Source organism: Ammospiza nelsoni, chromosome 4 (genome assembly GCF_027579445.1).
Source record: "Ammospiza nelsoni isolate bAmmNel1 chromosome 4, bAmmNel1.pri, whole genome shotgun sequence".
NCBI lineage: Eukaryota > Metazoa > Chordata > Aves > Passeriformes > Passerellidae > Ammospiza > Ammospiza nelsoni.
Genome location: NC_080636.1, coordinates 35,814,082 through 35,958,260, shown reverse-complemented (window position 1 = coordinate 35,958,260; position 144,179 = coordinate 35,814,082). Strand labels below are relative to the sequence as shown.

Below are 144,179 nucleotides of genomic sequence, written 5' to 3'. Positions count from 1 at the left end.
CCTTTTGATGGCTTGGACTTTGGGAAAGATTTTTTCTCTTTTTTGTATTTTTTTTATGTATCCATGCCATGTTCCTCATATCTTCCCCCTAAGTTGTGTCTTCCTTTTTGACTTTTCCCTCTGATTTAGAATCGTCTGTGAGCTGAATTTTGGCAGAGTTTGGTCCTTTGCACTGCACCTGATATAATCCCGGGCCATTTACTTCTAGTCACCAAATTTCCCAAATTTTCCTTTTTTCTCCTCCAATTGCAATTCCTTTGATGGTATCTCCATTCCGGAGTGTTTGCAAGTCCTTCTTTTCTGTTTTGGCCTTCAGTGGGGATCCATTTTGGGCAAGCTTTGCTGCATGTGCCTGCGCTTGATGGCATATGGCCTGCCTGCATTTTGACGGCTTTGACTTTGGGAAACATTTTTCCTGGTTTTGTTTTTTTTTTAAGTATCCATGCCATGTCCCTCATCTCTTCCCCTCCAAGTTGTGTCTTCCTCCTTGACTTTTTCCCCATGCTTTTGCAAGATCTGTGAGCTTAGTTTTGGTCCTTTGCAATGCAGCTCATTTCCTCACAGCCTATTTTTTGAAGACACTCAAAGTCCCCATTTTCTGGTTTTTTTCAGGTTTTTTGCAGTTGCATTTCATTTGATCCTATCTCCTTTCCAGAGTGTTTGTAAGCCTTTCTTTTGGGCTTCGCAGGATTTCCTTTTCCTTTCCGAAAGGAAATTTCATTTCCTTTTGGGAAGGGAAAAGGAATCTTGCGATTTCAATGGGGACCAAGAGAGGAATCTTTGGTGCATGTCCCTGCACCTGATGGCATGCCATGCCTTTTGATGGCTTGGACTTTGGGAAAGATTTTTTTCTCTTTTTTGTATTTTTTTTATGTATCCATGCCATGTTCCTCATATCTTCCCCCTAAGTTGTGTCTTCCTTTTTGACTTTTCCCTCTGATTTAGAATCGTCTGTGAGCTGAATTTTGGCAGAGTTTGGTCCTTTGCACTGCACCTGATATAATCCCGGGCCATTTACTTCTAGTCACCAAATTTCCCAAATTTTCCTTTTTTCTCCTCCAATTGCAATTCCTTTGATGGTATCTCCATTCCGGAGTGTTTGCAAGTCCTTCTTTTCTGTTTTGGCCTTCAGTGGGGATCCATTTTGGGCAAGCTTTGCTGCATGTGCCTGCACTTGATGGCATATGGCCTGCCTGCATTTTGATGGCTTTGACTTTGGGAAACATTTTTCCTGGTTTGTTATTTTTTTTTTTTTAAGTATCCATGCCATGTCCCTCATCTCTTCCACTCCAAGTTGTGTCTTCCTCCTTGACTTTTTCGCCATGCTTTTGAAGGATCCGTGAGCTTAGTTTTGGTCCTTTGCAATGCAGCTCATTTCCTCACAGCCTATTTTTTGAAGACACTCAAAGTCCCCATTTTCTGTTTTTTTTCAGGTTTTTTGCAGTTGCATTTCATTTGATCCTATCTCCTTTCCAGGATGTTTGTAAGCCTTTCTTTTGGGCTTCGCAAGATTCCTTTTCCCTTCCCGAAAGGAAATTTCATTTCCTTTCGGGAATGGAAAAGGAATCTTGCGATTTCAATGGGGACCAAGAGAGGAATCTTTGGTGCATGTCCCTGCACCTGATGGCATGCCATGCCTTTTGATGGCTTGGACTTTGGGAAAGATTTTTTTCTCTTTTTTGTATTTTTTTTATGTATCCATGCCATGTTCCTCATATCTTCCCCCTAAGTTGTGTCTTTCTTTTTGACTTTTCCCTCTGATTTAGAATCGTCTGTGAGCTGAATTTTGGCAGAGTTTGGTCCTTTGCACTGCACCTGATATAATCCCGGGCCATTTACTTCTAGTCACCAAATTTCCCAAATTTTCTTTTTTTCTCCTCCAATTGCAATTCCTTTGATGGTATCTCCATTCCGGAGTGTTTGCAAGTCCTTCTTTTCTGTTTTGGCCTTCAGTGGGGATCCATTTTGGGCAAGCTTTGCTGCATGTGCCTGCACTTCATGACATATGGCCTGCCTGCATTTTGATGGCTTTGACTTTGGGAAACATTTTTCTGGGTTTTTTTTTTTTTTTTTTTAAGTATCCATGCCATGTCCCTCATCTCTTCCCCTCCAAGTTGTGTCTTCCTCCTTGACTTTTTCCCCATGCTTTTGCAAGATCTGTCAGCTTTGATTTAGTCCTTTGCAATGCAGCTCATTTCCTCACAGCCTATTTTTTGAAGACACTCAAAGTCCCCATTTTCTGGTTTTTCAGGTTTTTTGCAGTTGCATTTCATTTGATCCTATCTCCTTTCCAGAGTGTTTGTAAGCCTTTCTTTTGGGCTTCGCAAGATTCCTTTTCCCTTCCCAAAAGGAAATGAAATTTCCTTTCGCGAAGGGAAAAGGAATCTTGCGATTTCAATGGGGACCAAGAGAGGAATCTTTGGTGCATGTCCCTGCACCTGATGGCATGCCATGCCTTTTGATGGCTTGGACTTTGGGAAAGGTTTTTTTCTCTTTTTTGTATTTTTTTTATGTATCCATGCCATGTTCCTCATATCTTCCCCCTAAGTTGTGTCTTCCTTTTTGACTTTTCCCTCTGATTTAGAATCGTCTGTGAGCTGAATTTTGGCAGAGTTTGGTCCTTTGCACTGCACCTGATATAATCCCGGGCCATTTACTTCTAGTCACCAAATTTCCCAAATTTTCCTTTTTTCTCCTCCAATTGCAATTCCTTTGATGGTATCTCCATTCCGGAGTGTTTGCAAGTGCTTCTTTTCTGTTTTGGCCTTCAGTGGGGATCCATTTTGGGCAAGCTTTGCTGCATGTGCCTGCACTTGATGGCATATGGCCTGCCTGCATTTTGATGGCTTTGACTTTGGGAAACATTTTTCCTGGTTTGTTATTTTTTTTCTTTTAAGTATCCATGCCATGTCCCTCATCTCTTCCCCTCCAAGTTGTGTCTTCCTCCTTGACTTTTTCCCCATGCTTTTGAAGGATCCGTGAGCTTAGTTTTGGTCCTTTGCAATGCAGCTCATTTCCTCACAGCCTATTTGTTGAAGACACTCAAAGTCCCCATTTTCTGTTTTTTTTCAGGTTTTTTGCAGTTGCATTTCATTTGATCCTATCTCCATTCCAGGATGTTTGTAAGCCTTTCTGTTGGGCTTCTCAAGATTCCTTTCCCTTCCCAAAAGGAAATTTCATTTCCTTTCGGGAATGGAAAAGGAATCTTGCGATTTCAATGGGGACCAAGAGAGGAATCTTTGGTGCATGTCCCTGCACCTGATGGCATGCCATGCCTTTTGATGGCTTGGACTTTGGGAAAGATTTTTTTCTCTTTTTTGTATTTTTTTTATGTATCCATGCCATGTTCCTCATATCTTCCCCCTAAGTTGTGTCTTCCTTTTTGATTTTCCCTCTGATTTAGAATCGTCTGTGAGCTGAATTTTGGCAGAGTTTGGTCCTTTGCACTGCACCTGATATAATCCCGGGCCTTTTACTTCTAGTCACCAAATTTCCCAAATTTTCTTTTTTTCTCCTCCAATTGCAATTCCTTTGATGGTATCTCCATTCCGGAGTGTTTGCAAGTCCTTCTTTTCTGTTTTGGCCTTCAGTGGGGATCCATTTTGGGCAAGCTTTGCTGCATGTGCCTGCACTTGATGGCATATGGCCTGCCTGCATTTTGATGGCTTTGACTTTGGGAAACATTTTTCTGGTTTTTTTTTGTTTTTTTTTAAGTATCCATGCCATGTCCCTCATCTCTTCCCCTCCAAGTTGTGTCTTCCTCCTTGACTTTTTCCCCATGCTTTTGCAAGATTTGTGAGCTTAGTTTTGGTCCTTTGCAACGCAGCTCATTTCCTCACAGCCTATTTTTTGAAGACACTCAAAGTCCCCATTTTCTGGTTTTTTCCAGGTTTTTTGCAGTTGCATTTCATTTGATCCTATCTCCTTTCCAGGATTTTTGTAAGCCTTTCTTTTGGGCTTCGCAAGATTCCTTTCCCTTCCCAAAAGGAAATTTCATTTCCTTTCGCGAAGGGAAAAGGGATCTTGCGATTTCAATGGGGACCAAAAGAGGAATCTTTGGTGCATGTCCCTGCACCTGATGGCATGCCATGCCTTTTGATGGCTTGGACTTTGGGAAAGATTTTTTTCTCTTTTTTGTATTTTTTTTATGTATCCATGCCATGTTCCTCATATCTTCCCCCTAAGTTGTGTCTTCCTTTTTGACTTTTCCCTCTGATTTAGAAACATCTGTGAGCTGAATTTTGGCAGAGTTTGGTCCTTTGCACTGCACCTGATATAATCCCGGGCCATTTACTTCTAGTCACCAAATTTCCCAAATTTTCTTTTTTTCTCCTCCAATTGCAATTCCTTTGATGGTATCTCCATTGCGGAGTGTTTGCAAGTCCTTCTTTTCTGTTTTGGCCTTCAGTGGGGATCCATTTTGGGCAAGCTTTGCTGCATGTGCCTGCACTTGATGGCATATGGCCTGCCTGCATTTTGATGGCTTTGACTTTGGGAAACATTTTTCTGTTTTTTTTTTTTTTTTTTTTAAGTATCCATGCCATGTCCCTCATCTCTTCCCCTCCAAGTTGTGTCTTCCTCCTTGACTTTTTCCCCATGCTTTTGCAAGATCTGTGAGCTTAGTTTTGGTCCTTTGCAATGCAGCTCATTTCCTCACAGCCTATTTTTTGAAGACACTCAAAGTCCCCATTTTCTGGTGTTTTTCAGGTTTTTTGCAGTTGCATTTCATTTGATCCTATCTCCTTTCCAGAGTGTTTGTAAGCCTTTCTTTTGGGCTTCGCAAGATTCGTTTTCCCTTCCCAAAAGGAAATGAAATTTCCTTTAGCGAAGGGAAAAGGAATCTTGCAATTTCAATGGGGACCAAGAGAGGAATCTTTGGTGCATGTCCCTGCACCTGATGGCATGCCATGCCTTTTGATGGCTTGGACTTTGGGAAAGATTTTTTCTCTTTTTTGTATTTTTTTTATGTATCCATGCCATGTTCCTCATATCTTCCCCCTAAGTTGTGTCTTCCTTTTTGACTTTTCCCTCTGATTTAGAATCGTCTGTGAGCTGAATTTTGGCAGAGTTTGGTCCTTTGCACTGCACCTGATATAATCCCGGGCCATTTACTTCTAGTCACCAAATTTCCCAAATTTTCCTTTTTTCTCCTCCAATTGCAATTCCTTTGATGGTATCTCCATTCCGGAGTGTTTGCAAGTCCTTCTTTTCTGTTTTGGCCTTCAGTGGGGATCCATTTTGGGCAAGCTTTGCTGCATGTGCCTGCACTTGATGGCATATGGCCTGCCTGCATTTTGATGGCTTTGACTTTGGGAAACATTTTTCCTGGTTTGTTATTTTTTTTCTTTTAAGTATCCATGCCATGTCCCTCATCTCTTCCCCTCCAAGTTGTGTCTTCCTCCTTGACTTTTTCCCCATGCTTTTGAAGGATCCGTGAGCTTAGTTTTGGCCCTTTGCAATGCAGCTCATTTCCTCACAGCCTATTTTTTGAAGACACTCAAAGTCCCCATTTTCTGTTTTTTTTCAGGTTTTTTGCAGTTGCATTTCATTTGATCCTATCTCATTTCCAGGATGTTTGTAAGCCTTTCTGTTGGGCTTCTCAAGATTCCTTTCCCTTCCCAAAAGGAAATTTCATTTCCTTTCGGGAATGGAAAAGGAATCTTGCGATTTCAATGGGGACCAAGAGAGGAATCTTTGGTGCATGTCCCTGCACCTGATGGCATGCCATGCCTTTTGATGGCTTGGACTTTGGGAAAGATTTTTTTCTCTTTTTTGTATTTTTTTTATGTATCCATGCCATGTTCCTCATATCTTCCCCCTAAGTTGTGTCTTCCTTTTTGATTTTCCCTCTGATTTAGAATCGTCTGTGAGCTGAATTTTGGCAGAGTTTGGTCCTTTGCACTGCACCTGATATAATCCCCGGCAATTTACTTCTAGTCACCAAAATTCCCAAATTTTCTTTTTTTCTCCTCCAATTGCAATTCCTTTGATGGTATCTCCATTCCGGAGTGTTTGCAAGTCCTTCTTTTCTGTTTTGGCCTTCAGTGGGGATCCATTTTGGGCAAGCTTTGCTGCATGTGCCTGCACTTGATGGCATATGGCCTGCCTGCATTTTGATGGCTTTGACTTTGGAAACATTTTTCTGGTTTTTTTTTGTTTTTTTTTAAGTATCCATGCCATGTCCCTCATCTCTTCCCCTCCAAGTTGTGTCTTCCTCCTTGACTTTTTCCCCATGCTTTTGCAAGATTTGTGAGCTTAGTTTTGGTCCTTTGCAACGCAGCTCATTTCCTCACAGCCTATTTTTTGAAGACACTCAAAGTCCCCATTTTCTGGTTTTTTCCAGGTTTTTTGCAGTTGCATTTCATTTGATCCTATCTCCTTTCCAGGATTTTTGTAAGCCTTTCTTTTGGGCTTCGCAAGATTCCTTTCCCTTCCCAAAAGGAAATTTCATTTCCTTTCGTGAAGGGAAAAGGGATCTTGCGATTTCAATGGGGACCAAAAGAGGAATCTTTGGTGCATGTCCCTGCACCTGATGGCATGCCATGCCTTTTGATGGCTTGGACTTTGGGAAAGATTTTTTTCTCTTTTTTGTATTTTTTTTATGTATGCATGCCATGTTCCTCATATCTTCCCCCTAAGTTGTGTCTTCCTTTTTGACTTTTCCCTCTGATTTAGAATCGTCTGTGAGCTGAATTTTGGCAGAGTTTGGTCCTTTGCACTGCACCTGATATAATCCCGGGCCATTTACTTCTAGTCACCAAATTTCCCAAATTTTCTTTTTTTCTCCTCCAATTGCAATTCCTTTGATGGTATCTCCATTCCGGAGTGTTTGCAAGTCCTTCTTTTCTGTTTTGGCCTTCAGTGGGGATCCATTTTGGGCAAGCTTTGCTGCATGTGCCTGCACTTGATGGCATATGGCCTGCCTGCATTTTGATGGCTTTGACTTTGGGAAACATTTTTCTGGTTTTTTTTTTTTTTTTTTTAAGTATCCATGCCATGTCCCTCATCTCTTCCCCTCCAAGTTGTGTCTTCCTCCTTGACTTTTTCCCCATGCTTTTGCAAGATCTGTGAGCTTAGTTTTGGTCCTTTGCAATGCAGCTCATTTCCTCACAGCCTATTTTTTGAAGACACTCAAAGTCCCCATTTTCTGGTGTTTTTCAGGTTTTTTGCAGTTGCATTTCATTTGATCCTATCTCCTTTCCAGAGTGTTTGTAAGCCTTTCTTTTGGGCTTCGCAAGATTCGTTTTCCCTTCCCAAAAGGAAATGAAATTTCCTTTAGCGAAGGGAAAAGGAATCTTGCGATTTCAATGGGGACCAAAAGAGGAATCTTTGGTGCATGTCCCTGCACCTGATGGCATGCCATGCCTTTTGATGGCTTGGACTTTGGGAAAGATTTTTTCTCTTTTTTGTATTTTTTTTATGTATCCATGCCATGTTCCTCATATCTTCCCCCTAAGTTGTGTCTTCCTTTTTGACTTTTCCCTCTGATTTAGAATCGTCTGTGAGCTGAATTTTGGCAGAGTTTGGTCCTTTGCACTGCACCTGATATAATCCCGGGCCATTTACTTCTAGTCACCAAATTTCCCAAATTTTCTTTTTTTCTCCTCCAATTGCAATTCCTTTGATGGTATCTCCATTCCGGAGTGTTTGCAAGTCCTTCTTTTCTGTTTTGGCCTTCAGTGGGGATCCATTTTGGGCAAGCTTTGCTGCATGTGCCTGCACTTGATGGCATATGGCCTGCCTGCATTTTGATGGCTTTGACTTTGGGAAACATTTTTCTGTTTTTTTTTTTTTTTTTTTTTTTTGAAGTATCCATGCCATATCCCTCATCTCTTCCCCTCCAAGTTGTGTCTTCCTCCTTGACTTTTTCCCCATGCTTTTGCAAGATCTGTGAGCTTAGTTTTGGTCCTTTGCAATGCAGCTCATTTCCTCACAGCCTATTTTTTGAAGACACTCCAAGTCCCCATTTTCTGGTGTTTTTCAGGTTTTTTGCAGTTGCATTTCATTTGATCCTATCTCCTTTCCAGAGTGTTTGTAAGCCTTTCTTTTGGGCTTCGCAAGATTCCTTTCCCTTCCCAAAAGGAAATTTCATTTCCTTTCGCGAAGGGAAAAGGGATCTTGCGATTTCAATGGGGACCAAAAGAGGAATCTTTGGTGCATGTCCCTGCACCTGATGGCATGCCATGCCTTTTGATGGCTTGGACTTTGGGAAAGATTTTTTTCTCTTTTTTGTATTTTTTTTATGTATCCATGCCATGTTCCTCATATCTTCCCCCTAAGTTGTGTCTTCCTTTTTGACTTTTCCCTCTGATTTAGAATCGTCTGTGAGCTGAATTTTGGCAGAGTTTGGTCCTTTGCACTGCACCTGATATAATCCCGGGCCATTTACTTCTAGTCACCAAATTTCCCAAATTTTCTTTTTTTCTCCTCCAATTGCAATTCCTTTGATGGTATCTCCATTCCGGAGTGTTTGCAAGTGCTTCTTTTCTGTTTTGGCCTTCAGTGGGGATCCATTTTGGGCAAGCTTTGCTGCATGTGCCTGCACTTGATGGCATATGGCCTGCCTGCATTTTGATGGCTTTGACTTTGGGAAAGATTTTTCTGTTTTTTTTTTGTTTTTTTTTAAGTATCCATGCCATGTCCCTCATCTCTTCCCCTCCAAGTTGTGTCTTCCTCCTTGACTTTTTCCCCATGCTTTTGCAAGATCCGTGAGCTTAGTTTTGGTCCTTTGCAATGCAGCTCATTTCCTCACAGCCTATTTTTTGAAGACACTCAAAGTCCCCATTTTCTGTTTTTTTTCAGGTTTTTTGCAGTTGCATTTCATTTGATCCTATCTCCTTTCCAGACTGTTTGTGAGCCTTTCTTTTGGGCTTCGCAAGATTTCATTTCCTTTTGGGAAGGGAAAAGGAATCTTGCGATTTCAATGGGGACCAAAAGAGGAATCTTTGGTGCATGTCCCTGCACCTGATGGCATGCCATGCCTTTTGATGGCTTGGACTTTGGGAAAGATTTTTTTCTCTTTTTTGTATTTTTTTTATGTATCCATGCCATGTTCCTCATATCTTCCCCCTAAGTTGTGTCTTCCTTTTTGACTTTTCCCTCTGATTTAGAATCGTCTGTGAGCTGAATTTTGGCAGAGTTTGGTCCTTTGCACTGCACCTGATATAATCCCGGGCCATTTACTTCTAGTCACCAAATTTCCCAAATTTTCTTTTTTTCTCCTCCAATTGCAATTCCTTTGATGGTATCTCCATTCCGGAGTGTTTGCAAGTGCTTCTTTTCTGTTTTGGCCTTCAGTGGGGATCCATTTTGGGCAAGCTTTGCTGCATGTGCCTGCACTTGATGGCATATGGCCTGCCTGCATTTTGATGGCTTTGACTTTGGGAAACATTTTTCTGTTTTTTTTTTGTTTTTTTTTGAAGTATCCATGCCATGTCCCTCATCTCTTCCCCTCCAAGTTGTGTCTTCCTCCTTGACTTTTTCCCCATGCTTTTGCAAGATCTGTGAGCTTAGTTTTGGTCCTTTGCAATGCAGCTCATTTCCTCACAGCCTGTTTTTTGAAGACACTCAAAGTCCCCATTTTCTGTTTTTTTTCAGGTTTTTTGCAGTTGCATTTCATTTGATCCTATCTCCTTTCCAGAGTGTTTGTAAGCCTTTCTTTTGGGATTCGCAAGATTTCATTTCCTTTCGGGAAGGGAAAAGGAATCTTGCGATTTCAATGGGGACCAAGAGAGGAATCTTTGGTGCATGTCCCTGCACCTGATGGCATGCCATGCCTTTTGATGGCTTGGACTTTGGGAAAGATTTTTTTCTCTTTTTTGTATTTTTTTTATGTATCCATGCCATGTTCCTCATATCTTCCCCCTAAGTTGTGTCTTCCTTTTTGACTTTTCCCTCTGATTTAGAATCGTCTGTGAGCTGAATTTTGGCAGAGTCTGGTCCTTTGCACTGCACCTGATATAATCCCGGGCCATTTACTTCTAGTCACCAAATTTCCCAAATTTTCTTTTTTTCTCCTCCAATTGCAATTCCTTTGATGGTATCTCCATTCCGGAGTGTTTGCAAGTCCTTCTTTTCTGTTTTGGCCTTCAGTGGGGATCCATTTTGGGCAAGCTTTGCTGCATGTGCCTGCACTTGATGGCATATGGCCTGCCTGCATTTTGATGGCTTTGACTTTGGGAAACATTTTTCTGGTTTTTTTTTTTCTTTTTTTAAGTATCCATGCCATGTCCCTCATCTCTTCCCCTCCAAGTTGTGTCTTCCTCCTTGACTTTTTCCCCATGCTTTTGCAAGATCTGTGAGCTTAGTTTTGGTCCTTTGCAATGCAGCTCTTTTCCTCACAGCCTATTTTTTGAAGACACTCAAAGTCCCCATTTTCTGGTTTTTTTCAGGTTTTTTGCAGTTGCATTTCATTTGATCCTATCTCCTTTCCAGAGTGTTTGTAAGCCTTTCTTTTGGGCTTCGCAAGATTCCTTTCCCTTCCCAAAAGGAAATTTCATTTCCTTTCGCGAAGGGAAAAGGGATCTTGCGATTTCAATGGGGACCAAAAGAGGAATCTTTGGTGCATGTCCCTGCACCTGATGGCATGCCATGCCTTTTGATGGCTTGGACTTTGGGAAAGATTTTTTTCTCTTTTTTGTATTTTTTTTATGTATCCATGCCATGTTCCTCATATCTTCCCCCTAAGTTGTGTCTTCCTTTTTGACTTTTCCCTCTGATTTAGAATCGTCTGTGAGCTGAATTTTGGCAGAGTTTGGTCCTTTGCACTGCACCTGATATAATCCCGGGCCATTTACTTCTAGTCACCAAATTTCCCAAATTTTCCTTTTTTCTCCTCCAATTGCAATTCCTTTGATGGTATCTCCATTCCGGAGTGTTTGCAAGTCCTTCTTTTCTGTTTTGGCCTTCAGTGGGGATCCATTTTGGGCAAGCTTTGCTGCATGTGCCTGCACTTGATGGCATATGGCCTGCCTGCATTTTGATGGGTTTGACTTTGGGAAAGATTTTTCTGTTTTTTTTTTGTTTTTTTTTAAGTATCCATGCCATGTCCCTCATCTCTTCCCCTCCAAGTTGTGTCTTCCTCCTTGAATTTTTCCCCATGCTTTTGCAAGATCTGTGAGCTTAGTTTTGGTCCTTTGCAATGCAGCTCATTTCCTCACAGCCTATTTTTTGAAGACACTCAAAGTCCCCATTTTCTGTTTTTTTTCAGGTTTTTTGCAGTTGCATTTCATTTGATCCTATCTCCTTTCCAGACTGTTTGTGAGCCTTTCTTTTGGGCTTCGCAAGATTTCATTTCCTTTTGGGAAGGGAAAAGGAATCTTGCGATTTCAATGGGGACCAAGAGAGGAATCTTTGGTGCATGTCCCTGCACCTGATGGCATGCCATGCCTTTTGATGGCTTGGACTTTGGGAAAGATTTTTTTCTCTTTTTTGTATTTTTTTTATGTATCCATGCCATGTTCCTCATATCTTCCCCCTAAGTTGTGTCTTCCTTTTTGACTTTTCCCTCTGATTTAGAATCGTCTGTGAGCTGAATTTTGGCAGAGTTTGGTCCTTTGCACTGCACCTGATATAATCCCGGGCCATTTACTTCTAGTCACCAAATTTCCCAAATTTTCTTTTTTTCTCCTCCAATTGCAATTCCTTTGATGGTATCTCCATTGCGGAGTGTTTGCAAGTCCTTCTTTCCTGTTTTGGCCTTCAGTGGGGATCCATTTTGGGCAAGCTTTGCTGCATGTGCCTGCACTTGATGGCATATGGCCTGCCTGCATTTTGATGGCTTTGACTTTGGGAAAGATTTTTCTGTTTTTTTTTTGTTTTTTTTTGAAGTATCCATGCCATGTCCCTCATCTCTTCCCCTCCAAGTTGTGTCTTCCTCCTTGACTTTTTCCCCATGCTTTTGCAAGATCTGTGAGCTTAGTTTTGGTCCTTTGCAATGCAGCTCATTTCCTCACAGCCTGTTTTTTGAAGACACTCAAAGTCCACATTTTCTGGTTTTTTTCAGGTTTTTTGCAGTTGCATTTCATTTGATCCTATCTCCTTTCCAGAGTGTTTGTAAGCCTTTCTTTTGGGCTTCGCAAGATTTCATTTCCTTTCGGGAAGGGAAAAGGAATCTTGCGATTTCAATGGGGACCAAGAGAGGAATCTTTGGTGCATGTCCCTGCACCTGATGGCATGCCATGCCTTTTGATGGCTTGGACTTTGGGAAAGATTTTTTTCTCTTTTTTGTATTTTTTTTATGTATCCATGCCATGTTCCTCATATCTTCCATCTAAGTTGTGTCTTCCTTTTTGACTTTTCCCTCTGATTTAGAATCGTCTGTGAGCTGAATTTTGGCAAAGTTTGGTCCTTTGCACTGCACCTGATATAATCCCGGGCCATTTACTTCTAGTCACCAAATTTCCCAAATTTTCTTTTTTTCTCCTCCAATTGCAATTCCTTTGATGGTATCTCCATTCCGGAGTGTTTGCAAGTCCTTCTTTTCTGTTTTGGCCTTCAGTGGGGATCCATTCTGGGCAAGCTTTGCTGCATGTGCCTGCACTTGATGGCATATGGCCTGCCTGCATTTTGATGGCTTTGACTTTGGGAAAGATTTTTCTGGTTTTTTTTTTGTTTTTTTTTTAAGTATCCATGCCATGTCCCTCATCTCTTCCCCTCCAAGTTGTGTCTTCCTCCTTGACTTTTTCCCCATGCTTTTGCAAGATCTGTGAGCTTAGTTTTGGTCCTTTGCAATGCAGCTCATTTCCTCACAGCCTATTTTTGAAGACACTCAAAGTCCCCATTTTCTGGTTTTTTTCAGGTTTTTTGCAGTTGCATTTCATTTGATCCTATCTCCTTTCCAGAGTGTTTGTAAGCCTTTCTTTTGGGCTTCGCAAGATTCCTTTCCCTTCCCAAAAGGAAATTTCATTTCCTTTTGGGAAGGGAAAAGGAATCTTGCGATTTCAATGGGGATCAAGAGAGGAATCTTTGGTGCATGTCCCTGCACCTGATGGCATGCCATGCCTTTTGATGGCTTGGACTTTGGGAAAGATTTTTTTCTCTTTTTTGTATTTTTTTAATGTATCCATGCCATGTTCCTCATATCTTCCCCCTAAGTTGTGTCTTCCTTTTTGACTTTTCCCTCTGATTTAGAATCGTCTGTGAGCTGAATTTTGGCAGAGTTTGGTCCTTTGCACTGCACCTGATATAATCCCGGGCCATTTACTTCTAGTCACCAAATTTCCCAAATTTTCTTTTTTTCTCCTCCAATTGCAATTCCTTTGATGGTATCTCCATTCCGGAGTGTTTGCAAGTGCTTCTTTTCTGTTTTGGCCTTCAGTGGGGATCCATTTTGGGCAAGCTTTGCTGCATGTGCCTGCACTTGATGGCATATGGCCTGCCTGCATTTTGATGGCTTTGACTTTGGGAAACATTTTTCTGGTTTTTTTTTTTTTTTTTTTGAAGTATCCATGCCATGTCCCTCATCTCTTCACCTCCAAGTTGTGTCTTCCTCCTTGACTTTTTCCCCATGCTTTTGCAAGATCTGTGAGCTTAGTTTTGGTCCTTTGCAATGCAGCTCATTTCCTCACAGCCTATTTTTTGAAGACACTCAAAGTCTCCATTTTCTGGTTTTTTTCAGGTTTTTTGCAGTTGCATTTCATTTGATCCTATCTCCTTTCCAGAGTGTTTGTAAGCCTTTCTTTTGGGCTTCGCAAGATTTCATTTCCTTTCGGGAAGGGAAAAGGAATCTTGCGATTTCAATGGGGACCAAGAGAGGAATCTTTGGTGCATGTCCCTGCACCTGATGGCATGCCATGCCTTTTGATGGCTTGGACTTTGGGAAAGATTTTTTTCTCTTTTTTGTATTTTTTTTATGTATCCATGCCATGTTCCTCATATCTTCCCTCTAAGTTGTGTCTTCCTTTTTGACTTTTCCCTCTGATTTGGAATCGTCTGTGAGCTGAATTTTGGCAGAGTTTGGTCCTTTGCACTGCACCTGATATAATCCCGGGCCATTTACTTCTAGTCACCAAATTTCCCAAATTTTCTTTTTTTCTCCTCCAATTGCAATTCCTTTGATGGTATCTCCATTCCGGAGTGTTTGCAAGTCCTTCTTTTCTGTTTTGGCCTTCAGTGGGGATCCATTCTGGGCAAGCTTTGCTGCATGTGCCTGCACTTGATGGCATATGGCCTGCCTGCATTTTGATGGCTTTGACTTTGGGAAACATTTTTCTGGTTTTTTTTTTGTTTTTTTTTTAAGTATCCATGCCATGTCCCTCATCTCTTCCCCTCCAAGTTGTGTCTTCCTCCTTGACTTTTTCCCCATGCTTTTGCAAGATCTGTGAGCTTAGTTTTGGTCCTTTGCAATGCAGCTCATTTCCTCACAGCCTATTTTTGAAGACACTCAAAGTCCCCATTTTCTGGTTTTTTTCAGGTTTTTTGCAGTTGCATTTCATTTGATCCTATCTCCTTTCCAGGATGTTTGTAAGCCTTTCTTTTGGGCTTCGCCAGATTCCTTTCCCTTCCCGAAAGGAAATTTCATTTCCTTTCGGGAAGGGAAAAGTAATCTTGCGATTTCAATGGGGACCAAGAGAGGAATCTTTGGTGCATGTCCCTGCACCTGATGGCATGCCATGCCTTTTGATGGCTTGGACTTTGGGAAAGATTTTTTCTCTTTTTTGTATTTTTTTTTATGTATCCATGCCATGTTCCTCATATCTTCCCCCTAAGTTGTGTCTTCCTTTTTGACTTTTCCCTCTGATTTAGAAACATCTGTGAGCTGAATTTTGGCAGAGTTTGGTCCTTTGCACTGCACCTGATATAATCCCGGGCCATTTACTTCTAGTCACCAAATTTCCCAAATTTTCTTTTTTTCTCCTCCAATTGCAATTCCTTTGATGGTATCTCCATTGCGGAGTGTTTGCAAGTCCTTCTTTTCTGTTTTGGCCTTCAGTGGGGATCCATTTTGGGCAAGCTTTGCTGCATGTGCCTGCACTTGATGGCATATGGCCTGCCTGCATTTTGATGGCTTTGACTTTGGGAAACATTTTTCTGGTTTTTTTTTTTCTTTTTTTAAGTATCCATGCCATGTCCCTCATCTCTTCCCCTCCAAGTTGTGTCTTCCTCCTTGACTTTTTCCCCATGCTTTTGCAAGATCTGTGAGCTTAGTTTTGGTCCTTTGCAATGCAGCTCATTTCCTCACAGCCTATTTTTTGAAGACACTCAAAGTCCCCATTTTCTGGTTTTTTTCAGGTTTTTTGCAGTTGCATTTCATTTGATCCTATCTCCTTTCCAGGATGTTTGTAAGCCTTTCTTTTGGGCTTCGCAAGATTCCTTTCCCTTCCCAAAAGGAAATTTCATTTCCTTTTGGGAAGGGAAAAGGAATCTTGCGATTTCAATGGGGACCAAGAGAGGAATCTTTGGTGCATGTCCCTGCACCTGATGGCATGCCATGCCTTTTGATGGCTTGGACTTTGGGAAAGATTTTTTTCTCTTTTTTGTATTTTTTTTATGTATCCATGCCATGTTCCTCATATCTTCCCCCTAAGTTGTGTCTTCCTTTTTGACTTTTCCCTCTGATTTAGAATCGTCTGTGAGCTGAATTTTGGCAGAGTTTGGTCCTTTGCACTGCACCTGATATAATCCCGGGCCATTTACTTCTAGTCACCAAATTTCCCAAATTTTCTTTTTTTCTCCTCCAATTGCAATTCCTTTGATGGTATCTCCATTCCGGAGTGTTTGCAAGTCCTTCTTTTCTGTTTTGGCCTTCAGTGGGGATCCATTCTGGGCAAGCTTTGCTGCATGTGCCTGCACTTGATGGCATATGGCCTGCCTGCATTTTGATGGCTTTGACTTTGGGAAAGATTTTTCTGGTTTTTTTTTTTTTTTTTTTTTTTAAGTATCCATGCCATGTCCCTCATCTCTTCCCCTCCAAGTTGTGTCTTCCTCCTTGACTTTTTCCCCATGCTTTTGCAAGATCTGTGAGCTTAGTTTTGGTCCTTTGCAATGCAGCTCATTTCCTCACAGCCTATTTTTTGAAGACACTCAAAGTCCCCATTTTCTGGTTTTTTTCAGGTTTTTTGCAGTTGCATTTCATTTGATCCTATCTCCTTTCCAGAGTGTTTGTAAGCCTTTCTTTTGGGCTTCGCAGGATTTCCTTTCCCTTTCCGAATGGAAATTTCATTTCCTTTTGGGAAGGGAAAAGGAATCTTGCAATTTCAATGGGGACCAAGAGAGGAATCTTTGGTGCATGTCCCTGCACCTGATGGCATGCCATGCCTTTTGATGGCTTGGACTTTGGGAAAGATTTTTTTCTCTTTTTTGTATTTTTTTTATGTATCCATGCCATGTTCCTCATATCTTCCCTCTAAGTTGTGTCTTCCTTTTTGACTTTTCCCTCTGATTTAGAATCGTCTGTGAGCTGAATTTTGGCAGAGTTTGGTCCTTTGCACTGCACCTGATATAATCCCAGGCCATTTACTTCTAGTCACCAAATTTCCCAAATTTTCTTTTTTTCTCCTCCAATTGCAATTCCTTTGATGGTATCTCCATTCCGGAGTGTTTGCAAGTCCTTCTTTTCTGTTTTGGCCTTCAGTGGGGATCCATTCTGGGCAAGCTTTGCTGCATGTGCCTGCACTTGATGGCATATGTCCATTGATTCCTTGGTCTTTGCCTAAGGCTTTTTTTTTAATTTTACTTTTTTTAATTTATCTATGCCATGTCCCCTATATCTTTCCGTCATGTTATTACTTCTTTCTTGACTGTTTCCCCTGCTCTTGCAACATCTGTGAGGTTTTTTTTTGCGTGTTTTTGTTTTTGTTCTTCACCTGATTTAGTCTGTATTCATTTTGTTTTAATGATGTAATTTCCCAATTTTTTCTTTTTTTCTCCTCAAAATAAATTTTATTTTATATCCCTTCCAGCATCTTTGTAAGTTCTTCTTTTCTTTTTTGGCCTTCATTCGGGTAATTTTGGCCAGCCTTGCTTCATGTTCCTACTCGTGATTGCAGATGGCCTGCATTTTGATGTCTATTCCTATTGCCTTGTCTTTCACATCATTTCAAAGAAACTCTTAGTATGGATGTAGGAGTTTCATTGTCCATTCATTCTTACTTTAAACTAGAGAATCATCTTCTTCTTTGGAGGCCATTATTTTCTTCCTGGTTGTACAGCGGTGTGGGAAAATTAATTTTCCCTAAATGGTATTTTGTTCTAGAAATATGACAGGATCGTTTGTTCTGTGCATGAATGCAAAGATTTGCACTATGCTTAATTTCATTGGTTTTTTTAGGTTGATCCTTTTTAATTACTATTGTTATCCTGCTTATCAAGAAACCCAAAAATAGTTCCAAGCCGGTGGTGCCAACCTAATAATGCAATATAAATCTCTTAATTCTTTTAAGGGATACATTAAGAATATTTTGGATCTTTGAAGACTCAGTCATAATATAGCATGATATTTTCCATTTCCAAAATTTTGGAGATGGAAAGCAAACTACAGGAAACAGGGCAAACAGCAGTATAAAATATGTCAGGAAATTAACATTGTTTTTGAACAGATATTATCTTTGGGAATGTTCATTTTATTTTTTGCTATGTATATTATATACATTTTTAATACTCTACACAACTTTACAAAAACATGCCAGAGAAATCCCATCAGATATTTGAAATCCTTTTGTTACTTGCTATAGTTTTGACGTCCCAAATAAATTCAGAAATACTTTTATTTCACTCTCTTCTCTGGTCTCATGGGATCTTCTTGCTCAGTCTCAGTGACTGAGTCACTGCAAAGATATGTACTTACAGAGGAAGATCTTTCATCTTTCTTTTCACTCTGTATTTCAGCCTTATTGTAGATGTTCTCAGATGTCTGACTGTCAAGAGGTATTCTATATATATGTCTCTTACCAGTTGCATTTTTTTATTTCCTATTCTTTTTTATTATTATTTCAAAGTCGTGCTGAGTTTGTAAGTTGTGCAGAACTACTTTCTCTCTGGACACATGTCTATGACCTCCAAAGACTGCTAAATTGACTTATTTCTCTCATACCAATATGCATATGTGAGTGTTGTTTCTTTTCAAATTCTTTCTTGCTCATTCAGATCTCTGCTGTAATATCATATCAGATTGGAAATTATCTCCATGCCTCAGTGGTTTTCCCATCCTGTCCTGTGCTTAAGGTGTGACCCATCCCAGCTGTTTCTACTCTCAGAGCTCCCTGCTACATGGCATCACGTTCTGATTCACTGCCTTTTCTGCTGTTACTCTGTCACCAATTTGTCATTTCTTTTATCCCATCCTCTCAGCCCCATTAGCAATACCCATTTGTCCATTTCCCCACCAATTGCTTTGCATGTCTATCCATTCCATTGCCTGCACCAGCTCCCTGGAACAGTTTGCTCTCCTCTCTCAGCACTGGCTCTGGGGCAGGCACACACAGATACCAGGATGATACCACACCTGGTTGTGTGGCAGTTAAGGAAAAACACTGTCACCACAAGCACAAGTACTGATATGTGAATATCAGTGATATGAAAACGTAGAGCACCAAATAAAATATGTGCACTAAAATCAGATAAGTGTATTGCAAGACAACATGCTGACAGTTCTTTTTCCTGTGTTTAGTGTCAGAAGCCAAGTTCCAGGACTCTTTCCAGACTGCAGATACTGCAGAAATAATGAGATACATCCAGGAGGATATTTCACATTTGTCAGATGAGAGAGGGGAACAGCAAAGTCAGTCTTTGACGGGTTACATGCTTTCAAACACTGCCAATGTTTCTGCTTGAGTCAGAAATTTTACTACAGATATTCTGTCTTTGAATTTGCCTAGTCACTTATTCTGGTGCCTTCTTCTTGATTTAGAGATTAACTGACTGTGCAGTCAGTTAATCCTAATGTGTTACTTTTAAGAGAAAAAGAAGTGATAAATACATGTTTATATACAAGCAGGTTCTTGTTTTGGCAGAGAAAATTTTTCTTGAGGAAGTTCTCCAATGAATCTTAATAACTGGTTCAATCAAACAAGAAAACAACGTGTATTTATGCCAGCTATTGTCATCCAGATGCAGTCTATAATCAAGTAAACTTTAGCATCTCCTAAAATTAAGCAGTGGGCAAGGCACATTTCCCATTCCCAAATATATCAAGAACAAATTCAACAAGAACACTATTTAGCTTGGAATTTTCTTCCAGGGAAGGGACTATATGTGGCTAAACTGAATTAAGAAAGAACTGAGAAAGTTCCATATTTAGTAAGGCATTTAGTTCAAATATTTTATTTTAGGGTTTTCTCCTCTTACTAGAATCTTGTTTTGATAATGACTTCATTCCTGAAAGGATTCCCTACACTTGGAAAAACAAAAAACAAAAAAGCAGCACAAAACAAAACCACACCATATCTGAATTGAATTAGTATTTTTTAAAAAATATTTTCCATTTTGTCACCTTTAGGAAGGCACCAGAAAGTGAAGTGGCAAGGTTCTCCTCTGCCCTAGTCCTACCCATTTTCCTCATTAAATCATATATATATTTTAATTATATATTAAGAGGAAATGCTGTACCAAGAGAAAAGCTACACATGTGATGTATGTGCCTGTTCCTCCAGCTGGGATGGGAAAGATCCACAGGTGGATTTGACTGTGTTGTCTTCTTGCCAAGGAGCAAGACTGGGGGGTTGAGCCAGAGACAGCCGCACGAGGTTGGTTCTGACGTCTACCCCATGCTGAGAAGCCCCAGCCAAAACACTGGAGATTTAGCCACATAAGACTCACCTAATTGTAGTAACTTGGTGGCATTTTGCATTTTTCAGGGTGTTGATACCCCTGACAGGGCCAGCAGGTGTGAGATGTCACGTTTGACACTCCTTCTGGTATGGTAGGTGAAGACCAGGAGCAATATCCTAAGGCCCCTAAAATTATTGTATATATCATCTGGTCTATCCCCCTCTACGTTTTAAGCTCTAGTGATAACACAGCTTGTTTTTGGACAGCTGCTTGGCTAGCTAGACATAAGGCAGCATGAGATGCAACTTCCATGTCTGCAGAGGTAATGCCACTGACCACAGTCGTCACCAGGCTGAGTCGCCCCAAGATCCCATGGCTTTTGAACCAAGCATGGCCCTACTCCACAGGAATTTAGAACTGTGCTTGTCACTTTGATACAAAACAAGGCTTAGATATAACTGGAAGCAGTCACTACTTAATTTTACCACTCAATAGTTTAATTAAAAATTAAAGATTAATTAATCTTTAATTAAAAGCAATAGCTGTATTAAAAATACTGATTCTAGAAAGTGACAAGTATTTCTAAAAGGCTAGCATCCCTGTTTTCCCACCAGGTAAGGTAAGTCAGCATCATAAATAGCATATTCATAAATTTTACCTGAAATATGCAAAACAAATTGTTGTACTATGAGTGTCATTTGAAGTGGGGATGATGGTGTGGTGAGTCACACTACTATCTTGCAATGATAATTATGTACAAATGCCATTTCTAAAGTAGGTGGAAAACTCTGCTAAAGATTAAAAAAATTCCTTTAGAATAATGAGCAATGCTAAAAAGTCAGGTTCCCCACTGCAATTCTTTAGTTATTCACTTGCTGTTAATTCACTCCCAATTGTGACAGATATTTAAGGGCTGAATCTATTTCCATATATATATTTATATATATATGTATATATATACAGAGTGTTTGAATGCTTTTAAGCTATGCTACAGAATAATTTCTAAATATACAGAAGTAGAAAAGAACCAGATTGGTCTTATGAAAGCTGTTATTTAAAATCAGACCGTCTCAAATGGACTTATTAGCCGCATTCTTCTGTCCTACATAGCTTTACCGCCTGATGTCAGTACTCTATGCCTATCAATGTCAGATAGAACATGGCGTCATCCCCTTTAACCATTTTCCTCACCGTCATTAAAAGCTACAAAATAATACCTTATGTGAATAATCTCTTTGTGTTGTGTTTTGGGGGATGGTGATGGTATTTGTATATAAAGATACCTCATATTTAATGTAAAGATGTAAAGATTCATCATATTTAATGAGGAATAAGCAAGAAAATCAGCTTGCTTTCAATTTACCCACAATTGTGACTATGAATAGAACACTCAGCTCTGTTATACAGGCACCAAAAAAAAAAAAAAAAAAAAAAAAAAGAAGAAGCTTCCCCCTGATGTTTTACTTAAATTGTATTACAGAGGTATGATCATGCCCTCAGAGGGCCTGGTCATCAACAATAAACTTGAATGCCAGAATTTCATAAGAAGATTGCTTGCAGTTATTTGTAGCACATCTTCACATGCAATTTAGGATTAAAAAGTATGTATAATACCCAATTTCAGTGTCACCACAGCACTAGTACTTGATTCCTTCTTTTTTTTAAAATTTAATTGTTTTGATAGAAGAAGGATTTGCTGTGAGCTTGAGGAATTTTGAAACTTATAACACTTCAAAAAGAAAGGATAAGTACTTTAAGTTACTTTACTTAGATTTCTCAATCTGAACAAATTCCTGGAAAGAAATAGAGCTGAAAAGATTGTGTTTTCAAAAATTCATATTGAAAAAAAGGATTAAAAACTAATCAAAAATAATTTTTAAATGACCACATTTTAAATGACCAAATAAATTGAATGCTAATGAAAAATTCTCTCTGCATGCTACATAGAAGAAATTAAGTTAGGCCACCTGTAAGTATATGAAGTCAGGACTGCAAGTGCCAAAATGAAAACATGGAAAAAGTAAAAATAATCTCTGAAACTTTAATCAAATTGAAATGTAGCACTAGATTATGTTGCCCCTGCCTAATATCAATAGAAAACCTCACAAGCAGTAGCCAAAACAATGCTGGCTCAAACACAGATTTGTTTCCATTCTGCTTTCTATAATTTTTTCATCTTTTTTTTTTTTTTCTATTTGGATTAAAGTGAATAAACCATGGAAGTGTTAGAAGGACTGTGACCCTAGAAAGAGGAGCAGTCTTCTCAGCCTCCTGGGAAAACACAGAGTTCGACTCTAATCTTCTGGAACATAGTCAAATTGTCTGCATGTCTGTTCATAAATACCTGTTCGACAGATCTGGCCCATGTACTAGTCCAGGAACTGAGTGGATTTTGTTCTCAAGAATTTAATCCAGTTAAAGAGATTAATGCAGATAACAAACTCTTACTGCTCCCCATGGCACACAGGAAAGCCTTTGGTAAGAGGAGATGACTTTCACAGTTCAATGGCTCCTTCAATGCACGTGTCCTTCTATAATGATTTAAGAAAATTAAGTACCAATGGATATATGAATCCATGTATTAATTGGCAAATTGCAAAAATTTTGCATCATACATAAATAACCAAAACATTTCTGAGTACTGTTATTTGGTCTTGTACTTTAAAAAGGACATCCTTTTAATCTCTTCTTTTAATCAGCATTGTTCCTTAGGATTATCACCTCCTACAATTCACTTAATTATACCTCATAAATTGTGGTATGAACGCACATTATTACTTTTAAATTTTTTTTTGAGCTTTATGAATTTGATATTCTTTTTCATCATCTGCTTCTTTGTCACAGATGAACACTCCTCCCAATTTAGGAAATTATTTTGTCTAATATATATGTTATATAATATATAGTATTTTGTCTAATATTGCTATTTACAATTTTGTTTGATCTTAAAGAAGAACAACAATAAATCTTGAATATCAGTTGAAAAGTATTGCATAACAAAAATTTGCCTAGGATTTACAGGAACATGATGCATATTAATATTCCCTCACTTCCTGGTTTTATTCCTTTACATAAGGAATACTGAAGAATGACAGCAATTTCTTTCAGGAGCTCTGGTTTGTCTCCCTAGTGAACATCCTCTCCATAGTTCCTGACAGGGTACCTCCCATTTGGATAACGAGGCTGAGAACGTGCCAGGAGGAGCAGGATGAAGGGGCACTGGGGCTTGGCTGGGCTCAGCATCCCGTTTGATCTGAGCCAGGTGAGATTAACCCTAATGCCAGTCTCAGCCACTTGCAGCTGGAGCAAAGCAGGCTGGCAGAGATGAAGGAGGAAGCCAGGCCCAGCAGTGGATTGCTCAGGGGCAGTGATTTTGAAGGGAGCACAGGGAAAAGGGTTAGGGAAAAGCAAGCATGAAGGCACAGCACTTGTGCATACACTCTGGAGGCTGTGCAGTGAGTAAAATAACAGTATTGAGCTTGCTGAAGAAAGGCAGGGGAAAATATCTGCTCATGCATGTATTTCCACATGTTAAATGTTGAGAGTTAGGCTTAACATTTCTGTAGGGAAAAAAAAAAACCACTCTGAAGGCCAGAAGCCTGCCACTATCAGAAAGTAAAACAAGCTGAATGAGCTCATGAAGTAAAGTCAAAGCTGTTATTATCTCCATATATGATCTTATCATTTGCAAAGTATCTGATAACTGTAGTAGAGTAAAATTAATGCCATTTCTTGCATGAAAATTTTCACATAATCATTGAGTTTACTATTTTTTGTTAAGGCTGTCATCATTATTACTGTAGAACAGAAGTTCATTAAAAATCAGTTTATTGGACAATGTATTGTATGTATGTGTGTATATTTAAAATATATGAAAAATGCAAGCATTTAACACTAATTATTACATTGCAAAAACAATTGACATGTCTCACATGCAAAAATCAGATTTTCCAGACTGATCATCCTCAAATCCTTACTTTTCTTCCTTGTGTTAGTGAAAACAACCTTGCTGCAATGGGGCCAGGACTATGACGTCTGCAGAGATCCTCTGCTGCATCATCCCTGCACTGCTTTAAGTGATACAAGCTCTACTCCATAGCTACATGCAGTTGCACATGTGACACATCAGCTCTGCCACCATGTTACTCATGCTGGGAAGAGATCCTGAGATCCTGCTGTGACAATTAAAGGTTTACAAGTTTCTCTCGGCCATCTGCTCCTTTCAAGAGAAGCATGGCTTTAGACTGTCCAAAATCTCCATGTTTCAAGTAGCATTTGCCCTTTGTTAGAAACTCTCACTCCTCCTAAAGCCCTAGTCCTGCAAGGCATACCTGTATATAACGAGGCACAGGTCTCAAAACCAGGTATTACCTTGCAGCTGGGGCTTACAAGGAAAGGAAAATCTTATATTTTTTTTTTCTGCCTTCCTTTTTCACTGTTCTCAACCCCGTTTCCAAGCATGTGGTACATCACTGCTCAGTGGCATTGGTACGTCACCTTGTCGGTAGAAGCAAGTTTTATGTTGCTTCAGTTCCAATTCAAATCAGGGCACAAGGAACATCAATGTCATGGAGAAGCAAATAATGAAAGGAAAGCAGAAATATGAATTAAACACCTTGATGAGGTATCTGTGTTTAACATGTTTCATACTTCAGAAAAAGGCACCAATATGAGGCATCCAACACTGCCTTCTTGGGAAAGGTTTCCATCTGTTTAGTCAGTTCAAACCAGGCAACTGACGAACATGACACTTTTGCTCTGTGTTTAACCCTGTGATTTAGTTTATTATTCCATAATGTCACTGTACATGCAACTAAACTAGCTGAATTGTAAAATTCCAGAAATTGATTTGCATGCTTTAACAGGGACATTAATTTGTTGAGGATAAATTTGTTTCCCCATGAGATATGTTCTAAAATTAATATTTATCCTTACAAAGAAATACATGTGACCAAAGCTATTTAATAAAATACAAGACTTACAGTCTCAGAGACCAAAATATTCTCTATTAACCACAGGAAAGGGATTCATGCTAAGTATACTTTTTCTGGGCAACTGAGAAGAAAAAATATTCAGATGCTTGGAAAAACCTAGATCTGATAATCTCTTTTTCTGGCCTACACAGTATTTCTGTCTTGAGTAACTCAACATGTAAAACCATAGGATATTCATGCAAATCTCTTGGGATTTTAGTTTTGTTTTGTTCTTTAATAACTCCTAAAGTAGATGCACCTGCCCCCAACCAACCCTTTCAAAGGTGGGAAGCTCAGCAGTGCCAAACCAAAGACCAACTGAAATGATCTTCCCTGGGGCTCACATTTATCTGACCAAACTCCACTTTACACAGGGAAGGAAAGAGTCCACAGCAGCTTGTGAGCAGAATCTTTTTTTAGATAAATTTCTCCCTGCAGAGTAGCTGCAAATTTGGCTGATGCTTAGACTACTGCAAGCCAAAGATGATCCACTTCTCTACCAGTCACCATCTCTGTTGGTGTGCCAGCAGAAATACTTACCTGCCTCCATCACTGCTAATAATTGTTAAACACAGAAGCAACTCTGTGATGTGTTGGAATCCTCTGCAGACACCTGAAAGAACAAAAAAACTATATTTGAAAATTGCAAAATCCAGAAACTGTTGCAGTTCCTCCCTTGTAGAAAATACAAGTTAGAAAAATTCGTGTGGGCCAGAAAGAGCTGGTAAAGACTCTGTGTGCTTTGAAGTTGTTCTTTACAATTGAAATCTACCCAAAATGGAAGCAGTGTTGAAATGTGAGACATAAATTGATGTGCTGCTTAACAGTATATGTGGGGTTTCTGTGCAACCCAATGAAAATAAAATGTTGGGATTTTTTTAAGAGAGAGCTTGTATAAACACCCCCTTTCCAATTGAGATGAAATTTACTATAGTTTGATTCTTTATGTTTTATAAACTAAGATGTGCTCTTCAGAAAATCAGCTACATAAATACTTCTGGTAACCCAGAAGTGAAAATTTTAAAAATGCACTGGATGTTGATGATGGAAAAGACTCTATAAACTGTTGCCTTTGACTAATATAGGAATTACAGTACAGATATATTCTGTCTTAAAATATATACTATATCAACTGAATGTGAGTTGCAATCATGGTAATGTTCAATAAGTACTTAAAATCAATGCATATATATTACAATTTAAATAATTGTATTAATATAGGACTAAAAGTTGCATATATAATTTTAAATTCATTTATACATATATTTTCAGTTATAGTGGAAATCCTATTAGTTTAGGTCCTCTGGGAAAAAATACAATTAGCTATATTGAAGTATTAACTAGGCATAGAATTTCAGTATAACTTCCTGCTTTAACTACATCACCAAACTGTATGATGTATTGGCTTAAAAATTGCCATTCTCTCTACCAAGGTGTGAACACTGAGCCCCACATCTGCTGTGCACTGCTGTGCATTGTCTCAATCACACTGATTCAATGTTTTATCTGCTTGTACTCAAAGCAGAAACACTGCTGCTGAGGGAAACAGTCCTGCTGAGGGATAAAATAATCTTGTGCAAAAGAAAAGGGGGAGATCTGAGTGGGAGACAGGGTCTGGGAAGGATGTCTATCTCAATTTTGAATCTGTTTTGTAACATGCTATTAGTAGTTTTTATGGGGCATAGTAAGCTGTGATGAACATGCAAAATTGAGTTTCTAAGAGGATTCCAGCCTCTTAAACAGAAATTTTTTGTTTAACTGCAGCCTTTTGTCCAGCAAAAACCTGGCCCAAACAGATTAACCTCCAATGTTTTTCTTGTTTCTTAAAAGCACAATAGGCACAAGTTTAGATTGAGCACAGAAGTGTTTATAGAAGGCAAGATCCTTGCAGCCTAACTCAGGAAAAATCAGCTTAGGGTGTCAACAAACAGAGAAGTCTCTGGAATAAACCAAATATGCTCAGACTTTGAAGTGAATCACTTATGATTGATGTGCTGTGCTGTGGGAAGCTCCTCTACTCCTTTGGCTTGTGCTGCTTCTGCCATCCTGACACACGTCCTCATCAAGAGCACACAAAGAGCTCCACAACAGCTGGTTAACTGAGAAACAAGCACATTGTGGAACTGTATTTTAAATAATTTCTTTAGTGATATCAGGTTAGTTGGCACAGCTATAGATCTCTCTTAACCATTTAAATTACTTTACATGCATGTAAGTAATATAGTATTGTCACTGAGGTTTCAAAGTACTACTGATACCACGGGATGGTATCAGTATCCTCAGCAATATTCAAACTGCTGTCAGACCAGTTTCTGCTGAGCTGTTCCAAATGACACTGTAGTAATGGGAACCTTTCCCAATTTTTCTTTTGACTCATATGTTAAAAATATAGCAAGCATGGCTTCTGCTACCTGGCACTTCCTAGACTATGAAACTCTGCTCTTAGAAAACATTTTACTCTCTTAGTCTTAAGATGTATGATTTCTGACACTAAATGCTGATTAGGAGACATACTTTAAGCAGTCTGTGCAATAGCAAGGTCTGTAGAAGAAACAAGCTTCTTCCATTTCTAATTACAGTGACCTGTCCAATATAGGCAAAGAAAAACTACACAAAGAATTAACAAGAACACAAAGTACACAAGTGTGTTTATTACATTTTGCAAGCACTTTGTTCTACATTTCAAAAACGCCACCATCAAGCTGTTGGCACATTTATGTACAAAACAGATTAATTGTAATGCCTGCTACAAAGCATTCTTTGTGAAAATACAAACTCTAATACCAGAGAAGAGCCAAAAGCATTAACATCATTACATGAGTTTAAAAGACATAGTTTTAAAAATCAGCACAAACATTTTAAGACACAAAACTGAAACACTACAATATAGAGTCCAAAAAGAGGTTCCTAATACTTTTTGCAGAACTGTAATACCGGTACTGCACATTATCAGAAAACTGTTGACCCCGTAGGACAGCTTAAGTGTAAAAAAAAATCCAAACCAAAACCAAAACCCCAAATCAAAAACACAAAAAAAAAAAAAAACAAAAAAAACAAAAAAACAAACCCAAAACAAGCAAAAGAAAAGAAAAAGAAAAATAACTCAACCAACTAATACTACTTAATGCATTATCATGCCACAAGTAACTATAGTATTACCTTCTACTTACTACAAGAATTGTTAAAAATTACTGATGATGCATGACTAGTAATAGTACAAAGAAGAGTTTTACTCAAGAAGTTTTATTAGAAATGCACTTACACTGAGAGAGAATTCACAATGGTCCAATAAGTGCACAAAACTACCTAAGGTTTTTAACACTGACAAAAATGTCTTGTCAGGCTACATCACTTTAAAAGACACTTTACAGCATTCTTGTAGCATTAGAAATAGGCAAAAAAAAAAAAATCCACCAAATTTGGTCCAATAATACAGACTTTTCTTAAATAGGGTTTTTTTGTTCTGTTTTTGATACAGGTAATTCTTTCAAATTAAGATGACCTCTCATTCTGATAACACTTTCATATCAAAATAAAGGTTCAAATATATTACTACACTTTGAAATAATAAGCTCTGTAGTGGTCTTTCACCTTACTTCAACGTAATACAGGTAAACCATTATGTGTAGGAAAGCTAGAAGCCAAGCTATAACATTTATGGAAGTCTCCTTTAATATATCTTTTACAGTTCAGACAGGTGCAATCCATTTAAATTTTTAAAGCAGGTAAAAAGACATCTGACTCCTATGGTCACTGCATTTTTGATATACTACTTTCATAAATGTAGCTAAGCAGTAATTTCTTACATCATCACATGGACAGCTCCAATTTAGCATAACCATCATTGAATTAAAGAGAGATTATTCTGTAGAAAACTATGAATAACTATATCACTTAATTAACAGTTGTCTATATACCATAACTCGTTAACAGGTAGCCGTGGTATTGAATTCCTTCAAAAGGCAAGTGGCCATGCATTGTTAGCACCACGGACTGCATGCTCACAATACAAACAGGAATTATCACCCATGGAACTTGAAACAAGAGAATATTCTTTAAAAACATCAATAATACAATGTTAACAAAGATAAGAAGCACTTTTTTCTTTTTTTCTTTTTTTTTCTTTTTTCGCTTTTTTTTTATTTTTTTACCCACTATTACAAATTTAGAAATTGCACCTTTGATTGTTTAAAACGTTCTTAGGACCTTCATTCAAGTTGATCAGGGTCCCTCTGGCAGGTTTTCCGTATATAAAGGAAAGTCATCAGAATGTTTTCTTTATATATTGTACATCATGTACAATGGTCCCTTTGAAGTATACCTGTAGTTAAAGTAGTTACTGAACTCAAAACTAAAAAGTATAAAAAGCTACTTTTTTTCCAAAAACATATAAGAAACAATGCAAAAGGTGTTATGCATAACACATACAAAGTGATTAAAAAAATCAAACACATAGTTGTATTTGACAATACTTTAGTATCCTTGACCTATCAGAACTAATTCGCCTAAGGGGATTCAGGAAAGGCTATTTAGGAGCTTTGTGGTATAGAATGGTCACACAAAGTAAGAACTAATTAGGAAACCAAGTGCTAGACAACCAAGAATTGTAGGTTGGTGATATGTAAGTCACCCAAACTATCTTTTGTGAGAAGCACTTTCAATTGTTTTTAAAATGGTAGGATGGCCTTTAGTTAAACAACAAAGCATTCACATGTTAGGAAGTAAGACAAGGTTTCTTTTATGTATAAGCATTGAGCCGCTCTTTAGAGCGAGTAGAATGAATATCATGCAGCTCTTGTTCCTCCTTTGATTTAATATCCTCATATTTTTGCATTCTGCAAGCATCTTTCACATAGGCCCAGTTAGCAGACAAGACCATGAGATAATGAACCTGTAAGAGAGGTAACAGTGTGTTAAGAAACAATAGTGGTAGTCAGATTAGAGCACGTGTAAACTCACAGCTGTAGGTGCTCATCAGCAGGAGCTAGGTATTCTTGTGTCAAGAAGTACTACAGAACCATGATGGCAAATTCAGGCTTCATTAATCTTCAGATTACTCACCTCATAGCTGTTACTGTTACTATAAGTAGTAGTTGGAAGCAACAGATACAAGGAAAAAACCCCTAAAATCTGAAAAATTCAAATTCCAAATAATCCTTGCATTATTTTTCAGTTAGTTTGTAAAGATAAATGTAAAAATGCCTTCTCCACTGAAGAAGTTTTCCTTAAAGTAGTTCTTAAAATCAAAATATGCCATAGACACATCTTATGATTGCATATCTAATACAATTACAGAAAGTTCTGCTTCTTAATTTTTGTTAAAGTTAGCATTTTCTTTTCATTTAGCCATGACTTCTTTCAACTACAACTCTAGCTTTGTATTTAACTCACCAATCTGGGGGGAAATTGTCAATAAGTGTCAATAAATTCAGTTAGGCAAAATGTGACAAAATATAGTTGAAAAAAAGTGGATGCTCTGTTTACTCTGTATTCAGTCGGAAAAAAAAAGTGCTCCACAAGGATACTGAACTAGTTTATGCGGGGACTCTCTGGACATTTATTCCCTCCCTAGCAGGTTTTCAGACACTTTCTGAAAACTTACTTTAATTTATGTCAATCTTCTTCCTCAGTAGCAATGCACTATTTTGTGAGATCCAAAATATTTACCCCTCTCTAAGAAATCAAGATATTATACTGGGATTCAGTTAAATGGAATAATAATACAATAAACAATAAAAAACCACCTTGAGATTATGCAAATTCTCCTTTTCATGCTGTACTATTGTACATATGAGTATGTTAGATTCATTTAAAATTAACAGATCCATTCTAATATGTTTGGGTTTTTTTTCTTTTGGAATATTTGGACATTTTTTTCACAATTGTTTGTGGGCAATTGTTGCTGATTAGTACAGGCAAAAGTACATTTCTTAATCTGGATAAGTATGATCAAGGAAAGCATTCTGAAGCCCTTAAAAGGACCAGATATTTTTTCTACCTTTTTTATCCATATGTCAAGTTTATGTCAAGTTTCCAATTAATCCTTGTTTGAGTAAAACTGTCTGACTTGAGGAGACATAAAATAGAAAGTTGTACAGAGAATCTGTCCTCTAGGGAAAAAACTAGAGAGTAGTATTTCTACATATCTTTAGGATTTTCTTGATATCTAGAGAGCAACACTAGCAAAGCAATCCATAAATATATATGTTGGAGATAGCAGCATGTTGTGTGTCACTCTGGAAAGTTCTCCAGTCATAATTTAGTACACAGGAAAAGGAAACACCTTCTATCCTAACTCAGCTCTTCCAAAAGCTTTCACCATGGGTAGTTTCTGGATCAGGCATTTCTAGAACAAATGGGAGACCCTAACCCTGGATCCCCATATGAAATGCCTTAAATTCTCTGCAGTAAAACGATTGAGAAAAATCAAAATAAACAGGCTGGTAATACTAAAAATTTTGTCATCTCAATTGCAATTTGCACCCAATGAAAACTGGTTCATTGAGTCTGAAATTTCAGTTAAAAATACAGTCTCAACCTCAAACAGATTGCAGACATGAGGGGCTCTCTGAGCAGTGTACTCAGATCTTTGTGACCTTTTAAAACATATTTGCCTTGCAACTGAAGAATCTGTGATGAAAATGGAATGATGTAGGCACTTTTTCTTACCCTCACAAAATATTTGTTAATGACCCAGTAAAACAAAAATTTAAACTTAATGTCTTGAAATTTCACTCAGCATTTTAATTTGTTAAAAAATAGACTACTTTGAAGGTATATTGGTAACAGTCTGACCTTCATTAAACACCCATTCTTTGCCCATCCTTTCCTTATGAAGTTACTGGATCACACTACTGTAATAACTGTCAAAAACTCTTGGAGTTTATATTCAATGTAAGTGGGAAGGTTTGCCAGGAAACAGCTACTTTACCTAAAATAATCTCAAATATATATCCATGTTTACAATGACATATACATTGAACAGTATCACCACCTTTGTTGTTTATTTCAACACCAAGTTCCTAGATAACATAGCCACAGTAAGGAGGTCATTTCTAAGTGGCTGTCTAATTGCATTTCACAATTCCATGACCTGAATAGCCTGAAGCCAGTGGGGCCCTCGTCAAGGCTTACTTAAATTGAAGCCAGGCAGCTTCCATAGCCTGCCTCAGGAGGTTTCAATTACAGACATATGCAAGGCAGTGCAGGGTCTTTCCATACCTATTCCTGCCTAGATTTCTTCATAAGGTGAAAGCATGCTTCAGTGTTTAGAAATTGTGGAGTTGGCTGTTTGGTTTTTTTGTTTGTTTGTTTTATTTTTCCATGCAGGACATGTCACTTCATCCCCAAGACCCAAGTTTAAATAACTTTAATTCCTCCCTTTACATGCATCTCACAACCTGCAGAAGACCACAATCATACTGGGGAGAGGAATAGACCACTTTACACTTCCCTTGTTCCTGTTTCAGGAGAACTGATTGCATCTCCACTTTACAGGACATAATTTCTGTGGAAGTTAAGGCAAAAGAGTTACCAGCTCACATGGTAACTTTGAGAAAGGAAATTTTGCATCTCATAATTAAGATTTTCCACAGTGTTTCTGGGGAAACATAACAGCTGGAATGTATACTGACTTTACAATCAACTGTTGAATGCTAGAGCTTACATTTAAACCACTTCAAGTCTTCTGTTTCTATCCAACACAACACTGACAACAGTAAAATTTATAGGTATGCATGTATAAAATGTATAAGTAATTATCTATTCCATACGCCTTTGTTATCCATTCAGACATAAGAAAGAACGGTACTGCTTGGAATCATATATGGTACAAATTAAACATGATCCCAAAGCCTGGCTATTTTTTCCCATGATGAAGACTCTCAAAAAGCATTTACAGCATAAATAATTCTATCAGGTTTTGGTTCTTTTTTCCCCATCTTGCATTGACATAAGAATGATACATTTTCAAAATAAACTCTTTGACAGTGATTTTTGCTGCAAAATGAAACTTTCCCTGATATATACTGTAAAATAAATGAGGTTTTGATATATCAGTCCTAATATGTAGGACAATTCTCCTTTTGAACCCCAAAAACAACATTCTCCTTTGCAGACTAAAGAGGTATCTAGTGAATTGTGAAAAAAAAAATCTAACATTCATAAGCAAATCTGAGACCAAGAGATATGAGGATATTGTGATTTGTGATCAAATGGTTTTGCAAGTTTTAACAAGTTTTTATTGGTTATGCAATAAATGACTACTTTTTGAAAAATATCTTTTTCAAACCCAGTTTTATGAAAAGTATCCTGGGGACAGATGGGCTTAACATTTATGAATAAGCTGATTCTTTTGTGAATTTTGTAGAATCATATTGACAATAGAGAGGTTAAGAAATCTTCAGAAATTAAATAGTCTGGCACTTGCAATTGTTTGCAAATCCAGAAGTGAGGATATAGTGGATTATATTGATGTCATAACTTACAATGTCATTTCAGGAAGCAGATTTTACTGATTCTGTCATTCAGCACTGATGTTGCTCTACTGTTACTGATTGGCCATAAATACCATATACTTACCACTTTAGTCAGATGGACTACTCTGGTTTAAAGTAATTGTTTGCAAGAAATGTTTTGAGAGTCCATTATGTTAATAAGGTTTTTCTTTTGTAAAAGACTGGTATTTTAATCTAATTTTCCTGTTGAATTTCAGAAACATGTTCTGGATGCACACTAAGACAAATGTCATCATTTCATATTTGTGATTATTCTTGAAGCAGCACATGTAGTGAAGGGCACTCATTCTCCAATGACTGAAATGACTTCTGCACACTGTTTCTCATTGCTGATGCATTACTTTTGTCTACTGATTTGAGTGTAAGATCTGGAGAAAAAAGATTTCTTCTTCCTGGATGAGATACTTAGGACCCCAAATTATTTTTTCCTCCCTTAAATTACTTTTAACTTGGGAAAATAAGCTTTCCTTAAAGGGAAACCTTTTAATGTCTGCATGTCCAACTACAAAATTCCGAGTTTTCCTTTATTCCCCTTGTGTTTGGGGTACTATGTCAAGTGTGAAGCACTTGTCTTAGCCTAGAGATGTGGTCTGGTATGCTGGTTTTAGAAATTAAACTATCAAAGAGTGGAATGTGATAGTTTTTAGGTACCTAACAGATTAGAATGGTAGGTTAAAAACAAACAGCATAGTTTGAAACTTGAAAAAACTGCTGCAAAAATTTAATTAAGCATACATCTACCAGCACTGGAACAGTATGCCATTTAGCACTTAAAACATTAATTTATATTTTTGTTGGAACAGTGTTATCATGTCTGCTCTGCGCAATATAAAATTCAGCAGAAAGCATTCTTGGAAATGGGTAATCCTTCAAAAACATGTGAATAAATGTGCACCATCAAAGTGAATTCAAAGGTTGTTTGTGCCTAGTGTAATGCAGCTATGGTATCTTTGATATGCTGAGCTTCAAAGGGACTTTTTAAAAACTTCATTGAAAGTATTATGTATTTAAACTATGTGACACAATGTATTTACTTAATTTGCTGTCACTTAAGATGTATTATTTTTCATTGAATGTATTTGGGTGGCTATTTGAATTCAAAACTCTAGTTTGAAATGCAGAATTTTCATCTGAACAAAATAGCGTTTTATGATATCTACTGAATATACTTAAAAAGAATTACACAGTGGAAAACAAATGATCTCTTAGATTTAATTTCCTAACACTAATGATATACTAACATAATTGCTATATGGTCACCATTTTTGGAACTATAAGCAGAAAAAATTCAGTGTGAAAAAACTATTATTATTATTAATTGCATTCTACTATTAAACTTATTATTTGTGGCCTTGAAACAAAAAACTACATTGAAAATACGTATTTTTCATTTAGCTGTCTTTGCTGTTTGCAGGGTGTCATGTAATAATGAAAAAATGGCAGATAAAAACCAAAAAATATCATTGATGTAAGAGGACTACTAGCTTCATTGAATATTTTCTTTTTATAAATTTAATTATAAGGATAAAAAACCAAATCATGGCCCTATGATCCATAGAAAAATTACTAGTATAAACAGTATATAGGAATCACCACCACTAACACTTTTGAAAGCATCAGAACAAAGTAACAGTCACTTTACATTTCCCATTGCAGCATGCATAATGCAAACCTACACCAGTAGAGAATTGTGAGTCTAAAAATATCTTTATGCTTAAACAAATGCAGCAGACAAAAGACAGAAGAGCAGGGTACTAGCTCACATACTTTTTTCTCAGTGGAACCTTCTCATTGACAAAATGTCAAAATGTAAAGTGATCTTCATTATAAAGGAGCAGAAAAATTAGTCCTGACAGAAAAATCAACACATTCACATATATTCACAGAACTGACAAAAAGATTCTGCTCCTAAAATAGCAGTGTGGCAAGCTTATGAATACCCAGAAAGGCAGAGATCATAAAAGTATAATACTATGGTTACAAAATAGACATGTGAATTCAGACACTTGTCTGAAGACAGCAAGAAAAAAGTGAAAATTCTGAGCATGTACTTAAACGTTTTTTTTTTTGCAATTCAAAAAAGTAATCATGATATTCTACTTAAAAGAGAATCCATCAAGATATTAAGAAAAAAAAGAAGAGAAAAAGGGAGAGTATTGAATTACAGAACTATATTTTAATAATAGCTTTGGGTGATAGTATGGAAATTGAGCAGCTGATCCTAAGTCAGAACCAGAAGGTATCAGCAATCCAGATGAGGTATAGAGGGGTATGGTAGCTTACCATAGCAATGACTGCTGCTCCAGCTCCAGCAAGTGCCACAATGAACAAGTGGAATGTCATGTTTAGCTGCAAAGGGAGGCAAAGAAAAGGACTTCCATGGTTGTACAGCAAACAAAAAATGAACAAAAATTCACACTAACATGGAACAAATAATTACCTTCCTGGTGCCACCCTTCCACAAAAGTAATGAATAGAAATATTTTTCCAAGAGATTGATATTACTACATGTCATTGTGCTTGTGCTTGTTTTGTTACAATGCTCATGTCAGGGAAAAAGCGTAACTCTATTTAAATATACAGCATTTACATAATAAAATATTAAGAAAATTAATTATTTAAAATAAACACTCCAGCACATTTTGAGGGTTTTGTTTGGTTTTTTTTTTTATTCTACAATACAATACTAGCTTACAAGAATTATGTTTGTCGTGGCTTCTCCAGTGGCAGAGACAACCTAAGAAACCCCATTTTCCCCTCATTAACTGTAGCTTTCCATCCTCATATATTGATCCACTTTCCTCTCAAATTTGTTCATAATGATATAATATAAACCAGGTTACTTACATAATTCAAATTAACCACCATCCTCACCTCACCCCAAACCAAATTATTACATTTGCTTTTAATGTCAGTGACCTGGTTTACGCAGCAGCCACAGAGAGTCAACTGCACCACAAGAGCTGATTTTGGAAAATGGTTTTGGTGTAAGGGAGGACTGTGTACCTGCCCTCTAAGATTGATTCAACCATAGTAAGACCCAGTAAAACACTTAGCATATCTTGACCCTTCTGGCTTCAGAGGGAGCAACATTTTAGCCTCTCTTTGTTTTTAGTCAGATGTAATTTTTTTGTCCTGTCTTCATCCTTTAACATTTAAAGACAAAACCAGAACCCTCAACTGCACTGAAACAGGTGGCATTTGCCCAAGGGAAAAACTACAAGGCAAAATGTACTGAGAGTTACTATCCTAATGTTCAACAAGGTTTGGCCAAATCTATTTGCAATCTTTGCTGTCCTGTCACAAGAGTAGTCAAAAGCCCTTCAATCAGTGATTCATTATATGGACCTATTCACTGTGCAGCAGAGGCATTAGCTTTCAAAAACATCTCAGTAACAAAGAAAAAGATACTGGAACTATTAAAAAAATCCAAACAAACCACAAGCACATTTAGAAAACAAATGGTGGGAAAAATTGCACTGACTAAATTTGGTAAAAGACTAGGAAAACTACTTGCTTGACTGTGTTTTTCACTGTGATTTATTTCATCTCCATAGCTAGAATTAGACCATTAACAGTAAGAAAACATATACCAGCTATTTCCTGCTACAACATATATCATGGATTTGCCAAAAATACTATGATATTTATTTACCTCATTAGAGTCACACATCTTGATGAAACTTTCTGACGAGGTGCAAACCTTCTTTTCCTCTCCAATAGTTACAATACCTGGGGAAGAACAAATATTCACATTATTTGGAATTCCTGGTACAGATCAACTTCCTTTATATGAGAAAAGCTAAGAAGTTATTTTAACAATGATATCTGGGTTTTGTTGACAATCAGGAGTCTGGAGCAACTCTGACGAATACAAGCTGAGGCAGCTGGAATTGCAGAGCCTGGAGAAGAGAAGGCTTTGAGGAGACCTTTTAGCAGCCTTCCAGGACTAAAAGGGTCTGTCAAGAGAGCTGGAGAGGGACTTTATACAAAGGCATGTGCAGTAGAACAAGGGGTAATGGCTTGAACTGAAAGAGGATAAGTTTAGGTTAGATGTAAAGAAGAAATTCCTTATTATGAAGTTGTTGAGGCACTGGAATATGTTTCCCTAAAAAAGGTGGACATTCCATTCCTGTAATTATTGAAGGACAGGTTGGATGGGGTCCTGAGCAACCTGATCTAGTGGAATGTCTCCCTGCCCCATGGCAAGGGGTTGGAACTTGTCTTTAGGATGTCTTTCAACTAAAACCATTCTAGGATTCTATTCTATTTCAGCCAGCACAAAACACATTATCTATTTGGTAAAAGTCCCAGTAAGAAACATGTAGGTAACAACTGTTCTGCCATTTCTGAAGATATCTTTATTCTCAGTTTTGATCAGCACAAGGATTAAAGAACCAGAAATGATTTGCAACCAGTTTATACACTGCAAATGTTCGCAAACCTTCTCTACCCTCATGTGGAAAAATGTGCTCTATATTGGTTTCAAACTTATTGATCTGGTATAAAGCTTCTTCCACAAGTTATAAAAAAGCATTACACAAACTTAGACTTTATTGTTTCTCTTTTCAGCAGCAATAAGTAGAATCTGCTATCTTGCTTCCTTTAGCTAGTGTCCAGATACTAAATCAAGGACTAGCTTGAAGAAAAAACTGCAATAAACTCAGTTACCATAAAAAATGGTTCTTTCCTAACATTTGCTGAATCCACAGTAAAAAAAATCCGCAGTAAAAAGATACATTCACAGAATACACAATGTCCATATTAGTGTTCTATGAACATCCTAAATAGAATTAATGAAAAAAATAATCATGAATATTAACAAAATAAAAGGTCATAGAAAGAAAAATAACATACTTGATGGGATCTATACAGATAATTGCTTTTTAAACTCACCTGCCGTGCTGTGTAGGGAAAAAAACGAAACAATAAAAATCCCCAACTTTCCTTCCCTCTCATGAAAGAAAAATGTGAAATATTTTATTTCAGGTTAATTGAAATGTTTACTATTATTGAAACCATTTTCTTGCAAAAGGAAATGGCCAAGGAAACGAAAGGAAAGACAAGAAACTGTCTGTTGAGAGTATGATTGCTCAAAACTCTGTGGGTTGAGAAATCACGAAGACCATAACATGTAGAATCAAACCAGTCTTGTAGAAGGATTGAATTACCATCACCAACACAAGAATTCTCAGATATTTTAAGATCACAAATTCCTTTCTACCCAAATTTCACATTCTCTCAAAACATACATAGGTGCATAACCCAACATTATTCTAACCTCCAGCATTCAGGTTTTAGCCCCACTCCCTCTCTCTCTTTCAACCATTTTCTTAGAGTGTTACTATCAGTATTGTTGGTCCCCATCAAGGTTTTTGAAAGCAATTAATCTTGTGTCCCAATTCACCTCTGCAGAGACAGCTGATACCAAGATCTCACATCTCCAAATCAGTGTCCTACCACAAAATTAAAAGTCATTCTCCAGATAGATGACTAATTAAGCATTTTAGACAACTTACAGCAATTTCTGAAGAGACTAAGCCAAAGCCCCATGACAGATTTTCATTTCTCTGGGAAGATTGACAAGGTTGACTCAGTTTCTGTCAGGACGGGCAATGCAGTTCATCTTTTATGCACTATTTAGACTAGTGGGTAAAAGGGCAGGGAGAGACACCTGACAATTGCTTCAGAAACACTGAACAGTTTATTTCAAACATTTGGAAGCAAAGCAGTGGAATGTTTTCTTTTGTGAAATCTTTTCGTTTAGTGCTTTTTATTTACATACCATACTGGCGAAGATCCAAGCAGAGATTAGCTCCATCCACTACGGTGGCATTTCGGCAAATGGTCCACAGGTTGAAGTACATGTAAACAGGCAGAGAAGTGAAAGCTGTAACTCCAAGCCAGGCCAACATAAAGATGTATGTCAGCATAATAAACTGCAGTAAAAAAAGGAAAAGCAAAACCAGAGTTAAGTCAGAATGGAACTGATTCACCAGCGGAAAAAAGGAACAACAGAAAAGTAACAAATGCATCTGTGATTAGCTTTGTCTGCTTCTGAGCTCATTTAATTTACAGTTTTGGTCAGATAATCCATTAATGATCAAGTCAAAATTATGCCAGAGCACTAACATGATGTTTCTGAAGAACAAGAATTATGTTTCCCGAAGTCCAAGCTTACTCCATGTTCCTCTCACCCTGGTGCCAACGATGGATGTACAGCAGCACACCTGAAGTACAGACAGCTGCACGCTTTGTGAAACATATCTGTCCCTCTCTCTCTACTCCATAGTTAGAGCAGGAGGCCTTATGGTTGTGTCTTCTTCTATCAATCATGAAGTCAAAACTTAAAATTAAATACTGCAGGCTTTCCTTGGTTTTGTTTTAAAATTAGGTTCTTAATAAAAATGAGCCTTTATCTATGACTGCCACAAAATCTCACTGGCAAATCCATTTGGCATTGAACCAATGAGACCATATTTTTGCCATTCTTTTATTGCACTCATACATATTTGGGATCTACAAGCAAATTCATCATTCAGGAAAAAAAAGTAAGCAAATGTCCTATAAATATGTAAACATGCTACCATGCTGCTCCTTTGCTGGCCTGACACCACTGGGAAATACACTTATTAATAACAAACCATCTTTTCATTTTATGCTGTGGAAAGGATATGAAGAGGCTATGTGGTAAAATGGGGAAATTAGTTTCTAAATATTGAATCCAAATAGCCCCAGTATTTGTTGGCTTCAGAAATGCTGATAAATCTAAACACATTACTGGAAACAAAAAAGTTCATCACACAAACATCACACTAACATTTTTCTAGCTGCTTACCTTAGAAAAATATTGGCTCTGAGAATAAGAAATATTTTTGAAAGCTGAATAAACTGATCAAATATGTGCTAAAAATTAAACCTTAAAGAATAAATAAGGGGGGAATGGATGATATTTTCTTTTTTCTTTTTTGGTGGGTTTTTTTTTGTTTTTTTTTTTTGTTTTTTTTTTGCAAGATGTCTCAATTCAGGTAATACAGGAAAAAGCTTAATACATTTACAGATTTTAGTTATGGAAATCAAATAAAATCAGAATCTGAAAGGTTGTAAATGGCACTAAAAATTGTAGCAGAGTGGCTTATCCACATTGATCTGATCAGGAAAAGCAATCCAAAACAACAAAAGTCTGAATTGTAAATGAGATACATTTATTGTGTTGAAGTTATGGGATGGTTGTTCTTAAGCAATATTAAAGAGACCTTAATTGGATTTACTTTAACTCACTTCCAAATATCATTAAATAAAAGTAATTTTAATTCTGAGGAAGTGTATTTACATAGACATTTAATGTAGTTTAATTAATCCAGTTTAAAATTTATTTCAGATTAATTTTCCTGATTGTCTCTAGGCAAATGAAACTTTTAGTAGTAGTTTGAAAAGCTGTTTAATACTTTTGATATCAGCTCTCTATGTGTTTTTTATTTAGTTCTCCATGCTTCAATACGCATATTTTACATTCATGCCTACCAGTTTGAGGGTTACAAACTGTTTTAACTTTTTCCTCACCTTCCAACTAGTTTAAAAGAAAAACTGATGTGTCCAATTTGCACACAAAGATTTCTAAAAATATATTCATGCAGGTAACAGCTGTTTTCCTTACAAAATTTTCCCAATAACCCTCTTACTACAAACCCAGGTAGTAAAATAGAGAAAGTGGTAGCAAAGTCCAAAACAAATATGCATCCTTGAATACTGCTTTAGACATTTCCATGAGTCAGTTGCTTTATATATTGGAAATTCTATCCCATCTATTGCAGAGCAAATAGTTAACACAAGTAAATACTGTTCTGTACCTGCTCCTTTTCCTGTTGTTGTTGGTGTTATTGTTCTTTTACTGTTTTCTTTCCTTTCCATATTACAGTGTTAAAGTTAATGAAGAAATATCTGTCTCCACCCAAATGATTACTTGGAAAATAACATAGAAATGTAGATTCAGGGATATGAATTCCCAACTAAATTGTTATGTCTGATCTTAATTTATTATCAAGACAAAGAGTTGCACTCATTTTTTTCTAAGGCAGGAATACTAAATAAGCAAGAAGACTGTATTTGTATAGACTTTAATTCTTATTTATTTTAGGAGTGTTTTGAAAGTAAACCAGCCTTCTAGACTATATTCTTAACTTGACAAAAACAAGTAAGTCTGAAGTCATACTTGTGGTCTTTCTAGAATTTGTGAAATAAACAATACTTAATGAATTTAGTATATGTCTCAGTGTAGCACATACATACAATTTAATGAAGTACTAAATCTTTTCAATTAGTTACATCACTGAAATGTAATAACTGTTTTTATGACTGGGCTCCACATAGATTTGAGAATCTTCCTGTTTTGTGATAAACATCAAATGGAGGAAAAAAGATAGGCCTTACCATGAGCATTACAAATTATTTTTAATATCTATTTATTTTCTGATCTGTAGTAATGATAAAGAAGTCTACTCAAAAATTTCAACTGAGATATTATAAAGTACTATTATAGCAAAGAGGGGGGAAAACAGAGATTATTAGCCTCTAAAAAATCTGCATTGGGCATAAAATGGTAGTAGAAATCTGTCATATGATAGCTGCTGTGAGTCACAAGAGCTGCCTTCTCAGAGAGAACTGTCTGCTTGTTATGGAACAGATTCTCTTTAAAAACATTAATCTGATTGGTTGAGTATCTCAGAAAAATTGCTCAAATGATGATTTCATTTTCAAAACATATTATAGAAAAGGAAGAACTTCAGTTTTCCTCTGTCAGTTGCTTTCAGCTGAAGAGTCAATGGCCAATGACATACCTAATTTCATGTCATAACACCAAGAGCACCAAGAAGACAGAAAAAATATGTAAGTTTTCTTTGTTTATGTAAGAATAACTAAAATAAAAAGCTTCAAGTTAAACCATGGGGTAAGTATGGGTTATGCCTGGAAGCTGCTATCCCTGATATCAGTGAAGGAAAACACAGAAATGTGATCTGGGCAGTAATATACTTCTTGCTGTAAGAGCAGTAAAAAAAGTTTAATCTTGTACAACAAATTCACTTCTAGCAATAGCAGGTGGTAGCTTCTTTTTATAATTGAATGAAACTATTAATTATTTGATTTTTAAAAAGCAAACAGAAGAATAAAATCTTTTTTTAGATAATTTTCTCTGCTATTACAACGTTCCCTTTTTGCTCAAGAGAACTTACAAGGAATGCTTAAGGAGACTCTTCTCTCCAGGAATTAAATTCAGAGACCAATCTCCTGAGATTCAAAGGGATCTTTCTCCTTTGAAGTAGCATTCTTCTATGTGACAAGCTGAAGATTTCTGGAATAGCAGTATAGCATCTTAAAGAGGTATCACAGTTTGTCCTTTAGCATCCTTGTTATTGGGTTTACAGTGAGAATTACTTTCTCTGATCAGTTCGATTTTCACTCTAAGAAGCCAAACACAAACTCAAAACAAACTAGAAGTGGTAGTGAAATTCATTTACTAAATAATGAAGATGAAAGATCACTAATTTAAACTCAGCTCACATTTGCAAAGAACAGCAGAAATGAATAATTATTTGAACAAAGAAAATTTTAACCTTTTTAGTGTTTTGGGGTTTTTTGTATCATCACTGTGGCTGGAAAAATGCTCTTGCCTGATTTTGTAAGATTTTCATTGCCTGTAATGGCTTTTCTGAGTTATAAATTATCAAAGCAGGTGAATAATCCACCTTCTGGAATGATTTTATAAGTTAAAACAGACCAATATCAGGAAGCAGGTATTTCAGAGCATATTCTGAAATTGTTTGTATGGAGCACAACTTCATAGCTGGTTGAAATCTTTTTTCCACTGAAAACATTACTTAAATCCTATTTTAATAAGATCAAGATTTCAGTTACTGGTTGGTTTGGGGTTTTTTTTCCCTCCTTCTTTCCTAATTTATGGGTACTTGTCCCATGAAAAGCACATTCATTAAATTTCAAACACTCTTCTTGTTTTAGTTTTGTTATAAATAATTTAGTACCCTGAAGAAACATTTGTATGATGGCTCAATGACCCTAGGGATAGAGACAGTGAAATCTTATCTAAAAGGTACAGTTTCTAAAAGCAGAAATGGAAAGAAAAGGAAACAAATTAAATCTCATTTGTGTCATTTTATGAGGACACTACTGCTTACAACAAGAAAAATAATACAGAAATATAGCAACAAATTAAGTGCCCAAATAAAACCTAACTCCAGAAAGCTCATGTTGCCATGTAATTTTATCTTCGTTCCACACCACTCAGTACTTACTTTTACACTTTCTCTCAATCTCATCATATATTTATTTTATATGAACTCCCTGATGTGAGCTCTCAACGCAGAGAGTTGCAAAAAGATGTGCACCTTGCTGTGTTTGCATCACATTGAGATTTATTATCCTATGACACACACACACAGAAAATGTTTACTTTCAGCTACATGAAGTAAGAGGTTCCTTCCAAACCTCTTCACTGCTTCAGAAAGTCCCATAAACAGCTTTTGCCAGAGATCAAAACCGCACCTACAGAGATCATGTACATCCGTCCTGCTCAAAGCATATCATGCTTCATTATGAAACCCTGGCAGTGCTGGACACCACCCAGAATGAGCCCAGGGTGAGCCTGGCTGTCTCTTATGGGAATACTGGGAAGCAGCTGGCCTCTGCAGTGCAGGGCAGTCCAGGTTTGGGGTGCATTTTCCAGAGCAAGGCGCTGTGTTGGAATTTTTGGCCACACAGAAGCATGAACAGAAAGATCTTTTCAATTTCTGCCTGAATTGCCCTGTCTCTCAAGCATCTCTTTATTCACTTTAAATAGTCCATATATTTTATTTCAATACTAATAAAAGCTTATTTAGTTTTAGTTCTTTGCCCAGACTCAAATTCATAATTAACCTTTGCCTTTCAGACCTTCTCCTTCATCTTGTTCATTTTACCCAGAAAAAATTCCTCTGAGTTATTACTACTGTCTCTTTACCCTGAACACATTCTGCATAAATGCATTTCCATACTCTTTTTAAATTATTTATTGCAGCTGACACATATTTTCTCAAATGCTGAAATTTGTCTTGATGCATTTGTACTGGGAAAGTAGTGATAGAGTGTACAGTTCTCTCTTCAGGTTACAGGTCAGATTTAAAGCACTACACATTCCAACTTCAGGCCTGTTGTTTATTTGCATTCAATTTTCTATAATGCAGGGTTTTGACTACACCTTACATCAACAGTCCAGACTCAATAAGGACTCTTTATCAATAAACCCTATGACAGAGCAGTTTAATGATTATATATTTGTTCCTGTTCATCACCTGCATTATAACCCCACAGGAATTTAGTTCTTTTCAGAAGTTCAGATTTGATCCAGAAGAGTTTTGCAATTTTTTTGCATTTTTAAAAAAGACTCTCCATAAACACTTCCACCTCTTCCCAAAGGATTTCTTTTTGTGACAGCATTTTACATGTATATTTCCTCACATGCAAATATGAAAGAGAGTTAGTATAACACTTGCTGAGTTCCTCTGGAAAACATTTTAACAATGCAGAAGCTCAAAGAGCCTCAGCTGCTTATTTTAAAATGTTCTCTAGAACCAAAAATGCTATTATTTATTAAAATGTAAATAAATTACAAAATGAAAAAAATAGCAGATGTCTTTAGACATAAACTTTTAAAGAATGACTGTTGAGTGGCTCACAAGGAAATGGTTTCTAATACTTTCCTTTCTGTACTAACTAGCATCTCCAAATTCATGCCTCATTCATGGAAAGAAATAAAAAAATGAAGCAAAAAAATTTCAACTTGTCTCATTTTATATACAATGCTTTTAGAAAGGACTGTTGTTCTGATATTATCACTGTAAACCACAGAAAATACACACATGCAAAGTCTTTTCTCTAACATCACTTCCATTGCTAACACTCACTTGTTGGACACTTATAATTGCCTCCACAAAACATGCTCATCCTCTCTCTCTCTCTCTAACACATTATCCTCCCAGGCACAGCTCCAAAAGTCTTGTTGAAACATGGATAGATTTCATGGTGTGCCATTACTGTCATGTGGTTGACATTCCTTGGCTTGCATTCAAGTCAACTGCTTCGAGAGGGGGGTGGGGAAAAAAAGCCAATATTGGTCCAAATTTCTCGCCATAGAGGAACAGACTTCTCAGGTTTGCCTAACTGAAATTCATTCATTTACTGAATAACACCTAATGAGAATTTCCTTTGATTATTAAAATATGTTAGCATAAAAATATAAAATCACAGAAAATTTAAATTATATTTTGGAACTGTTTTGTTTGGCTTTTTAAGACATTTTTCTTCTACAGATAGTTTAGATGGAAGAAAAACTGATTTTGTCAAAATTAGGATCAATTCTCACTGTTGCTTTCTGCTTTCCATCTGCACATACATTTTTCCAAATGTGTATTTCAAGGATAAAATATTCCATGCATTATTTCTATTGCTTTGGAAACCATTTGGATGCATGTAAAAACTGGCTTGCTTTCTGATTTATGCTGTTGATTTGTTGGTAGCAGTGCATGAGGAGATTTCCAGAGTCATGCCAGAAATTATTCTCTAAGAAACTGATTCACTTTTTCAAATACTGTTTAGTAAACAAATTGATAAAATATCAGTTTGAAGAAGAAAACTTTTCATTGATGCAAGACAAAATTTTACCTCAAGATGATATAATTTTTCTCTATAGTACTTCCTTAGAAACCAAATATTGTAATTTATTTTTTATTTCTTAATTTTCTGTAGAATGTTGATGGGTTTGTAGCCTTGTGTTTCCTAAAGTTTTCATTAGTTGCTTTATATCCTTCAGGCAAGACTATAATTTTTGTAGTCTGACAGGTTTCCGAAGCCCTGTAGAAGGCATTGGATCTTTAGCACTCCTTGACAAAAGCAGAATTTCCTATGTATATTTTTTTGCAATCTTTCAAACAGGAATTATTTTTTTTCAAAATGCATATGCTCATATTTTCACATTCACAAAGTTAGCCTTCTCCTCTTGTTTTTCTTACTGGTGGTACATTTCTAATGCTAGGAAGTACTGCCTGGGAATATAGTTAAGATATTTGCTTTGTATTTAAATGGGATTGAAGATAAATAATTTGGTTTCAAAAATGGCTTTTTGAAATATGGATTAGTAGCTTTTAAAATATGGATATCTTCATTAAATAACCTTTTTCATGTGCTCTCCTCACTATGTTCATGCCACATAACTATTCAATTTGAAGATATTAAGTACAAAAACCAATCAGTTCAATCATTAACCTTTCCCTGACAATGTAGGCTGGTCCTAGTAGTAAATTTACACGGTTATGCTACCAAACTGCTGATAATTTTTTTATAAACCATACTTTAATGGTTTTCAGTGATGACAAATTTCCTATACAAAGATGAAGACATAACATTCACCTGGGAAAAGATTGAACAATACAGATTGTTTACATTTTTTGCATTTCCAAAATTTGCAATGCAACATTTTTTTTAGGAAATTTCCGTGGTTTGTGGTTGGACACAAAGCAGTGAAGCTTAAACTAGTAAGCAGAAATAATAGTTATAAGTCTAAACAAATGTGTCACTCAGGTTAATACTTGGCTGTCAAAAAAAAGTGCTTTCTTTCCTGATAAATTCTTAATGGGCTTTGAGAAACCCGTGTGAAAATGAAGGGGTAAGGACCTTCCTTGCTTGATTCCTGTCTTGCCAAGCATTCAGTCAATAACACAGTCTTTTAAGATTTTATTGTGACCTTAAATAAATTTAAAAGTTTCCCTCCTTCCTATGCAAGCAACGACCAAAGATATTTACAAAGCTAATTATGAATTCATAAGACATCAACAGGAAGATGCAGTTCATAAGAAGAACAAAGGTATATGGTTTCTGTGAATTTTCTGTCACCATAAAAATAATGAATTTGTGATAATTCTACTGATATTCAAAGGCTTAAATAGCTATAAAAAGAGTAAGATGTCTAGATGCAGTTAATAAGTTTCCCAAATGAGAGCAAGAATCAGGGAAAACTAATCATCTGATGGAATATTCAAGTTAAAGCTGAGATGGATTATCTGAACATAACGGAAATAAACTATCATCTTAAGCATTTGTGATGATCCATAAAATAAAGTTAAAGCCAATGGAGAAACTGCTCCCAAAGAATGCTTCTTGCAACTTGTAGTATCTGCCAACCCTTTTCAATAGCATTATCTCATTTTGGCAACTGTACAGAACAAAATTTATTACAGCACTATTTTAGCAATTGAACAATCTGGCCTTGACACACAATACTGATTTGGTTTCATGTACCTCTCCACTATTCTTTTTGTTGTTCTAAGGTCTTATTTCTTGATAACATTGCATGTGTTATGGAACTGAATAAATTCTAAACACATCTGTCTTGGATTTAAATATTTTGTAATTCCAAATATATGTGTTTTTTAAACCTAAGATGTTATTTTTTCCTTAAGAATTTTAAGTATGAGAAAATGAAAATCAACCTAGTCAAAAGGATATCAAGTTTTAATTGACATATATGCTCTAGAGTACAGACACTAAAGCCAGAATAATAATCCAAAATAACTCCAGACATTTGTATAGCAATCTTACTGACACAGCATCAAAATGAGATGAGCAATCAAACAGCAGGCTTGGGGTTTTTTCACTAGGAAAAAGAAAAAACTGACTTCAAGAACAAGGACAACAAGGTATTTAACTCAAACTAATTGATGAGTTTAGGCCCTCAGTGAATACAGATTAGAGACTTCTTTCCAGAAGATGAAGGCTGTGTTGGCATAAGCAATGACTGCTCTTAATTTAAAATGTTCTCGGTCTTTTTTTATATATTTATTTAAAGGTTTTAAAGCAATCTTAGTCAAAGTGCCAAAATCATAGAACGATGACAAGAACAAAAGAAAAGGAGACAAAACCTCAGGATTATAATGGAGCAGGTTACATTTACATAGAGATGACATACAGACTGCATTCTCCAATTTACACGAGGCAGGTCATCTGTGTCCAGTTTAACCTTAAATCTCAGGGTATCCAAAGTACTCGTTTTGATAGTTTTGTGTGCTTGGAAGTAACTATTGTTTACATTTGTTACAGACTGTATTGCACTTAATTAAATGTTGACACTTACAGTGGGAAACCCAACCCTGCCTACAATTTATAGGTTATTTATCATTAGTATAGCATAAAAATAAGTGTACTCTAACACCCAGATCTATTTGGCTGTACTTATTCATTTAGTATTCATCACAAAATATGGGGTTTTCATGCAGACTGTGTTTTCAGAAATATCCAACTCCAACAGCTACCAAGTACACAGGCCTTTTAGCTTAGACACAGAGCAGTCAAATAAAAAAAAACCCAAAAAGAATTAGTTACTTACCTGACACCGAACAGAAATTTTAAAATAATCCCATTTGAAACAGTCAGTAGTTTTAGTATGATAAAGTTCCATTTAAGTCCTAGTACAAATCAAAATTTTTTGAATCCAAATTTTCCGGGGTCATAAGTGAATGGTCCCTCCAGACCAGAGATTAACACAGGAGTAAATAATGGCCTGTTCGCCATTTAGAACCTGATGACAGGCCTCAGCTTGTTCCAAAGAGGAACAGGCAAGATTTCTAAAATAACCGAAAATATTAGTAAGGGAAATATTTCATTCCCAGTAGAGCTGGAGGCCTTACAGTTTTAGTCCTGCTCAGTACAGCTTATGTTGCTGAGGTAACAAGCTTTCTCACTCAGATGGTAAAATTCATTGCTCCTCAGTAGCAAGAATTACTTAGCATTTAACCAGTACAGAGAATATTTATAACACTCTGTTCTCCTTTTAAACACCGAACTGAGGTATCACAAAATATTGAAGAAAAACAAAACCAAAAAAATAAACATCACAAGGCAGTAAAAATATATACAGAGCATATTGAATTTGTCACAAAAGCTTTCTTAGCCACTTACCCAGGCACTCACACATCTGCCACAAGTGGTGATTTTGAAATCTCCATAGAGATCCTTGATGGCACCAGTTGTAAAGAATCCCTCCACCATCAGCAGAATGCCATATACAAAGAATGCAGCTGCTACACCATATATCACGTACTTGAAGATGTCAATCCTGTGTAGGAACAGCAAAAATTAATTATCTGCATAAATATTTAAAGCTGACTCTGAAATTTCAGGGTGAGATAATCAGACCCCCTGAGCCTCAAACTGGAATGACTGACTGGAAGTGTAAGTACTGATGTGCCATAATGACAGGTGAAGCTAAAGACAGGAATGAACTTTGAAATAAAATAGTGTTGATATAAGAAACACTGGGCCATTGAATCTAATTAAATGTAAAAAATAGATCTGTTTAGGTAAGACAGCAAAAATTGTCACATTGATTTAAAAGTCAGTTACTTTCCAGGGTTTTTTGCCTCTAAATGAAGTGGAAAAGAAAAAAAAGAAAAGGAAAAAAAAACCTGACACATCTCCTAAGTCATACATTCTATCCAGCACTTAGGTTATAGAAGATATTTAGTTACACTCTTCAATAAAACTTTCTGCACATACAAGTCTGCAATGTCAGTCTGTGCTACCTTCTCATTGTTATTCTCCCACTTATTCTCCAGTGGACAAAGTGTTTGACACAGAACAATAAAGTCATCAAGAGATCCCTTACTTCAAACCAGAAACATATTATTCCAGAAGTAATGAGGTCAGATCATCTGGAATTCTTCTATAATGAGGCTTTAAAATATAAAAGGCACACAGCTGGAGCAGTGGAGGGATGGCTTGCAGTGTGACATGCAGGGTCCCAGATGGCTCAATTTGCTACACAGAAGATTACCTGTGCTCTGTGTTCTGCCCAGCACTGCCTGTAAGTTCAACCTTGGCTCAAGGAGACTGTGCCTCCTAAATGTGCTCTCATGACCGGCATTTGGGACAAGATTTTTTTGATAGCACCACTCTGCTCTTTTGTCTAAACTTGGAAACATTCCTACTGGCCATAGTCTTAGATCAGCAGATTTCAAAGTTTTCTGCTTGAACTTCTCTAAAAAAAAAACTAACCACAGTAAATTTTCAGTTTGTTGATGTGACAGGGAAGAAGCTGTGCAACTCCTTATAAAATTGCTATATTCAGATTTAAGATGCTACTAAATTCCAATCATATTCTCCAGGTCAAGGTAGTGACACCTCCTAACAGAGAAAGACAAAAAATAAAGCTGAGAACCATTAGGATCTGCCAGATGAATTTTGACATGCAATTACCCACACTGGATGTTTTCTCAAGATAATGACTAATATTTTTTATTGTTATGAAAGGAAATATCTAATGATAACAATTCCTTAGGAGCACACTTTCCATCATCACTCAAAAAGACAACTCATAATACACATTTTACATATATAATACAATAAAAAAAGCCCAAAAACCTGTTAAATATCTTTAACCTTGAATGGTTTTCAAAAGATTCAAAGTCAGGTTCAGGTCTACATTAAAAAATGCAATCAAAATGCAGTTAAACTTCTGACATAATTGGGAATGGGAGAAGTTCTGGAAATGCTTCAGGAAATGAGACAGGTTATGTTTTTCCCTAATATTCTAATACCAAAATACTTACAGCTTTTTTTTTTTAACATTGCTTTTTGTTTCATACTCAAATGAAAACTAGAATAAGTCAATTTCTGTATGGAATAGACACTTGAACAATTCAAAAGGGTGAAAAAAATTAACACTGTTGATGGTATGAGATGATGCAGATGAAATTTATTTTGATATATATAATTCTGATTGCATTGCAAAAATCGCATTTCCCTGATTTGATAGTAATTCAGCCATTATAACATTTTTTTAACAACAAAATTGTGATTTAAGTCTATCTTGTCAATAGTGATTTTAAAAAAAAAGGTTACAAAACAAATATAAACTTTGTGGTTATTCCATAAAAACTCTTCCAATTCCTATATTATATACTTTAAACAATTGTGACCTTCACCAGTGGTTGAAGTCTGGGAGTTCTGCCAGCAGCAGCTCCCCTCAGACCTCAATGTGCTCAGTTACAAGCTCTCGTTGCCCTAAAGAGATTAGGACTTTTGAGAAGTCCAGAGACTATTTCAGTCCTTACAACAGCCCTTTAAACCATCTGTGCTGAGTCTCCCACCGAGCTGCTTGTGTCAAAAAGTGTGCTAAGAGATCTCTGCTTTTTCCTCAGCCTTATGTGTACCTACAGGAATAACTTTCACTTAAGCCTTCCTTTCACAAAAGGAAAAAGTATATACAGCCCAACAGTAGCCAAATATAGAAATCTATTTCCTTCTCATCCACTCGTTACAGAGAGGTCATAAAATCTCTATTCATCAGACTATATGGGTTGAAATAGCCAGGCTTATTCCAAGGGAAAAGGATCCCTTGTAAAGCAAAAAGTAAAAAGATAAATGAAAATGATGAGACAATCACTTCAGCTACCTCTTTAAAAGACAGATAGAATTATATTGCAGTGTAGCTGCATTTAGTGTCTGCTGTTTTTAAAGAAAATATATTAGAAAAATTTCATATATATATATATATATAGTTTTGAAGATAGCATTGCTAGTAAGTTATTCTGCAGCATTTAATACAGTTCACATAAACTTTTATTTTCTCATTAATTTATAATAGATAAAAAGATAGACCCTGTAAAATGGAGATTGCCTTTCTTTAAAATAAAATGTGATTCTTTGTGGGTGAACTCACGGAGATTAATTGCCATCTGTGCTTCAGCAGATTCTCAAATGCTGCAGACAGAGCATGAGAGCAGCCAGGGAGGTAGAAGGGAATGGCAGAAGGGGAGATGAACGTGAGCCAATGGGCAGGATGGGTAAGGACAAAGAAACAGAACAAGAAGGCTTACACTTGTGTAAGCTGAAATGGAAGGAGAGATGTGTGTAATGAGCAAAGGAAGGAGACAAAACAATAAAGATAAAATTTTGTTCTTCTGACAAGATTGGAAATATATACTATTTTACAAAAAAAATTTATATTTGAAAATATACATTATTATTAAAACTACTCTGACCTAGGCTGCTGAGTAGAATAAGCTGAATGATTACCTAAACTTAAAATAATCGTAAAAAGCATCTTGAAGTTAGTAAAAGATTAAAAAAAAATACAGAATAATCTAAGCCATATATTTGTCTTAATCTGGTAGATTCTCCATGGATTCTGGATCTGACCTTCCTCACAACATCATGTTCAGCAATGTTAAAAACATTATTGTTTTTAAATTGCAATTTAAATCAAACTGATCCTTCAATTTTTAGTTCTCTCTCTGCTGCCAGGTGATTAATTCTTCCATATTAACCAGACTAGCCTAATTCATTAGTCTGAATCTGGATTCTATCCAACAAGAAGCGTATTCAAAATATCTCTAGAGAAAACACTTTCTTTTTCTGGCAGAAGGTATTCAGGGAAGCCATCAGTGCTAACTTCTCAATGAACAGGTTGGAACTGAAAACCAAGTAGACAATCCCAGCAGAGACAAGTCAGAGATGAGTGAAAATATTCTCAGTGAATCAGACAAATGCTGCAGATTTCCTACTGTGTATTTTCATGGTGTTTTGGCAAATTTAAGTATTAAAAATTATAATAAATCAGCAAGAAATAAAATAATTTGTTAAACAAACTTGTCTATATTCAGCAGGTTTTTTGAAAAGTGGCTTAATATAGTTTTGGAACAATCTACATACTTGCTAGGGATTTTTTTTTTTTTAATTTGGTTAATATAGGAATGTAGTACAGACATTTAGTTGTAATTAAAAGCTAAAGTTCACACTAATTTGCCCTGTGACATGATTCTTATGCTGCCCAGAAAACCATTATATTGTAAAAAATTATGTGTGCACTTCAGGCTAAACAAGTGATAAAAGCCTAATATTCCAAAGGTTTTCATTGGCCTACCCATCAGAATACCAGATATTAGTGTGGGACTAGTCTTCCTGAATTTATAATTCTGTCTCATGTTTCTATTCCAGAATTTATAACATAACTTCTCTAATATATACAACAATATTAATATATTGCAAGTGTTAAGTAGAACATGATTGTCAGTGAATTGTACCTATACTCTCTGAATGTAAGAACTTTTAGTCAATTACATCTATTTCCAAACTAAAACCCCCCAAATATAATAAGAAAAATAAAATACCAGAGCAATCAAAGTACTGAAATATTAATAAGATTACCATAGTACAATATCTAATGAAAAACTGCCCCTTTGTGGTTTTTTTTGTTTTTTTTTTTTTTTTTTTTTTTAGCCTGAATAGAAGATTTAGAAGGATGAGAAATACATGCAAATGTTACCATTGGGGTAGAAAGGCTTCTCCTGTTTTGGAGGATTATTTGGATTTTTTAAAATTTGTTTTCTCTTTCAATGACGGGGGAATTTTGAATACTTGATGTTTACATCTAGAACACACAATAACCTCTGTTACTCTGTAAACCAGCAGAAATGCTGGCCTCCATGCTGATCCTCTTGTCCCCTAAGGTCTGATGCCAAGAGGGTGTTAATACACTGAGATAGCAGCCTCCCCCCTTACACTGTCTTGAGCATGTAGAAATGGTTTTGCAATTGTGTTTTTAGAAGACAGACAAGATATAAGGGGATGTTTGCAAGCAAAAAGATCTGTTTGGGCTCTGCAGAAACCAAGCCCCCTGGAACTTTTGAAAAGATGTGCTCAGGCTCTCTTGCGAACCAGCTGGGAACAATTTCTTGGTGTCAGTTCATGATACTATTCACTTAGACAGATTGAGCAAAGAAGAAGATAGTTTCTTCTTTGAAGAAAAAGAAATTGTTAGGAAAAGGAGGAGACAAGCAAAGACAAACTTCTGAAGGAAAACAAATAGGGAGAAAGAAGAATTTATTAATAGTCATGTACTACCTGCAAAATAAGACAAAAACCCCTAAGTAAAAGCCCAATGAGGTAAAAGAAACTGAAATATTCTCACTGTGAAGGGAAAAAAATACTAAAATACTAAAAAAATTTCAGCAGAAGTCCATGAGGAGTTTTTTCTAGACTAGGTTAAAAAGGAGTCTAACTTCTAAATTTCAGGTGGAAAGAAAATAAAACTGGAGTATAGAATGCTCAGCTAAAGTTCATCAGGAAATGACAAGAGAAAGGATTAACAGTAAAGAAAGGATAAGACCAAAAAAGACCAAAAATTATTTTTTATTAAAGTAGAATCAAAATATAATAGAAATATTGAATAATATTGGATATAGAATAGAAAGAAAACAGAGACTTTGACCATGAATTTCTGGAAGAAATTTTGTGTGTAATCATAGAAAACATTTGCTCAAAACTAAAGCCAGATTGTAGTATTATATAAAGACGACATCATCCTACTACAATATGCAAGCTACATTCATATTCTGCAAGGGTCAGATTTTCTTGTTCTGCTCTGAAACAAAACTGATGTGACAAAAGTACCCATTGGTTTTAATTTGTGATGTACAAATCTCTACAGCCATGCAGAATAGAGCCCTTGATTGTCATCCTCTACAAGTTTGTTGTTTCCTTTCTAGGAATGGAATGGTTGAGCAAGGATTTCTTGCAGAACATCTAAAAAGCCAACAAACTAATGGAAGAAGAGCAAAAGCAGCACAAACCACATCTCTGTTCCGTGAATCCTTCTTGAAATAGGAAAAGATCCAGCATAAGAATTTTAGTAATCATGAAAACTTTGAGTCCAAAACACTGAACTTTTACTACAACCAATGGACAAGGCTTCTCCTAAACATTGTTTGGGGTTTTTTTTGTAACCTAATTTTGTTCTGTCTAAAACTACTGTCTTAGAAACCTTTTTAGAGATGCTCATTACAGAAGAGATCAGAAGCCTCCTTTGTCTGAAGAACGCAAAAGCCCCACTGGAACTAGTTCAGAGTATTGTGCTGACTTCTGGTGGAATTACATGATGGTTGTTGCACACTGTGGATATTGAATTTCCAGGCAATCTTCTGGGGCAGGAAAGTGTAAAAGATGTTGCAAAATCATATGGCAGGATTTGTGAGTGTTTCATTAGTACAACTACAAACTTGGAGACATGCAAAGTACATACTGACAGTGTAAGACAGACAGCTTGTTACTGTATGTCCAGATTGGGATCATAATAGTGAATTTACCCTTTTCAGATATCCTGTGTAACAGAGAGCTTGCTTTACATGCTGCATAAAGCATATTTAGCAATATGGGTATTACATATAAAGATACACTTTCCATTTTATCTGTTTATAAAGTGAACTAAGACTAGAGAGAAATAAAGGTAGTTAAAAAAGAAAAAGATATTTCTATGGAGATGAACCACCTATTGAGAAAGGGAATAACCACAAGACATTAAGTTATTATAGCTAATCTGAGATTCCAGTCAACCAGGAAGGAGAGCTACTTAACACAGTACTAAATAATACAGATGTCTGCTGAAAAGTAGGAGACTCTATTTGCACAGAAGAAGACCATTAAATTCTTTATGTAAGATCACTCTGCTGGTATTCACATGCACTGCTATGAATTTTCCAGATTATTCCACTGGTATTCTCATGGGGTGAATTTCCTTATTCAATTTCATAAAATGAGGACTATGTCTTTGCAAGTAATTGCCAAATCCTAAATTTTACTTACATAAGTTCTCATTGGTATTGCCTTTAATGGAATAAAGAAGACTGGACTATATAATATAGCTGAGTAGGTGGTAAATGTGGCTTTTCAGTGCTTTATAATCTTGTAAAGGTCATGTACTCAGGTGCTGTGATATTTTTTTGTGGGATTTGATGCATCTGCCAATGACACCAGATCTAAAATTCTATGTTCTACATCTAATATTTAACATGCTGTATTTGTCCAGTTCTTCTATTTATATGTGACTCAGTTATTCCAATGAAATAAAAACTGTTCTCCTTAAATAACCTGAATCTTCAATGACATTGTGCTCTCTCTGGTGGTTCCTGCCCAAATATAATACCCAAAGAAGATACGTGGGTCAAGGTTGGATATTCCATGCAGAGAATGGAATATTCTTCTACACAATCTCTGTTGCTGTTTCCAAACATGCCATGGCACAGGCCTGTCTAAGTTAGCAATTATTTGATAAAGAACTTTATATGTTTTGCTTTCCATAATAGAAATAAAACATAACATATGTTCAAAGTTAAAGAACACTTTTGTAAGAGATCAAAAATGTAGAGGGAAAACCAGATTACTACTATTACGTATTAAGTTGATGCCTTAAACAGAATCATCACACAGTCTAATGCAAATGTTTATAAATACCACATTTAATATTAGCTGTCCTTTACTACAGGACACATTGTAATAACTTTCATGGCGTTCCACCAGTAAAAATGCAGAAAGATTGATGCTAACAGTAACATTTTAATGCTACCAGCATTTAACTTGTGATAGTAGCAAAGACAACATCAACAAAAAAAAGGACAGGAAATCATGACATCCATTTATCTACCTCTCAAAACATTTTTTTTATCCCTAAGAGGGGAGATATAAAAGATTCTACACCATTTTTTTTGTTTTACTCGAAAGAAAACAGTTGTGCATACATAGGTATATTACAAAACAACACTATCTAATAAACCCTGACTATACACTAACAGAAAAGTCATCAGCAAGCATCAAACTTGGCCACAGCAGTACCTGAAACACAGGTTTCACACCCTGAAAGGAAGGAAATTTTTAGACCTAGGAAGGTGGCACCAATATAGTGTCTATGCAACTTCCTGTAGAAAACACAGTGACAACAGAATTACAGATTGCAACTTCATTTCTTTTACTATTTAGTTTCACACCTTTAAAGGAAGTGAATTTACAACAACATGAATTAGCTTTGACAGTAGTAAGAAAATGAGTTTAATGCTACTATCAGGGAGATTGCTTCATTTTCCACTCCAGGAGCATGATTCCCTTGTTCCATGGCCTATATATCACAAACATGTGACAGATGGCACTAACTGGCTTTGTGCACTAAAGAGAAAGAACTGGAAAAGGATGCTGTTGGGAAATACACAAAACATACCTTGTGCTGTTGATTTTCTAAAATCTTCTTTTGGAATTTGTTCCAAACACCAGAAAAATATAAAACCCAGCTCATGTGATACATGCTTGATAAGCATACACCTCTTTCTGCTTACTTTGTAATGTTCTCAAAATCAGTGATTAAGTAAGAAAATCAAGTTATACCTGGTACTTTGCAGATAGTGTTCACTGCATTTTATTAAGTTATTAGGAGAATGACTGAAAACCACATTCAGCTCAAGCAGATGGCTCAGTTTTAGTGAAACCTACAGAGCTGATAAATTGACAGTCAGCAACATAAACCATTCACCTCTTGCAGTTAAATATTATAAAAGCAGTTTTCAGAATAATTTAAAGCATCATATGTATTTTCTTAGGCTTCCTTTGGATCACAAGGAAGTAAAATAACTTCTCTGCAGCCACTGAAAGAATCCACATTCCAAAAAAAGGCCTATGATTTCTGCAAATTCCTAAACAAGCATTCCTTCACTTGGTGGGGGAGTGGGTGGAGGGAAACAGCTACCATTAGAACAATGATATGGTTGATAGTGAAAAAGTCTGGAACTGTAGGCAATGAAGCATCCCAGAAGTCATTCAGAAAGCAATATAATTACAGGTTAGTCTCAATAAAAAGGGCACACATTGATAATTCCAAATGTCTTTATAGCCATCCAATTCATAGAAGTTTATGGATTTAAAAATTACTGTCTAAAGAAAGATTCAGCTGTGTGATTTTTGCAGACATGTTCTCTCCATAAGGAATACCTGTCTAGTCAGCATTTGTTCTTGTGAATTTGAACACATTTGATTTATATTAGCTTTCAAGTACTTAGAGTAACTGTTTTACCTTTCTTCCCTGAAGAAACTAAAGTCAGGGTTTAATCCACTGCTATGAGAAAAAATCCTTTAAAAAAAATTATTGGCTTTTTTTAGAAATTTTTGGGATTTGCATCTTATTACAGGCTGAATTTTGGGTTGTATTTTCCCCCTAAAAACAAGCAAGTGAAAAAGCACTCTCTCTACTCTACCCATCATCTCTCTAGGTTGCCTCCATAACTTTGGAATTATTGACCATGATCATTCTGTATTGTAACTTGGAAAGAAAATCATAAATTTTAGAAAATTTATGAAACTGACTGGCATTTATAGAATTTAAATGGCAGCTACAAAACTTGCTTATAGCTTTTAAATTACAAATATTTACCACTTGCCAATATTTCCACAGCAGATACGATATGCAGCTGTTATAGACTCCTTGAATTCAGACAGCAATCCAGGGAGCTGGAATGAGGGACCAGTCTTCAGGACCAGCACTCAGATCAGATCTTTTATTCCGCAGGGCTGTTGCTCTTGGCTGAATCCCCAAGGGCTGAACTCTCCAAGCAAACTTTGCTGCCTATTGCAAGTTCTTCATTAAGGAATCTCTCCCCAAGTGTCAAGGCATGTTGTGGAGTGTGGGCAGCCCAGAGCAGCCCCAACCCTGTGGCCAGGAGAGTCTGAGGTGAGGGTCTGAACCCCTCTGGCTTCACTGAAATGGGTCCTGGACCATGGGAAGGGTGAGGGGAGGCTCTAGGAGGGGCCAGGCAGGGACAGTCAGGGCTGTTGATGCCCTCAGGGACATTGATAAGAGCGTTTCTGAATGGCATTTTTTGCTCTAGGTATTTTGGCTCTTATTTTAGGCATTTAGACAGTGTTTCAGATTTTGTTCATGCCCTCATCATGCCCTACTTTGTCTACAGGGGTCTGCTGCTTCTTCTAAATTATAGCCAGTAGCTGCATTGACAGATATAAAAGATATAGGGTGGCTTGTGAGTTGTGTTATTTGCATACAGAATACAATGCAAAACGTTAAAACTGCCTTTATCTCTTGCCACCCAGATAAATAGCTCTCAGATTGGGATTGATTTTTATGCTGTATGACATTTAAAATGCAGCATGCTAATAAAAATATAGACAGAAGCCATAAGCATGATTAAGCAGAATCTAACCCACTTCACTCCACTGCAGCATTTGCCTGGCACATTTATCACAGAAGGACAGACTCCAGGCCAGCCTGAGACACTTCACAGCACTACAAGTATTAAGACCCCAAATGTGTTAAATAAACTTTAAAAATTACAGTTGAGTAGGGCACATTGCTAGATTTTTTTTATGTTCTTATAATTTTCAATCATAAAAACCTAAGTTTTGTTTCCATTTCAATATGTATTGTTTTAAGGATGTAGGCACTACAGCGTATATTTCTACTTACATATTCTTCTTTCTGGTTTTTGGTCTTTCAAAAGTATGATTACTATAGAGCTTTTGTACTGCCAACAGTTAATCACTACTTGTGATGAAATATCAAGGATTTATTCTCCCTGCAAAATTATTTTAAAAGCAGTGTAATATATCATTAAAAAGGTAGAAAATTAACATGTGCAAATTTTTTTGTGAGTCACACAGTTTACCCAGTTCAAAGCAATTGTTTATCTGCTTTTAATCAATATATTTGCTCCTCCTGCCTTTAAGACATAAGTTTAGATATACCTTTCACAACTGAATAAAATCAAATTTCATTTTACAATAGATCTACCAAAGAAAGGACTGGGTTTAATATCTCTTAAGGTAAACAAAGAAAACAAACAGATCCAAAAGCTACTTGCTAAGAAAACCAAATGCCAGGGGGAAAAAATTACAAGTCCTTAATTTTTATGGTGAAATATATGCATTTGGACTGTATTCCCTGACTGATACTTTCACTTTAGCATGTGACAGAGAGAAGCTGAAAAACGTACTTTGAAGAGAAAGCATTGATTTGTGGCTGTTCTGTTCTAATAGCTTCCAAGGGACTAATAAAATAAGTTAAGGCCTAATAAAATGACTGATCTTTCATTCAGGATAACAATGAACCTTAGCCAACAAGTCAAGCCAGACTCATCATTCTAAATGACAATACAAAAAGGCAAAGCAGAAGATACATCTTCCCCTTAACTCAACATATTATTATACAAGGACATAAAAATTCCTTGTTCCAAAGAAGAAATCTTTATTTGGTGTAGCAGTGACATACTTATTTGCTTCATGCTCCCTTCTGGCTACTAATCCCACAGTGAGTACACCTAAAATTTGCAGAGGAGCTTAGGAAAGGATGTTGATAACATAACCCAAGAGAAGTTAAGAAATTTCAGATTCCATTTCTAGCTCTTGTACAAACTGTGGTACCCAGTCAGATCAAATACACATATATCTTGTTCATTTTTGTATGTCAAACAATGAATATAAGGAAAGAGTAAAAGCAGGCAAGTCAACAGGATAACCTCCAACACTAGTCGAGCCTTTGTGACTTCCTGAGCTGGATAAGTCTGTGGGTATTAGAAACCGTCAATGGATTTGTTTTTCATGATTATCCAGTCTTTCCTTGAAGCCATAAAAACTTCTGGCATCTATAATATGCAAATAGCCTTAGAGTTTTGCTAAAAAAACACCTGAAGAACTTGCTCCTGCTGAATCTGGTGCCTACTACTTCCCTCTGATACCTCAAACATTTTGTATTGGAATAGAAAGACAATCCAATCTTGCATGTCTTATTGATAATACTGTGAATTTACAGACCACTCTTGCAATAGTTCTTAATTACCCCCTCTCTAGACTGAAGAATTCTCCTACACTCAATTTTTAACCATGTATCTCCTGTTCTATAATTCTATAATTTTCTTTGCTTTCTTTGAGGAACCAACGTTTTATATAGTATTTATTATATGAATTAAAGATGGACTTATATAATGGCATAAGCATGTTCTCTGTTTCACTTTGATATTTCCACTTGTTGGTACTTGGTTTGTTTTTTGATCACTGCTAAGCCCTGAGATGTTTGTTGTGGAACCATAAGAAGAAGTCAATGTTTTTGATGATCAAATCACTTCACTTTTATGGAAAATATTAATGAAAGAAAATAATTACAAATTTAAGGATAGGCTTCTTCAGCTTTAGTTACAACCATTAGCAGCTAGGTAAGAATTTTAATTTCAAATATCTAAGAAAATCATGTCCTAAAGAGAAAATTTTAAAGACACAAGAAAACATTCCATTTAATTTCAGCATGCAATAAACTATTTTTTTAATGTAATAAATTTAACAAAGAGAAGTTGGTGCTCAGCAAAACAAAGGTCTTCCAGAAATAGATTTTCAGGAATAGCAAGGCATGAAACCTTCAAAACAATTTAATTCTAGAAAAAACAGAGGCAACAGAATTTTGACATTTCAAGTCTCAGGGTTTTGAACAACTCCTTGGTTACCTCTTTATTGTGTTTATTCCCAGAACTGATACTTGTTGCACAAGTCTGCTTTATCTATTTATAGCTTGTGGCCGCAGGGTTTGTTTGTTTGCTTGCTTGCTTGTTGGCTTGTTTTTAAAATGCAAGGATGCATGGAACAGATTTATCGATATTATACTAAATAAATTTTAGTAATAAATTAGTTAAAGCTGTGGGATATTTTAATAGCATTACAAATTGCTTGTAAATACTAAAAATATTAACTTGGTCAAAACTTCAACTGCTAAGTTTATCCAAACCATTTTCTTTATGATTTTCACTAAAAAAAAAAAAAAATTTCTTGAGTCAAATTTATATCTCTTGTTATATATTTCTTGCTGAAATTTTCAGCAGTTTTAAAAGGAAACAAGTAAAAAGAACTTACAGGGTGAAGGCATCAATAACATCTCCTGCAGATCTTGTCATCTCGAAGTAGGTTTGCAGGATATTGACGGTTCCTGAAAGTGCTTCATGCCCGCAGCCACAGAACAGCGCAACTCCGGCGTAGAGCAGGATGGTGGCAATCAAAGACGCGTAGGGAATGCCCCCCAGGCATTTGATGCAACACTCGAAGCATCCTACAAGAAAGAAAGAAAAAGGTTATATGCTATTAAATTATATCAAAAAGGAAAAAAGAAAGTTTTTCTCATGAGAAACACTTCTGAAATTAAAGACTGTAGGCTAAAGAGAGTTTAGGTCAAGTATAACAACCCAGACTGTCAGAAAACATGTGAAAGGTTAGTTCAACTTCTGAATTTTCTCAGTTGCTACTCAACCTATTAAATGTAGACATGTCATCTGATTAACATGAAAGGTTAAACAGTCAGTTCCTTGCAGAGCTTTATGTTTTTATTCAGAGCAGGTTACAATGTCAGTCTTAGGTTATATCTATATTCACACTTCCTGCTGGTCATCTATCAGAATGCTGAGAAGGAGTCTCAATAACAGGAAAATCACTAAAAAAATAAAAAAATATTTTCAGTCCAATACCTTCCATCATCATAGGTTTATTTCAGTTTTTTTGGACATACACTTCTGACAACAGAATTGCTCCTGCCCACAACACCAATTCCTTGTGTACCACTCAACTCACAAGGATAAATAAAAACATCCACCAAAGAGCACAGAATTAGAAAAAAATTTAGTTGAATTTTCTCTCAATATATTTTACTCTGTGTGATGTTTCTTAAATGGAGGTAATTGCTCCTGAGTTCTAAAAGGCCAACTTCTTGTCCCGCCATCACAGTGTCTAAAACAATGCCCAGTTCAACAAAAAAACAACATTTCTTCAGTAAGTGTGCTCAAGTTTCTGGCACTACCCTGCCTAGTTTCATGACTGGAGCATCTCTGACCCTTCTAAATCTCATCAATTCCATAACATCTGTTACATTCTGTGGCATCCTTCCTATTGTCTTCTGCAGGGACAGGGAAGGTGGGAACCACTGGTTGAGAGAAGACAGGCAGTGATTCAGTAATCAGAAGCTGTGTATTCTCCTAAGCACTACCAGTTTATAGCAAAAAGGACCTGGATAGAAAACAAAGTGAGGCATACAGATTTTAAATATTTATACAGACAAAGACCAATTAAAAATTACATATAAGATGCTCAACAGATATTATAATTCAATATATTGTAACTTGTTTCAAAGCCTTTATGCTATGCTAATTATAGTACCAGAGATATATCAAAAGAAAAAAGCCATTCTTTAACGACAGTATGTCTACTTTTATTATGTCTAATTCTTAAATGTAGCTTCTCTATGTAATTTTATATTTTATATTTTAATTTGGTATATTTCTATTTACTTTAGCCTAGATAAGTAAGTAATAATTTCCTCTGTCTGCTAAAAACTTTATTTACCTACATTCACTTTTGATTTACTTCTTTTAATGAGCAAATATTAAATAGTCATATATATGTTTAGCATTTATATATGTATATAAATTTGTATACAAGATTTCCTGAAGAGAACAGTTTAAGCCATTTTCAAATATGTACACATTTTACCCAAATAGAAACCCCCTGCTATTTTGTAAATAAAAGTAATATTATGGAAGGCAGTATTCAAATGGCTGGATAGCTCCTGGGGAAAAAATATAATATATTAAACATTGAATATACTAAATACATAAAAGACAAAATAATAGCCATGTATGTATGCTAGTTATACAAAAAGAGAAAGAAAGTTATAGTTTGAGACTACTTTTGTTTAACAGCAACTTAGTGTATCAGAGCCAGCTGTGAAACACCGGAGGTAAAATGTGCAAATCCACACATTTAAACTGCTGCCAAAGTCTTGCTGAGTAACCTGCAGTGCAAGTCACCCACCTGCAGCATTCACCACGCACTACCAGGGGTGTAACACCTTCCAGGCTTTCAGGTGAGAACATTCCATCTCCCTCCCTCCCTGTCCCTGTCCCCGAGCAGCTTGTCCTTGTAATTCCTGCCATTCCACTGCACTGGCAGCAGGCAGCTCCCCTCTTCGGCAGCACAAGGCTTTGGATGTTCAGGGATGGGTGAGCCTTTCTTTAGTGACAAATTACAGGGGGTTTGTACCCAGGGACTCGGCTTTTCATCAGTGCAGGATCTTAAGAACAGGCTGCAAAAATTTATAAATTCTTTTGGAGTAGCTAAATCTGCATGCAGATAACTGCAGGAATCTCTTAAAACCTCTTTGGTCCTGTTTTCTAACATTATCCAGCTGTGATTAATTCTTCAATGTTTAAAAGACTATACAAATACTAAAAAAAAAAAAAATCATTCACTGGAAAATCTTTGTCTTAAAGGCAAAAATCCTAAGAAATATATATTTGAAATAAATTCATTGAACAAGAACTACAGGACAATACATAGTTACTTGACATCAGATTTTATCACAAAATGCCCATTGCCATTTTCAGCACAGAATAACAGCAGGAAAAGCCTCAGAAAACTAATACCACTGTACATCTTTGACATTATATGAGAAAGTAAAAAGAAGGGGAAAGATAACAATAGGGTAATAACAGGAATGATGTATGAGGGCTTGTAAAGCCAAAGATGAAAAAATAGCATAGACATAAATATTTTCAGGGACACATGGACTTTAGGGAATGTTTCTTGATATTGCAAATGGCAGGTGCAGGGAAGAGGAAGAGAGATTTTGTAAAGATTCCTTTTTCCCCTTCTGAGAAGAAGTGGAAGAGAGAAAGTTATGTGCATTTTCTGGGAACAGCAGGCTGTGCATTATTTCCTGAAGCTGCTGCACCTCACTGTCTAGGTCCAGCTCACACTCAGATGCCACAAATTTGGATGTCACCAAAACTCACAGTCATAACCCATATTACTTGAGCTTTATTATAGTGAAACAATGTAAAAGTGGAGTAGATGTAATAATGTACAATCCAAGGACAAATTTAATCCAAAAATAAATCAGTTTTTTCCTCCATCGCCTCAAAATTTGTAAAATAACTGAAACAAATTTATAGTTTGTGAAGTGTTTCTATTCATCTCTCACATTCAAACTGTTCATGTTTATATGCCTTTGAAGGAAGCTTTTATTGGTATATTTCACCAACTCGAGGTCTTTTCATTCATAAAAAAATACTGGGAAAAAATTAATTCAACCACGTGAAATTTTCAAATAAGCATATATTGTCAAAGCCTTGCTCATTTACTCCACTCTTCTATAGCCCTACTACCTTTCTCAATGCTTACTTAATGAGTAACTCCAGAGTTTTCAGTGCTGTCAAAGCAACTCCAAACTAAAGAAAACCAGTGAATCAGCATTATGATTTTAAAATGAATATTACACATCATTCATACACCACACAAGGTAATGTGCTACAGGTAATATCTGCTCCAATTCTTTTCTTTCAATTGTTCAGAACATGCAAATGGCTGTTTAATACCAGAACAATAGAAATGCTATTTTACCCTGCTCAGTGATATTGAATCACCAGCACAGTGTGACTCAGCTGTGAGATGTGTGTGGATGTCTGTGTGAGACAGGCAGTCATTCACCTCTCCCAACACCCTCCTCACAAGGCACTTAGCACATACAGCCACAGAAATAATTACTAGGAAAGATGAAAAAGATTCTATGCTCCTTTGATGTTTGTTCTCATCTTCAAATGCAGTTTTCAGTACTTTTCAAACTGTTCACTCTGCACAATACACTTGTGCTATATAATTCAACAACCACTGTTCTTATTTTGCTTATGTATACCAATATTTTTCTTTCAGGTAAAAATCCAAATCTTCTGGGGCCACATGTCTTTACCAAAACTGCAGGAAGTAATTGAAAACACTATCCTTTTTTGTGGTTTTCAACATGAAGGCCTGTACTGTGCTTTTTTTTCCTCTAGTTTTTAAAATCATTCCATAGAGAAAATTCAATCATGAAATAAATAAAACTCCAAATACTGACTATATTCACCTATCAAAACACAACATATTAATCTTGCATTACATTAATCCAATTCCAGTCAACAAACATCTCACAGACAACTACCTTTTTGCTCCTCTTAGTACGATTATTACTGTCTACACTAGACATATTCTAGATATAGATCTCTAAACTTCCTTATACAGGCAAATCTGTGAAAATCTCTTCTAGTTTCTGGGGTTTGGGTGTAAATATTCTATCTTCAATTGCCTAAGCCAAAAATAAGTTGACTTTCTGTTTATACAATCTCTACATTAAAAAGGAAAAAAATTTAGATATTGAGCAGAAGAAGAAATTTTCCCAGTGATTTAAATGTAATTATGTCCACAAATTGCACCACCACAATAATTTCTTTGTTTGTGTGTTATGATATGTGAACTCTTGCTCCTCATTGTAGATCAGGACATATACACTAACAAATAAAATGCTCAATCCATTTCTGATCAGTGTATTTAAAAGAAAAAAAAAGATTCAGGACTTACATCTCATGCCACTTCTGTCTGTGAAATGACATCAAAACCAGTTTCAGAATGCTGTTATGCTACTGCCTTTTACATAAATAGTTAAGAATACCCATTCACCCCAGATATTAGCATGAAGAAAATCAATGTTAAAAATATATTAAAACTAAACATAGAAAATACAGAAGGATATTCTGGTTTTGTTTTTTTTCATCATTTCCAACTCATTTGCAGCTGGAATTCCTAAATGATTAATCAGAGACAACTACATGTCCAAAGAATTACTGATTAATCACAGATAATTACCTCTCTAATGGGACCAAGTACCCTGAAGAACATACAACATTTTAATAACATTTTTCTTAAATTACTTTTCTTAAACAGTTTTCTATCTAATATTAGAAGACAGGACAGCAAAGTCCAAGTAAAATGCCAGAGAACTACATACATTTAAAATGGAAAACAAAATAACAAAATCCTCTGTGTCTTCCTTGACTGGCCAGGCATGCATTTTCTTCCTATCTAAATTTGCACCACTTGTCACACAGCTTTCATGGCCAATCAACTCAAATACAGTTTCACAGCCCCACCATGAAACATGAAGATTTACTTCCGAATTCTATTAAGCGAGACTTAACCTCAAGTCAAGCTACTCTTATGTAATATTTTAATTGATAAACAGAGACATCAAAACACAATGTATTGAACAAAAAGCAACACTTTTTACTTATATCTGGTTCCCTCAATTACTCAACATGCAGCATGATTTCCTGATCTGAAACTGGACCCCAGGACTTCACAGTATAGCAGCAAGGAGAAGCAATCCAGCTCCCTCAATATTATCCCAAGAACAGAGGAAGGACAAGACATTCACAATGTGGTTTTATAAAGCTGAAAATGAGGTGAAGCAACATTTGGGAATGAATCATCCAAGATTATTTCCAAACCCCTGTATTTGGCTTGGAAAACCTGCTCAAGAAGTGTTGCATGCACAATTCCGTGTGATTTGATCCCAGGCTCATTAATGGAATACATCCCCACTCTGCTCCACCCTCTCCCATCATACAAGATCTACTAGAAACTAGACCAGTAATGCTAACAACTGAAGTTGTTTCTTGGTCTTGTTCAGGAGATGATTTCTCATTTGGATTAACCTTCAATAAGAATGCTTACAATTACAGAATTACCTGTCAAACAACAAAAAGCAATTTTACCAAAAATTAATTCTGATATCCTGACTACTATGACTACAGTGGAAAAGTAAATTTGACATTGAACACTTGTAAGAAACATGATATGTAGAAAAGCAAGAATAAACAAACACTCCAACAAACACCAAAGGATTTTAGAAAATAGGGAACTAATTGCATGAAAACAAATAAAAAACAAAACAAATATGAAGGGTATCCTTTTACACATTAAATGGTGTATCATTACTTGATCTATTTTGACTTATCTGCACAGTGTGACTGGATATTAGCAAATCAGATATCAACTAATACTGAAAATGAAAATGTTAATCCTGAGGCTTTTACAGTCATTCTGCAGTTAATAGCTGCTTCAGTTACTGCACTCAGCATGGGACCAAGGCTAAGAGGAATCATAAAGACTTTTTCTTATTTAGATGCAAAATGCCTCAAACTAAATTGACATAATAAACACTGTGCATTGTCAAAATCACTATAATGTGTGTTTGTTCATGAGAGTCCCACTGGCCAAGATGACAGTTTTCAGCTGTGGGGATATAGTCTGGTTATGCTGGATTTTGGAAGCAGCTCCCACAAACCCAGCCCTTCACCACATCACTGTCCTCATATTGCCTTACATTATAAAAAACATCCCAGAAACCACCTCTGTGGACTGGTTAGGATAACATTGCTGCCCAGGGAATTATACAGAGGATAAACAACTGCAACTTGCAGCCAGAAACTGCTCTACAACATCTCACACAATACCTTCTTTAACTAAAAAGCAGCAAAATATCACCTTTGCAACATCCATCCCACCTATGCCCTGATTCTCTGACTTAGAGAAATGTTCAGACATAAAAAGAATATGACTTCAGATATTTGAATGATACTGGGATTATGTCACTATGGACATCCCAGGTCCACACACAGATATTTCCCAGTGGCCCCAGACCAACAACAAAAATAATAATTTTGCAGCATAAAACCCCACAATTTTCCATATTATTTAGTACTACATTTTGTCTATAGGTTGATACAAGGATTTTCACTAACATACAAAACGCAAAAAAATCCTTCTAAGAGGTTTCAAAACAAAAATGAAAAGAAAAATTTCATATTTGTAATAAAATGGTCTGGAAATGCAGCCTTAAGAGCTGAATGTGTATGTCAGGAATTCTTCAGTGAAAAAGAATTTGCATCTTTATTGTCAGCTTTAAGACGTGGTGTTTTCTTATGTGGCTAATGCTGAAATACTTGAAATTGAAGCAATAAATGTAAAATATTTGATTCTTCAATATGTTTTGAAATTAAGAAAATGTTCAAAATCTTTTCTGTAGTCATTAAAGAAAAAGGAGTAGGGTGGTCACAGTCTAAGGAACATGATTGAGTTCAGTTCAGTTTTAGCTACCAATTTTGAAGAAAAGTTGAAATAACAAAGTGCTTCCTTACTCTATCCTACAACAATACAAGATTGCTTAGTACTTCTACTAAGAAAATACATGGTTGTAAAAACTTTTCTAAATTGAACTTATTTCTTTGAGAAGTTTGTTAGAGATTTTAGAATTCCAAAACCAGCCTGGGTCATTAGTCCAATGTAAATTCAAGGGTTTCCTGGAATGCAAGCAGATTTTTATTTTCCAGTTTGTAAAACCTCCTTGTAGCATCACCAATATTTTTAGAAGAGAAAATTGTGCAGCAAAATATTTTTTTTTCAAAAAGGAAATTACTAAGACCTTCAAAAACCTAATTTAAAATTCATTTATTAATGACTTATTTATCCTTAGTGCATATGCAAATTTTGAAGTTATTTCTTGTATGGTAATTTTCATTTGAAATATGGGGAGCTGGAGATTGCATGGTATTTTAATAAAATACAGTACATTACACAAAATCCCTCCCTCCCTTTCTCATATGGATGCTGTCTTGATCTCAGTAACAGATAACAGTTCAATCTGAACAAGGGTAATAGAATTAGTACATTTTTGTACACTGCTTAATATTAGGTATGATTTCATCCAGAACTGTCCCTTGTTCTTGTCTCTTGTTCCTTGTTAAGCATGCAATACTCCAGTTCAATTTGTAATGTTTAACAAACTGCACTCATGACACAAAAAAAAAAGTAATTCAGCAAGCTCACTACTAATCATGGCACCTCCTACATCAGAAATGTAACTTAGATTTGCATTTTCATCGCATTGAACACATTTCTTCACTTATATTCAAGGCAACTAAATCTCAAATGGATTGCCTATATAGATACCTAACAATTCACTGTGCTAATGCAGAGTTAGAGTAAAATGAAGCATGCTACTTTGCCAATGAGAAGAAATATTGTTTCAAGAAGCCTTCATCTATAACACTTAGCTATTCAAAGAACTATGTTTGGGAAATCCACCTTGCCAAGTGACCTATAATATCTGTGTTACCATCAACAGATATAACAAATTTTCAAAGCCAAATCCAAGATGTATTTTATATTTGAGCTAAATTATATTAAAAATAGATTTTTCAACTAAGTTTAAAGACATAGCTAACTTAACAAAAATTTATTTTAATTCTCATTGAAGCCCAAAGCATGAAAACAAACAGCAAGGAAGAAGAGATCCTCTCTTTCTCCTAGTTTAGGAGTCACACGTGTACTAATCCCAAGATAACTAACAAGCTTCTCCTCTTCCATCCATCTTAATTGCTCTTAAATCTAGAGGGGAAAAAACCCCCAACAGGATACCTATAGCCTTTTTTCCTAAATAACTGAAATGCAGTTTAGGATAGCTGAATGTGGATAAATACACATATATATTTACATACACACATACAAAAATCCATTTTCCATCATAGTGGACTGTACTCTTTTCAATAATCAAACAGCTTGTAGACTTCCCCTGTTGCACCAAAGTACTCTACCAAAGTAGTATTTGTTAAACTTGGATAACTCTCTAATGAATGGCGAGAATCATACATAAATGAAGCAATACACCTGATTAGCACCTTTTGGCAAAATGCAGATCTAAGTTGTAATGACATCAGAGAAACAGTGGCTTGGCAGTAAAGTCTCATAATGAGTCATGATCAAAGGTTTAGATTCCATGCAGTGAAGGTAGATTCCAAGCTTTAGCAGAGACTGCACAATACCCTGAAAAGCTACTCTGTATTTCTTACCGACTCCATGACTCTCAACAACAAAGGGAAGCTACCTTGAATTGAATGGAGATACTTTTTTAAAGCAAAATGCCTCATTTGCTTTGCCAGTCAGACAGGAAACTAACCTTTTCATCACTCTAAGGTTCTTTTTCTTTGCTTCTTTGATGGACTGGTAAATGATCATCCTGCATGCTTCCTTTAAGGTACCAGTGATATCTTTCCCAGCCCTGTCAAATGTAATTCTAAGAACTAATTTAAGCAAAAGCTCCTGGCTGCACACTCCACAGCTTGTCAAAGAAATTGGCTCAGCTACTATTTAGGTACCTACACAAGGCTCTATTTAGTAAGGTATTGAGAATGTGCTTGGCTGAAAACCTGTGGCTTGTCCAATTGACTTAAAATCAAATTAACACTGCAACTAATAAAATATACAGAATATGATGTAGGTATCCAGAGCTAGATGACATTACACCAGTTGATATGACACCTTCATTGTTCCACACTCATATGAAAAATATTGCATATGAGATATTTATGAATGTCCATGGTTCTGTTTATCTGTGCCTAAGGAGGTATTGCTTCTGGTGAGAAAGAAACACGTTATCAAGAAAAATATTGGAAAAGAGACCTGTACATGCTTGGGAAGATGGATTTTATCAGTATCAGTATTGCTTGCAATGTAAACCAATGCAATTTTTTCAGAAAAGTATAAATTAAAATAATTTCATTATATAAATGCAAAAATGTATACATTCACACCTTGGACAGAAATGAGTACTCCTGTTTTGGACACTGATGATTACAATAATGTACAGAACACTGTGTTGTGATTATCTGCTATAGAGTCTTCAGTACATTAGGTTCATCACTGTTTAATGAGACAGATCTCAATCTAGCAGTTAATAAGTATTAAAGTTACTGACACAGAGCAGTCACTGCCTAAGATACAAATCATTCAGGCATAACACAGTCAATCTTCATAATCTTAAAAAAACTTTATGGCTGATTTAACACAGACAACATTTGTCAGCTTTAAAATTGCTCTAAAGCTAAAGGGACAGGAATAAAACAAACTAGCTTCACAAACATGATACAAATAATGAAGATGTGGGTCAGTTAATTCAAAGAGTTTGTCCATTACATGTTCTCCACAGATCATGTGTCTAAGATTTGTACATAAAATAAATTAAAATTTATTATTAATAAATGCTTTATATGCATATTACATATATCAATACTGCATAGATGATGATGGAAACAATTATAAGTTTTTATTGTTTGATTCAATTGAAAACAATAACTTGTAACACTAATTCCATGCAACACTTACTACTCTAACTATAAAGTGAATGACAATGCCGTGGATCATAAAACCAGAAAATAAGTATCCTTTTCATCTCTCTCATCTAGAGTTCATGGAATCAATCTCTCAATTAATTTCCTTCTGCCTTGAACAGAACAATTTCTCCCAAAGGAAAAACTACTATGAAGTATGTACTGAAATATAATTCTGCATTATTTTTTCCTCACTCACAAATAGGTTGAGTTACACTAGGCTTTAAGTTACATAATTTTTCTTCTTTTTTTTTTTTTTTGGTGTGTTATTCAGATCTTGAAAACCTCAAAAACATTGCTTCATGATTTTTCTGTGCACTCATCTGTTTAAATGGAATGCTCTACAAACCTCTTAATGCGTATTTGTGGGTTCTGCATACCTTCATTTTAGAGAAGGTAGCATCCTCCATTTCTTCAGGTGTTGGAACAGACAAACAAGCAAGTTAGTGGGCAAGTGATTTTCAGTTTAGTAGTCATAATAATATTAATATGATTTCTCAGAATACTTACATTTATACTATTAAAGCACACATTGCTGTTGTCATTTCCAATTCTTAGTGTTTAAAACTCAGAAATAACAAAAAATGCAAGTAGAGGCGAGATGTAAATACTTTGATCTCAGGAAATTTTCCAGCAGCTGTGCAGGGCATATTGGTCAAAAATATATGAATAAAATACTAAATATTCAGCATCCTTAAATGATCTTTTTACCTCACAAATATTTTTAGTGCTGAGGAGGATAGGGTGGGTATTTTGTACAGCTGTTAGCTGAAAGCAGTGGATTTCTAGAACTCAAAAAGCCCAGACTTTTGGAAATGGTATCAATTAAAACTTCAATTTAATTGGAATTATATAGCCCTTTCTCTTTATTCTACATCATATGCAACTTTTGATTCTAATGTCCTCATTTTTTTACATCACTTTTATCTCAAAAGTCTCTTTTGCTTCATCTGCTCCCTTTACCCTCAGGCTGTCTTCATCTTGGCTACTCCTATTCCCTTGAACACCTATTTGCCTGAGAAACAATCAGAGCTGATAATCTTGCTAGCTCTCTTCAAAGCTGGGAGACAGAAAACTCATCTGCTCTGGGGAATGAGCAGCAGGAACACAGCATTGCTTCCCTCTTCTCTCCCCATCCTTGGTCACCACGCCTCTCCAAGGCACTGAGATACTTCTCAATGAAACAGACATGCACAGGCTCTCATGTTTACTATCCAAAAGGGTAAAACATCTTCAACTAAAGTAGTAGAAAAAGGAATTATAAAAAGCTTCAGTATGAAAATTTGAATATTCTGAATATTTCTGTCTGGAAAGAAACCCATCATCTTTTAATGGAAGTATTTAACGACTGTCCCTTTTACACCTCAGAAAGGAAAAAAAAATAAGAAATAGATCATGATAGGGCAGATAACTGTTATCCTTCATGACATGACTACTTATGAAGAATGCTCCATAAAACTAATTAATGCTATTGTACATATTTTAAAAATACGTGTATCTATAACACTTTGAAATATGCTACTTGAACCCTTCTACATGGTAATTAACAGTTTAATCTGATTTAAAAACACAAACCAATGAATCTATTAATAAGCAGGTTTGCAGACATAAACAAAACACAAAAATAAGTGTTTGTTAATGAGCTTGGAATATGAAATCTACAGGTATCATTTAGTCAGTGCAAATCTACACATTCTTTTTTTTTTTTCTTGTAGATAATAAGAGAAAGATACAGGTCATAAGCAAAGTCTCTGTGGACCAGTGTGTTACATTATTTCTCAAGTTTACAACTAAAAATCTCAGTGATATAAAACTGAAGGGGTTTTTTTGGAACAGAATCATTACGTTTCCTTCTACCAAGACTTCAGATTATGTTATGTATTCCTTCTGAATGGAAACATCTGCAACTGACTTCTACTGGCTTCAAAAAGCCCATATAAATAAAACCTAAGCTATCTCCCACTGGAGTTAAACAGCTTTTAATACTGACTCCCACAGGATTAGAAAACTCAACAAGTATTACATGTAAAAACAAGTTTTAAAGTAAAGGAATGAATAACTGCATTGAGGAAAATGGCTCTCAACCAAACAAAATAGAATCTAGTACAAGATCAATCTGTGCCAAGCATGCATTTCATTTTCTCTCTCTATGTAGAGTGGAAAAGGCATTTATACTTGTACATTAAAATAATAAAAGACATTTACAAACAGTATATGAGACACAGACAGGAAAACAGAAATCATATTTCATATTACTTTAACTCACCTGCTGCTTTGCCACAAAAGACTACCTTCTTGTTTCACAAAAGTTCATTTGTGAAATACTTAGATAAAATTACTTTTTTCCTCATAGAAATCTAGAGTTAGAGAACTATTTTTAAGATGAACCCACAAAAGAAAGGAAAGATCTGTGAAAGACCAAAGGCAATACAAGTTGGGAAACATGCTAAAAAAAGGAAATAGAGTTACCATATAACATTTTCATTCTAATAATGGCAGACATCTACTAATCATTTTTTTAACCAATGGTTCCATTTATTATGAAACCAAGCCAGACCAACCTAATCCTTACACAAAATTGCATTAAGACTGTGACTTAGGGTTTTGTTTTAAAAAATTTCTTTAGAAAGAAATTAATTTCAAATAATGCAGAATCAAAACCTATTTAAGTGTGACTTGCACAAAATATCAACTACAAGACTGCATGAAATTCAACACTTAACATCTCAAATAGATCCAGTTTCACCTATAGCTCTAGATATAAATATGTGTAATATCTATATACCAGTTCATGCTCCCTATGCCTTAACTTTAAAATAGGCAATGCCTGCAGCCATTGAGTACGGTTTATGTTGGCTTTAGACTGTTTTGTTATTATAAATTTTGTTCTTCCTAAATTCCTAATATGAAGGAGAGGAAAGCTTTTACATGAAACAGAAAAAAACAGGCTAATCCTGAAATAAGGAAGCACTGTCCAGGAGCAAGGATCAATGATGACTGCCCTCATTTTTCATGCCTCTCCTTTTCTGCTAACTTGCTCTACAGCTGGAGATCCCTGTAGTTCTTCACAGCTACACCACTGTGATGGGCTTCTTGCTAACCTCACATATCACAGCCAGAAATAGCTACTTTCCAGTAAATTATTTCACTGAAGCGGTTCCAGAGAGAAAAATCAAACCAAGCAAAAATCAAGATGATGTATCATATTTGGATAGAAACAATAGATGCAAAAAACAAGTTAAAAAGACTGTTTACAGAAGTATTAGCACTTTGGCAATGAAAGCAGAGTCTTTCCAAAAGTATATAAGTATATAAGATTTATTATATGCAGTATATAAGATTTACATTGGATTTTCCTTCTTTAAAAGATTTGTAGATTTTTATTATAAAAAATAGAAAATTTTCAAGTAGTGTGTTTGTCTTTGACATGCAAATTCTTTTTCTCATAATGACAAAAGGATTGAACTTGAAAGCTTTCTAATGTAATATATGTAATATATTTAATATAACATAATATATAAAGTATCTTATGAAATTTGCTGGTCATATAAAGCAAGATCACAATAAAAATGGAGCAACAGATGTTTTAGGAACACATAGTTATTACTATGCAAATAAAAGACATTTGTTTCTTACAGAAGTGAATTTTTCCCAAAGATTACTGATTTAAGTCCTGTGTCGACTGTGGTCACATTTGGTGAAAAAAATTTATTTTCATTTTCTTATCTTCAATTTAAAGGTCTTCTTTCTTATTCAATAAACATGAACAAAATAACTTCAGAGGCCTCTTTGAAAAAGCAGTTTAACATTATATCTAACCTTTTCAAATAACCTTTTTTTTAGAGGAAATGAAAATATATAAATTTTTTGCACAAAAATTAAAAACATGATCATTGTAAACAGCTAAATTTTTAAACTTGAAACTGTCAAAATTAATCCATTGCAGCTTTTCTGTACTAATTAAATTAGATTAGCACATCTATCTCCAGAGGTAAGCCATTTAGCGTTACCAAAGGTCACAGTCTCAGGAAGTCTTACTGAGCCCCCATACAGTCTCTTCATTGTAACACTATGCTAAGAGCAATATATTTTACTCCTGGGAAATAAAAACGCACAGAAGTGAAAAGGTCAACAGGCCGAGAGGTTTAAGGCAAAAAAAAAAAAAAAAAAAAAGAAAAGGAGTAAAATAAATGCATTTGAGGAAAAATAATTTGCTAATGCAAAAGATACGCACATATGTGTATCCATACCACACTTAAGTATTTATACAATGTAAAGTCTAGGTTTTCTTTGAAAACCAATTGGAGAATATGTCTTTTTTACTGCATCAATTTTTGTGTCCATGGCAATTATGTCTAGGCCATTCTGTCTGGGATTTCTAGTAAGCTTTACAATGCCATAATTCCAGGCACACACCTTCACCTACATTTACATGGGAAACTCATCACTCCCATGTGAGAACAAAGCTCTGTTCCACTCAACAGCTGCTGCAGTGTGACAGGCCACAGCCACAGTACTCACTATGGGAATATAGAGAAATTTTTTAAAAAGGAAAAACTAGATTCTTTGTGATCTGATATCATCCATACAAACAGCAGGTAGATAATGAATTTATTTTCACTGCCACTACACTTCTTTTTGCAGTAGTGATGGGGGTGCACTGAGCTATACAGACAGGCAAAAGGGTTTTGACTATTTTAACAGGTATTCTAAACAATGCTTTCACCCACTTGCCCCAAACATTCCAGAAAAATGTTCCTTTAAACCAATCTGTTGGAAGGGACACTATGATTTTCACAGATTTTTTTAATTTTGGGGAGTCTATTTGTTTTTAAAAAGTTTAAACATTTTCAAATGGATGTGTAAATTTAAGCTTTCTTTCTTTACCTGTTTTTATATAAAATATTATAATAAACCCAAAATTAAAATACACATTTTTAATAAAGCCAAGTGACTTCTCTGAATTAACAACTAATAAAATAACTGAGATTTCACAACTTTAGCTGTTTCAGAATAGAGAAGTAGTATGCAGAGCTGATGCTCCTTGTATTTTTAGACTTTGAAGGAACTAGTCAGGAGCAGGCTCTGGTTCATTGTATAATTTTCCTTTTTTTTTTTTTTTTTTCCAATGAATTCTAAACAAAGATTAGACAGCCTTCCTTCTTTGCCTCTTGCATTACCTGCTCTACCTGGAGGTATTTGAAGAGCTCTGAACTTTTCATTTGGGATTACATACATTATCTGCACTCTAGACAAGCTTACTCTGATTCACTTGCTAAGCACCTGGACTATGCCTTCTCTTTACATGCAACACATGAAACGAAACTGAGAGCAGTAAACATCATATAGAGAGATATCCAAGGATTTGGAAGAAAGCTATTTTGCAGACCAAATCCTCAATGTATGTGGAATGAAGGAGACTAAAATACTGAATTTTAAGTGAACTCCACACATTCTGATTAGATGTCAACAACACTAAGAACCTACCAACAAGCTGAAGACTAACCAATTAACTATGCTTAGGAGAAATATGCAAGTTACTGGCATTTACATTTTGATTTTACAACTGGATGTCATACATGACAGCAAAAACCAGGGCACTGCTTTACCATTTAATTTACTGAAACAACACTGATTTGAGAATTTCCATTTTATGAACAGAATATAATCTAACATATAAAGCTGCAATATTCTCCGTTTGTTAAGACACAAAAAACAAGAGCAAACTGCAAACAACTCATGCATATAATGCTATGAAAGTATTGTAATAATTATACATACACTGCTGTTAACATTGCAACACTGTTGGTATGGATTTACAACACTGTTTTCTTAGTTTACTGAAAACAAATCCTTTAGTCTTGTTCATTGCACACAGCCAAATCTAACAGTGCCTGAGAGCAGATGAATGCATGAAAGTTCTCTCCATAATGAATGATCTTCTCCCCACGTGAAGATTTCAGAGCTCTGTATGCTGCAGGCAAACATCACTAGGGAGCACTGTGAAAAGCATTCTAACTGCTATTGTAACAACTATAATTGACTCTAATTCCACACACTGCAGATAAATATCACGGGAAATTTCCAAAATTATGCTCACATCGCTGTTAGTCAATCCACTGCATTCTTATAAAAAATAGAACCTGACTTTTTTTTCCATTTTAATGCAAGGAGCATATCAGTGTGTTACATGGGTTTTGACAATCAGCTTTCAAACATGGGATAACAGTAACCAGGCTAGGTTACAGACACCAGCACAGGGAAAAAGAATTCATCTGCCTCCAGGGATTTCATCTGCTTCCTGGCCTAGTAGAAATCTTCAAAAGAGATGATGGAAAAAAATCAATTTACAGTAAATTATTCCCTTGTGTAGCTAACAAAACTCACTGAGCACCGTGAGTACAGTAGCTTTTTGAATAGCTAAATTCCTGATGGGAAAATTTCATTGTGGATGCAGGATGCATAGTCAGGGAGGCAGATGTGTACTTACTGAGTATATTAAAGGGTAAATACTTAGAGTTCCAGCAATGATAAAAAATTACCTTATGTGTAACCCTCAAAGACTCCAAACAGACATTACTGACTAGGTTTGTATAATGGCATGTGTGGGCACTATATACAGTGCAGGCAACATCTTCCTTTTCCAGTTACATAATTTCTCATGTGCCTTTCCCTATTCTTTTTCAGCATTACACACTAATGAGGTTTTACATAGCCAAACATAAATATTGGAAAAAAGTAATTATTTGTTTATCTGTATTGGAAACACTATAAAACTTTATTTATCCAATTTGGTAGATGAAAATTCAGGCTGCTTCCAGTGGACTCAGCCTTACAGACTATTGAAGAGCCTGAGTGAAATAAAATTCTCACACTATTTACATAGACCTTTGAATAAAATTTCAAAAACCAAATCAGAAATTGAAGGAGTCCTTGAGTAAGCCAAGAGACCATTTAATAAAAGATACAAGGTAATGGAGATGAAATGGACACTACTTTTTTCTTTTTGATATTTTGCTAGTAATATTTGAGAGCACAAATGCTTCTCCTACAACACAATAAACTCACTTACCAATGGCCTTCTAGATAAACTATAGTAAACATTACCTGCAATCACATACAGTGGCCTCCAGAAACCCATCTTTATAATCAGATAGAATCAGAAAACTAGATTTTTTTTTAAGTTTGCTTGGGCTGAGCCATTATGACACATATACAGTAAAAAGCAATTTGCGTGATATGAGCAAATAAATTTCCATTAAAGGGCAGTTCTTCTTAGAGAGAAAAGCAAAGAAAAATGCTGTAATTTCCATAAATTGCCAAATATAACAACTAGAAACTTGTACTTGCTGCTGTATTTGTATAGAAGACACATGCTTTTCTCTAAACATTTGGTTACAAAGGTAGCAGACTGTTGAGTCATGTATTTGCAAATAAATCTGACTTTTATATATTTTAGATTCTGACAAGAGAGGGCCAGCAAAACAGGGCCAAACCAGCACGTTTTTTTACTATCAGACCCTCACACAAACTCATCTTTTCTGTAGGTTAGCACAGATACATGAAGGTTGAAACTACATTTTGCCAATTAATTCTAGTAAGCTCAGTAAAAAAATCCTAATGAATCTTCAAGTGTATGTCCTCTAATGACAGAAAAATGCTCATTTCCACAAAGCAAAAATGGCAATATGTTTATGTGAGCTCATCTAAATGACATTAAAAGACTTTGTTCTGTTTTCTCCAACAGTACCTTCTGAGGAAAATCACTCTAAAGAGACATGAAAAGGTCAACATAATGCTTAAGATGATGATGATAAAGAACCCAAGAATCCTTCTAAAACTTGGCCATGCATTCAGACAGAAAGTGTACATTTCAGATCCACTCAACTAATATTTAATAAAGAAGTCAAAGAATTCAGAAAGTATCTAATATGGTGGGGCAAATACAACAAAGGAAAACTGCAAAACACACAGCAGGGTGCACCTTCATCCAAACATATGCATTCTAGTAAAACTCCTTCTTTTGGAGAGCAGATGGTATTTCAGCATGGAACAATTTGCAGCTCTGCTGATGAAAGGTTTTTTGTAGGTTTTTTTTTTTTGCTTTGGCCTTTTTTATTTTAAACCTTACTACAGCTTGAAAGACTCCTACCAACAAGCTTTTGAAGAGCTGTGCTGGCTGAATGGGCTCCAAAATTGCACTAAAAAAAGAAGACAGTTCATTTTCTAGATGATTCCCACTCCCACACACCTAAAGTTAAGATGGTTAAGTATCACCAAAGTGTTTCTTCATGTTCTGCTCCATGTGCAGTTTTATATCAGAGTAAACACCCAGTACAATGCCTGGGAGTCTGTTGCAACATTTATTTCTCGTGCAGTGTTAAGGTACACTGTCACACATCCAGTTCCCCAGCCTTCTTGCGAAAGTTATTCCTGGCCATTATATTGGTGGTCCAATGCCAGATGGACTTCAAGAATCACTGAATATGTTCCAGTTAATTTTTTCAGACAAAAAATCTACTCACACACTTTCTTGAAATGAAGAGGATCATAACTACTCATTAGAAACATACCTTTTTGTAAAGACAAAAAGGATTAAAATTGCTCATTAGAAACACATATGGAAGTTTTATTTTCTTGGTCATATACACAAAATTGACCAATAGACATTTCTGATTTCAGTTCTCAAGATATCTAGGAATGTCTTCTCTGAGGGATAAAGCAAATCTCCACTTGACTACTATCCAAAAAAGCCTGGACCTTTTAAAGGTCAGCAGCAGCACATTACAGGTCCTCCTGAGACGAATATTCCTGCAGTCATCAGTGCACTAGTATTACAAAGACAAGACAAATACAAATGCAGAAGTTTGTAAAAATAGGATCAGCAAAAAATGACAACAACTGAACAAAAAGAAAGCTAACCTGCATTAAGAAACAAGTTGGACTAAAATACTGTTAATATTGCACAACAATTATTAATACCATTATTTAAAATAAGATTTCAAAGTAAATTATTTCAACATAATAATATCTTTCAGAGGTTCCAAATATTCAGAGCATCCAGGGGAAGTTAATGTGCTGTGGGTTCTTTACATAGGAAACTTATAAGAATTTTAAGAATGTTCTAGCAAAAACCATACATCTTTGTCTCAGTAAATGAGAAACAAACCTACAGTGACATTGGCAACAAAATATGAACTTACTGCTTGTCAAAATCAGTTAAAATGTTAGAACCTACTTCTATTGTGCAGTTTGCATTTCCAAATCTATAGTCTTGTCACTACATTGTGTTTTAGCTGTAGGCATTTGTGTGACAACTGTAGGTAAGATGGAGATGTACGGTATCAAAAGCCTCTATGAACTAAATAATCTAGAAGACTAGTTTTTAAATCTCCAGGAATAGGTTTAGTCTACTACTTTATACACCCATAAGAACACAGTTTCATCCTTAAAAAAGATCCTAAAAGAAAAACACAGGCTCAATAGTTCATCATGATTTTCTCCATTAAAATGCAAATATATGCATGTCATAATGATTTATGCTATGAAAAATATTTATCACCCGATCCAGGATTACATGTCAGTATTTTCCCTGCCTACAGAACAGGAAAGAGAGCACTAATGTTTTTTTGACCCATCATAGGCAGCTGTCAGAGTATGGGTACTCTGCATTTTACCTTCTCCTAATTCCAGTTTTTTTTGACCTGGGATCCCTTCTTTCCTCTCTAGAGTCCTCATAAGTAGATTTACAATGTCCATTTTCTCCAATAAGCACGGTTATCTTCCCTAGAGACAGAAGGGTTTTCCATGGATTATATATGTCCAGAACAAATGTAATACAGAATGAAAGTAAACAGGCTATGAAGGCAGCCAGGGATGGAGTGAAAAACAACTGCATTTACAAGAGAGGGTTGTTCAGTGTACAGAACCAAGACAATGTAAGCTAGATCTTATGAAAATTCTTTGGCCAATTTTTTCATTAAAACCTGTGCTTAAGACCTCATGATGTAGTTTGTGTTGCTTTAGACTCCCTTTTAGGAAAGAAAAAAATCTTAGCAAGAAAGATAGATAGATCAGAACCGATATTCTTAATACTAAGGAATCCAGATACATTTTAGATGTACAAAAATTTTTAGAACATTTCAAAACCAATTTCACATTATTTGGAAAATTTTTGTGCCAAGGCCACTGCCAAAACCCAATTAGGTGGAGAGACCAAATAGAGATCCTTTTGTTCTTTATTGTTTCAAAATATATTTTTTTATATTATGAGTACATAATATGAATGGTTTATTCCTCAATATTCCTTCCCCTTCATTGCCCCATATACACCTTCACGCAGTGATATCAAAGTGCTTTGGCAATCCTTTTTTTAATGATGCAAAATTAACCTAGAAGATTTTAAGTCAAATTAAGTCTCCCCATGACACATAATAACCTAGTATCTATTTCCACTGCTTTGCAGATCAAGAGAAGGGATTCCAGAATGTAGAAGAAAAAGTATGCCACTATGAAGTATATGTTAGTGTGGTGCTGAAACCTAGACACATTTCTGTCTCGAATCACTAAAGAAAATCTTACAATCTTCCTGATAATCTGAAAACAATGGATTTTTTTTTTAATAAAACTTGGGCTGGTCAGTGATTTTTGCTTAAAAAAAAATCATTGTAAAGAGGCAAGTTCAGTGGGAACAAAATATTTCAGAAGAACATATTGTTTAGATGAATTTTTCCCGGAATGTCTGTTTAAAAACACAGCGGAACAAAAAGGTTTGACTAGTGGTTACATTCAAAGAAGAAACGTAAATTTATTTTAGAAAGTCGATATTTATTTCTCACAGAAGTATAGCTAATTTTTCATGATTTGATGAACTTAACTTTTTTTTGAGACAGTAAATTTTTGTAATTCTAAATCATACAGACATGCACAGGAGCAGGCCCAGGTATCTCCATCAGAGCAGTTGTGCCATCACAGAACAACACAAGCTCCATAATCCACCTGAGAAACCCACTTGGCTGTTGGCCTACATCCTCTCCAGTGTACACTGGTAAGAATATCTAAGCTAGTTTTTTATGCATTATGCAAGATCAGAAATGTTCCCAAGAGCTGCAGTCAGGTTTTAGCTTCTTGTTTCTTCCTTCCTTTAAATGCACTAATATTTTAGGTCACCAATAGGTCCCGTGAAAACACATAGCCCGTTTCTATGTCATTGTGATAAGATTATGAATCATCACAGAAAGTCTTCAGTCCACAGACTGATCAGCTTGGTGGCTCTAACTGCATTTTATTTTATACTTATATTCTATAGTTTTTACAATAATCTTATTTTCTCTCAGCAGACTTAATAATCTACAATTTATTTTTCTGATATAAGTCTGTTGAACATCTTTCAAACACATTGATCATGGGATGAATAAAGACATGCATAGGACAAAGGTTTTCTGTAGCTGGCTTAATTGAGATTATCTATGCAAGGCTGAAGGAATAATTTAAAGATAAAATGCTTATACTATTTTCTAAGCAAGGCAACAGAGGTGGTGGCAATGAAAGTAAATTAAAATAGCGTTTACTACAGTGTGAAACTCATCAAATATTTACCTCTCTCAAGTGTACAATACCCATAGAATGACACAGGCTGACAATATTTTTCTTATTATTTTGGGGGATTTTAGCACACATTCAGTTCTCAAGCACAGTTTTGCTATTAGATCCTATGCATGTGTTTTGCACTAAAGATGGATTTTGATTGTTTACATTATATGTCATTAAAACAACATTGAAAAATTCAAGATAAAAGTGAAAGAAAATAAGAGAGGTAATGAGACATTTTTACTAAGAATAAATCTATTGCTATCAGATACAACTACTCATGCAAATAATTTTTTTTATAACTGTAAGATTCCTGTCCAGACAAACCATTGTCATATTCCATTGAAAAGTGCAGAATCCAGACAATTAATATGGTAGTATGTCCAAGTCACCATTTTTTTTTCTAAACCCAACCAGCTTCTTCACCACTTCACACTCTGCCTCTTTCTGGATTTTCTACTTCAAGCTCCAAGTGTTAAGATTTATTTCTATGTAGCTGGATCAATGAGCTCTTTTGCACTAGTTCTGAATTTTATCTCATCTGCCAAGGTTGCAGAATGATGTGGAATAAATGAACACCTGCTCTTGAAAAGGAAGCTATCTGAAACACCAGGCTTTGGCAAGATCAGTACAGAATATGCATGTCACCCAGAAAATCGGTTACAATGGCCAGCTGCCAAGGCATTTGTTCCCAGGGAAGCACAGGTTAAAACTGCTGTCAATAATTTGTCTTAAGAAGACTAAGAACCCAGACAAAGTGGGGGAAAAAAACACCAACGTACATTAAAAAATACATTTGAATACACCTTTCAAACAAAAATATTTGAGTTCCTTCTTTCCCACTGCTTCTAAAGAGCTAGAAATATATTGTTGATACATTGAGTAATGATTCAGTCAGAATTGAGTCATAAGTTCATTATTCTCCTCAGGGACAAAAAATTGCTGAACATACTTTGTAACAAACTGAATATGATGGTATAAATCTGGTACAAAACCTCCCTTAAGCCCCTGTTTTTTCATCAAATTCAAAAATATTGAAATAGCTATGCAAATAAGTTTTGACTATTTAATTTCTTTCTTTTGTGTGCATGTGTTCTGATAATAAGACATACAGGAAAAGAAAAAAGTGAAAGAAGAAAACTGAACTTCAATATCAGAAGGAAATAGAGATGAAGTTCAGAGATAGTAGACTATAATTATATTTGTGGTCTCAAAATGTTTAAATACAGAGAAAGCTTGATACTTGTTTAAATACCAAGTCTTCTCTGTCAGCATCTTTCAGAAGTGCACCTGTCTTGGGATTTTGAGAAAAATATAAGCTTCTGGGACCTACTTGACATCCATAAATGTGATTGAGTCTTAAATTTTGTTTTCAACACATCAAAAACATAGGCATTGTTCTTTTCTGTTTACAAGGGAAAGTATTAAGTATAAAAGAAGCTTTCTTCTCAAGACAGTATCAAATTTTGTTCTTCCTTAGTTGAACATGGAAGACTGTAAAGGGCTCTCTTCTTTCTTTGTGACAGCATTTCGCATATTCAAGACTAAAGGATGAGCTTGCTTAGCTGAGCAACACTTTGTCTTCAACCAGTAGTCAGATACTAAAGTTTTAGCAAAATTCCATCACATATTCTTTGTCTTTATATTATCTCTGTGTATTGGTTTGAGTATGACACACCTTCTTACAAGATTTCCTTTGATTTCTTCAACAATATCTGTGTTGTCAATGACTCCAAAGTCAGGTCATTGCAGAGTTCAATTCAGTGTAAGAGGCAGCATTGGCATGTAAATCTGGAACAAGGCTTTTAAAGAGAACGAAAAATCTTGTCCAAATAATTAAGAAAGTAATATGGATGCTTACTTCGATAGGGTTAGGGTGGGTGTTTTTCTCCTACAAACAAAGAGGTTAACAAGAATTTCAGTTCTTGATAAGACTTGTTTACCTTACTGATTATACAGTTATTTTATTTGCCTTATTTGAATTTTGAATGTCAAAGTCTGGAGGTGAAATTAAAAGCAGGACTGATTCCCCAGCCAAGGAGAAAGCTCTCAGGGACACTGGGATGTTTTACAGAATATCCTACTGTGATATCAAAAGATTTGATGCTTCCAAAAAACAGCAAAGGGTTTGAGAGAGATTTATCTATATTCTTGCCAAATTTGGCAAGGAAATGCCAGAGGGTTTATTGACCTTAAGTAAAGGCTTCCTCTAGTCTGGTTAAACTACTGTTTGCTTTTGGGCAATTAACTGCACATGTCCTTCCCTACAGAAGTAGAACACTAAATTTCTCTGTAACCATGCAGGGCAGATGTCGATTTTAAAGATAAAGGCCTAAAGATATTTCAGGGTTTACAACTGAGCAATTAGCTCAAATTTCAACTTGTATGGATTTGTAGTTGCAGCAACTTTGTCCCTGCCTCATAAAGCTGGTTTCATATTAGTCTTTATAGCACCATTTTATGAAACCGAATATCTGAATTTGACTTTTTTTCCTTTAATTTTCTGCTTTTCCCAAAGGATTTAACAGCTTACGGCTCAAAGCAGTTCCGTTGGTCATAACATGGCCTACACAGCTGTAGCTCCTAAAACTTCATAACCTGTTACAAGCAGATTTTATGCTAACATTTTCCTTCTTTTCATGAAATTAAAAAACCACAACACAGTGACCCACCAAGCTGGTTGCAACATACAGGTTATTTCCAGTTCGCGCTCTCTGATGACACTGAGTTGTAGTGTTTTACTAGAGGCAAGTATAGGAGTAATATATGCTAAATTCTCCCTCCTCTGCCTTTATTCTTTTGTTTGCTTGCTTTAACCCAGAATGGAACAGTAGATTTGTCTAGAACTTCTATATAAATAACAGTATATGATATTTAAGATGTGCAGATTTTAATTTCTATCATATGATATAAAATAAGAAAGAAGAGCTAGCTCCAAAAGCTATTTAGGCCATTTGCTACCATCAGAGTGAAACTAGTCATGGCCAATGCCCTTATATCAGCTTTCTGGTATCCTGACAAGGAAATCCCTTGCCAACAGATATTCTGTTCTATACCTTCACTTTAAACAGATTTATTTGGACTAGCTTTTCCATACATCTAAGCCATAATTTGCATCTATTTATGTAAGAGTTAACAAAGGTATGTCCTCTTCTTATTTCCAACTCAAGAAGATAAAACAATAGAGAAAAGAATCTTTAAAGGTTTGAAGAATTAACAAGGAATAGTTGTGGCAAAGACATCTTCAAGGTAAAAAACCTCAAGAGAACTGAAGACTCAAGCATTCCATTTGTCCCTAAGTATACTATAGGTAAATCACCGTGCTATTTATTATAATTCCTAATTTCTTTTTAAATAGGAAAATTACTGAAATATACTGATATTTATGTAATTTCATGACTTATATGAAATTTAGGACATATCTGACATACTATGTAGTGAGAAATTGAAATATAAAATTCATGTAGTGTGAAAACACAAAGGAAGATAAAAGCAAAGCTAGGGAGAAAACACATAACTTGTTCACACATTTCATATGGCATCATTTCAACACTAACCATTTAGGAAGTATAAATGAGTCACTAAATAAGTTTTCAGGTTTAAGATATTTCTTTGGGCAGGCAAATATTTTCAGACACCAGTATTTCTACACCCACTAACTGAGGACTTAACCAGGGTGTAAAAATGGGTATCCAATATCTTAAATCAACAGCAAAATACAATATTTAGGCTAACTACACTAATAAAAACCATACTCTTTGAAATGTGAAGAGACATTTTTGATTTTAAAAATTTAATATATGTGGATACTTGTAGTCACACAGCCTGAGCTGTTAAACAACTAATTCTACAACACAGTTGAACATAACAGCAATACATCCTTCTTGATTTTAAAACAATGAAGAAAGCTCTGCAAAAAACAAAATTTATTTTCAGTTAAGCAAGAAATAGGGTATCGTTTGTGGGATCATTGCTCTTCTGTTATTCTTTGCTCATAAGCCAGTTCTACAACAAAACAAAACATAGTTCACTCAAAATTTTCCCTACACTTATTGCAGAATTGTATTTGGGGTGCCAAAATGTTCCTTCACATGGCTGGTGCAAAATATATTAAAACCTTGAAATTATTTTGAAAAGAACCAAAGAGTGCCAAGATCTTTTCTTTTCCATAGGTGAAGTTTCATAAGTAAACATCTTCCTGACACCTGTTTCTTGATGCGTCAAATCTCCCTTTCTGCCTCAGCCTAAAAGAAGATGGGAAGTATTGCCTAAGAGAGACAAGAAATTACCCAACTTTGCTTCCAAATGGTGTACTGCTAGTTTCTGTAGACATTAACACCAGCATTCATCTACTGTATTAAGTAATACAGATAAAAAATGTTGGGGTTTTTTATCTTATTGGTAAATTTAGTTTATTCTAATCTCCAGATATTATTAATAGCTTGGCCTATCAGAATAATAATATCTTGGCCTGAAAGAGATCCTCATAATGACCTTCGAAGGGGGTAGATCTAGTGTAAATTTTTTTTTTGAATTACCATTATTTTAGAGTCCCATGGTAGGCATATTCTAATTGAGCATGATGAAGGTGGTATAGCTTCTACTGCCTCCTGCAAGATCTAGAAGTGACAACTGAAACTTTAGCAGTTGCTTTTTTTATTAGAAAATCACACTAAATTCAAGGTGAGATCTGGAACCAGCAATCAGTTCCAGAAGGTCACAGAGTGCAGTTTCACTTGTACAGTCTAAGGTGATGCTGTCATGGAAGAGCTGCTTTATTAAACTCTGTCTATAGCTGCAACCTAGAAAAAACAAAGGATATTTTTTTCAGTTGTATTTCCGTTGTTACTGGGAAATCTACTGGCAATGTAATGCCAAATTTTGTTGAAAAATGAATGAAGAGAAAGTCTTATGATCTATTTTTAAAAAGAAGACAAAGAACCAGAATACATCAAGAGAAAGGAAAAGCATGGGCTGGGTTTTAGGAATTGGCAATATACACGAGCAAGGAATCTACTGATATCCCTAGTATGATCAGAGCTGTAAACAACCTCAACAGAACATAAACAGTATCGATTTGTACAGTCTGATTTGTACTTCAGGGTATTAAAAAAACATTCTTTAGCAGGAAAAATACATGACAGAAGAAAGTTATCACATGTAAGTTTCTTGAGGCTGAAGACTTCAGGCTTCACTCTGTAAAATTTAGGAGACCACAATGCTACCTGCTCTACAAAAAATACACAGCAAGACTTAAGAAAACAGCTCCTGAAAAGTTAGAAAAACTTCTACATAATTCCTCAGCTGTAGCAATACTAATAATTTGGATTATTTTGGTCTGAAGATTGACATATTTTTTGCTCCAAAACCCATCCAGTTAGCATCAAACTCCTTCATTTATTGCCACATTCATTTCTTCATGAACTCACATCATGCAGAGAGGAGTTGCAACAGCCAATTTTGTTTGACTTTTTTTATACTCATTAAATATCTGATGAAGGCCAAAAAAATATCCCTTCCATTATTGAAAACCATAACTATAGGAAAGAATCCCCTATTTAACACTTATGATGCAAGGCCATCTTCTTCTAGGAATTTTCAGGCTGAAAAGAAACCTCAGGGAAACAATAGAATTAAACTGTCTCCAAATATTGAGGAAGAGAGAATAGGGTCCAATGAAAAAAATATGCTATTTGATGCCAGTTGCTTCACCTTCATTCACTCCATCAGATCTTCATATATTTGTCATCATTGCACTTCCGTAACAAGCCTTTTTTTAATATAAATGCTGTTTTAGAAAAAGCTTCAGAGAATATCAGGTAACAATCCCAGACTACCAACACTACAAGTTTCCCTGATTATGCTTCTTGCCTGCTTGAGCCTTCATAACATGTGGCCTTAAGCATTCAACTAAGTATGTAATTCAAAACAAAACCAAACCCCTCACACCAAAATAAACCTACCAGAGTTTACAGGTATTTTCTGGGGGACCAATAGAAATTGCATTTGGGGATATGGTTTAGGTGAGATCATAGTGGTGTTAGGTGGATGGACTATGAAGTCCTTTTTCAATCTTAATGATTCTCTGAACCTGAGATAATGGTGGCAATGAAGAGGAACTAAATTGTCATCAGCAAACTTGGGGATTAGTCTGGGCTTCATTTTGCATTCAGGAATTTGTCCAGTAATGGTAGCTGCTTTATTGTCCCACATAAACAGATGTGAAAGGATCATAATGTTCATAGGAATTACTCATGGGAAAATGACTAATCTCAATTCATTTAGCTTCAATAATCAAATGGGAAGTTATGATGCAAGCCACAAAAATACAAAATATATTTTATATTTAGCATTAATGAAGAGAAAGAAACATCAGAATCATATTTATCACTATACTGATTTAGCAATTAATGTATTAAATATAAATTCCATATAAAAATATTTAAGATTTTGAGTAATGTCAATAAAGGGGGAACACTATGTAAATTAAACATCAATCTGTCAGTCAGTGAACACCAGCATAGGCATAATGGACAAATTCTTGATCACTTTTAACAGAAATAAACTTTGACTCTTTTTTTAATGCTTATTTATTCAAATAGATCTTCCTCCAATTCTTGATATATAAAAACTCAGAAGTAGCAGTTAATACCATTTTTCTACCATTTCTTAATGACTAAATCTATACACAACTGCAACTAGCACAGCTTTATGCCTAAAATTATTCGACTGGGTTCATTTCAGCTGTCACTGGGGGTATGGCCAGAATGCAAATTCCCTTTAACACAAACTACTTGTATGAGCTGTTTCTATAAGACATTTTCTTTCATTTACTTTATTAAGTATTAGAATTCAGGATGTGTGGTACTACAGTGGTTTAAAGAAAAAAAAAAAGCACTTATGAATAAACAGGAGATTTCCAATGAAATACTGACTGCCAAAAATTCTGGCAAAGAAATGATAGGCTCACTTGATGTCAGTGGGCTCTTCTGTATATTTCTTTGGACATCAGAAATCTTTCAAATCCACTAAAGTATCTATAGAGACTCTTTATAAATGCACATTGTAAGCATAAAAGCATGTGCAGTTATAAAAGTTACAAAGGATGGCTGTACCATATAAAGACTGTCTGAGATAAATGATTTCTAAATCTAAGTCAATGAAAACCATTAAAGTGCAAACAGTGTTTCATTAAATTTTCTATTTACAACATAATATGAAAAGAGAAATCCTAACCTTTAATTACAAGCACTTTTTTTGTATTTATAAGAAACTAGAAAAAATAAGTTTCATGCATTTTGATTATCCTTGCAAAATATGAAAAATCCTTGTTTCATCAACTCTGGCTTCACACAGCAAAAGAGAAAAAAAAAAAGTTGACGTTATTAGCAAGCTATCATTTCAATTTATCTTCACCATACTGTCCAGATCAGAGGTATATGAGTGCTTGTATTTCTTCCCTAAAATGCTTCAAGAACTTTAAGGTAAGCCAGTAAAACAACTAATTAACACTAAGAGTATTGATGGGAGTTAATTTCTTCATAATCCAATAACGAGGTCAAAAACGTTCTTAATCATTCATATGCAGTTGTTGAAAGTCTGATATCATCATCTACCTTTAAAACACTTTTACACCTTTAAGGAGAAGCTCAAAGGTACTTAGGAAAGTCTTGTCACTTCTACTGACCCCACTCACAATCCTATTCTAAGAAGAACAGAGGTGCAGCAAACAGTGTGGGACTGGGTCATTCTACAGGACATCCAAGTGCAGATATATATAAAAAAAACTCTTCCATCTTAAATTGAGAACACTAACAGGTGGCAGATAATTGGGTGCATGTGAGTAGGAGGACTGCATGTCAAAAACTCAGAGTTTGAACTTTCAAGTAGAAGTTTGCTATTTGCCAGCTGTGTGCGCACTCCGATTGTAAATCTTTCTAATATCTGGTATGAAAGTGGCATCTCCCAAATATTCCAATTTTTAGACAGATAAGACAAAAACACAAATTGGAATGCTGATCACATACTGTGCTTAAATCAGGAACCCTAGGGCCTTGGGGTTGTGGAAAGAAAAGGACAGGAAAAAAAACGGATCTGGAGAGAAGGTGGCAAAGATCTTGGCTGGAGGAAAGATCCTGGAAGTGATCCTTCTCCATTCAGGACATCAGACAGCTGGATGGAGAGAATTGTTATGGTCACCCAGGGTCCTTGGCTAACAATGCCCAAGATGAGTACAAGCAGCAGAGGAACAGTACAGCTTTCTGCCCAACCCTCCTGGAAGAGCAGTAATCTCTGTGCAAGGGAAGTGTGAAAATATCACTGAAAATATCCCTGTTGGGGAGATCAAGATGAATGGGGCAATGTGAGTGACATAAACAAGTTGGGGAAAATCTGGTCTAGTTAGCTCTTAAACAAATCAGCTATGGGTTATTTATAGAATCTCACAGATGCAAGCACTTAAAAACTGAGGCATCATATATATTTAATTATGGTATCAGTACTATATCTGCAAATCACTTTCAAGTAAAATTCATCTGTCTTTTTAAAATGCAAGTAATTTCAACTACGTAAAGCATCTGCTCTGATATGAAATACAAATGGACACAACCAGAATTTTTAAATTATGAAGGAAAAAAACTAAGACTTTTCTGCCTTACAAGCCAGAGAATTCTACTAAAGTATATATTGAATAATATTTTAGTCTCATACTGCAGTAGCCATTTTCTACATACCAGTTTTTCCTCTATGTAGAGATTTTAACATGAAACAAGGTAGCAACAACAGAACTTTGGGGGGAAATTCAGTTCTGAAACTTAACAGGATTCTGCTCAAGTGCAATGATTGTTGGTGTGCCCTCCTGCTCGTGATTTGCAGATTTTCACAGCTGTAGGATCTTAGAAATGCATAGGAATCTGCAGTGTATTGCCAGAATATATTGAGAGCCTTCTGGAAAGAACTGGCACAGGCTTTCTGAGATCATGGTTTAAAAAGATATTTTTATTTCCAGTGTTTCTGGCTACATGGAGAGTAGGACTGTCCGCTTTCTGCTACAACAATCAAGTCACTGCTTCCAAGCCTGTCAATTATGGGAATTCAAAAAATCTCTGCCTAAATGACTCATGCTTCTGCACAGTCTTCAGGCAGTGACATCTGCATCTCAGATCTCCACTTTCTCTTGCTGCTGCATCCCCGCAGACACTCCAAAAACCTCTCCAAATAGAAGTAACAGAGAAGCTTGTACTAATTTATTTTCTTTGGGGAATACTTTAACTGGATGAGCCTGGGGACAAATAGTGCACCAGCTAAGAGCCCTGGTAGATACCATTTCACCTTTTATTCTGAGCAGTTACCATGCCTTCACTCCTCTCAAACATTAGCAAATTTATTAGGGAGGCCTGACCACAGACCCATCAGGTGTTGTGAAGGGTGTTGCTCAGCCCCATGTGTAAAAGACTATCTGCTCACCTGTAGATGCTTGCATAACCAGGCCTTGTGTTCCTTCAAAATAGAGTTCCTTGAAAAACATATGTTACATCCAAAAGCATCAAGAGAAACAAGCTTTGCTCAAATACATAAAGAACAATGACAAAATATTTAAATTCAGTTCCAAAGTTGCAACATGAATACCATATAAGCTTTCAGTCATAAGAACCTCATTTAAGTCCCAAAAGAGGTTTTCACTTTCATTGCATATCACAATTTGTGAAATCCAGGTTATATTGAATTTGTAATGTGATTTGAGTGATCCATTCACTGCAATTAAAGGAATTTTTTCATAGCTTTTAGAGATAAGATTTATTATCTTTTCAAGGTCAGATATTCCAGAAAGGCAGCTATTTTGTCCTTAAGGCTTTCCTGATGGTGTCTCTGCATGAGAGGTGTATGCCAGCTAAGGGAGAGTGTTGATGCATCCAGAAGAAATCACACTGTGCTGCAACTCCATGGGCTCGACAGATGACCACCACATAATTCAGAGAGCCAACAGTGATGTATCATGCAGTTAGGATAAACTGGAAATTAATTCATTCTGCCATCCATAAACTTATATAAATGTAAATTACCTTTCAGGTGTTCTTTTGTTTTGATTTTTTTTTCTGGACAATCACCCAAATCCATTAGCAGTCTTCAGTAGCATTTCAGCCTAACAAAATTTTAAGCTATTAGGTATAGACCACCTAGGTCCAATCCACCTCAGGATTCCTGCAGCATGCATACGGAGCTAACTTGAACCTCTTTTTGTACCTATCAAGTTACTTCATGAGAACTCCTTGGAATCAGATGGAAATTCAGTTCATCTCTAAGGCCTGCAGTATGTAACACAGAATGTTAGTGCAGTGCCAGAAATGTACAGGTGTATTTGACTCCCACATTTGGTAATCAGCCTGTCTCAAACAAACATTGTTTTCTATAAACTACCAAGAAAATTTACAACAAAGGAAAAAAATCAAAAGGACAAATATTCATAAAGTATCTCATAAGCTTTTTAGAGCTACCAGATAAGCAAGAAAGTAAGGCAGACTCATTGCTGAGTATCAATTATAAATATTTGTTTAGTCTTCATTTCCCTGATCACTGTGTAACCCAGAAAACAACAACAAAGATTTGTGGCATTTTTATTTCTACTATGTAAGTTTCTTCTGCTGACATTTAATCAATACAATTAGCAATCTATCATGCACACAAAATGAATACTTCTTTACGTATCTGGGGGGCAATAATTAGCCTTTTGAAAGGGATACAATTACTGTTGTTTTTATTAAACTGAGCACCACTGCAAAGACTCATGCCAAAAATTCTTCTAGAACCTGAAATATATACCAGAAAGGAAGTTACCAAAGATACATGTGTATTCTATACCCCTGACTAGGAAGATAAGGTTCTGTGACACAGGAAAATTTGGTCCATTAAGGGGAGGAAAGAGATAACATATACATGAGGTAGTGGTATAAAGACCATCAGCAGGATGTCTCACTGAGTACTAAAGATCTTTCCAAATTAATATTAATGTTTAGTCCACCACATGTCATCTTGTATTACATGTCCCACATTTTACAATTATTATTTTATTAATATTAGCATAAAAAATTTCTGAGCTCATATTACCCATCTCTGCCTGAAGCCAAAATCCTACCTACCACACAACGTAAGGTACAGCCACATGCTCAGGCCCCAGGACTTGCTCCTATTCAGCAAGTCCATGGACCAATGGTTTTGGGCTCCCCGCCAGCTATGCACAACATGCACACATGATTTGTGTGCCCACAGTAATCTAAAGACTGCTGGTGCTTTGTGGGGACATACCAAAACAGGGAAGGTGAACAAGACAGAAAAATGCACATGAGGGACTTTGAATGTTCCCTACTATGATGATGCTACTGGCAGTAGGATTTTCACCAAATGTGGGTGGTTTTCACCAAAGGAAGAATTTGGGGAAAGTTGCTCAAGCTTGTTGTCTTGCCAAATGATAATTTTCGCCCACTGTATGAAACAAATGAAGGAAGTTCAGGAAAAAAGATTAAACCTGAGAAGACCTGAAAGAACAGATACACAATCAAATCTAAACACGAATGAAAAGGCATGAAAGAGTGCTGAAATTATCAGTATCATTTGGTCAAGAACAAAACAAAGTCAGATGAAGAAAAAAGAGGAAGGAGGAAGAGCTTTATCATGATACTGCTACATTAATATCTAAGAGCATTTTTTATTACCATTATTTACCTAAGCTTTTTATAATATTTTGGACCCCTACTACCTGATTTAACTGTATAAATAATTGTGTATACCTGCATTTTTCATCAATTTGGTTCAATTAAAATATTATTTCAGAGAATGGATAATAGCAAGGAATTCATCATGAAATGAGCATGGAAAGTTTATAGTTTTTAAGGCTTTGGGAGCCCTTAACTATATCCCCAGCATTGTATCAAGCAGGTTACAAAGTGGGACCTTACTGGAGTTGCACAGCCAGATAAAAGCTGATACAACAGGGGTCAGGAGAAGCAAAAGTGACTTGAGGAAGGTTTGGGACACTCTGGAACCCCATAAATACTGGAGATCTTCACCACAAGCCTTATGGGAACAGAATGCAGGAGGTGAAATGAAACAGTAAGGAGCCCACAAACCACCTGCTGGAGTTAAACCACACAGGAGGACTACAGCTATTGGAGAACATGTGCTTAGTCTTCTGGAAGTCTGCACACCATATCTAGATTGAGACAGAGAATGTTATTAATTAATTGTAAAACCATCATCAATGAGAAGACTAACTTTCTGCAAATTGTATTTCCACAGCACCTTTCCATTTTCAGTCTCTACTGGTTTCCAGTGATTTAGAAATGAAAAATGAATGCTTGCATATAATGAGAAATCATGACAATTGCTCACATTAATGACAAACAAAAAACAAATCAACAAAAACTACCTTATGAAGCCAAGGTAGGGTATCACACAGGACCTAAGAAAAGCTGATCCTGAACTCTTGCATGGCATCAAACTTTTATAACCACAGACAATATCTCAGGAAATAAACAGTAGAAAATGAAATCTGTTCTCTGTCACAACAAAACTAAGAAAGCAAATATTTTGCCTCACATATGAAAGTATTTTTTCCTTTCTTTTTAAAAAAATTCTTTTGAACTAGCATTCCTGTGGGGGATAATGAAGCAAAAGGGAGAAAGATGAAAATCAAGGCTTAGTTTTGTTAAAAATTTCTAAAAGACAAATATAATTTAAAAATTAAAGTAATGTAAACCTTATGATTTAGGACTCAGTTCTTCTTCTTAAAAAACCAACCAAACAAACAAAATCCCAAACTCATTCCTTTTACCTACCTTTCCTAATATCGGTTCTATTTTCTCATCATTTCGTTATACTGTTCCCCAAGCTTTCCATAAATCCTGTAACCCTTTTATGAAAATGAATTAATTTTCCATTTATGCTTTTCTTATTTTCATCCTTTCCAGATTAACTAGTGCTGACACATTGCTTCATTGCTTTCCCTTTCTTTTGGGAGTTATGCTTTTTTCTTAGCCTTACATCTTTAACTGTATCATGAAGGCACATGGGTTTTTTCCTGTTTCTTTCTTTCTGTTCACTTGGAGATGTGATCAGTCATGCCTTAACCAGTGTGTCTTTTGAGACTGTTCAACTGTGTTCCATTTTGGCAGAATTTTCTTATTCATTTTTCACATACTAACTATGTTTCTCAGTGCATTTCAAATTTGCTTTCCAAATTTGAAAGCTCCTGTGTGGCTCTTTGCAGTCAGAGCTATTCCTTCTAGGCTGAATACAAGAAGGCTGCTAACCCTGACATTAAATGCTCTAATTTCATACAATTTCAGTTAACTATTAACAAATTGTTTTCTGAAAATTTTTAATAACATTCTGTCATTTACATTTTTTGTAACCAAATTTTCCTATGGCATTTAAACCTCCCAAAGTACTGTACCTCATGAAAACAAATGCTCAGTCCTACTACAGACACTACCATACTACATAAGTTGAAAACTTGATATAAACAAAATAATTTGTACAAATGTATTATGACAAAAATAGCCATTAGTTAAGTATGCAAAAAAAGGAGAACATTATATATACATATATATAAACACACACACATATATATATATATATAAAAATGCACAAGTGGTAATTTACTTTCTATCTCACAAATTATTTTTGCAGGGTTTTTGTGTTATTATTCAGATAGCACCATTATTATGCTTGGCACTTTACAGATGTCTCCAAAAATGAGGTCACTGCCTTGAAGAGCTTATAATTAACCCTCCTGTGAATTATATACTAAGTAATTGAGGATATCTATCTGCCTGCAAGCTATACAGACAACATTATTCAGGGTTATATACTACACATTTGTATTACTTTGGATTCCAGTTTGCAGGTTAACTAAGACAAAAATAAAAACAAGAGAGTGGTGGAAGATGTAAGAAAAAATTCAAGCCAGATAACTGTTTTCTCATTTGCTTTTTCATAGATGGAAGCAAAGTGAATGGGTTACCAAGACAACCATTTCATAAAATCAGATTGTCAAAACCTGTTAGGAAACAAGTATTTTATAATATGAGCCTTTGGCTAAATGAAATAATCTGATATGATGGAACTCTAAAATTACCTTACAATCTCAATTAAAACATGTTGCACCCATTCAGTCTTGAATGCTGACCACTATCATAGTCTGCAATTGTCATTCTTCAAATAAATAGTCAAAGTTTAGGGAGCAGATTTACCAATCCTTTTCCCTTCTCTTTTCTTCAAGAATCATTTTCTTTGTGCTGACCACTACAACTGAAAGAACAATTTTGCAAAGCTAGCAGAAAAAGGTTTACATCTTCCCAGCCAAAAAGCTGTACTGAAGAGATTGTTTAGTATTCACAATACCCCTTCTATCCTTCTTTGCCCTGTCTAGGCAACTAGGGAGTTAGATCCTGCGTGTATAAACCAAAGAGAAGAGTGTGAGAAGAACAAAGGCTTTGCAATTTCCATTTAGTTTTGTCACTCCATTTTTGCTTCTCTTTTTCAAGTTCTCTGATGTAAAAGCAGCATAGATTTTTCACTTGCCAATACTACAAACTTGCAGTTGGTATTAGCATCAAATTAATGATGTAGTGGGAACATCACAATCTCCCAGGGAATGTGTGCCATTTTTGTGACACTAGTCCTGTATATTAATCTCTCTACAAATAGAAGGTTAAAAAATATTAATAAACTGCAGTTTATTTCTCTTTGTTGATACATGGAATATATGCATTTTACATGCATGTAAAGAACATTTCTTATATTAAAGCATATAAATATGCACACAGGCCTTTAAAATTATGTGCTGCTTGTTTCACAATGCTTTTCCTATAAAAGATATATAAGTTTAACTCTAGCTTCTGAAATGTTCTGATTTTTCTCTTGGTAGGTTTCTAGAATCTCTGGAAAACACTAAGAGCTCCAGATGGAAGAATTTTTTGAAAAGCTTGATTCAAGAGACTTCTGAATTTTGGCAGATAAACGCTGCATATGTTGTGTGGAGGTGATCTCCTGTGGGGGACAGGAAGATGATCTCTTAATGCACATTCACCAACTGTCACAAGGCTGAAAAGAGTATGCACGTATTGTGCAAAGATACTGATCAAAATTTCAGGCCCCTGTTTTTCAGTGCAAAAGCTAAAATAAATCTTAAAAGTGAACTGTCATGTTCTTCATGGGATGAATTAAACATGTTGTTAAGTGTATACACCATTGGAAAAAAAATAGTCCTTTTTAACCCATATTTATATAACTCTCTTTAAAAAAACAGACTTCCAACAGCATGTTTTATTGAAGGGAAAAAAAAACCCCAACCCAACTCTGAACATGCCAGCATCATATACAAAAATCCAGCTGATATTTTCAGACTAAGTGAAGACACAATTCTAAGCTATAATAACCAGACTAAAGTAAATAATTTACTAGGACAAAAAGTTAATTCTGTTTAAACAGTGGCAAGACAGTAACCTTTCCACTTAAAATGTTTACAGATTTAGGTGCTTTAAGAAGATTTTCAGATCTGTGTCCTAAATATGTGGGGAAAAAAAACCAGAAAGAACATGAAATCATTATTTCCCACAGGACTATTCTACTGCAAAAAACCACAGAGCTTCCACTGGGATAAAAATTGGTTTAGAACCAATTCAGTTGTGCCACTTGTTGTTGACCATATAAATAAAGCTCCCTCTTTATCCAACTGGTAAAATTTTTATACCAGGGAGCAGTGGCATAGCCCACAGGACTGTTTTGGATAATATTAATAAATGTGGTTTTCCTTAGAAACTAATGAACTCAGTTTGAGGATGTGGGACAAGTAGAGTGCTTATTGCAAATGAGGATCTCAGCACTCGCAGGGAGATTTAACTCTCACTACTCTTCTGTAAACTCTTTTATTGCATATTAGATATAATCTAATCTGTTTAATTCTGGCAAAAGTTTATTTCTCAATAATGATCACATTTTAATTCAGAAAGAAATTGCTCCACATGAGTTGAAAACCCAGCCTTCATTAGGCAATTCTCTCAGCCTTAGGCCCCTGGTGTGTTATCTAGCAATGATCTTTTTTTTTTTTTTAAGTTAGAATACTAAGGTTTAGTGATATAAAACTTTCTAGAATGGCTGGGTTGGAAGATCACCTTAAATATAATTGAGTTCCAACCCTCTGCCACTAGCAGTGGCATCTTCCACTAGACCTGGCTGCTCAAAGCCCCATCCAACTTGGCATTCAACACTTCCAGGGATGGGGCACCCACAACTCCTCTGAGCACCCTGTTCCAGTGTCTCACCACTATCACAGTAAAGAATTTCTTATGAACACCTAATATAAACCTTCTCCGAGTTTTAATCCATTCCCTATTCTCCAGTCACTATGAGCACTTGTAACAAGTCTCTCTCTGGCTCTCTTGTAGGCTCCTTTCAGGAACTGAAACCACAATTAGGTCACCTCAAAGTCTTCTACAGCCCAAACAATCTTAGTTCTCTCAGCCTTTCCTCACAGGAGAGGTGCTCCATGTCTCTAATTATCTCGGTGGCCTCCTCTAGGCTCGTTCCAACAGCTCCTTGTCTTTCCTGGGTCTCCAGGGCTGGATGCAGCACTGCAGTGGGGTCTCACTAGAGCAGAGGGGCAGAACCCTCTCCCTCTCCCTGTTGGCCACATTGCTTTTGGTGCAGCCCAGGACTGGATTGGCTTTCTGGGCTGGGAGTGCACATTGTCAGCTCATGTCCAGCCTCTCATCCATCACCATCCCCAAGTCCTTCTCATCAGGGCTGCTCTCAATCTGTCCATCCCCCAGTCTGTGTTGACACCAGGGCTTGCTCCAACCCAGGTACAGCACATTCCCTGTACTCCATGTGCCTTAGCATAGCTTCTAGAGGATGTGTTCCATCATATTCCCAGGCACAGAGGTGGGGTTGACAGGTCAATAATTCCCGGGGTCCTCCTTCCTATCCTTTTTAGAGATAAGTACATTTCCCTTTTTCCAGTCACCTGGGACTTCACTTGACTGCCACGACTATTCAAATAGTGTGAAGAGTGTATCAGTCAATTCTCTCAGGACTCTGGAATGCATCTTATCAGATCCTATAGACAGATACATCCAAGTTCCTCAGGTGGTCATAAACCTGATCTTACAGTGGGAAACTCTTTGCCCCCACAGTCCTCTGAGAGAGACAGCAATGCCCTCTGATACTCCAACAAGCACTAAAATTCTGAATGACCAACTAATGTGCATTTTAGTAACAATTTACATACTTATAAAAGCAAAGGTTCTCATTCAAGAGGGCATATTTGAGTTTCAATAAAGCACTGAACAGTTTCCCTTGCAAAATTCAAACTTAAAATAATTTAAAAGCTACCTTAAAAAGCAGCAAGAAGTGCACTTAAGTCTTTATTTCAAAAGATTTTTAAAAATTTTAAGGTTATATGATAGAACAGAATTATAAATCTGGGCATCATTGCGTACAACTTGTGTATTTACCTAAAGTATGAATGTACTCTTTCTGTCTCTAAAGGCTTCTTACCGTCCATGGCGAAATATTTAGTTTTCTTAAGTAATAATACACATTTCATTTTTTTTAATTATCCACACCATATTGTGCAAGCTGACATATAAAAGAAGTGAGAAAATTGTGTCACGACTTTTTCATGCAGCTCATACAAACTAGGTATTTATCATGATATTTGGCATGCAAAACAGTGACTCAGCTGGTTAGGAATACCAAGGAGGTAAATCCAGATGGGGAAAAAATTGAATGATTTGGTAATTAGCACAGTTCAGAAAACTTAACCAATTTGAATGGGCTCCAAAAAAAAACAGATGTGAAAAATGCCTCTGCAATGTCTTAGTCTAGTTTTTATATTGCTTACTCAGGTACAGATGCTGGAAATATTACAAGAATAAGTTTTAAAAAATAATAAAGAACTGTCTTTGAAGAAATTATCTTCTCTGTTACACTACAGAAACTTTCCTTCAAGGCTGAAGAATTAAGTTACCTTGTCTTCCTAATGCATTTTACTCTGAAAAGCTTTAAAATGGACATCCTAGCAGCACCTCTAGAAGAGTGATTAGATGAGGAGTAACTACCATCCAGTTGCAATTTGTTTTTTTCACATTTAGATAAGAATTACACACACTGTAACATGTAGCATCCTAGAATGGTATAGACACCACAGCTGAATTACCTACTGCAATGTACAGCTGTTATTCGCAAAGTCAAATGTAGACTTTTATTCTCCTTACAATATATTTATACCTATGTTTTCCACATAGAGATAATTAATGTCAGGGGCAGAGACTTTATCACATGCTTCATTCTAGTCACTCAGTTACCACTGCCACACCATTCAACCAGGATACAACTGATCTTTGTTAATAAAATATTTATAAAATCATAGAACCATATAAAAGCTGATTCTAGCAAAAAACTGCTGGTGAGTATTGTAGTTTTAAGAAGTAGCACCCAGAGAAGCAAAAATGTGGCTTAAAAGTGTTTTGAATATGTCTAAAAGAGCTGTCCAAGCATATAACATAAAAATAGCCAAGATGGAGTTGTACAGCACCAGTAGTAGTTGTACAGTAGTACTTGCGCAGAAAAGTAATCTTTCTGAGTCTCAGAAGAATCAATGAAGGATTATTGACATGAAGAGAATGTGAAGAGGTAGCTCTTAAAGTATAAGCCGTAAATGCAAATTGGTTTTGTCTTGAATGGGCTGCTGCCCATATGAAGCTGAAATATATGCAAAATAGTAGCTTTACCACATGCTAATGCAGACAGAATACCAGACATCCTAATGCACAAGACCTACCTAGTACTTGACTTTACAGTTCAAACGAAATAGACAGAATTTAAGTGGATTATGTCCCAAGTACTTTGTGCAGATGGAATACCTTCAAAACCTTCCCAGTGTGAAGCCACTTTTAGGTAAAAAATACTCCATTTTACTAGTAAGCCCTGAAAAGTCAATCCGTATAAATATATTCAATAATTTATCATGCCAGACATTTCAAATACCAACAAATTTGGCATGCACATACTGAGAAGCTTTGTGTTAGTTCTGAATGTTTTAATAAGAGCAAAGTCACATACCTACAGATGCAATATAAAGCATTTGACAGTGTTAAGTAAATCACTGTGTATTATAAATAACTACTACATGTACTTAACGACAACTAATACAAAAAACAAAACACCAGTGCTCGATCAATAGATTAAATAACCAGCTGTCTCTCAGTCAGAGGATGAAAAACAGTACTCACACATTCACTGATTGTCTGATAATTGTGATTTAAAAGGCACGCTGATAGGCTCACTGCCAAATGTTTCACAAAATTGTTTTACCTAGGATATTTCTAGGGGGAAGGCAGTGAATAAGCAGAAGTTAATGGGAACAGAAAAGGGTTAGGTACTTATAACAGTAACATTTTTGTAAATATTTTTTTGCCCCTTTGAATCTCCTCTGCCTCACATCCAGCACATGTGTATTCTTCTCCTTTGTTATCAAATTATTTCCTTCAACTTATTTGTAGGACAAACTCTTATGTTTTATTGTGACCACAACACTTGATACACCTGCCAAGCAGAGGAGGGATGCCTGGCTACATACAGCAGAGCATGGTACAGTCAAGGCTATCACAGTCTGACATGACTCCATGTCTGCTTAGACACCTGACACCTCAAGGCTCAGAGATCTGTATTCCACTTCAAAATAGAAATTTTCTCAATGAAAATAAGATTGACAGATTCTTTTAAATCCTACTTACTTAGACTGTTTACTTTAGCTTTCACATTTAAAACTATGGCAAAATGTGCCTCTCCAGGTAGGAGGAATGCATAGCAAGGTGTACAAGAGTCTCAGATGACTGCACTCACTACCTGAGTACACTGGAGACTTCAGAAGTTCTCTCTAATCTACCCAGTCATGGGGAGTCACTAAACATATCATGCCATTCCAGATATGCATCCCTAGAAAACAAAGTACCTCCTTTTGTTGGCCACTTTGAATCAGCACAACTTGGTTTCCAAGATAAACAAATTCACCAATTATACTAATAGAATTAAATACACTAGTAAAACTTTAAAAAATCGTCAAAAATCCAAGTGTTAAAATGTAATGTGTTTTATATCCTATGCCATGATTATTCAAGATTTTCATGTTATCAACACTTATGTTCCCAGATAGGGTGGGTATAGCAAGCTGAGAGATATGTCAATGCAATACAGACATCAGGTAAAAAAATAATGTGATGAAAGTGAGATTAAATCCTCCACAAATATACGTTTCTGCCACAGAACAAAAGGAGCATGCTCACACTAAATGTGGCTTAAGAAACTTAAATAAAATGTAAATGGTCAGGTGTTTTACTGAAAATTAATTGATGGCTATGACTTCAAAACTACAGCAGTTTGGAACCTAGAGGGGACCACTAGCAGCTTAAATTACTGTATAGCCATAATGCAAAAGTATGGTATAGAATACTCTTAGTGGAGAACACTGTATGAAGAGACAAAGCAGCTTTAACAACTATACTTGATTCTTTTCTGTATAAGTACAAATCACCAGCATCACCATCTCATGAAGATGTTTATCAGTACAGACAATAAAGGTTATCAGTTAAAACAACCCAAAAAACAAACTCCTTAGGAAAAAATTCAAACTTAAGCTTGAATTTAGGTTAGTATGGCATCTCTCTATCAATCACCGTGCAACCATGTCCAATATATCTATCACAATTCTGTGCTGCGTGTGCATTTATAGAAATTTAAATTTGATCATACACAATGAGAAGAACAGAAAATCAAATATTAAAAGAAATATAAATCATTACAGATAAAACATAAATCAGTAAACAACCAGTTTTCAGCAAAGTATTTTTGAGCAGAAAACCAGTTTTTACTATATCCAGCTGTACAGGCCAAATAAAAAGTTAAGAGACTTGTCTTTGACCTTGCATGGCTTTTGCATGGCCAAAAATGAATGCAAACAAAATGCTCTTTTGCTCATTTTTGTTGGACAATTTAGAAAAAGTAAAAAGCAAAATACTTCATTAAGCCACAGTTTTTTGTCCAAACTCTTCCAAAAAATCAGTTACCAGTATCTTTATTAGCCTGCTGCAGAGTGATTTAAGGCTATGTCCATAGCTTTGTAATGTAGCAAAGATTAAGGTTTTTTGGCTGCTGGCTTTTTTAAGTCAATAAAGAGAGACAAACCAAGGCCCCCTCATGGCACGATTCTCATCAGACTAATAGACTGGGTTAAGGAACAGGTTTGAGGCTTCGATGCTCTGATGGAGCAGAGATTAAATCAATTAGGAAAGTGCTAGGATGGGCACGGCGGGAAGTGTTTTTCTGCATTAGTTTCTCCTATCAGTTAACACAGGCAAGCAAGCACACTGAACTGAGTACAAAAACAGAGCTATACTGCAATAACCAAAGGCAAGAAAATAAAACTGAAATTAATTTCAAATTAACAAAAGAAAGCTCCACCAGAAAACCACAAGTATTCCTAACTGTTCTAAGCACTAATTTGCCAGGAAACCTCTTTCTCTCATTTTTGCTCAATAAAAAAGGAAAGCAAGCAAAACATTACTGAAATGCTAAAGCTATAATACTAAGGCTGCAGCACAAATCTATCAGTAAAGAAGTTAAAACTGAAAATTGCTTATCAGTATCTGAAAAGCAATGATATATTACCATAACTTCTGGTTATCATTAGTAGTTTTTTGCTTGCTTAAAAGGATGACTTTTCAAGAGACTTTATTGAACCCTTTTGCATGCACATAGAGGAACTCCTAATAGCAGCATCACATACACAAAAGAAAAATAAGGAGATACATATATAATATGTTCATACCATTATTTTTGAATGGGTAAAAATAATTTAGTCTTCTTTATTAACACAAAATTTCTATCTTTTATTTTGCTACATCAAAACCATACTATAGATATTATAAAGATGACTTAATAATGCAAAGCCAAAACAGTTTGGAAATGTGTGAAGGTTAAAAAGACATAAATAAGAAATAAGAGAGGACACCAGTTTTTATTTCCTACAATTGGATGAAGTCGACAGCAGGCAAATCGTTCTTGTAGCATGTTCACATCAGAAAATTCGCATAATGTAAGAACAAAGACAGTAGCATAGCCCAATGATGAATTGCATAAAATAGCGATTTGCAATTACCAAAACCAATGAAAGTTAAAGACCATGTCCAAAAATATAGGTAAGTCTCAACTATTTTTATTATGCAGCTTCATACAAGACGCTGTCTTTGCACATCTGGCTTGGAAATTCCCAATTTTTGGCCATACATCCCAGCAGCCAAAATGGAGGCACAATCCCAATCAAGCATGTACTATATAGTTATGATCAACTTAGACAATTCAATGTTAGGTAGACAGAATTAATGACCATTTTGAGCTAGTATTGTGCTGGGTTTTGATCTAATCCTGCTGGGATTAGGATCATAGAATCCTAGAATGGCTAGAGTTGGAAGGGACCATTTAAAGATCATCTAGTTCCAAGACCTCTGTCATGAGCAGGGACATCTTTCACTAGATCAGATTGCTCAAAGTCCCATCCAATCTGGCCTTCTCTTCTCCAGGTTGAACCACCCCAGACTTGCCACATAGGAAAGTAGCTCCAGCCCTCTGATCAACTTTGTGGCCCTCATCTGGACTTGTTCCAACATGTCCACATTTTATTGTGTTGGGGGTCCCAGAGCTAGACAGTTTTTCAGATGAGCTCTCATGACTGCAGAGTGGAAAGCCAGACTCCCCTCCCTTGACTTGATGGCTGAACTCATTTTGATGCACACCAGGATGCAGTTTGCTTTCTGGGCTGTAAGTGCACATTGCTGAGACATATTGAAATTCTCACCAATGAGATATTTGTCTTCAACACATTAAATAAGTCATTCTACCCTTGGAAAAACTTCTGCACCATTTTAATAATGTATTTTTTACTAGAAAATTAAGCATCTTCAGTTCAATTAACTTAGGGTGCTTCATATTTTTTTTGACACAGAGTAAAATGAAGGTATATTTTAAATAGTAGAGCAAATAATATTCAACTTGATCCTTGCATCTGAAGTACTCTAGACAGGCAGAAAATTAATTCTGAGCACCTGGGACATGGCAAACCTACAGACTGAGGAACAAGAGACTGGGGAGCAGTACTGTGAAAAGGGTCCTGAGTGTCCCAGTTGAGAGAAAGCTGGATATGAATCCACAGTAACCTGGCAGCCAGGAGGGCCAACTATGTCCTGGGATGAGTTAAGCAAAATATTACCTACCAGTCAAGGGAGGGGATTGCCCTGTTTTGCTCTGCATTGGTGCATCTCACCTTGAATAGTGGAATTTTATGGGCAGACCTCAACACAACCTACAGCTCCCTAATGAGGGGAAATGGAGGGGCAGGTACTGATCTTTTCCCTCTGGTGACTACAGATAGGACCTGAGGGAAGAGCATGAAGCTGTGTCAGGGAAGGTTTAGGCTGCATATTAGAAAAAGGTTCTTCACCTAGAGGGTGGTAGGACACTATAACAGGCTCCTAAGGGAACAACCACAGTGCTGTCATCTTATTTCAAAAGTCCCATACCTTCTGGGTGATTCCTCATGGGCACCTCCTCACAGCACTGACACCTTCTTCACAGCCAACAAACCCCAACTCCACTCACCCAGCTAACCCACTCTTTTGTAGCACTCATCTTCTTACTGGACACAGCTGTGGCCTATTAAGGGCAGGCCTGCTCCTAATCTTTGTGATTGGTACAGCTGCAACTCCCCAGGTGTGAGATTGCCTTCTGCACTATTTTCTTACATTCTATCCCTCCACACCACAGCACCAAGCCTGCCAGAGCTCAAGAAGTGTTTGAACAATGCCCTCAGGCACATGGTGTGACTCCTGGAGCTGTCCTGTGTAGGCCAGGACTTCAATGGTCCTTGTGGGTCACTTTCACCACAGGATGTTCTCTGATGTCATACACAATGGTATGAACCTGTGTGACAAGAACTATACTAGAATAATATATGTAAGCAAATAAATATATCTGCCATCAGAAAACTATTAAATGTAGTTGCAATAATACAGATTAGGCACTTAATATATTCCTCCTTTTTTGTTTCATTTAATATATTCCTCCTATGTCTTTTGTGGGCTTAGTATGAGTTATTATGGTTGTAACCTAAGCCATTTTCTTTCAGGGTTTTTTTTCCTATGCTATTTAATACTGGTTACTGGAAATGTATTACAAAGTGATCTGGAATGTACTCATAAAGAAAAAAAAATAGCTAGACAATGGGACAACAGACAAGAAAAATTTAAAATCTATATAACTTTGTTACTTTATCACATTTCATAGGACAATTCAAGCACTTTTATGAATACTTCATTTACCAATGACATATGAATACAACAACTTCAAACATAGAAGATATCAGAACAAAGGATTTCACTGCTCCCTTTGTGATGTCTCACTGATTATATAAGCTTCATTTTCCTCCCAGCAGATTCTTCCTAAATTATTTTCCATTAACTACTATGAGCTAGTACTTTTTCTTTCAAATAGCTCAATGGAAAAATAATATATAAAATTCTAAAATACCTAATATTTGCATAGAAATACATCAGCTATGTGCTTTATCTTCATCTTTCACACTTCATTTGCAACAGCATTTAATATTTAAGCTGCCTAGGCAAAAGGCTCCTTTTATTCATAGAATCCAATAGATTCTAAATGCTTTATTTATACATACAAAATGTATACCATTAAGATCTTGAATTTGGTGTCCCATGCGTTGTAATGTTATAGAAAAGGCAGAAAACAAGTCTGTGTGCTAAACTGAAGCACTCGTTGATGATTCCAAAGGACCATCAACCCCAGAATCTCAGCAACTGGAAGTATCAGCTGAAATTTAGAAATATTTTTACATTCTTATATTGCATTTCTAGCTCTGGGACTCCAAGCATAAGAACAGAGACTTGTTGGAGCAAGTCCAGAGGAAAGCCATGAAATAGTTGTCTCCTGTGGAGTCAGGCTGAGACAGTTTTTCAGGCTGGAGAAGGCTCTGGGGAGGCTTTTAGCAGCCTTCCAGTACCTAAAAAGGGCTTACAAGACAGCTGGAGAGGGGCTTTTTACAGGGACATGTAGTGATGAACAAGGGAGAATGGCTTTAAACTGTCAGAGGGTAGGTTCATACTAGATGTTAAAAAGAAATTTTTTGCTTTGGGAGTGCTGAGTCACATACAATCTGCTCCAAAGAGGTTTCCCAGAAAAGTTGTGGATGTCCCATCCCTGGAAGAGTTGAAGGCCAGGTTGGATGAAGTTTTAAGCAGTCTGGTCTAATGGGAAGCGTCCCTGCCCATGCTGGGTGTGGCAGGGTTGAAACTACATCATTTTTAAAGGTTACTTCCAAATCAAACTATTGTATGATTTAAAAAAAATAAAAATAAGGACACCCTTATGATGATACAAAGTGGCTGCTGATCCTGTATTAAGACTGGAGGGGTTTCTCTCATTCAGGTGTCTAGAATTACACATATTAAGCTACAAGTCCAACATTAACTTGGCTTCATGTCTCTTCTGCAGAAAATGAAAGATGCACAATTTTCCTAGCTGGGGCAAGGGCAAGAATTTCAGGTGGAAGGAAAAGAGTTACAAGAAAGGGAACTGTGATAGTACCGCACAATAAGCAAACCTTCAAATTCTTATTTCAATAATTTATTTAGTGACAGCCTACTTAAAATATGCATGCAAACACTAGACTTCCTCATCATGTTCCCTCTTCCTCTCTCTTTTCTACTCAATCTATAATTATTTTCAATTATATTCAACAGTTTCAGCAGAGATAGAATGGCCCCATTTTAACCCAACATACAGATCAATTGTCAGAATATACACAGGGATGTAGTAAATGTAGATGAGAAGGGACTTGATCCCAAGCATATGCTGTAACCATTTACATAGCACTCTTCATATCTCTGATGCATTTTCAGATCACACTTCTCAAGATGAAACCTGGAAGTCAGCACAGGCAAAGCAACGCTCTACACATAGATGAACTGCACAAAGATGTGAAACTCACTAAGCCAGCTACTGGCAGCTCCACTTCCAGGATGCCTCTAATGCAACTTAAGGTGTTTTGGTACGTACACATTGTAGAAGCCACCAGGATTAGGCAAAGCATCATGAGGTTTAATGAGGATCAGATTAAAATGTACATACTAACTCCCTTTTTGGATGAGTCGTAAGTCTTCCACTCCTTTTATACAGACAACTGCAAGAGATTCAGGCTGGGAACTTGAAAATATAGTGATACTGTCCATCACAGCCTACATGAAACTACTGCCACAGGAAGCCTCCCTGCCAATCCAATCCAATCCAATCCAATCCAAAACTGAGTTGTGGGAGGTTCTCTGGGGACAAGCACCCAAGAAACTTTGGAGGAGGGGGATGGGGAAGAATGAAAACCCACAAAAAACAAACCACAAACCCAAACACCATGATGAGAAGATTTTAGATCTTCCTGTTGGTATTAGTTTTTATTCCCACAATTTCTTTTGCAAGAATTAGAGCATTTTTCTTTATTTTAATGCACAGGTACACTTTAAGACAAGCCTCTTTGGAAGTCCATGATGTAGACACTTGATACAAACCCTTGATGCAAACCCTTGATTACTGAGTTAAAGGATTGCTGAATAATTTGTGGCAGTAAATGTCAAAATGGACAGCCAATGTATCTGGGCATACATGTTGCATACACGTTGAAATAAAGGCATTCATATTTTGTTCTGCATATAAACTGTGATAAAGTTATGCTCAGGTCCCAGCATTTCGACTGCAGAAATATATCACAATAAGAATTGCGCTTCCTTCCATTCCATTCCATTCCATTCCATTCCATTCCATTCCATTCCATTCCATTCCATTCCATTCCATTCCATTCATGTTTATTGACTTCAGATTTTCTTCCATCCCACTACTGAAGAGAAAGGAAGGGGAAGGAAGAGACCTCAGAGTCCCCAAAAACACTTTAAAATAAAAGAGAGCAGTAGAATATGTTACAATAACATTGCATACTGTGCAAATAGAAAACATGGAGAGAGATGCTTTAGTGGCATTCCATTAACTCCGCAAGATCTTAAAATGCAGAAAATTGTAAATATTCTCTGTGATGTTTCAATCCATTAGGCTATGTCCTATGTCCCTAAGAATGAAGTTAAAGTCATATGTATCACTTTCAAAGCCACCAATCAAGCAAATATGATTGGAAAAGATACTAGAAGAAGCCCCACCTAGTTGGATCCCAGCAAAGGATCTTCTCCACATCTCTGTTCACTAAATTACATATATGTTTTACCTTTCACTTCTAGTAGACTACTCAAAAGACATGACAGCTGGGCCGGGAAAGAGTAGTAACTTCATCTTGAGTTACAAGTAAAATATTTAATCAAAATAATTTCAAAATGAAAATGCATTTCTTCTCTTTCTGGAAAATTATATGTCATTTTAATTATGCAGTAAATCACTTTTCAAAAAATCAAACCGATAGGATTTTTAGGCTTATTTTATTTGGGGGATCTATGCATTTTTGGTGCAGGGGGAAGTTACTTTTCCTTAACATCTTAAAGATATCCTCATCCCTGACATACTTTGCTGTCTGAAAGTTGGCAGCAGCTTCCTGTATTCTCACTGCAGTCCATCTGTTAAAAGAGATCCAGTAAGTGTTTAAGATATACTTTGCTACAGGTACTAGCTGTCTCCATATACACAGTCTAGAGGAGAAAAGGGCATCACTGATGATGAACAAAATTTAATTCTCATGTCTTTTGACTATCCAAAGTTCATTTTGGAAAATATGGAACATATTGAAAATAACAGTGCTACAAATGGGAAATAAAAGCAGAGAAAGCTGTGAGATTTAAGACTGTGCCATATGTCCTCCACTGTCTTGTGCACCCACTTGAAAACAAACTCCTTAAGCACAGCCTCTAGAAATCTGAGTCCCCAGTGCCAGCGACTGGCATTATGGCCGTTTTATTTACTGTCCCTGGCTTTTTTTGCAGCTCTGTCTCTCACATTCCTTAACACTTTCCAATGAAAGATGAAGTATTTATTCATGAACTTGAAGAGATTTAAAGCCCTGCAGAGGCAAATAATTTAAGATCTGACTATACATCAGTGGGGTTTGTGCAGTTTTATCAATTTCTGTAAAAGCAGCACAGAGAGTTATAACCACAGGACTACTTGGGCCAAACTGAACAGTAATATGTCTAGCTATTTTGCTCAGAAGATAAACATACAGCAGGAAAGTATTAAAGAAATAGACTACAAGAAACTGGAAACTTCCTAAAAGAAAGAAAAAGAGACAATTCTTTTATAAAGGTAGTCCTAAAAGGCTGAAAAATGTCTGCACAGCATTATTTCCCATTTATCAAGGAAAAACAATGTTTTCAAAAGCCGTGGAGTTTCTCCAAACTTGAACTGAAAATTAATGAAAAAGAAAATTTTCTCCACTCTTTTCAGAAAGAACAAAACTATGGAATTGCTACTAGATTGCTACCCTTTAAAAATGATTATGTACTGTTGGTTTTATTTAACTTTACTATTAAAAACATACCTTCAGTTGCCTACATAACAATTTGGCAATAAAGTTGAAAGGTTAAAGTGGTCAACTACTTCAGAAACTGTAATAACATTTTTAAAAATCTCAAAACCTACTGTTCATCTCCCTTTTTTTAAAATTAGTAGTAGTATAATTATCAATTTATTTTTTTTTATCCTTCTATTCAAAATTTGGTTTAGTTAAACTATGCAGGGAAATAATTAAGTCAGACAGGGATGGTTTGAGAGAAAAGTAGAAAAGAGAAAGATAAGCTACAAGGGACATTGGGAGAACGAAGATCTGTTAGCTCCACATCTTTTTCCCTTTTGCTTAAAATCTTCAGAGAGCATTAGAAGGCATTGCACCAGATCATGTCTCAGTGTTCATCTAGCCTCAGTTTTAAACTTGAACAACTTCTATAACTAATTTTCCCACCTTCTTATTTCCACTATGTTGAGTTGGAGCTTGCCTACTTATTTGTCCACGGTGCCATTTTTTATTAGACCATTTACTTAGAAATACTTTCAAAACCCATTCTGAGATTCCCTAATAGTTTGAATTTTTGCTTGTGTATAAGGCAGTTTCCAAAACATATTTTTTTCTGGTACTTATGAAACACCTGCAGGCCCAAAACATGAAGTATGAAATATTTACCATGCAATGTGAACTTACTTTCCAGAAGAAGTTATTTCTGTTGATCAGCCAAGGATGGAAAGCGTATGAAGGTGGCAAAAGCTATGTACTATTTCAAGTCCACATGTGCAGCATTATAACACTGCCATTCTGGATGTTTTTGACACACTGGATGTTTTTGATTACTGAAACCTCGATGAAAGGTACAGTGAAGCCTGGCTCCCTACATTAGCTTAGCATGAATGGCAAAACAGAGCTGGCTGTTGCTACTGTTCCTACTTCTATAGCAGCTTTCAGGAGAGAACTACTCGTAGGAATTCCTACCTGAATATAGTTTTTTAGAAAAAAAAGCTTTGTAACTACAGAACCTTACATGCCCTCAGCGCTGCACAACTCTTTTATTTTACAGAAATGGATGGTTTTGCCAAAGTCCATACCTCTTACAGTCATACGCTGCTTGAGTGAAGCAAATGAACATACACTCTATGGCATTGTCAGTAACAAAGCTGTTTTCTCCAGATGCAGGACTTTCATTGATGCTGTGGTGTGGTCAATGGGAAAGATTTGAACCTCTCTGCAATAACAAAATTCTTTCCTTTTTCCTTCACATCCCTTTTCTTCCAGTTTTAGTGGTAACATACTAGTGGTCAGGGTCAACTGTAGGAATCAGTTAATTAGATCAACAATTACTCTGAACTTGTGGATGTTCAGATTCAAGTTTTCTCTGTGATCAGACTACCTTTCAAAAATCTGCTATAAATTTAATTATTGCAGATGTTTTTTGAAAGTTAGCATACATGAGGATTACAGCACGTGAAATTTTGCTTCTTTATAGATTCATGGAAAAGAACACTTTGTTAGGTGTTTTTCTTGATTTTGGGAGCTGTGGAAGAGCGGAGGAGAGATGGCAAACCATAGCAAGATCTAAAGCAGTTATGAAATATTTATCTTTCTTGTGTTATACATTAGAACAACTAGGTCTGCCTGATGTATAATGTATTCAATCCCACCAAACTAAAATAATATCCCAAGACTTTAGAACAAAGCAACATAAAACACAGAACATAGAATATAGAATGAAGTGCAGCACATTGCTTCATTTAATTTGTAAGTTTGCATTTCTGTCCCTCCCACCACCAAAGACAACAGACACATTAAAAAAGGGGGGAGGAATCCACCGCCTGTTTCAGCATCCAAGGGATTTTTCCTCCCTGCCCTCCAGCAAGACCCCGTGAGAGCAGGAGGCTGGGAGCCTGCTCTGCGCATGATTCCTGGACCACTGCCGTTGCCTTGCCAACGCAAAGAGAGAACTCGGGGCTTACATCGGGCATTTCAATGCAGTGACCCACTTACTGTCTGTCAACAAATTCACTGGGACAATAGTGAGTGTAACACATTACAGAGATTAAATCCCAGGGACTGAACTACAAAGATGTCTGGAAAAAAATCTTTGTCAGTTTGAAAAGCCAGAACACTATAAACATAGTTAATGGTAATATGTTTTAATCCTCCCATGTATTTGTTTCTTTAAAGGAGAAACTTCTATCATGATAATCTGTATTCATTATTTGTGTATTTATTTTTTTAACTAGGTTCACAAAACTAAGTCAAGATTGCCATAAGAGTAATGGGAACGAAATAGCTTTTGTGTATTACATTCTTGGCTAGGGCTGAGCAGAATTAAGACCTGAAAACCTTCTTTCAAGCTATGAGAAGGCAATGGTTAATTTAGAATATATTTGTGCAGATGGCTATCGTAGGAGCAAATCGTTACAAAAACCCCCACAGTGATTTCTGCAAGACAGTTAGATCATGAATGTATATTTAAAAATTAACTATGTGCAGGCTAGTTACAGGTTTCCCGTTCAGTTCTTCACTTTTACAAATATATTATTGCAGGCATATTCAAAATCTTCCCACTTCCTTCAATTCCCAGTTTCCTTCTGTTCTTTTCATTCTCTGCAAATAGATTATTCAAACATAAATAATTTGCTTAAAAAGGCTGGCAACCACCAAGAGAACTAAATAAACATAATGGCGTACTACCAAATGCAAAAAATGTATGTTTAATACATGTTTACCTACATTCTTCAGTTTCTTAGCAATATTACCCTGTCACTTTAAATGAAAGTCAGCATTTTTTTAAATGCATGTGTCACCAGTTACCAAATGGAATTATCTGAGGAACCATGCAGTGAGCAAAAAATAGCTGCAGCCTTCTACAGTATCTGTAGAAAAGGCTATTTTTTAATCCAATGAAGGTTTATTTATATGTTTACTCTTAATATTTTGTATATTTCCATTATGCCTGGGTATATGAACCCATATTGCCGCAATTGGATATTATCAAGATTCTTGGTTTGAATTGTTTCTCCATCACCCACCCCCGGCAGAAATACCTTTCTAATTAACACCTAAGAGTGGGTATTGCTTCATATCCTGAAACTGATATTTCCAAACCTTTGAGGCTTGCAGACTCCCATAGTTTCTGTATGACATTTTTTTAAATATAATTTTCAGGAGGTGTGGGGGAAGGCAAATGTTCCTTATGCCTGCATGAGATTACTGATCCCAGACAGACTTAAAGGTGAAAACTTTATTCTAAAAAAGTCAGCATCAGTGTGCGGTAAAAATTGCAGTTCGAGATTGTATATAATATCCCTGCAGTATTATCTAATAGTTTGGCTAGTTTGGAGGTATGGGGAGCCACACACCACCCTTTTTCTTCCAGTCACTTTTCCCATGCACATTCTTTATATTCCACACTACTGATCACTCAGTCCTTCCTCTGGGCTCTTCCAGCTTTGTCTCTTTCCACAAAATTAAATCCCAAATTTCTCATCTCTTTAAAAGGCTCCCTAGGCCCATGTCACTATGCCATGCAAAAGGAACACAGGGGTTTTCCTTTCTATCTCCCAGGAGGGTTATCTTTGTTTATAATCTTGTCTTATTCCATACACAGTCTAATTAATGTCTGCATTTGCTGTTAAAAATATCAGAATATTATAAACCCACATAAGTTAAATTCTTTAAGCAATACATATTTTATCAAATCCATAAACTCATTCTTCACAGATACTACATAACAGTAATAGAGATACACAGCTGTGTTGATTTTCTTGTTCCACTCCTTTCCCCTCTTCCTTACACTTGACTTCTCTCATATGTAGTAATTTGCATTATTATGCCAATATTTTCCAATGTAAAACACTGTTTGTATTTACTAATTTTCCAAAATCAATTATTAAGGATGCATTTGGCTATGCATGGTGTCCCTCCAGGCTGCAATCTCTTAAATTACAGCCAAAATATCTCACACTATTCCAAAGAGTGAAGTTAAAGGAAAATATATTAATTTTCCCTTGTGGGTGGGAAATCCAACAAGCTTTTCTTTGAACAACTTTAAGATTTCTTTTAGGATTTACAGGAGGGACTTGAAAATGGCAATGGGACAGGCATACTCTCAGATATGTGCTCTTTGTAAAAAAGAACACATAAAAATTACTTCAGACTTTTTCCATGAAATTTGTGATACACACACATACACTCAGAGATTTGCTGTATCTGTAGAACAAATGCTGTCAGGGATACAATCCAGGTCTGATGGGCCATAGCAGAGCTTCTCCTGTATCTCTGCAAACCAGGACATAGAAAGAATCATCCTAAGCTGACTGCATCTTATGGCACCCAATGGCACCCTTGTGAACAGGGAATATCTGCTGGTTTACCAAATGCTCTCCATGATTTCCAGTTCCTTGAAATTCCTTGAAAGAATTCTTACAGCCCAGTCTGCTGATCTTGATTGCAGAACGATTTAACCTTCCAGTTCCCCTCTGCTCCCCACACCAAGTAATCTGCTTTGCATCTACCAGTGACTAAAAGTACCTAGGTTTCTCCTCAGCACACCCTTAAATGAGAGTCATTGTGAGAGAATTATTTCAACATTCTTGTCTCTCTGGAAGTGAAGCTTTCCAAATGCTGTCAATTCAAACTGAGAGAAAGTACTACTTCAGCTTTCTCTCCACTTTTCAAACCACATCTGCAAGGGAAAAATAAGACTCTACTGCATGCTGTTAGGTAGTCTTCCCTTCTACAAGTCTGGCCTTTCCTCCTAATTAGCAGCTTAGGGAAATCTCCCAGCAGATCTCAGTCCAGTGCCCCCCATCTCCATGAGAAACCACTGCAAAATGCATTTCCCAAAGCCAAAGACTGAGGGCAGCAAAAATGAGAGAATTCAATCTTTTGTGCTAGAGGAACATTCTGTGATTCATTGCACATATTGCACTGAGCTTTTGGCAAGTATCACCAAAGAGCAGCCTTAGCAGTGGACTATGCTAAAGCTGCTGATCAAAGTAAAGCAACGTTTTTATATAATTTTTAAAAATCAAAATTAATGTGCACACCCTATGCAGCACTGCAAGCTAGATGGTGAAACTAGATAGCTAGAGAACCATGACTGTGAGAATGATCAACTCCCTGCTCACCCTGAAATGGTGCAGGATCTGCTTCTCCAGCTGGATCCCTGCAAATCTAAGGAGTCTGATGGGATTCATTCCAGAATCCTGGCAGAGCTGGCTGATGTCTTCACAAAACCTCTCTGGATGATTTTGAGTAGTCTTGGGAGTCCGTAAAGGTCCCAGCTGACTGGAAACTGGCAAACATTGTCCCAGTTTTCAAGAAGGGAGAGAAAGAAAACCCCACTAGAGGCCTGAAAGTCTCACTTCAGTGCCTGGTAAAGTTATGGAGAAGGTTATTCTGTGAGATATTGAAAAACACCTGAAAGACAACACAGTCCTCAGTCACAGCCACTGTGGCTTCATGAGAGGAAAGTCCTGTTTATCAAACCTTATTTCTTTTTATGATGAGGTAACCCACCAGTTGATGAAGGGAAGCCAGCTGATGTGATCTTTTTGGATTTCCGTAAGGCTTTAGATACTGTCCCACACCATACTCTTATGGACAAAAAGTCCAGCACGCAGCTGGATAAATATATCTTGTGATTGGTGAGCAACTGGCTCACAGGCTGGGCACAAAGAGTTACAGTGGGTGAGGTGACATCAGACTGGGGACCTGTCACAAGTGGGGTTCTGCAGGGCTCCATCCTCAGGCCTGTGCTCTTCAACATCCTTATAAATTATTTGGATGCAGAAGGGATACTAAGCAAGTTCACAGATTATAGGAAACTGGGAGGAGCTGTTGGCTGCCTTGAAGGCAGGAAGGCCCTGCAGAGAGGCCTTGCTGAAGTAGAAGACTGGGCAATCTCCAGCCACAGGAAGTTCAACAAGGGAAAGTACCTGGGATGAGGCAGCCCTGTATGTACAGAACAGACTGAGGAATGAGATACTGGAAAGCAGAGATGTAGAAAGAAACCAAGAAGTCTTGGTTGACAACAAGCTGAATCTGACTTATTGAGTGCCGCGGCAGCCAGGAGTGCTAACCATGTCGTGGGGTGCATCAGGCACAGCATCACCCATTGGGCACTGGGACAGGTTCCCCAGGGAAGTGGTCACAGCACCAAACCTGACAAAGTTCAAGAAACATTTGGTCAATGCTCTCAAGCACATGGTGCGGCTCTTGCGCTGTCCTGTGCAGGGCCAGGAGTTGGACTTGATGATCCTTGAGGGTCCCTTCCAACTCAGCTTCTTCTGTGATTCTGTGATACAGGCCTAAGAGTTTATGGGAATTCTGCAGGCAGGAGCAGGCACAGCATTTTCTGTCTGCTTTCTTCTGTTGCCTGGGGAATTGCTACAGTCCTTGAAGCTTCTTCTCTGGCTAAAGTCTCGGTGCCAACGCCGCCCCCGACAGCTTTGCACAGATCCAACGTAACTGCTACAGAAACTCCTTCTAGCTGAAAAGTGATTTTGGTTTTCTTCCCTCAGCTTCTTGCTTCAAGTAGGAGGAGTAAAATATTGTGCAGGTATGATATCATATTCCTTAAACACAGAATAAAAGATGGAGACCCTCCTATCCTAACAAGCTCCTCTATACATTAAACCCTTGCAACTTCTGTAGTTAGCTACTTTGCCCGCCATTGGCAATTCCAGCAGCTATCCACCCTCTCACTCCAAGTAAAACCACACAATCCTGTCTGTGGCCCATCAGATGTACTCCACTATCCAGCTCCTGCAAGTGCAGATCTTCATCTAACACTATACACTAAGTCTCTACCCACCTACTGCGTTCTACTGCATTCTTAGACACAGAAACTCTAATTACACCTCCTTAGTAGCCCTGTTATCTGCCGTAGGAGCAAGGAAATTAATTGTTCAAATGAAAAGAACGGCTAAAGGACAGCTAGCTTTACTGTCATAAAATAGTTAAGTGCATAGGACTACATTAATTGTCATCAACCGTAAACGAGGCCTGACTTGACAGGAGGCCTCCATGTGACACTTAAAACAAGTTTGGGGCCTTTTTTTTTGCCTTGTGTTTAGGTGTTTGTGGGGTTTTTTATTTGTTTTCTTTTTTGTTTGTTTTTTTAACAGGTCTTCTGTTGTTTCACTTTTTTATTTTGGTTCCAGAGCTTTCGGAATGCATCCACTTCACATTTTCAAGATGTCTCATTTTTTTATGACATTAAGACTGATATTTTCATTTAATTATTATCACTTAGTCCCTGGAGATTTTGAAAATCTAAGCAGATGTGGCACACAACTTCAGGCAACAGACACCTTATATGCTGCATAGCTGCTCAAAATTCCTTCATGCTGAAAGTCCTCTTCATTCTCTTACTGTTCTTCCATTCTCCAGTGGTAATGAATATTGGTAATCATTCATTTCTTCCTGACCAGCTCACCCTCAGATCTACCTGGCTTTGCTGAACAGTGGGGCATGAGAAAGCAGCAATTTCTTTCCATTTTCATCTTTCCTAATTTCCCTTGGTGAGGAATACCAACATACAACTATCCTCTACCCCTGTTGCCAGCACAGGAAACTTTATGGGACTGTTTTGCTTCATGATCTGAATCATGGCCCAACGCTTGCTGCACAGCAAAAGTAAAAATTCTAAAAAATGCCTTCTTTTTTCTCACAATATATTCTTAAAGGTCTGTTCATCATCATTTACAGGAATTTGTTTCACAGAACTGAGAAAGGCAAACCGTTTCTCAAAATGTTACATACTCTGCTCGTCTAACAATCGCAGTACAACTACAGTATAGTTATATTAAAAGAATAAAATAGTTATTGTGCACTAGTACAACCTACTATGACTATAAGCCCCAGATTGCAGACCCAAATAACATTTATTTCCTAATCTTTTGGTACTACTTTACCTGTCTCTAACTGGGACTCAGAAAAGCACTGTTTCATGACTAAACTAAACTACTATAAATTCACTTCCTTTTCCACCAGTATATCTCTCCCCCACAGACAGCAGTGTTTATTGTGGGCAAAAAGCTTTCTATATATTTATTCTGGTTTTGGCCAGGTCAGAGCTAGTTTCTTCAGCTGGCATGGGCTGTGTTTTGGGTTTGTGCTGAACACAGGGCTGATAATGGGGAGATGTTTTTGTTATTGCTGAGCAGGGCTTGCACAGAGCCAAGGCCTTTTCTGCTTTTCATCCTGCCATGCTGGGGAGGGACACAGCCAGGACAGGTGACCCAAACTGAGCACAGGGATATTCCAGACCACGTGGCATCATGCTCAGTATATAAAGTAGGGAAAATAAAGTAAGGGAGGGATGTTTGGAATTAGAATATTTGTCTTTCCAAGTCACAGCTATGCATATTCTCCTGGAGATGGTTGAACACCTGCCTGCCCATGAGAAGTAGTGAATTAGTTTATTGTTTTGTTTTCCTTGTGTACATGCCTTTTGCTTTCCCTATTAAACAGTCTTCATCTCAACCCATAAGTTCTCTGGTTTTTGGTTTCCCTGATCCCACTGCTGGGGGAGTGAGTGAACAGCTGTGTGGGGCTTGGCTCCTGGATGGGTAGCACTTCACAATATAAAGAAAGCACTACACTTATTAATAGAAATTGAAAAAAAAAACAACCAAAACCAATCTTCAAACTTCTTAAGAAACTGCCATAAGATTAGATTAGATAGAATTATGAAGAGAAAAATCTTTTCTAAAATGTTTGAATTCATATGTGCATTTTCATATGTTAGTATCAAATTTGTAAAAAATTAATGCAAATCCTTCTTTTGAATACTTCATGTTTGAAAAAAAGACTGGAAGCTATTGGAAATATGCTTCCATGGACTGACCTAGTATTATCACTAATCCTCTCTAGCAAGCTAACTGTACTACTACAATTTCTGACTGGATGTAGAAGATAAAGTTCCATCCACTATTTTCTCAACCTACATACTAGACAGTCAGAAAACTTTATATTCTACACTTCATCTGTTTGAATTGCAATAAGTCCTTTCTGCCTACTTTTATATATCTAGGGAAGCCTGTAATAGTTTGACATTGCTTTCAGTCATTCTAAATACATTTGTTGTCTGAGGGCAGAACTGCTCTTCAATGTTATTCAACGCATTAGTGGCAAACACTAGGTCCATCATGTGCTTTGACATTAAAACTAAAATACCAAAGGCTGAAGAATACTTATATTTATCACAGAAAAAAATAAAAAAAGAAAGAAAATAAAGCAAATAAAACCAACCAACCTTTCAAATTCTTTGGAAGAGAGTAAATTAAAATAAAGATAGGGGCCATGCATGCCAAAAGTGTTACCAGCATTGTCAGAGCCTCCACATAATCCATATTCTATTGATGAAATATATAATAAATGTAATTTTAAGGATAATTTTTTATTGAAGCCAGTAAGGTCAGAAATTTGCTTTTGTAATGAAACTGCTGAGATTTTGTTCATATCACAGGATTTTTGGAGCTGCTTTTAAAAAGGACTTCAAACTTGCAACGAAGTGAGGTATAGAGAAGACTGGTTATTTCTACAACTATTTTAATTGTACATCTTTTTAACAGACAGAAGTCTTAAAGAATGGGTTATAAACAAAATTTAAACAAGATAGCTTGAATAGCAGACATAAATCTTGCTATAACAGCGTAGAGTTCCCCACAGTGCATTCTTCCGACTAAGACAAATTAGATGGTGGTGCTTACAGTTTTGGGAGAGACTGGATGTGACGTGGTGGGACCACATCACATGCACGTGCAGGAAGATGCTCAGAGGCTCTCTTTGCATGGGCTGTATACCAAATATATTCAAAGAAAGCAAACACATCTAAAAAGCAGTATTTTGAGTATATTTCTGTTAAGTTAGGCCTGTTAATTTTCAGCCTTAAATTTTCTTCAAATTTGGGTTTATACTTCATCATGTGCTGATAATAAAAAGTCTGTATTTTTTTGCTGCCAAAGACAGAACAAATTTTGTCATCATTTTAGTAGCTGAAAATGTTGCAATCACCTTTCTAAAGAAAAATAGCCATTCATCAGAAGAAAATGCCTTTCTTTTTTTAACAAACAAGAAAACACAGGCTAATTTGTCTCTGTTGGGTACCACTTCTGTAAAATGAGTTTAAAAAGGTACTAATGGTTAGTATGGAGGTATCCATTCTGAACTTTCCATTTCACATATTATTATCATTAAGAAATTCAGGTTTTTTGAAGGGAATGAAGTTAACAACTTTCTGAACTGTTCCTTCCTTTGGCATGCTGTACTGACATCCACCATATGTATATCACAGCACTCTGACTTACATTATGTCTCTGTTAAAAATCAAAGGTCTGTCACTCTTCGTTTTAACAACACATATGCCATATGTATAATGAATGCAACTCCTTCAGTTTTGTTCATTTAAATAAAATGTTTGATTAAGAATTAAGGTGGGACAGGAAAGAATCTTCAATTACACTGCATTTCACCCTTACTAACAAAAAACATTGAATGCCTGCAATTTATTTATTTATTTACAAATTAGTAAGTATTCCCTAGCACACTTTATCTTGCTTTGATATCTAGATGACTCAACTGAGATTGCATTGTAGAATTGTAAATACTACCACCAATTAAAGTGATAAACAAATCAAATTCACTGGAAGAAATGAAAGTTTATATATGTCCTATCCTGCTTTTCACAAATGAGAAATCAAGACACAGTGAATTACAGCAAGATTTTTCAGGGTTGCAAATAATTTTGTAGTAATTTCTGCAAATCAAACTGGAAAATGTAATGTAACAAATAATCTGTTTCAGATATTTCATAACTCAATCCAGAATCTTAGATGATGTCCCAGTAATTTCACAAAACATTATCTCTAAAGGAGTAACTTATGAATTACTGGCTGAAAAGAGAGCTTACTTTTTAATCCAATAACATAACTTTTAATACCGTCACTATTTCATAACAATTGAATTCCTCAGAATTACCAAGAATGATGAAAAATATTGCTATGACATATTTTGTTTTTGTAATTTTGTACTTTTGCTGAGAGTCATAAAATCATAGGATATCCAGAGCTGGAAGGTTCCACAGGGACCATCCAACTTCTGCCCCCAAGAGTCACACCATGTACCGGAGAGCATTGTCCAAATGCTTTTTGAACTGTATCAGGCTTTGTGCTGTGGCCACTTCCCTGGGGAGCCTGTTCCAGTGCCCAACCACCCTCTGGGTGAAAAACCTTTTCCTAATATCCCCATAAAAAGAGAACTCATGTCTGCTCATACCCATGGATGAGGCACACTGCTGAAACTACCTGGAGGTCTTTGATTTGATTTTTGAAGGTTTTTCCCATTATCCCATTTGTTGAAAGGCAATTGTTGGTATTTTGTAAAGTTAGTACACTAAAGAGATTTCTTTGGCAACCAGTTTATTCAAGTAAGTGTTCTGCCTCGTGGAGCCAGGGACATGGAGTATATTCATTAAGAAATTTGTTTCATTTTCCCTAGAGGTTTGCTTTCACTCACATTAACATTTTCATGCTTCTGTTGCAGGAGTTTCATAACCCAGTTCCACAAACAGAAAACTATCATCTCAGTACTGCTTTCTTTAAATGTTAAAATAGATTAAAATGAGTTAGGAGAGTTCACTGACATAAATCTAATCTTATTCATTTTGGCTTCATACTCCACCTCTCATTTACAAAAACTGAGACAGTCTCACAAGTATGTATTGAATACAAACGAGCCAACTTTTTGCTTTCAGTGTCCATTACCATTACAGTTGCAAGTATTCTGGCTAACTACCCATCTTATTAGCTCAAATAAAACAAAAAACTGAACAAATCCAATTTTTTTTCTGTTAGGCATACAGTTCAGTGATCTAATTTTTTCTTCCTATTTCCTTTCAAAAAAAGCTTTAAATACTTTTAATTGTGCGATTTTTGAAATTTGTTTTCTCTCAAATCCATTAAAAAGCTCAAAAATAGCATGGGTATCACTGCTTACTTTATAATCATGAGGTGGTAATTAAAGGTGTAAGATAGCAACTGGGAGATTTTTCTAGAGTGTTTTTATATTAATAGGTACTAAAAGACTGTGTATTAAGTAAAAAAAGCATTAAAATATACAGCATTCCAAATCTTGATAAAATATTATGTCTTTGTGAACTGGACTTAGAATTTAGTGTTTTGATGGCCACAAACTATATAGCTAAACTAAATCAGTTGTGGTCTTCAGCACACTAACTGTACAAAAAGGTGGCTGCAGTCAGGAATACAAATGTAAGATAAACTAAGGAGAAGGAAAATAAATAGCAAATAAGCATGCAGAATGATGTTCTGGGCTAAAGAAATTGAACTGATAAACCTTGAACCAACATCAGAAGGCCAGAGAATACTAGAGTACACCACAGGCTGTCTGGCCCACAGAATCCTTTATTCTTCTACAGAAGAGGGTGGGTTCCATTCATTTTTAAGCTGTGCAGCCCCCCAGCATGGAGACATAGGAGCAAAATGGAGATAGCAAGCTGAAAGACAGTATTTAAGCAGATGATAGCTCAGAATAAATGAAAGCATAGCTGGTAGCAACAAAATGAAAGAGGCCTGCACTACCCTGATACAGAGGAACCTAAGAAGCTTCATTTAAAGTAGTTTTCCTACATATTTGTCCTTAAATAGGAATAGTATCAAAATAGCAGAAACAATATTCTAAATCTTAAAGAAACTGTTCTCAGGCATTATGTTTTTCAGTATGAAAAACCTCCAGAATAACCAAGTGCTGAGATGTTTTCCTTAATAATATGGCTATTATTACTTTGAATATTCATACCTATTTTTGAACTTCCATGTACTGCTAATAAGCAGCATCTGCTGAATACTTCTGTAGGCTGAGTAACTGAGCTACAAAGCACTTATTAATTACACCACTGCCATTGAGGATGTAAAAAGACTTAACTGATACCAGCTCTAAATACATACTAGAGAACCATCTCCATAAGATGCCTTAAAAAATTTCCAAAATGTCAGACCTTAGGGCATGTGTTTGCCCTCTACATATATGTAAAATCCCAATTCTCCCTCTTTTGAATACCTTACATTTACAACAGCTTTGTTGGATTGTGCAAGAAATACAGGACTGGACAACAGAAATTTTAATAATTTGTTCACTAAAGTAATAAAATTGTATACTGGCAGTAGTATTTGTGAAACATTATGTCATAGAGAAACCTAGTTTCAGTTTTAATGCAAACGATTGCCTATTATGAAATGAGAGCACACTGAATTAGTCATTTCCATTAAATCTATGAAGTAGAATTGCCTAGCAACCAAGAAAATTAATTCAGAGATTAAAATAAACACTGTGACACTGACAGAGCAACTGCTATTCTACCTCAATAACCATAAAGACACCAAGAAAAGAGGTGTTTTCTTAGTTCTTCTTAACAAAGGTAAAACAAACAATTTCATAAAATGAGTCATAATGGACAAAGAACAAAAACAGAGTCAAAGCAACTGCACATAGCAAATGCAAATAATTATGCTATTTTTACATAACATCATTGAAATTTTAAAAAATTGAACGTTTTTCATATTCTGAAAAGGGTGAATGAATTGTTGTGGAAGTTTCTAACATGTTTTCCCACTTACAAAGGAGAAATTTGTTTCATGTTATTAATTCTATGCAAATGTTCTATAATTTATGACTATGCTTACCTGAAAATATTCTGCATCTATTCTACCCCCAGTCAAATTATTCCTAATCACACTTCAGTAGGAAAACTTTTAAATTATACAGTTTATCACACTGAGATGCTTAAGGAAAAAAAATGAAAACGTTAACAGGTTAAGGACAGTGAGGATGAGTGCAATATTTTACTTTAATAACTGCTACATATTGCTTGTTACATCTGGGCCATTGTGTAATTCATTGTCCCTGAAGGACCACAAAAAGCCTAGTAAAATTATCCCTTTAGAAATAAAACGACCACAATTCTGTAACAATATCGAAGTCTATCACCTTGTCAGGGTATTAGATTATTGGAATGATTGCAGATCAGGGATTCTGGAGTGTCAGTACTTTCACACCTCCAGTAGGAGACAGTCCATCTTTCCAGCTTGAAATACAGAGTTAGTATGGAGTCAAAAAAAAAAAAAAAAAAAAAAAAAAAAAAAAAAAAAAAGAGTAAAATGAATAAATCAAAACAGACAAGCAGGAATAATTGTGTATTAGAAGGTAACTCCCCAGGCAGGAACCTAGCTAGTTTGCTCTCAGGAAAGTGTATTTCAGCTCTTTGGTTGTGTATAATGTTCAAAAAACACACCCACCAACAGCTAGCTACAGGTTCTTTAAAGTCTTGAAATCCACATATTACAATCACTAAATCCATTCAGTGGTGTCCAAACTGGATTTTAAAAGTTCATACTGTGAAGAATTATGTAACAAAGTAGATGCACTCGTCTAGAAGGGGATATGACATGTAACAAAGGAAAGATATCTGCTGGAAGTGCAGACAATACAGATGGCATAGACATGTAACAGATCAAAATGAAAAAATATTAACAGTAAAAGTCCCCATTAGATAAATGCAGCCATAAAGCAGATAAAAGAGCCCAAATGTCCTTAACAGGTTCCCCTGTGTCTTAAATATTTGATGAATGTACCAGATGGGGAGGGGGGAGAAAAATATCTTGTCTGAACCACAAGCATAAACACAGCTGACCTAAAAGACCTACCCACCACTAGATTATAATTACTCCAGTCTATTCACTAGTGAACAATGTTCATATATCTAGAATAATTTGGAGAAATTGCAAGATAACATCTTTGAGAAAAGGTAGCCTCCATATGCTGCCGAACAGCTGAAACTAATTTTGATTTTCTGGCCTTTGTGCCACATGTCATGGGTGTGGTTGAAGTATACATGTTTTACTGAATTCTTAAGATCATCACAGTGATGAGCATCCTTTTTTATTAATTTTATCTATATTAATAAAGTGGTATCATAAAAATAGAAGATACACAAATTCTACATGTATCTGAATATAGTATCTTTTTTCCCTTTAAAATGTTTAACAGCACAGTTAATATGGTAAAAATCTCAGGAAAAAATGCATAGTGCTCAGACAGAGTCCAGAACCTTTTAATAAAAGAAAACCTTGTAAAAGATGTCCAGTTCAGAGGGATTTATTAAATCTTCTCCATTCTACCCAAAAATACAGGCAAATAACCAACATGCTGGTCCAGACCTACATTCAAAGATCACCTATATTTTGTTACAAGAGGACAGCAAGAGGAAAAACACCAGTGTTAGTCTTGCACTAGAAGCAAGAATTTAATGAAAATAAACTCCCAGATAATCTTAGAAAGCAGACCATGTTGCAGAAAAAAAAGGTAAAAAGAAGGTCACTAGTAGCCTGCCTTGGGAAAAATTCCATCTGCACAGCAAATTTGATGATCATCTTGGCTTAAGTATGTGAACAGGACACACAGCAAATTGTTCAATACCACTAGAAGGTCCAGTATACCCTGCCCACAAGTAAATCCAAATTCTACTAATTCAAAAGAAGACTACAAACAAAAACCTTTAAAAAAAAGGATCTAGGAAGAATATGATTTTTTCAAAAACTGCTGACAGCCACAGGAGACCGAAAGCATATTAATCGTAGTAATAACATATGATACAAACAAAAAAAAAAACCCTTCAGCTGATAAGAAAACTCCTTTCAACCTTCCTTCCAGTTTCCTCTCAAACCCTTTTAAATTGCATAATCATATCTTCTCACAGATATCCTGCCAAAAACCTGACAGCAACATGCAAATTACTCCATGGCATTGTTAGGTCTTAATCTTACATACTCATGTGCTTCCTTTTTGCTTATATTGGTATAAAACCAATGGGATTACCCACAGTGCATGGCATCAAAGATGTACATTTAGATGCACAGAATACTCTTAGTTGGAAGGGACCCACAAGGATCATCAAGTTCAGTTCTTAAGTAAATGGCCCACACAGGGATTGAACCACAACCTCAGTGATTGTCTTCGCAAAATCAGAGCTTTGGTCATTGATTGTTCAGATTTCCAGATTTACTGATGTCTGCAATTTTTGGAAGCAATGAAGGGCCATACGTGCACTTACAGCAAATCTTAGTATTTTCTACAACATTGGTAGGCAGTGTGGATAAAAGGGATCCTTAATGCTTTAGCAGAATTATGAGTTTTCCAGCAAAATTAGGAAGCATATATAAGTAGCAAATATAAGGTAGCAAACTGAAGTCAAGACTAAATAGTAGACATGTTTTGTGACTCAGAGGAGTATATGTCAAGCTGATTATGAACAAGACACTCTTTTAATCTAGTTCAACCATCTAGTTAAGTAACATGGCAATAAGACTCCTGACTACCAGGAGAACTGCAAAGACAACCTGCAGGTGTTTCCAAGGAACTGCAATCTGCTACTAAGAGGAAAGGTGGGGGAAATCATGGTTATGTTTATTTATAATGTCAAAAGTGTATGTTGGTCAGAAGCAGTGGTTAGTGAGTCAGTAAAAAATTAGAAGGCTGAGAAATTCTCTGAAGATAATTGTGCTGCTGTATTGAAATGCCACAACAAATAGGAAAAGCATTTTATATATCTAATATACTCAGACTAATTAATACTAAAGTAAATCACTGTATTTGTGTCAATCAGCTAGAAACATAAATTCCTTTTCTATATGGGACTGGTTTATCAACAAATCATGAACAAAGGAAAACCATTTTAAGCAGGAAGCATTTCACACTAAAGCTACTCAGTTTAAAAATCAATAACACAATGTTCAATAATATAATTGAATACCTTCATGACCAGCACAGTGGCTAGTAGTCAATGGTCCCTTTCTCAAGGCAATTTCAGACATTTACTTTCATCCCCAGTTATGCATATTGAGTTACTATTTACAATGACTCATCACCCCATTACTCCCATAAGCTCAAGTACATGTTCTTTATTGGTTATAATGTTTTTGAAAAACACTATCATTTAGAGTTTATAAGTTCTTTCATATACAGATTTCAAAATATTATTTTATTTTACTATCATGATCATTATCAGTAAAATTAAAAATTATTTCTGTGGTCAGTTAAGGTTTTCCACAATGGATTAATCCAGCAGATAGGCTGTATTTGGGCTCACTGCACCCAGTATCAGATACTGCATCCTCTCCTACTGCAGCTGCCTGGCCTGTTTAACACTACACTCAGATAAGGCACAGAAGAATTTTTCTGGTCCAAGTGACAGCAGCACGTTCATCTCAGCCATTCCCCACCTCCTCCTTTGGAAAGGGAGCAAATCAAACAAACATCTCAGAGAACAGATCCCAACTCCAAGCTGTGTCATGAACATGGTAAATAAATTATGCAGGAAAATGTGACTGGAAATAAATTTTCATCACAGAGGTTGCAGAACAAGCAGACCAGCAAAGAGCAAGGAGTTGCTGAATATATATCACTTAGTACATATAAACTAAGACACATTATGGTTTCTAAGTGGCAAAAGGCAAGGATTAATTTGCTGGACAGGTTAAGGTAATTTTACCTGCTCTATCACCATTCACTAACAAGGAAAGCAATCCTCAACTGAATGACTTCACTGTTACTTAGATAACTCACAAATGTTCCCAAAGCATTCATGGTACTGACAGTAACTTTCCCTGTCTCAGAGCTGAAAATCTTTTGAAGGTTGTATGATGTGAGATGAGTCATAAAAAAGACTGGGTAAAAGAGACTGGGAACAAACAATGTGGCAGATGGAAGCAGAACACAACAGGGTGTATGTAATAGCTTTCTTCAGGAGACATGAGAGTCAGAGAGCTTTGTGCCATCCAAGCATAGGAATAAGTACTCAGTTTGGATGGGTTTCCTCATCTCACCCTGCAGTACCAACCAAAACCATGGCATCAGAACCTCAGGATCTACTCCTGAATAAAAATAAGCAAAACTACATTCTTAGCTATGGTCAAAATCTCCTCACTTGAGAACTGCAAAGATATCCTCCAAGCTCTTCACATAGTTGTTTTCTAAATGCTTTTAAATAGATTCAAAGTTATGCCAGGTGCTCACAATGGCATGTATCTTAATAGAGTAAGAGATGATTTGGTAGGAGAGCAGGGGGTGGGAGGCTTTGACAAACTACATAAAGTGATTCACCAGTAGCAGAGGGTGCCACTACACTGTGGAGCCTCCTACACTGGCTGCATCGGCTTGCTAAGCAAGGGGGTGCAATACCAGCTCCCTTAACCAGATAAACTAGGCCAACAGGCCAATTGTGATAACTCTTTTCTGTGAATGTGAAGTGGTATACTTTCCTTTTCCAACTAACAGAATCTTTCCTATCTCTCATCACTTTAAGATCAAACTAGACTTACTCTCCCTTTGCCCTCACTTGTAGTCTTAAATAGCTAGAAACTGGCCCCCGTTACAATATGACCATAGTAATTTTATGGTATTATTAGTAGCCATGAACATAGTTGCTGTTTTACTTGCGGGAGAAAAATGTGCTTAAAATAATTGTTCACTATTTAAAAAAGATAATTCAAATGTATGCTTCTATTAACTTATGAAAAACATACATGTTCTTTCAACTCTAATATAATTTTCCACCATAGTTTAGTAGTGGACTTGTCAGTGCTAGGGTTATGGTTGGTTCGGATGACCTCAGAGGTCTGTTTTGCCATAAATGATCATATGATTCCCCTATTACCGTATCAATTTCAGACTTCTGAAGCCTCCAAAGGTATTTCAAATTCTGCTGCTTATTCCTTTCTTCTTCCGTTCATATTGCCTCTCTTGAACCTCTATCAGCACAATCATCAATCTCTACTTTTTTCTCATTGTGCCTTCGTGCAGAGCAATCCCTGCCTAATCACTTAGCTATGCTACTACTCTCTTCCTTTAGATTCCTCCTTAATGTCCAATTTTGCCTGTATAAAATCATTCTTCTGCAACCTGAGAAGTAGGATGTGACCAGCTATGACTTAATTAATAAACATCCAGCACTTGTCATCTTCTATTACATGTTCCCAGAAGAGATTTTAAAATGCTGCAGAATTTAATTTCCATGTCTTCCAGGCATGGAAAAGTAAAAGCAAAAGAAAGAAAAGAAAGTGCTTTCACAGAAAAATGAAAAGCAGGACAACAATCAAAAAGAGCTACTTTTTTTCTTTTTTCTTAAGATGAATTTAAAAAAAAAAAAAACAACTGCACTCAGGGTACAGATAGGAAGATACTGAAAAGTGAGGGGAAAAAATATTTTTGCCTTAAGTTTATTTTAAAATTAGTAGTACCTTAGTACTCTAGTAGTACTTAGTAGAGATTTGCAGTAGTACCTTTCTGCAAATCTCATACACCAAAAATGTAGCAAATGCATTTTTGTTGGTCTAGTTTTGTACCAGAACCTCAGTGAATGCACTGCTCAATTTAAAAATTGATACTAAATGTATTGTGATATTCCTTTGCTGAATAATTGTATTGTTATCACTACTGTGGAAAAAAAAATGGAAACTTTCACTATGTGAACCAAATAAAAAAGTCCTCAGAAACTGTCCAAGTGCAAATATAAGGTGCATTACAAATGTAAAAAGAAGAGTAATGCTTGCATTTAGTAGTTGCATTTCAGCAACTGTTATTTGAAAAAATGTTGTTCCAGATGGCTGAAGTATAAATTTTGGAAGGAGTACTGAACTCCCACACGATAACTAGTAAGAAGGACATGAAAATTTTAGAGGGGGAAAAAAGTAAAAGACAAAAATTAGCCTTCTTGGGACTAATGCATTGAAGCACAAGTGTTACCATGGACAAGCTAAGAGAATACATAAGCCATTTTTTTGTGTCAGTGGTGTTCCTCCATAAGACCCTAGAGCACATGTACACACTAGTTCCCAGTTTTGTTAATTCCTACTTGGTGTGTACCTTTGACTCTCTCAATTTTGATGCTCTGAGTTTGATCCCTCTGCAGCTGAGAAAATGACAAGACTGATTCCTCATTCCTTGCACAGTGGAACTCAAGTCTCTCTAACTCCTCACTCCCACATGAGAAAGATTTGTGCCAGCACATCAATGTGGGACTTGCTGCCTGTCTCAGAAATTGGCCATGTGATAAGATATTAGCAGGAATTTTGCATTTTAGTCACTTGAATTGGCTGAAAATTCTCCTGAAATAGAATTGACAAACAGAATATTAACTGACAAAGTATTTCATCTAAGTTCAATATTCACCTTTGCCTTTTTTACATTCTGTTTTTAATGGCTATCAGGTGCCTATATTCTTCATGGATTTTATAAAATCATTCACAGTGTTTAAAATATGAGGCAAAACAGCCCAAAAACATGGTTGGTTTTTTTATCATTTTCTACTCAGTCCTCCATATAAAACCACTAGGAGGAAACAGCATACTCTCACCTATGTATCTGGAGAGAAAAAATAGGTAAAAACGATTTTGTCAAGAAAGCAAACATTATGGTTATGTGAGGCCAGTACCATTTCCTCCATTCTTCCATGTTGAATTTTAGTGCAGTGGCAGGCTACTTAAAACAGGTTACAAAGTCACATTGCCAAATTGTTTCAGGTGCTGATCAGAAATTAATGCACAGTCACAATCTAAAATGAAAATAATTTGTATGTTAAGTATAACAATCTCTCAATCCTTCTCCATAAGGAACCTAACCACTCAGCTGAATCAAATTTAATTTTGCTGCCTCTACAGTATTGTTCTTCATATTTCCTATTTTTAGAGTAATTGGAAACCCAGAATAGCCCTTTTTCCCCAAAGGTGAGCCTTTACTTTCACAAACTGTCAAAAAAGCTCCTTATAAATTCATATTGCTATTTTGATGTGGTATTTTTTCACTAATTATTGTAAATCAATAATTTAAAATACATTCAACACTTTTTTCCTATGCATTTACATCTCCTATGAAAAATCATTTTAATATAGCTTATTTATGAAATTGACATCCAAGTGTCAAAATAACCATGAAGACTTAAATTTTCACACATTGAATTGAGGATTCACTCTGCCTTGGGGCAGTTGGAATGTTTTTTGCCCTGAAAGAGTGTATATAAAATTATAATTAAGTCCTTTAATGCTGGATTTTCATGCCTAGGACTAGTATAATGTTAAGCCTGTAAGAAATACAAAGTTTTCTGCTATTAATAGAGACATTCAATGTTAAAGATTAAATAAGCAAGCAAGACTAAATTTATTTACATCATTATCTTAGAATAAAAGCTTAATGTATTGAATAATAACACATTCAAATTACAGCTCCACGAGTCAGGGCTCCTTATGTAAGAATATTAAGTAAGGTAGCCCAGAGTTAGTACATAAAGGAGAATAACTCTTACAGTATTAGAACAATTACCTTCATATTGACTGTTATTCCATTTTTCCTTAATAAACCATATTGATTGACTACTAAGGAATACTAAGCAGGAAATACAATGAGATAGTTTGTCAAGATGCTGAAATTTATTTCCATATTTAGCATTGATTACAGAGGAAATTTATTTACTCTGGTAGTGACTTTGTAACTGTTAAGTGAGTATTTAATCTGACGTTCTTATTATAACACACATACCTTTAAGGACAGGAAACAATAAACATGATGAAAGTTAAGACCATTCCACTCTCAAGCAACTTGCAAAAATCCAATCTGAACACAAGCTTGGGAACTAAGCCTACTACGTTGAAAAGATATTCCCAAAGTAAATAGAGATTGACCTCTGCTCACCATGTTTTCTTTAAGAATCAAGCACTACAAATCCAGATTTGTATGGAGAATATCGCCCACAAATGTCCGCTCCTTGCTACTCATAAGGCCAAATTTAAACACTATTTCCAAGTTCCTTTTGAATGCTAACAACATAAAAAGGATCTAACTGAAGATACAAGCATGACTGTCATTCAGTGTGGCATTTACACCAAAGAACAAAAAATAACTCCTCTGCTTTATTTACAAGTATTGTCACCAAACAAAATCAAACTGCAAAATACTGGGATTTCCTCACTCTTATTTTAACCAACTTTGCAACAACATTCAAAACAGAAGGAAAATAATTCTCTCTTAGAGGTAAATATGAAGATTTAGAAGACTAACTTAGAAAGGATGTCAGCAGTGTTTGGACTGTTTGGTTGTTGGTATTTCTTAATATGAAATAAAACACATAATTTTCATTCATAATTTTAATTTCATTTCACTTCTCTGTACTATCCTACTAAGTCAGTCTGCCATTTTCCAAAGAGTACTGAAGTAAGAAGAAACAATTTACCCTCTCATGGCTGAAGAAGTAGAGGCTGTGTGTACATTTTACTGATAGCATCCTAGTCTCCTTATGATTTTCTTCCAACATTCTGCTTAAAGCTCTCCTTTACTGGTATGCTGTGACAACAAATGCAAAAAGTCTGATAATAGGCTGCAGATCCACTTATATTGCTAATGCAGGCCAAACATTATTTTCTGGCATTCAATCATTTGTAGTCACAATAATACTACTTTTTTTTTTTTTTTTTTTTTTTTTTTTGCTATCCTACTGGTGAAATCTTAACTGCATCAGCTATACTACAGCCAAGAAAGCTTAAGTGAAATCAGGCTCTTCCTCCTGTTTGCTGCTCTATAAACACATGATGCTCCATTCATTCCCAAGAGTTTATTTTACATAGGAATTCAAACTGCAAAATGCAGTTATGGTTGAATCATTAAAAAAGTAAAATTCATCTTCCATTTAGTGCAAATGGTATGGTTTACTGTGCTCCAGAACTTCTCTCTTTTTTTCTGAAACAGACTGTGGTGAGAATAATCTTTCACTCCCCTGTACCAAGTTCCTTACAGTGCAAAAAATTACCGTACCTGCCCTCTGAAAAGTTCTTGATTGGGATGAATAACTGGGGCTGGGGACACCATTGCAGTCTTAGTGCTATCTCAGAGAGAAGACCTGAAATGCAGGGACTGAAAATATACCTTTTTCCACATCATAAAGCTATCCATTTGACATCATTGTCTTTCAAACACTGGCAGCTGAGACCTACCACTGCCACATGCAATTTATGCATGAGGTTTTCAAAATTAGCATGCATCCCTGAAGACATCAGTGAAATTTCCGCCTTTTAGTGGACCTGATATTTTTTGAAAAATAAACCCAGTTTCGTCACCCTGGGTTTTCCAGACAGTAAATCTGCAGTTAAATGTCTTAGTATGTTTGAAGTCTAGGATGTAGCATAATGTCAGTTTTACAGAAATTGTGAACAAGTTGGTATTTCTGAGATGTTATGGCTTTTTACCTTCTAGAATATATTTTAGTGTTAATTTACTTCGTATTTGAGACGGACTTCCTACACACTTTCAGTTCTTGAACAGCTAGCGATACTCGCCGAGCAAATACCTTTGAAACCTCCTCCCCAACCTTTACTGAGTTCCCAGCAAAGGGGAAAAAAATAGGGTGGAGGGGGCACAACAAGTCTTCCAGAATTTTAAAACAGGAATTTTATGAATAGAAACTATTCTTGGTTTCAATTTTTACAGCCTTATATTTGAAAACTGCTGGGCAACAGCCTTATCTCATTTAACCATATTAAAGGTAGTGATGCCAGTATGAAAACACATTTTCTGCAGCCAATAGAAAGAAAATGGGGAGGGGAGAAGATGAACCGTATTTTGAAGTGTTTCTAATAATTCATTACTTTCAGAAAAAAAAAAAAAAGGGATGTATTTCCCTGCTTTTAATTTTCCAAGATACAGGCATAAAGAAATCATAAGTACTAAATATTAGCATGCTGAGAGACTGTGGCAAAAGGCCATTATTTGGAGCCACTGTGTTAAGAATTATGTTTGCACTTAAGAATATCTTATTTGATAAAATTCTCAGAAATAAAGGCTTCCAAATCTGCTAGAGCTATCTTGGTCGTATTTATGAAATGCATCAATATGAAGTTATTCACTTCCATCATGGCTGCTAGCAAGACGTAATGCTGTTCAGTGGGAGGTTCAAAGCATCTGCTGTGAAAAGCACAGGAGCCGATAAGCAGTGACAATTTATACTCCCATTGATTTTGTATAAATCACAAAAGAGAAAGAAACATTTTCATTCGAGATGGCAGAAGGATGAAAAATAGAATATATGAATTACCATATATCTGAAACACTACAATTAGCAAAATTGGTCTGGATGACCTGGAACTATCCTGTGGATATCAATTAAACACACAGCAGATAGATAGATCACACTAAATGAAAGCAAAAAGACCCTAGACACTATGAAAGAGAACTATCATGTCGTACTAGTACCAGTCAATATTTTTCAAGCGCAAAATGCAAAACTTAAGGAGATCCAGGACTTCATAATCATCCCTATACTTCCCTATCATACAGTCAAGCACCTTCGAAAATTCAAAACTGAAAATATTTTTTTAATTTTCCTCCTGAATTGCAAATTTTCTTGAAGCTCTAAATATATTCTTAAAGTTGTCATAACCCAACAGGGGAACACAACATCTTGAAATGACAAGTTCACAGGTGTGGTGACAGAAACTAAGCAGCATCCCCTTTCACACCAATAAGGAAAAATACATATGATATGTGAGCTTTTATCATTCTTGTGCCACTGTCTGTGACAACAGCTGGGTACCACTAAAGGGGAAAAAGGCTGAACACATGGCATTTTAAATGGGGGTGGGGGGTAAGTAGTGTTAGCTGTTGTAATCACACTATTAATCACACCATTTTGAGTGGCTATTGGTCAGTCAACTGCTTATCATATGAACAATGAGGACACAGTTTATCAATAACAAATTCTTTCAATATAAAAAAAATCAATTTTTTCTGTGTGTTTTCTTTTTCCCCCGTGGTTTTTTTTTTCCCCTCTCCCTAATAAGAATTTAGGGATTTTGAATTTCACACTGTTTCTTCAGGCAACATCATTTGGTAGCAATGACATATTTTGATTTCTTGGTCACACAGTTCAATTTACTAGTTTTAAGAAGCAAAAGAATGCATTTCAGAAATTTTTAAAAAAGCATATGTTCTATTTCTAAGTGTAAAGTACTCTAAAAAAATTGAATCATAGAGTAAAGGTATTGATTTTTACCTTCAGGAAAAAAACCACACCAAACCAAAACAAAACAGAAAAACTGACCTGTCCTGTACTTTTCTATTCTAGCTTTCATTTGATACAAATGATAAAATTCAACTGAAGAAACTGCTATAATCAAGTACTAATGGACTTATTTATAAAAATAAGTGTGTATACACATGGAGCACATATACCCTCTTTTAATGTTGTCATGACTATATACTGTGCATCTAGATCAAGACCATAAACAATTCAAAGCTGCATTCTGTCTAAATGGGTCACTTATAATGAGAAAGCATGACATTTACATGTAAGAAGCAGATTGATCAGGGAGCAGAAAAACAGAATATGGCATCAGTGGAGAAAAATATGCCTTTACAGGCAATTTATGCTAAATTATTTGGCAACTTCCTATATCCTCCTCAAAGAATAGAAGTGAATTAAAAAAATGTAAAATGAAAGGAATAAAAATATAACACAGCAAATATTCACTAGGATTACCCTTTGTGCTTGCAGTACAGAAAAATTAAAAGAGCCTTGGTTCCTGTCAGTACTGTTATGTCTCTTGTACAGAATAACACTTAAGTGAAAAGACTGAAACCACTGTGTCTCCCAAAGATCCACACATTAATTAATTGTCCACAATCTCTTTAAATTGGACTTTGAAGTGCTAACATCTCCCATAACATTCAGTTGTTTTCATTCAGAAGCCGTGGAACAGAAATGCTCTGAACATGCTGTGTACGTCTTGCTAAAGCAATTTCAGCTGCAGCCTGCAAAATTAATTTCTGCAAATCTATGCCATTCAAATATTGGAACGATAGCAAGTCTGCTGCAACACATTACGAAACCAAAGTGGCAAAAAGGCAGAGGGAAATTTCAGTACTGCCTAATACATACAAAATATACCCCAGGTCTTTGTTCAGATGGGATTCTCATTCAAGGTGTAAATACTGGTTACATTGTTAGATATCCAACTGCAACTAGCTCCAAATATTGTGTGAGTAGCTCTCTCATAGTTCACTCTAGGCTCCCTTGACCCAGCTAGACAAGCGTGAAAACGTGAAATAAATGAACATTAACAAAGACTAGTCTGCAAAGCAGGCTGCATTAAATGCTCGCAACATTATTCGTACAGATGCAAAATTTGCTAGATTCTTTTTATGCTAGATATCAGCTGGAAGTCACTCTTTTAATGCTATGTGCTAATGCAGAGAAAAAAATGAAGTAAATAATATGAAAATAATATGTCTTTCCCCATCTGCCACATACAGAGATTCCCCAACCTTACAGCACGCTGCTAAGGCAAATAAAGAACAGCAAAATAATTATCTCCATGCAAAGAAAAAGCAATTTTAACACAATACCTTTCTGTGTTTGTCCCTCTTCCATATTCTCTTCCATGGCTACCTTTCTTCACTAGAAACAGCTACAGAGAATTAATCAAAAGCTTCAGTCAGATGTAGGAAAAAGTGTGGATTTTTTTTTCCCTGGGAAGCTCCAACGGCAGAGGCTAAGGCAAGTCCTCAGAGCTTAGCTAAGGCTCCCTCACTCTCCTTGTTTGCTTGGAGACAGGCTGTCAAGTGTAATTTCATTCAAATTACTCTTCCGTGAAGATTATCAATTTTTCTTCTCAAAGCTGCCCATTGTGTACCACTGTAAGCAGGTATTCAAATGAACAGCCTGTGAATTTTGGGGGGAAATTTGGTCTGAGCCCTTACAGCAATGACACCGATTCATAAGCCTCACTTTGCATATAAAATGGAGTAAAGAAATCGAGGTTTGTATTGAAATCTGTGTTTAAATTGGAAACAGGCTGTACTGAAAACAGATGGAGGAGTGTCCTCCTAAGGGAAAGCAGACCACCAACCCATAATTCCCCCTATTTGCTACTGAAGTGGGAAAGCCCAAATGCCTGTGGGTTCTTTATGCTGTATTACTTGTCTTTCTCTCTCTCTCTCTCTCCCCCCGCCTCTCCCCCTCCTCCCGTATCAGCACATTTAAGAATAATATGACTCTTCATTTCTCTTCTTCTCATATATCTGTATCATCAGGAACTAACCACAAATATACACTATTGCCCTAACAGTATTCTAAAAAATATCTTTATAGCAATACAATTTTGCGTGTATGTATATGTGTTTACACACACAGGCACAATTCAACACAAGACAATAATCATTGCAAATTTTATGTACTGTACACATCCTCATTGTCACAGTAAACAGGAATTTAGAGGCAGTTCAGAGGTTTAAAGCAGTTCTTGCATCAATTCTTTATCTGATTCCTCATATCTCAAATTAGCTTTCTTCAAAGCTCTTTTAAAATAACCGGATCTTAAAATGGTGAAGCACCACATGTGGGTATGTACACAAGGAAGCACATACAGACACATACACTTCTAGGAGTTTGTTCTGGGAAAACATAGGTTAAATACACTGTGAGGGCACCTACTAATTTGGGGAGCTCTGCAGTCTGATTTGGAATGCAAATTGGACGCTGCAGTCTAGCAATAAATTAGCATTTTTGTACCTTTGTCTACAGAGTAATATTTCATCATTTTAAGACTTCCATTATTTCACCAAAAGTGCAAACTGAACACAATTTCAATTTTTCTTTGCAGGTTTAACTTCTCATCCTTCTAGGGGAAGTGACTAAAACTTAAACAAAAATAAATACTACTATGGCTGAAAACTCCTATTAACATATGATAAATAGCTCATCCATTTACTTTATGCTGTCTAAATACATTGGCTTAGTTCTGCCTTCTGAGCCACAAAAAAAAAAAAAAAGTTGTTTACTTTGCCTGGTTGGGTTTTGTTTGGGATTTTGTTTAGGGAGGGGCTTGGGGGGGGCGGGGGGAGTTATTGTTGGGGTTTTTGTTGTTTTTTACCCTGTCTGCATATAAATCTGTAAAAAAACTGTTTGCATCAGAATAATTATCATGTATGAAGTTAAATGCATTTATATAATTAACTGAATCATTATTTGAAAATCAACACATTTCCTATCTTTTTTTTCCCTTTTAATTCATGTTTGTAGGGCTCTATTTTTTGGAATAACTGAAAAAAACTTATCAGTTGTTTTACTTCTCAGATCTAATTGATCATTTAAAAATCAACACTTTGAGAAGATCTATACATATAGAAGTGCTCCAAGCACCATAGGATGTAAGCGGTTCTCATCTTTTTAGGAATTATTCTTTTAGACAGGTTTTTAGGAGAGACATATTTCCTTTAAAACAGATCTCCTGTGTAAGTCTCCTCTGCTATTCTTTCTCTTCAAAACCTTTTCTTAGATAAGCATTAACAAATCTTCATATTTCAAAGACAGTCTGGCAAAGATTTTACCTAGTCTGGCACATTGCTTCTAAGTTGCATTTCTGAATAGCACCAAATATTTGAGATTACCAACATCCTCAACAGGGATGTTTGCAACAATGGAATATATAGGTCACTGATGAAACCAAATTACTTTGTTCCTGGAAACAAACATACAAGCTTTTTCCAAATATTACAGGAAACAAAAAGAATAAAGGTTGGAAAGAGGTAACTGGGAGAAGATACAATAAAGATGGCACAATCTTGAGTGACATAAAAGGGTCAGGAAGAAACAACTTGCTCAACAAAGGGACAGGACTGCAAAGAAAGTAGGCCCAGAAGTAAACAAAGGCATATTATACAACATGTATTTAAGTTGTGGAAACTTGTTGTAGCAGGCTCTTGTAGAGGGGGAAAAGAACCCAACAAAATAACAAGGAGAATCTGAATCGCAAGGATTCATGGATATGAAATCACTGAGCTGCAAATTACTAGGGAGTAGAGGAATATGAAAAAGTTTTAGCCATTTCTTATACTACTTCCAAGACAGAATGCTTTTGGCACAAGTATATGAGATGTTGAGCTGAATGAATCCTTGATCTTACTTTCCATTATGGTCATTTTCACATCAGGTTCACACACACCTTAATTTTAATTCCAGGATTTTTAACTTCCCAAAAAGACTACTACAATCACATGCCAAAGGTTAAGATGAAATCACTGTAATTGATGAAACAAAGTGTGACATTGACAAAAAATGGCTTGAAGTTTTATTCCCACCCCTACAACACTCTATTTCTCGTTGTAAATATTACTGTTAATGAAGATACTGACAGATCCTCCTGTTAAACAGCAACTCCTCCAAGCTATGTAAGTGCCAAAGCTCCTTCTTCAGAGAACTCTGCTTAGTTTCAGGTGCTGTTAACTGGTCATCCGCACAGCTTGTGTGAGAGTGAGCAACAGAGAGAATGTGAAAGAGATTTCATGTAAGCTTCTTTCATATTTAACTGCACTTTATTAACAAAGGTTGAAACATAAATCTGTCTCCTGAATGTTTCTTTAGACTGCTCCAAGGACCTTTCAAGATTAAATTATGAATAGATGTTAATCCTAAAGCCAAAGAACAGAAAAGCTCTGCAAGTCTTACACAGAATAACAAACCAAAGCAGAAAATGCCAGCTGGATGTGACTTTCTAAGCAGCAACCACAGAGGCTTTCTTTCTTCAGTATACTGGGAAACATATTTACCACCAGTGATAAGCTACTTTAAAAGTGTACAGAGAAACTACACAAGCTTCTGTTTCTGGAAACACTTCTAGCACAGAAAAGAGCTATGTTAGCGGAAACTACATTCGACTGCCTAAAATTCCCTTTTAATGTGAAATGAGATTATTGGTGCAAGTGATCATTGGACAACCATGCCAATTGTAAATGGCAAGGCAAGACAGAACATCCAACTGTATAATGAGACTAAATAAACAGTTAATCAAGAGAATAATTGGAAGCTGATGACATTAAGGGATCCCCTGGTGTCCATTATGATATTATAAAATGTAGCTGAGCACTTACAGCTTTAAACAGCATGACAAACACCTGACTTTTACTCCCAGTTTTGTATGGCCTTCAAATCAGTTTACTATTCCATCCTTCAGTCCTATTGATTTTCAACGACATAATAATGATAATGTTGTGGTGCAGTGATGTCTTGATCATGACAACATAATAAACTTGATTATGAATACATAATTTAAAAGCACAAAATTATTTATGTTGCTCATACTACTACCTCAATAACCAAGCAAGAAAAATCAAAAGCCAGCTCAGATTACTTCAGCTATTTTGCCTCTGACTGTAGGAGGAAGTTGTGATGGATATGGGGAGTGAAGCAATACGTGTTCTTTGTGCTTCAGGGGAATTCAATTTGGACTAATGCCAGTCAGGTCCCACAGACAGACTGCCCTTCATCAGTTGGAGAGGTGTACAGCTCACTCCTGGAAAGCATGCTCCGGTATCATTACATGAAAAAGTATAATGCATATATAAAAACATTTATGAAAACATAAAAACAATTTATGTTCTTAGAGAATATTCTATGATGCAAAAAATACAGTAGGAGAGGAAAAGCAGGACATACATTTTAAAAGTTCACTCCTAAATTCACCTAAACACTAATGTAGATGCGCAGGTAGTAATTATTTTACGTAAATTAGGCAGTAGATTTAGAAACCTGGAAAACACACACAGAAAAATTAAAACTGGTGCTCCAATTTTCTATTTAGAGTGCTCCACAATTTATATTTTATATTTAAAATAGAAATTTAACTGTAAAATAATGGCACGTCATGCTTTGTTTTTGGAATATCCCAACAGAAGGGTGTTGAAGGAAGCATTGGGAAGCTTTAAGACTTCCAAAATGTCTCTAAATGTCTGCTTTGGGATATATATTTCATATCTACAACTTCATGAGATACTTACAGAATAATATAAAAAGAGCACATGGCCCTGAGTTTAACTCATATAAGACACTTACACAAGTGTCCAGGGAAAGGACAACTGCCTAATGACATGAAAATTATCAGAATTAGTGGGGAAATGGAATGTTAAGAGAGGAAGGAAGAAAGTAGAAGGCAAAATGTAATGTTAGCAGAATATTGTTGCTTACTCCATTGATGGGATTTGTATAGTTCCACTGATTCCCAATAATTATTTTTTCTGAGGAAATAACATTCATCTAGAGGAAAAAACTACCAGTTTAAAACTGGCAGCTATCAAAAAATGGCAGGATGGTCATACAGCCTAAAGAAATTTCAGTACAGGGCTTCACCTGATAGAAATAAGTCCCTTACTATTTTTTGTGCTCAAGTCTGGATGTTACATTTGACAGAAAAATAATGGACATCCTTTCCTTGATGACCTTAATTTATTCCCATTTCTTTCTGCATTCCTCTATATTCTAACACATCTAGAAACAGAAATTTTATTGAAGAGGAGAGTGAGAAGACAATCTCCTTGCATATATTCTCATTATGTTTCATACTAATAAACACTAACATCATTATCATATTCAGAAAATTAACCTCTTTGTGAAAGTCTCATCTGGTTAAAAAATTTCCTTCATTGAGAAGATCTTTCACCACTGCATATGATATGCAGACTTAAAACACAAGAGATAAGAAGTAACCTGCTCATATTGGTATTCAAATATATATTTCATATACGCTATATCGATCAAGAGGAGAAGGATAATAAAAATGATTAACAGTACTTCTGATTCAGAATACCAATCCTAATATACTTCCAGACTATTATCTGGAGCTACTGTAAGTATCATCTGTAGTTTAAAACCTTCAGTCTGACTGGATAAGTTTCATGATTCTTACTGGTTTTACTTTTGAAAGCAAGTAAAATTTTCCACAGC

The 144,179-nt window shown here is 36.0% G+C and overlaps 1 protein-coding gene and 1 long non-coding RNA gene across 2 annotated transcripts; both read right to left on the bottom strand.

The window, feature by feature from the left end:
- Window positions 1-27,299: 27,299 nt before the first annotated feature.
- GPM6A (glycoprotein M6A) lies at window positions 27,300-139,355 on the bottom strand. Its single transcript, XM_059470278.1, has 7 exons — window positions 138,809-139,355; window positions 61,961-62,153; window positions 49,196-49,352; window positions 38,982-39,135; window positions 36,852-36,928; window positions 35,480-35,545; window positions 27,300-29,571 (listed from the first exon to the last, which is right to left on the bottom strand). The coding sequence occupies exons 1-7, from the start codon at window positions 138,843-138,845 to the stop codon at window positions 29,419-29,421; spliced, it is 837 nt and encodes a 278-aa protein (XP_059326261.1). The 5' UTR covers window positions 138,846-139,355; the 3' UTR covers window positions 27,300-29,418.
- On the bottom strand, window positions 88,358-107,435 carry LOC132071964 (uncharacterized). Its single transcript, XR_009418271.1, has 2 exons — window positions 107,349-107,435; window positions 88,358-88,520 (listed from the first exon to the last, which is right to left on the bottom strand). It is a non-coding gene; the product is annotated as an uncharacterized LOC132071964 (long non-coding RNA).
- Window positions 139,356-144,179: the final 4,824 nt, after the last annotated feature.

Bases quoted from the DNA above. Each gene is read 5' to 3' on its own strand.
- GPM6A (XM_059470278.1), bottom strand. From the start codon at position 138,845: ATGGAAGAGAATATGGAAGAGGGACAAACACAGAAAG. The intron at 62,154-138,808 runs GTATTGTGTTAA...TCTTTCTTGTAG, and splicing joins AGAGGGACAAACACAGAAAG to GATGCTTCGAGTGTTGCATC. The intron at 36,929-38,981 runs GTATGTAAATAA...GTTCTTCCCCAG, and splicing joins CTTGGATCTTCGCCAGTATG to GTATTGTAACTATTGGAGAG.